At 46.1% G+C, this 129,185-nt stretch overlaps 5 protein-coding genes and 2 pseudogenes across 11 annotated transcripts; 4 read left to right on the top strand and 3 right to left on the bottom strand.

The window, feature by feature from the left end:
* The first annotated feature begins 19,832 nt into the window (after nt 1-19,832).
* On the top strand, nt 19,833-23,669 carry LOC136551441 (uncharacterized). Of its 6 annotated transcripts, none has more exons than XR_010782562.1 (9): nt 19,833-20,010; nt 20,102-20,230; nt 20,321-20,360; nt 21,704-21,779; nt 21,847-22,041; nt 22,134-22,337; nt 22,414-22,827; nt 22,916-22,967; nt 23,057-23,669. XR_010782562.1 is itself a non-coding variant. In XM_066542994.1 (8 exons), the coding sequence occupies exons 1-7, from the start codon at nt 19,968-19,970 to the stop codon at nt 22,783-22,785; spliced, it is 1,059 nt and encodes a 352-aa protein (XP_066399091.1). In that variant the 5' UTR covers nt 19,833-19,967; the 3' UTR covers nt 22,786-22,827; nt 22,916-23,669. The 6 variants fall into 6 exon arrangements, 2 of the variants coding, with proteins under 2 accessions (XP_066399091.1, XP_066399090.1); XR_010782563.1 differs by having other exon boundaries at nt 22,414-22,967; nt 23,057-23,119; nt 23,401-23,669; XR_010782560.1 differs by having other exon boundaries at nt 22,414-22,967.
* An 8,165-nt stretch (nt 23,670-31,834) lies between these two features.
* LOC136551440 (uncharacterized) lies at nt 31,835-33,798 on the bottom strand. The gene is made up of 5 exons (XM_066542992.1): nt 33,523-33,798; nt 33,336-33,476; nt 33,088-33,236; nt 32,364-32,934; nt 31,835-32,159 (listed from the first exon to the last, which is right to left on the bottom strand). Exons 1-4 carry the CDS (start codon nt 33,551-33,553, stop codon nt 32,848-32,850), a joined length of 408 nt encoding a protein of 135 aa, XP_066399089.1. The 5' UTR covers nt 33,554-33,798; the 3' UTR covers nt 31,835-32,159; nt 32,364-32,847.
* Nucleotides 33,799-34,984: 1,186 nt separating this feature from the next.
* LOC136551438 (uncharacterized) lies at nt 34,985-57,134 on the top strand. 2 transcript variants are annotated; one of them, XM_066542990.1, is made up of 21 exons: nt 34,985-35,443; nt 36,835-36,985; nt 37,871-38,181; nt 39,451-39,532; nt 40,129-40,441; nt 41,291-41,349; nt 41,735-41,824; nt 42,905-42,996; nt 43,077-43,175; nt 43,262-43,339; nt 43,988-44,072; nt 45,351-45,409; nt 45,498-45,567; nt 46,977-47,068; nt 47,673-47,735; nt 47,804-47,870; nt 48,080-48,277; nt 48,355-48,474; nt 55,607-55,759; nt 56,144-56,240; nt 56,343-57,134. In XM_066542990.1, exons 1-20 carry the CDS (start codon nt 35,040-35,042, stop codon nt 56,228-56,230), a joined length of 2,673 nt encoding a protein of 890 aa, XP_066399087.1. In that variant the 5' UTR covers nt 34,985-35,039; the 3' UTR covers nt 56,231-56,240; nt 56,343-57,134. The 2 variants fall into 2 exon arrangements, with proteins under 2 accessions (XP_066399087.1, XP_066399088.1); XM_066542991.1 differs by lacking the exon at nt 55,607-55,759.
* A 980-nt stretch (nt 57,135-58,114) lies between these two features.
* On the bottom strand, nt 58,115-63,116 carry LOC136548459 (uncharacterized). The gene is made up of 10 exons (XM_066539980.1): nt 63,072-63,116; nt 62,760-62,845; nt 62,378-62,457; nt 61,271-61,351; nt 61,062-61,175; nt 60,579-60,635; nt 60,303-60,382; nt 60,110-60,205; nt 58,933-59,719; nt 58,115-58,390 (listed from the first exon to the last, which is right to left on the bottom strand). Exons 1-7 carry the CDS (start codon nt 63,114-63,116, stop codon nt 60,363-60,365), a joined length of 483 nt encoding a protein of 160 aa, XP_066396077.1. The 3' UTR covers nt 58,115-58,390; nt 58,933-59,719; nt 60,110-60,205; nt 60,303-60,362.
* A 33,049-nt stretch (nt 63,117-96,165) lies between these two features.
* Nucleotides 96,166-98,220, top strand: LOC136548458 (trans-cinnamate 4-monooxygenase-like; annotated as a pseudogene).
* A 3,218-nt stretch (nt 98,221-101,438) lies between these two features.
* LOC136549654 (heterogeneous nuclear ribonucleoprotein Q-like) lies at nt 101,439-117,362 on the bottom strand. The gene is made up of 10 exons (XM_066541029.1): nt 116,602-117,362; nt 109,301-109,390; nt 108,982-109,218; nt 108,651-108,872; nt 108,282-108,555; nt 107,926-108,188; nt 107,779-107,841; nt 107,642-107,701; nt 107,444-107,547; nt 101,439-101,813 (listed from the first exon to the last, which is right to left on the bottom strand). Exons 1-10 carry the CDS (start codon nt 117,124-117,126, stop codon nt 101,687-101,689), a joined length of 1,965 nt encoding a protein of 654 aa, XP_066397126.1. The 5' UTR covers nt 117,127-117,362; the 3' UTR covers nt 101,439-101,686.
* Nucleotides 117,363-120,298: 2,936 nt separating this feature from the next.
* LOC136549653 (uncharacterized) overlaps nt 120,299-129,185 on the top strand; it is a 23,959-nt pseudogene continuing 15,072 nt past the window's right edge.

The raw sequence follows: 129,185 nt of genomic DNA, 5'->3' as shown, positions 1-129,185 counted from the left end.
TGCAAAATCATAATCACAAGTAACACGAATCTAGGAAGGTTAGTTTGTATCAAGACAAGAAAATGAGGTATTGATAAAGCAATTGTTGGTCAAAGGCTAGTCATAACTAAAGAGATTATACTTCCGTTTTGAGGCATAGGAGTATACATTATAAATCTTATATATATATATATATATATATATATATATATATATATATATATATATATATATAACTACTGCCCTGTAGATGGCTACAAAATAACTTATTCTGTAGCCACTTTGAGTTACGATAATTACTATGTTAATTTACGAGATTATAGTACTCCTTACTAAATGGTTTACTATAACGTTATGGTAAATATCTCCATGTGTTATAGTAACCCAACTATCGTAAATATGTATTGACATTATCGTAAATTAGTATATAAAATTATCGTAAATGGAGGTTGCTACAGAATAACTTATTTTGTAGCTGTCAATATACCCTCCCTATATATATATGTGTGTGTGTTAATGTGTGGCGTAGAAAAGACAAGGAAAAGCTTGTTTACACAAACGGAAAAGCCTTAACTAGTGTTTCTCTACTACAAATGCACATATGAGTTATGACCATCCCTTAAACATGATGTACACATTTGAGCATTTTTTCCTTTGTTTAGTTTTTTAACATAATGTATTTGTGTGAATATTTTGATAATTGCAGATGTATAAAAATAAAAAAGATGTGTTCAAACATGTGGACATGTTTACTTTTGTTTGAGGGTTAAGTGCTTGCTTTATGTTGGAGAAGTATAGCATTTTTCCACAAAAATGAGTACATGACACACATGTTCCTTAACCACTCCGTACTACATATGCACTGGGCAATTTAGTAGGAGTGTGATCGGATCAGATAAGGACAAATATTGTCGATTTCATATTTATTTTTATATTTCATTTCGGATTTAGGATGGAACACTGATAGCCGTTGGTTATATGTGTACTAATAAGGCGTATAAATTGCAAAAACCAGCTTGCATATTGTGACAATTCATGAGCTGAGAGAGCACATTGTTGGATTGGAGTAATTATCTAGAAGTTGATTGTGATAACCCAAGGTGAGAAGTTGTTTTCTTGCTACACACAATATTTGCAAATGCACATATACTCAACCACCACTCTATCCGGGGCTTGTTTGGATCCACACAATTAAAGTTTAGCTAGCTAAAATTTCAAAGCAAAATTTTAGCCAGCTAAAAGTTCTCCTAGCTAGACTTTAGCTGGGGTGTTTGGATCCTCCAGCTAATAGACTCAGCTAAATTTTAGCTGGCTTTAGCTAGGTTGAAACAGCTAAACTTTAGCTAGTCTTTTAGTTAGATTGTTTGGATCCCTAGCAGCTAAATTTAGCCAGCTAAAGTTTAGCCGTTGGATCCAAACATGCCCTAAAGATATGAATGCACGCCCTACCTTTATGAATGCCCCCAAGAATAGAATCTGATTATAGGTGAAAACAAATAGGCCTGATGTCTTACTTCTTCAAACTATATATTTTAAAAATTAATGATAGTTAAAATTCTTAAAGTTTAACCTTAACCTTGTCTAAAATAACAAAAGAACATGAAAATAGAGGGAGTACCAATGTGATGAGGGGCTCTTTAAAAAAAGATAATAGTTGTTGCTGTGTGATTTTTCTCATTTGTTTTGAGTGAGCAATGGGTGGTTATTATTAACTTAATATTCATGTGAATGTCTGTGGGGGTATGGCCCACGGTATCCACAGCAGACTACATGGGCTGCGCCCTCAGGGGCGGCCCAGCCCACAAGACGAAGCCTTGCGGGGCACGATTCTGGTCGGCGCCTTCCGCAAGACATCTGGAAGATATCCCAAAGATACTACGAGATTAGTTAGGATATGTATGATCCCAAGATTCCTGTAATCAGTTATTACTTTCTGGTTATCTCTCAGATCTAACCGACTTATAACCCTGCTCCCCGAACTATATAAGGTGGGCAAGGTGAAAGGGTCGAGATGGCGACTAGAGGGGGGTGAATAGTCTTTTTTAAAATTAATCACGTCGGCTAACCGAAATAAGTGCGGAATTAGAACTATCGGTCTAGCCAAGACTACACCCCTCTATCTATGTTCACTAGCACCTTGCAAAAGATACTAATCAAGCAACAAAGGTGCCGGGCTAGCTAGAGCTCTCCTAACTAATTCTAGGAGCAAGGTCACACAAACCTATGCCACTAGTACTTTAAGCAATAAGGGAGCTCCTACACATGCTAGTAAGCAAAAGCACAAAGCCAACTAAGCTTACTAACAATGCTCAATAACAAGGCAACCAATGCCAAATTAGAGAGCGCAATTACTTAGCTACACAAACTAAGCAATATGACTAACAAGGTTACACAAACCAAATTAGCCACGCAAGGGAGCTACTTCTATGCTACACAAGCAAGATGGTAACTAGTGAGCTACACAAGCTAACTAATTACAAGAGCAACAACACAAGCTCAATGTATATGAAAGAAATCGCAAGCTTGTGTAACGGGGATGCAAACCAACGGGAAGAACAAGGTTGACACGATGATTTTTCTCCCGAGGTTCACGTGTTTGCCAACACGCTAGTCCCCGTTGTGTCGACCGCTCACTTGGTGGTTCGACGCTAATTGGCATCACCCGCCAAGCCCGCACATCGGGCGCCGTAAGAACCTACCCCGGAAGTGAGGGTAGCTCAATGACACGCTTTACTAAAGTTGCTCTTCGCGGCTCCCGCAGGGTGAGCATAATGCCCCTCACAAGCTCTTCTCCGGAGCGCCGCACAAGCCTCTTGCGGGCTTCAACGGAGACCACCACCAAGCCGTCTAGGAGGTGGCAACCTCCAAGAGTAACAAGCACCACCGGCTTGCAACTCGATCACCTAGTGCCACTCGATGCAACCTCATGATGCAATCGCACTAGAATCGCTCACTCACATAATCGGATGATCACTATCAAGTATGTGTGAGATAGAGGGCTCCTAAGCACTCTCAAGCATGGACACAAAGTCCCCCAAGGTGCTCAACACCAGCCATGGCCGAAGGCCACTTCTATTTATAGACCCAAGGGCTAAACTAGCGGTTACCCCTTCAGTGGGCCTTTTTCGGGTCGATCGGACGTAGCACCGGACGCTGCATCAGACACACCGGACGTGTCCGGTCGCTATACCGGACGTGTCCGGTAGCTACCAGACTGCCATGTGTCCAACCGTTGCCTCCAACGGCTCTCTGACAAGATGATCGGACGCATAGTCCAAAATGACCGGATGCTACACTGCTACGTCCGGTCGAGTCCAGTAAGCCTCTAGGGCCGACCGGACGCGACAGTTAGAAACCGATTGGGCGCTGAGCCTCAGTGTCCGGTCGAGTACAGTAAGCACCCACTGACGACCGGACGCATCCTGTCACACTGGACTGGACGCTGCCAGCGTCCGATCAACTATTCCACCGAACACCGATCTTGCTGATTCACACCAGACGCGTCTGGTGTGGTGACCGGACGCGTCTGGTTGCTGAGTACATCACCAAATACCGGACGTATTTGGTCACCATACCAGACGCATTCGGTCACTCTGTAACCAGCGCGACTCACTCGTTTTCATCACCAACTTCTTCTCCTTTGCAAATGTGCCAACACCACCAAGTGTACACCATCATGTGTATGTGTGTTAGCATTTTCACAATCATTTTTCAAAGGATTAGCCACTCAACTTGCCACGCCACTCGATCCTAGCGACGATGCAAAGTTAGATCACTCGAGTGGCACTAGATGACCGATATGCAAACAAGTTTGCCCCTCTTGATAGTACAACCATCTATCCTAAACCCGGTCATAAACTTCTCTACACACCTATGACTGGTGAAATGAAATGCCCTAGGTTATACCTTTGCCTTGCGCATTCCATTCCATCTCCTCCAATGTTGATGCAACACATGCACCAACACGATCAACAATGATATGATCCACTTTATATCATCACGTGATCATATTGGTTCAACAATCTTAACTTTACTTGCTCTTCACCGTTGCCATCATCCATCGGCGCCAAGTCTTGCTCAAGCTTCACCGCCACGCGGTCCATCACTCCAAAGCCTTCGACTTGCCCTTCACGCTTGCAACCGGTCCATCAAGCCAAGTCTTGTCTTGATCTTCTCCACCTTGATCACATGACTCAATGTCATGTCTCATGTGCATTTAAGCTCCTTCATCATCACATGTGTGAGCTTTGCAACATCTCCAAGCCATTTTCACCTTCATAGCATATGTTGCTCACACACATGTACCTGTGGACTAATCACCTGTGTATCTCACATAAACACAATTAGTCCACCTAAGTTGTCACTCAATTACCAAAACCAAACAAGAACCTTTTAATCTCCCCCTTTTTGGTAATTGATGACAACTCTACAAAGATATGGAAATTAAGCTCTTTTGGATTCATGTTGCTTACCCAAGCAATTTTACCATGTGAAAATGATTTTGGACAAGTACCACAAACCCGAGATGGTAGTATTAGCTTGCCCTACATATGTGCTAGAGTGTTTGATTTGAAGGTCGCATATATGCATAGATTAAAATTATGGGAGAGTAATTACTACCAAATGATGCTGAGGTGTATAGAATAAACCTTTGAAGTGTGTACCAGCTGGAGTTGCACCTTTAAGTTCATCCTTAGCACCATGGTTAGCTAGATATCACTTGGAAATAAAAGCACTAGATACCTTGTGAGATCAACATTAAAAGCAAGGTACTAGCATTACTTGAAAAGCATACCAAGTGTCTAGCTATCCTCCTATGCATGCTAGTTATCAAATCATTATTCAAGTTCTACAACTAGCATACACCACACAAGCATGCATATTGAATCTTAAAGCTTATGCAATGCAAGCAAGCACATGAATATGCACATATCAAATGCAATCAATCAAAGTTCATGAGCTTGCTCCCCCCTACTCGTGTGCTTCTTGTCCAAGAAATTTTGTGATCCATCTCTTTTCTCCAATGTTGCTCCCTCTTTGTCCATATTCATGTTCAACCTCCTAAGCTTTCATATCTTATCTCTCCCCTTACACAATTTATCTCTCCCCCTATAGAGGCTTTCATATCTTTGTACAATCTCTCCCCCTTTGTCATCAATTTCCATAAAAGGTGTGCTTCTCATTAATGCAAAGGTATGCATTTGGGGTAGATGGTTGAGGCTTGAATCTTGTATTTTTGATGGACATCACTTGATTGTTGGAATGACCCCACTTGTAGATACCAATTTGATACCAATTGAAAGTCATATCACTTGAATCTTGTATAGAGCTTCTTGAGATACCATACATAGAATCTTTTCTTGATACCAATTTGTGATATATCTCCCCCTATGTGATAGCATGGGTCATCCATTTGATACACTTGAGCTCTTGTAGGTGAGGGATGCATTCTTCATTTGATGATCACTTAAAGTTGAGGATCACTTGTGGAACCATCGTCATGGTTGATATCATATTTAGATGTAATACCACTTGTATGAAGTAGATACCACTTGAAAGAATCTTCTAGTATGGAACCACTTGTTTGATTTATCAATAAAGACTATTTCTTGAACATTTGCTATCTTCATGAGTACCACTTATAGGATATCACTTGTGAGTTGATCTAGACATCACTTATGAAATCTTGATGAAATACTTGAGTCTAGATACCATTTAAAACATACAAACTAGATATCCATTTGCATTGTTGTCTTGTGCTTGTACTCTTATCACAATCATGAGCTTCTATGATTTACTTGAGCTAAATTAATTTGCCTAAGCTTCCAAGTCCAGTTTGAACCAATGACAAGCTTCTTCACACCTCTTGCAAGGGTTATCTTGTCAATGTTGTACTTGTCACTTGTTAGCAATCCAAATTGAGTCAAGTACTTGGGTTCACTAGCTCATGAATAAATTCATATACTAACCACTAGATCAAGTAATCATTCAAACAATAGTGGTAGGCTATGAATTTAAGCATTTCATTTGTTATGCATGGTCCTATGAAGCATGTACTATATGCACTAACTACATACTCGTAAGGGATGAAATGATCATGCACATTACAATGATACTTTTGCTATGTTGGGGTAGAGGATAGTCATATAGATTCCAATTCATTACTCCAATAGCAATATGAAGTCCAATTATAAGCTTGGTGAAGACCAATAGATACCATGTTAAATTCCATTCTTCACCCATATGAAATGAATACCACTTATGATCAAGTGCACTTTCTTGTTGTGGTTGGCTTGCTTTATCTTTTGGTCTTTGCTTGCATGAGAGTATCAATTTGAGAATACCACTAGAAATATCATGATTAGCTCTCTTTTGGGTGTTGCTTGCTTTTCTTGATCAACCCTTTTGATTACTTCAACTAAGCATCTCAAATGTTTCTCGGATCACCACTTCTATGTTAGCCTTCCAAGTACCACACTTGGTTTACCTACACATAGGCGGCAAGCCCCTACACTAGGGAGAAGTGACCTCTCTCCAAGAACCATTCTTGACACTCACTTGAAATAACTTGATTGATTGATCCAAGTGATAGACTTAACTTGATGAGTAACCTTGATTCCTTCTTTAAGTCATTTTCTTTCTTCCAAATGATCTCAAATCATATCTAGAACTTAAATTTCATCTTCAACTTGAGTTTGATCTTGATCTTCATATTTTAGTACCGAATGTGTGCAAAGTACACTCCACAATCAAATAGCCTTGTACTCATATCTTGTCATGCTTCTAGATCATCTCAAAACCAAACTTAGGTACCTTAAACACTTGTAAACATGTTTCCAACTTGAGGACCTTTCAATCAAAGTGACTCTAGATTAATCCAACATTTGTCACTTTTCTGACAGATTTTGTACCCTTCAAAGAAATAAGCGTACCTCCTAAAGTACAAATCCAAATACCACGAAATTTGGTGGAGATGTTCTTTACTAAGTTATCTAGCAGCTGTAAAAAATTGAGCTTCATTTGACTTCTAGATTGCTGCCATATTTCAATTCTTCTACCACTGCTACATGCTGAAAACAGCTGCACTATAGCTGACAAGATCTACTCCAAAATCAAAGCATTTCTTATCCAATTTTCATGAAACTTGTACAGCATCTTGTACCATAAGTCTAGAGCATGTACACCAATTTTCATGCCAATCCAATAAGTTTTCGTTACTCAAACATGGCTAAGATCACAGCTAGCTCAGATTTTGGAATATAGGATAGATTTCAACAATTAAGCTATACTTCATCAAATGTGAATCAAACTTGAAACTAACTTGTTTGAATACTTACATAAGACATATATCCATTCAAACCACTTACTAAAAGTCATCTCATGAATTTATCCAACACAAATCAATCCAAACTTGACTACTAATCAATTATCCATTCAATCATCTCATATCAAGCAACATTGCATATTTACCTAATTCAATCAACTCATATGCACCCAAATGAAATGATGAACAAGAGATATACCTTGGTTAGCTCATGATCATCCAACTTAGTAAGCTTCAACTCAATTATTTGCAAGTCATCAAATATATCCAATGAATCACCAACAACTTAAAATTGACACTTGTATGTTGTAGCACATTTGGACTTCACTCAATTTATCATGGCATTGGGATAATGATCATCACTTAGCAATACTTGGCTCAACTACATGATCAACAAGATGAATATCATTTGAACCAAGCCTCCAATGCCGTTGGTACCTACAAACAATCATCCATTTTTTGATGGTACCCAAACAAGTTTGGGTCCTCTCAAGTTAGGAGCAACATACTTAGGCGTAGCCTTAGTATGAATAGCGGGATGTTTTACAATAGCAACCATAGAGGTACCATTACCATCCTTTCTAAGCATAGAATCATCAACAATTGAAATAGGCTTAGGAGTGTTACCTAGGGGACATGAATGTGCCATGTGTCCTCTTTCCCGGCATGAGTAGCACTTTCTTTTTGCTTGAGCCTTCTCTTCTTTGCTCATGTGATGCTTCTCATTGTCTTGCCTCTCATGAATTGCTTGAGCCTTCTTATCAAGCTTGGTAGGACACTTAGAGGCAAAGTGTCCCACATTTTCACACTTGAAACACTTGATGTGAGCATAATCTTTCTTCTCATCTTCATTCTTGCTCATCATCTTGGCATCTTTAGTTTGCATTGGATGCCTTGCCTTTCCACCCCTTCTTGTTTTCTTCTTTATCATCAAATCACCACCATCTTCATGGTTGATCTTTATTTGCTCTTGGGGTGTCTTCTCTTACTCAACTTGTGGCTTTGGTTGAGGCTTCACTTGTTGCTTCACCAATTGCTTGGTTGGGCATATTGAGGTAAGATGACCCCAAGTGCGGCACTTGAAGCATTTCACATGCCTTAGCCTCTCTTCTTCTTTCTTCAACTTGAGCTTTTCTTCATTGGGGCAACCATTTGCAAGATGTCCCACTTCATGGCACTTGAAGCACATGAAATGAGAGAGCTTCTCTTGTTCTTGCTTCTTCATTTCTCTTTCATATCTTCTCTTGCCCCATCTTTTGCCCTTGATCTTGCTCTTGTTGAAGCCAATGCCACTTATATCATTGCGGCTTTCTTGATGATTGACTTTGCTAGTCTTGAAGCCAACTCCACTCTTATCACCAAAGTTTCTTTGAGTCTTCAACATATGCTCAAAGGTGACTTGAGAGTTGTAGCACCTCTCTAGCTTGTTGCTCAATTCTTCACTTCATTTTTGAGCTCATTGTTCTCCTTCAAAAGGTTAGTCTCACAAGACATAGAAGTAGAACAAGCATCTATATGTGAAGAGCATGGCATATCTAATAAGTCATCACAAGAGGTGGATACATGCTTCTTGCCTACATCACAAGGGTTAGCAACATTTTGCAATTTATCATTTGATCCATGTGATGAGCTCTCATTATTTTTTAGTTTCTTTGTAAACACTTTAATGAGAGAAGCATGTTGTTCTAATAATTCATCATAAGATGCAAGTAGTGTCTCATGATTCAATTTTAGCTCATCAAGTAAAGATTTATAAGCATCAAGTAATTTCTTTTGTTCTTCACAAGAGTTCTTTAGAAATGAGTTTTTATTTTCTAATTTCAATGTTTTAGCTTTCTTATTTTCTAAAGACATGGTCATGCTAGCAAGTCTACTAACAAGCTCATCATATGAATCAACATGATCAACCACATTATCATTTGATACCTTGGTGTCACCTTGTGACATGAAGCAATGTGGTGATGTAGTCGGAGAGCTTGTAGTAGCATCTTTATCATGGCTTGAGCATGAACCATCATCACCATCAAGTGTGCATGGGGTAGCATCATCACTTGCAACACTTGTGGCATCATCATCAACCTTGTCAAGTGAACTTGTAGTAGATTGATCATCATCATCATCACTTGACCGTGAGGTGGAGCAATCTTCCACAATCACCAAATTGTGGTTATGCTCAACACACTCATGTGCCTCCTCCTTAGGCTCATCATCATCATCGGAGACCGTCCCATATTTCTCATTAAGATAACTCCAAATCTCATGGGCGGTCTTCATGTCCATGATCTCTCCAAATATGCAATCATGCAAAGATCTATACATGATGTTAGTAGCATGGATGTTGAGATCTAGGCATTTCTCTTGTGCTTGAGTTAAATTATCTTCATCCAACATATGAGAAAAGCCTACATCTACCATCCACCACATTTGAGGGCATACATACTTAAAATTACCTATCATCCAATTTTTCCATCGTGTAAAGTGTGTGCCATAAAAAATGTGTGGACAATCAACATCTAGCCCATAAGCCACCATCCTCTTGGGTCAGTGAAGACCACAAATGAGAGACCTAGCTCTGATACCGATTGAAAGGGTCGAGATGGCGACTAGAGGGGGGGTGAATAGTCCTTTTTAAAATTAATCACGTCGGCTAACCGAAATAAGTATGGAATTAGAACTATCGGTCTAGCCAAGACTACACCCCTCTATCTATGTTCACTAGCACCTTGCAAAAATACTAATCAAGCAACAAAGGTGCCGGGCTAGCTAGAGCTCTCCTAACCAATTCTAGGAGCAAGGTCACACAAACCTATGGCACTAGTACTTTAAGCAATAAGGGAGCTCCTACACATGCTAGTAAGCAAAAGCACAAAGCCAACTAAGCTTACTAACAATGCTCAATAACAAGGCAACCAATGCCAAATTAGAGAGCGTAATTACTTAGCTACACAAATTAAGCAATGTGACTAACAAGGTTACACAAACCAAATTAGCCACGCAAGGGAGCTACTTCTATGCTACATAAGCAAGATGGTAACTAGTGAGCTACACAAGCTAACTAATTACAAGAGCAACAACACAAGCTCAATGTATATGAAAGAAATCGCAAGCTTGTGTAACGGGGATGCAAACCAACAGGAAGAACAAGGTTGACACGATGATTTTTCTTCTGAGGTTCACGTGTTTGCCAACACACTAGTCCCTGTTGTGTCGACCGCTCACTTGGTGGTTCGGCGGCTAATTGGCATCACCCACCAAGCTCGCACGTCGGGCACCGCAAGAACCTACCCCGGAAGTGAGGGTAGCTCAATGACACGCTTTACTAAAGTTGCTCTTCATGGCTCCCACGGGGCGAGCACAATGCCCCTCACAAGCTCTTCTCTGGAGCGCCGCACAAGCTTCTTGCGGGCTTCAACGGAGACCACCACCAAGCCATCTAGGAGGTGGCAACCTCCAAGAGTAACAAGCACCATCGGCTTGCAACTCGATCACCTAATGCCACTCAATGCAACCTCATGATGCAATCGCACTAGAATCGCTCACTCACACAATCGGATGATCACTATCAAGTATGTGTGAGATAGAGGGCTCCTAAGCACTCTCAAGCATGGACACAAAGTCCCCCAAGGTGCTCAACACCAGCCATGGCCGAAGGCCACTTCTATTTATAGCCCCAAGGGCTAAACTAGCCATTACCCCTTCAGTGGGCCTTTTTTGGGTCAACCGGACGCACCAGGCATGAATACCGGACGTGTCCGGTCGCTATACCGGACGTGTCCGGTAGCTGCTAGACCGCCACATGTCCAACCATTGCCTCCAACGGCTCTCTGACAAGACGACCGGACGCACAGTCCAAAACGACCGGACGCTACACTGCTACGTCCGGTCAAGTCCAGTAAGCCTCTAGGGCTGACCGGACGCGATAGTTAGAAATCGACCGGACGCTGAGCCTCAGCGTCCGGTCGAGTACAGTAAGCACCCACTAACGACCGGACACTGCCAGCGTCCGATCGACTGTTCCACCGAACACTGATCTTGCTGATTCACACCGGACGCGTCCGGTCGCTGAGTACGTCACCAAATACCGGACATGTCCGGTCACCATATCAGATGCGTCTGGTCACTCTGTAACCAGCGCGACTTACTCGTTTTCATCACCAACTTCTTCTCCTTTACAAATGTGCCAACACCACCAAGTGTATACCATCATGTGTATGTGTGTTAGCATTTTCACAATCATTTTTCAAAGGATTAGCCACTCAACTTGCCACGCCACTCGATCCTAGCGACGATGCAAAGTTAGATCACTCAAGTGGCACTAGATGACCAATATGCAAACAAGTTTGCCCCTCTTGATAGTATGGCCATCTATCCTAAACCCGGTCATAAACTTCTCTACACACCTATGACCAGTGAAATGAAATGCTCTAGGTTATACGTTTGCCTTGCGCATTCCATTCCATCTCCTCCAATGTTGATGCAACACATGCACCAATACGATCAACAATGATATGATCCACTTCATATCATCACGTGATCATATTGGTTCATTGATCTTGACTTTACTTGCTCTTTACCTTTGCCATCGTCCATCGGCGCCAAGTCTTGCTCAAGCTTCACCGCCACGCGGTCCATCACTCCAAAGCCTTTGACTTGCCCTTCACGCTTGCAACCGGTCCATCAAGCCAAGTCTTGTCTTGATCTTCTCCACCTTGATCACATGACTCAATGTCATGTCTCATGTGCAATTAAGCTCCTTCATCATCACATGTGTGAGCTTTGCAACATCTCCAAGCCATTTTCACCTTCATGGCATATGTTGCTCACACACATATACCTATGGACTAATCACCTATGTATCTCACATAAACACAATTAGTCCACCTAAGTTGTCACTCAATTACCAAAACTAAACAAGGACCTTTCACAAGGACCCCCTCTAAACACACGCAATATCATATGATAGCTAATACAAACCAACAGACCATAGGAGTAGGGTATTATGTCATACTAACGGCATGAACTTGTCTAACTCGTGTGTCTCTGTTGCCTTCTTGTTCTTGATCTCACACTCCCCTGTCGATCAATCTACCTTTATGGGATTCCCCTCGGAGGACTACCGATGATATTCTATCGACAGTTGGTGCGCCAGGTAGGGGCTATGTGTGTTGTTTTCTTATCAAACAAGATGGCTTTTTTTGTAGGCTCTTCGTCCCTTCCGTAGCCCAGCCAAATCTTCACGGTCGGATCCATCTTGTGGGTCATTAATGCTAACGGAGTCGGAGAGCTCCTCGAGCCAGTGCAGATTGTTTCTGCGCTGACCACCCTCGTGCCTGCAACTGTAGATCCGATCTTGGAACCACTTTCGAGGTCGCCTTCATCTATCGGAGGCTGCTCAGGAAACTCCAGGGGTTATGGCCCTACCCTTCAGGTTCACCAACACCGCCGTCGTCGCTTACCAACATGCCCTGAGAGGCAGATTCGTTGACCAGGTTGAAGACGTCCATCCTCTCGCCGACCAGATAATGCCATACGTCGCCAACTAGACTTTCTGTCTAAAGCTAAGTCACGCTTTAATATTCTTCTAAATATTCTCCAATCTTCGTATATCGCCATGGCGTTTCTCTGAGCTATTTTCTCCATGTTTGCTCTCCAAATGATTTTTCGAAACCCCGAACAGTCCAGTTGATGCTCGGACACCTCCAGAGACGGCCCTATCTCTGGCTCCTCCCTACATGTGCATGAGCGTTTGCCCCTTGCGTTATGGGTGGTCGGCAGTGGCTCCTTAGCGACGCTTGTTCCTCCTACACATGCACGGGCTCTGTGTTATGGTTAACAGGCTAGCTAGGGCTAGAGACTCAGCTACACACTAACTGTTCGGGCAGTTTATATTAAATACATCTTCGCTCCAACTAATCGCCAAGCTACATACGCTATTTTTCTCCGGAATTCATATATCTTTACATCATGTACTACCCGTTCTACATGTTTGTATTGCAGGATCATCGTCCAGGTGATCAGATCACCTGGTGCTTGGGCTTCTCCACCGATCAACTGGTCGAACCACTCAGTTCATGGACTCCGTTGCCGACAGTTGATCGAATTGTTCGTCGATCGCTTCTACTCAATGCTCACTTCACCGCTGACTAGTTGACCAGATTGTTCATTGCTCGTGCTTCATCTCTAGCTATGTTGGTTACTCCTCGGTGCTCGAATTCTTCGTGCTCGAGGACTAAGTGGGCACACTTCACCGCATGGATGTCGCTAGCTACGTTTAAGACTCCTCGGTGGTCGGATGTCGCCAGCTACGCTGGGAACTCCTCGCTGCTTGGACGTCGCTAGCTACGCCGAAGACTCCTTGGTGCTTGGACCTTGCTCATGATGCCGAGGACTCCTCGCTCCTCGGTGCTTGGACATCACTCACGACGCTAGGGACTCCTCGCTCCTTAGTGCTCGGTCATTGTTAGTGACACCAGGGACTCCATGCTCCTCGGTGCTTGAACATCGCCTATGATGCTGGGGACTCCTCGTTCCTCGGTGCTCGGTCATTGCCAGTGATGCCAAGGACTCCTCGCTCCTCGGTGCTCGGTCATAGCCAGTGACGTTGGCGACTCCTCGCTCCTCGGTGCTCAGTCATCGCCAGCGATGCTGGAGACTCCTCGCTCCTCGGTGCTCGGACATCACCAGCGATGTTGAGGACTCCTCGCTCCTCGATGCTCACATATCACCAGCGACGCTGGGAACTCCTCGCTCCTCGGTGCTCGGTCATCGCCAGTGACGTCGGGGACTCCTTGCTCCTCGGTGCTCGAACATCGCTGCCTACGTCGAGGACTCCTTGGTGCTTGGTCATCGCCAGCGACGCTGGGGACTCCTCGCTCCTCGGTGCTCGGACATCACCAGCGACGCCAGGGACTCCTCGCTCCTCGGTGCTCAGACATCACCGGCGATGCTAGGGACTCCTCGCTCCTCAGTGCTCGGTCATCGCCAGCGACGCCGAGGACTCCTTGCTCCTCGGTGCTCAGACATCGCCAGCGATGCCGGGGACTCCTCGCTCCTCGGTGCTCGGACATCACCAGCGACGCCGGGGACTCCTTCCTCCTCGGTGCTCGGACCTCGCCAACTTCACCGGGAACTCCTTGGTGCTCAGTCATCGCCAGCGACACTGGGGACTCCTCAATGCTCGGTCATCGCTAGCGACGTCGGGGACTCCTCACTCATCGGTGCTTGGTAATCGCCAGCGACGTCGGGGACTCCTCGCTCCAAGGTGCTCGGTCATCGCCAATGACGCCGGGGACTCCTCGCTCCTCGATGCTCGGTCATCGCCAGGGACGCTTGGGACTCCTCGCTCCTCGGTGCTCGGTCATTGCTAGCGACATCGGGGACTCCTTACTCCTCGGTGCTCGGACATCACCAGCTATGCTAGGGACTCCTTGGTGCTCGGACATCGCTAGCTATGCCGGGGACTCCTCGGTCCTCAAACATCGCTAGCGATGTTGAGGACTCCTCGCTCCTCGGTGCTCAGACATCACCAATGACACCGGGGACTCCTCGCTCCTCGGTGCTCGGTCATCGCCAGGGACGCCAGGGACTCCTCGCTTCTCGGTGCTCAGTCATCACCAGCAACGTTGGGGACTCCTCGCTCCTCGGTGCTTGGATATCGCCAGCTACGCTGGGGACTCCTTGGTGCTCAGACATCGCCAGCTACACCGGGTACTCCTCGGTGCTCGGATATCGCTAGTGATGCCAGGGACTCCTCACTCCTCGGTGCTCAGACATCGCCAACGATGCCGTGGACTCCTCGCTCCTCGGTGCTCGATCATCAGTAGCGACGCCGGGGACTCCTCGCTCCTTGGTGCTCGGTCATCACTAGTGACGCCGGGGACTCCTCGCTCCTCGGTGCTCGGACATCGCCAGCAACGCCGAGGACTCCTCGCTTCTCGATGCTTGGTCATCGCCAGCAACGTTGAGGACTCCTCGCTCATCGGTGATCGGTCATCGCCAGTGACACCGGGGACTCCTCGCTCCTTGGTGCTCGGTCGTCGCCAGCGACGTCGAGGACTCCTCGCTCCTCGGTGCTTAGACCTCGCCAGTGACGCTAGGGACTCCTTGCTCCTTAGTGCTCAAACATCGCCAGCCACGCCGGGGACTCCTCACTCCTCGGTGCTCGGTCATCGTCAGCGACGCTGGGGACTCCTCGCTCCTCAGTGCTCGGTCATCGCCTACGATGCCATGGATTCCTCGCTCCTCGGTGCTCGGTCATCGCCAGCGACGCCAGGGACTCCTCACTCCTCGATGCTTGGACATCACCAGCGATGTTGGGGACTCCTCGCTCCTCTGTGCTCGAACATCGCCAGCAACGCCTGGGACTCCTCGCTCCTCGATGCTCGGACCTCGCCAGCGATGCCGAAGACTCCCCGCTCCTTGGTGCTTGGTCATCGCTAGTGACATCGGGGACTCCTCGGTGTTCAGTCATCGCCAACGACGCTGGGGACTCCTCGCTTCTCGATGCTCAGTCATCGCCAGCGACGTTGAGAACTCCTCGCTCCTCGGTGATCGGTCATCGCTAGCGACACCGGGAACTTCTTGCTCCTTGGTGCTCAATCATCGCCAGCAACGTCGGAGACTCCTCGCTCCTTAGTGCTTGGACCTCGCCAATGACGCCAGGGACTCCTCACTCCTCGATGCTCGAACATCACCAGCAACGCCGGGGACTCCTCACACCTCGGTGCTCGGTCATCGTTAGCGATGACGGGGACTACTCGCTCCTCGGTGCTCGGTCATCACCTACGATGCCATGGACTCCTCGCTCCTTGGTGCTCGGTCATCGCCAGTGACGTCGGGGACTCCTCGCTCCTCGATGCTTGGACATCACCAGCGACGTCGGGGACTCCTCGCTCCTCTATGCTCGGACATCACCAACGACGCCTGGGACTCCTCGCTCCTCGATGCTCGGACCTCGCTAGCGACGCCGGGGACTCCTCGCTCCTCGGTGCTCGGACCTCACCAGCGTCGTAGGGAACTCCTCGGTGCTCGGTCATCGCCAGCGACGCCGGGGACTCCTCGGTGCTCAGTCATCGCTAGCAACGCTGGGGACTCCTCGCTCCTTGGTGCTCGATAATCGCCAGCGATGTTGGGGACTCCTCGCTCCAAGGTGCTTGGTCATCGCCAGCGACGCTGAGGACTCCTTGCTCCTTGATGCTCGGTCATTACCAGGGATGTCAGGGACTCCTCTCTCCTTGGTGCTCGATCATCGCTAGCAACATTGGGGACTCCTCGCTCCTCGGTGCTCAGACATCGCTAGCTACCCTAGGGACTCCTTGGTGCTCGGACATCGCTAGCTACGCCGGGGACTCCTCGGTGCTCGGACATCGCCAGTGATGCCAGGGACTCCTCACTCCTCGGTGCTCGGACATCACCAATGACGCCGGAGACTCCTCGCTCCTTGGTGCTCGGTCATCACCAGGGACGCCAGGGACTCCTCGCTCCTCGGTGCTCGGTCATCACCAGCGACGTCGGGGACTCCTCGCTCCTCGGTGCTCGGACATCGCCAGCTACACCGAGGACTCCTTGGTGCTCGAACATTGCCAGCTACGCCGGGGACTCCTCGGTGCTCGGACATCGCCATCGATGCCGGGGACTCCTCGCTCCTCGATGCTCAGACATCGCCAACGATGCCGAGGACTCCTTGGTGCTCGGTCATCGTCAGCGACGCCGGGGACTCCTTGCTCCTTGGTGCTCGAATGTCGCTAGCGACACTGGGTCTCCTTGCTCCTCAGTGCTCGGTCATCGCTAGCAACGCTAGGGACTCCTCGCTTCTCGGTGCTCGGTCATCGCCAGCGACGTCGGGGACTCCTCGCTCCTCGGTGCTCGGTCGTCGCCAGCAACATCGGGGACTCCTCGCTCCTCGGTACTCGGACATCACCAGCGATGCCGGGGACTCCTCGCTCCTTGGTGCTCGGTCATCGTTAGTGACACCGGGGACTCCTCGCTCCTCGGTGCTCGATCATCGCCAATGACACCATGGACTCCTCGCTCCTCGGTGCTCGGTCATCGCCAGCGACGCCGAGGACTCCTCACTCCTCGATGCTTAGACATCACCAGTGATGCTGGGGACTCCTCACTTCTCAGTGTTCGGTCATCGCCAGCGACACCGAGGACTCCTCGCTCCTCGGTGCTCGGTCATCGCTAGCAACATTGGGGACTCCTCGGTGCTCGGTCATCGCTAGCGACATCGAGGACTCCTCGCTCCTCGGTGCTTGGACCTCGCCAGCGATGCCGGGGACTCCTCGCTCCTCGGTGCTTGAACATCACCAGCGACATCGGGGACTCCTCGCTTCTCGGTGCTCGGTCATCGTCAATGACACCGGGGACTCCTCGCTCCTCGGTGCTCGGTCATCGCCAGCGACGTCGGGGACTTCTCGGTGCTCCCTTGGTGGTTGGATCTTGCTACGTCTCGTCGGTGTGCTATCAAGCTGCTCCATGCTGTTCGGATCAGGGTGCTGATCTTAGGCAGCACGTCTAGGGTCTTGATATGCGCATGTCAGACGATGTCAGCAAGCTTTCAGACTTCTTTTTCTTTGACCCTACTACAAGATTCATTCTTCATCTTCCAGCAGGCTTGGGGACTAAGTGGGCACACTTCACCTTATGGTGAATGTGCTTGTTCTCATCTCGTGGCTACGCCCGTGGACTGATTGCTTGCTCGGCTGGTCTTCTACTTTCTGACCCTGGCACCATGTAACTATGTCACCTACTGTCAGGCTTAGGGACTAGCTGTGGGGGTATGGCCCCTGGTATCCACGACAGACCACATGAGCTACGCCCTCAGGGGCGGCTCAGCCCACAAGACAAAGCCTTGCGGGGCACGATTCTGGTCGGCGCCTTCCGCAAGACATCTGGAAGATATCCCAAAGATACTACGAGATCTGTTAGGATATGTATGATCCAAAGATTCCTGTAATCAGTTATTACTTTCCGGTTATCTCTCAGATCTAACCGACTTGTAACCCTACTCCCTGGACTATATAAGGCGGGCAGGGACCTCATCCAAACACATATAATATCATACGATAGCTAATACAAACCAACAGACCACAAGAGTAGGGTATTACATCATACTGACGGTCTGAACCTGTTTAACTCGTGTGTCTCTATTGCCTTGTTCTTGATCTCACGCTCCCCTGCCGATCAATCTACCTTCGTGGGATACTCCTCGGAGGACTGCCGACGATATTTTGTCGATAATGTCAAAGCAAACATGTTTTCTTTGACAAAAAGATATCCTAAGTCATCTTATTCCCAAATTGTATTAAGGCTGGTTTGGATCTTCTTTTTATTTTAAAGGAATAGACTATTTAGTTTGAAATTTGATATTCCATAACTTTTCAAAAATTAAATGTAAGCCTATCTTAAATTCATGGGGTAAGAGATAGAAATTGATTCCATAGATCCTCATGCTAAGTTTATGCTCTACAACTTACAACACGCTCTTCAGTTCGCCCTCCTACAGCAGAAGTGCAGCATAAAGATGAAAACGGATCACATACGGACGGATATCACCGATATTATATTTGTTTTTATATTTCTGTTCGGATTCGGATTCGAATACAGATAGTGTCAACTATGTCGGATAGGATACAATTGGATATCGACATCATAAATATGTGATTTGAGTATTCAGATACGGATACGGTATCAGATGTTGGATATCCGGACTCGGATACGGACAGATCTCAACCCCTCTAAACGGATTCGGTTTCAAATACGGTCGGAAAATATCCATACCGTTTTCATCCCTAGTGCAGCATAAGTATCTCCCTCAAGTGGGCAACAATAATGTACAAGTATATTTGGTATGTGGCCATATTAATTTAATTGATATGTATCTAAATTGTGATTATTAGAATGAATTTCAATTCTAAGGATCCAAACGGGTCTTTAAGGAAAACATGAACCGGTACAGGGAAGACTATGGAAAAAGAAAAACTCTTTATCCAAATTGTAAAATATGCATTTCATCCCATAATTGGATTTTAGTCACATTTGTATTTGCTCGTTTGGATGCGAATAGTATTTGCTCTATCAAACAAAATCCCATTCCTGATAAATCAGACAATTTTGAATTTAACTAGGTTTATAATAAACAATACTTCCTTTGTTTGAAATTATAAGATTTGGATGCCAGAATAGTATTTGTTCTATAAAAAAATCACATTCCTGATAAATCAAACAATTTTGAATTTAACTAGGTTATAATAAACAATACTTCCTTTGCTTAAAATTATAAGATGTTTTAACTTTTCTAAATACATAGCTTTTGCTATAGATTTATGTATATACTATGTCTAAATATATAATAAAGACAATGTACTTAGAAAAAGACAAAAATGTCTTATATAATTTGAAACGGAGGGAGAGAGAGAATATTAATATTTGTATCTTCAAATATATTATTATGATATATATTTAAAATTAAAATTATGCCCTCATGAAATAAAAACTTTCTTTATGCCATGGATGGAGTATAGCAAGCGCTAGGGTTCTCTCTCTGTCTGTTCCTAGTTCCTACTAGGACGAAACCAAATCCAAACCCACCTGAGTAGAGGGGAAAGTGAAGGAAGGGGCCGCCAGGCTTAGGGTTTCTCGACGGCTCCTTGCCCTCTCTGCCATGGACGCGCAGCGAGCCCTCCTTGACGAGCTCATGGGCACAGGTAAGTACCCACCAGATCCCCCTCGCCCGAACGGCGCCGCACCTTGCCGTAACCCTACACCTAACCGCGCCGCGGGTGCTGTCGTTTGCAGCTCGCAACCTAACGGAGGAGGAGAAGAAGGGGCACAAGGAGCTGAAGTGGGACGATCCGGACGTGTGCGGCCCCTACATGGTCCGGTTCTGTCCCCACGACCTCTTCGTCAACACCAAGAGCAATCTTGGTACGGCCGTTCCTTCGTTTCTTTTTTTTTTAATGCGGTTTGCGGTGGATTTTATTGTACTCATGATAAGTTCGGTTGCGGTGTTTGCAGGGCCGTGCTCGAGGATCCATGATCCGAAGCTCAAGGAAAGGTGATACCGATTGTGATGCTTAATTGAATGAGATGTAAAGAAATAAAAATCAACAGGCTTCTTGTAAAAAAAATACAGTATGATTTTGTTGATGTAATCTTTTAGTAACACGTTATGTTTAGGAAGCAAAGTAGGGTATTGGATAGACTGCAACTAGGAATAGAGAGACCTTGCTATTGGGAGCCATATGGCATGACACCAAGGTATAATAGATGATTGTGTTATATGAATTGCTAGAATGGTAGAGTCGAGCTAGTTTTTAGTTGTGAGGATTAAGCCGTCTTATGTTCCTGTTAGGCCACAAGTTTTAGTTTGATTGGCACTTCTTTTTGTGTGAAATTAGACAGCACATTAGAACTGTTCTGTGAGATCTTGCGAGGCACCACCCTATCCAGTCTAAAAAGAAATAGTTGCTCCAGGATAAATTACACATCCTACAGCAACAATGTTCTCTCAATTTTAAAAGTATACTACATTTTTATATCAAGACATCAAAAAAATTGCTCAGCGCAATATTGAGAGAAATTTGATCTTATCTGGTGAAGAAGCAAGGTTGAATGCGTATCAACAAAGGGTTCAGAAGTGTGCCTAGGTATTCTAATTCTAAATATTATATTTTGTGTAAATTAAAATCCTTAGGTGAATTAAGTGAGAGTTGCATTAGACTAAAAATTTAAGAGAGAGCTGCCCAGCCTGGCAAATAGGATATAATAGCACCCTCATTCCCAATTGCCGCCTAGCCATCCTGTGTATTCTCGTGAAATGATAGTGACTTTTGGCTTCAACTAGCAGGATTTTTCTTTAATCCAGATGAATATAAATGAACATGTCATATGTGTAGTTCATCTAGCCGTGCAGAATTTCTTGCTATTGTTTGACAGTTTGGGATACTTTTAAGGGTTCTGACAGTTTGTAGATTTTCTTGTTTTGGGATCTCATGCAAGTTTTAACAGTTCCATCTAGCAAATAATTCTAAAACAATTATACCACGTTACCAACATTGAGTAATGCTCCCGTAAAACAAGCAAACCAAGTTACTAACATTGAATAATTTGAATAAATGTTAGCTCACAACAGAGACACTAAGGTAATAGCTATTGGTTCAGATTGAATGCTTTAATTACTCAGGACAAGAAATTAATATTTTTTACCTTCAGTCAGTGAGGTGGACGTTAAAGTTGGTGGTTTGTACTGTACTGGATTGGCTTTGCGACTTCAGTTTCATCCTTAGAGATTGCTTTGAACCAATAATTCACCTCCATGTGATTATATGTTTAGCTTTATTATAGGATAGATATTCAACTATCTATTTGTATCTCACATGGGTTTTTGGGTATGTGCAGCTTTGAGAAGTCTCCCAGGCATGATACTTATATGCGAAGGTTTGAGGCAGAGCTTGCACAACAATGTGAGAAATTGGTGAGTCACCGCTTGCTCTTGCAAAAATTTGTGAGTGGTACATTTACCTTTGTTTATTCTGTTGCAGGTAATGGATTTGGATAGAAAGATAAGGCGTGGTCGAGAAAGGTTGGCTCACGATTCTGCTGTGCCAATGCCAATCCCTGGCAAAATAGCTGAACAGCTTTCAGTGCGAGAAGAACAGGTCAAGAAGCTGCTGGAGCAAATCGAGGAGCTTGGTGAGGCTGGTAAAGTGGATGAAGCTGAGGCACTTATGAGAAGGGTACTGACATGCAACATTCATCTTGTCCCTTTATTATGTTTGAACACTACTTCATCAATTTGTGAAATTCTCACTTAAATTTTGGTTTGCAGGTTGACATTCTAAACGCTGAGAAGACAGCTTTAGCTAACCAAGCAGACAGCAAAGTGGCTATGCTTGAGAAGAAGATGGAACTTTGCGAAACATGTGGATCCTTCTTAGTTGCTGATGATGCTCTTGAGAGAACGCAGTCCCACGTGACTGGGAAACAACACATTGGTTATGGTATGGTTAGAGATTTCCTGATGGAATACAAGGTGAATTATCACTTCACTAGAAGCGTGAATACTGATTTAATTTATTGAGTACTTATGGTGGTTGTATCTAATCCAGGCGGCAAAAGAGAAGACAAAAGAGGAAGAGAGGCTTGCAAGGGACCAGAAAGCAGAGGAGCGTCGGAAACAGAGGGGAAAAGAGTATGATAGTGGGGGCAGGGATAGAGATACCAGAAGGGAGAGGTCTGGGGAGCGTGACTATGACCGTGATCGTCAGTATGAGCGAAGCCGTGGAAGAGACAGGCCCTATGATTACAGAGAGAGAGGATCAGAGCACCGAAGCAATCCCTACAGAAATGGGAGGGATTATGAAAGAGGCGGACACAGATACAGGAGTGGTGATATGACAAACGAACGAGGGAGAATGAGGAGCAGATCACATTCTCCAACCAGGCATGGCTATGGAAGATCTAGAAGTCCAGATCATTAGCTGAACATTTAGATAGTTTTATTCACAGTTGGGACTCATGAGGTAGACCGTTCCCTTCTGCTATTTATTACTGTACAATGGGTTTTATTGCAGTGTTGCACTTGTTTAAGTCTCTGCTCTGCTGTAACAGCTCTGTTGGAACCCTACAGACTTCCTTTTTTACATGGGAAAAAAATTCTCAGGTAGGTATCGATTGTCATTCCCAAAAATTTTGTGCTTCTGATATTCTATATGTATGCTGAAGCGTTGTTTCGATATTTGGAATCGAAAGTTAAATTAGTAAGGCCGGTACTGGACTTCATATATGGATGATGATGTTTACAGCCTAGAGCAGGTAAACCTTGAACATCAATGTTTCATGTTACACACTTTTTATTCCCTTGATAACTCTGCTAGGAACCTTAGTTATGCTCTTTGGCTTAGATTTGTACACTACTCAGGCCAGGTATCTTTTTCTACCAAAATTTATGTGCATAATTATGAGTTATGTACCTTTAACAGTTGACTAGTTGTCAATTTGTCATGAAGTTAATTGTGTTCAGGAAGAACAATCAGACAAAATGATCGACCATCATTGCCAATCACCAACAATTTCTTTTTCTGGAACCATTGTAGTATACAAGAGATCAAGCTTTGGTTTGTACATAATGGTGCCCTGGTTAGAACCACCAGGATTGGGCCTTTTTCCTGACTGTCTAGTTATTGGCTCGAAGTCTAGTTTAGATAAGGTTCTGTTTCCACGGCAAAATATTAGATAACTTTGCAGTTGCGGAGTCCTGTAATTGGCGTACTATTTGAGCAGATCAGCAGAGTGTATTCTAACTATGCAAACTAATAGATGATCGGCTTCAGTGTTTTTGACATATTAATTATGTTTTGGATCAGTTGGTGTCACGATCTCGTTGGAGCAATGTCTACTGATGTTATGTTGTTTGCATGACATTCCTGCACCTTTTATTTTTTTTCACTTGACATAATACAGTAACACGCTTTGCCATAATTGAGTTGTGTGATGTCTTCGACGAGACTGAGATCTCAAATTGGTTGCTCCAAGTCCTGAGGTAACCATTCTGTCCCTTTTTGGTGAAAATAGTTGCCAATGCAAATGATAGAGAAATTTAGGCCAGATTCTCTGGTAATTGGGAACTAAAGGAGCGATTGCCAAAACATGTGTCCATATTATTTCCGTGTACTGTGTTTATAATAATAACTGGAAAGGGGATGTGCTTGGGCATGGTCATGAATGTTCACATTTGGTTTAAAACCGTTCAACCCGTGAACCCAAATCAGACTGGACCAGGTGAAGATGGCCTGCTCAGGTTTTGCCCGGTTTCTGGTTTGAAATTTGAACCCACATTTGTTGGAACGGATTGGATTCAGCACACGTTAAAAACCATGTTCGCTTGATCGTATCAGTCATGATACAGTGTTTTTCTCTAATAACAAAACAGTATCAGTCGGAACAAAACAGCATCAGTCGGTTTATAAGTTTATAAGCTACGGACTACAGAAACGATCAAGCGAACGAGGTGTAAACCCGTCCCTATTCGTGCTTGTGCTCCTCATAGCATCGCCGCCGTGGTTACCCTGCACAGCACGCGTGTTTAGGTACTGTCGGTGAATGAGCCTTGCCCACAGCCGGCGGTCTTGCCATGGCGGTGTTGGCGTGGTCGAGAGCCTTTGCTCACCATGGCTTTGGCGCGAGCGTCGTGCGTGGTCTCTCTGCTCGTGGGTCAACTACATATGCCGCAGCGCCGGTACAACGCCCTGCAGCCAGGTAATCTCATACGAACTGAGACGTGCCCTGCAGCCAGGTAATCTCATACGAACTGAGACGTGCCCTCACGGAATGGATCGATATAATCAAAATCCTTCTACCTTATAAGAGCAAGTATATTGATGTTATCTTGCGGTCAATCTCAAAGACGACTTAATAGACAATATGTACCATTGTTGTTTTAAAATAGTCTATCTAGTAGTAACTCATAATTTTTTAATTTATGCGTAGAATAAAAATAAAGTTGTGAGTTCTATGACAACAACTTACGTAATAGTACAGTAGTTATCTCATAGTTCTAAATTTTAACTTATGATTATTTCGTGAAAGGACGGCCTCTTTTATCTCTCCTCACTCTTTCCTCCACATCACGATTTGACCTAAACATTAGTTAGTGCATCTGATCAGATCAATAGTCGTAAGGTGTAAAAAGAGCTCCGCTACTTGCACAAAAAAAAAGGTCACCTGGCACAGGTGGCAATCAGCCTGATTTGGCATTGCTGCGGCTGCAACTGCACACAAGCACTCAATAGCAACAGTGCTAGGAAAGAGAAAAACTGGCAGCCATAGCCGTTGCAGCTGCTATAGCTGCATATATGCACTAGCACTACCAATCTATACGCGTCCTGTTTGGCTGATGTTTTCTGCGGCTGATAAGCCGGCTAATGTTGTTTTATTGTAAGAGAAAAATATTATACCATGACTGATAAGCAATTCAAATGAATAGGGCGTAAGATCTCTTAGTTTGGATTTGTGTAGCAGCAGCTGCAGCATAATAAGTGCAACCGAGCAGGGTCATTGGTTACAACAAGCTTGGCGCACCATGCACACAAAGTCATTTGCACAGAGAAGGTTTATTCCTTGATCTACGTCATTCCTCGTAGCAACCAATGTTAACTACTCTCTCCGTTTTAAATTATAAGTCACTTTGACTTTTTTTGGTTCATCTATTTTACTATATATCTAGATATATTATTATATCTAGATGCATTATAGAATAGATGTATCAAAAAAGTCAAAACGACTTATAATTTGGAACGGATGGAGTAGTTGTAAGAACAAATGGCTAAAAAGGAATGAATTTGGCTCTAAAAGTTTAAAGCAACAGCCTCAACTTATATAAACGCTAAACAGTCTATCATCTTACCACTTAAGTTTCTTTTGCTAAAGTAAACTAAGGGCATCGTCGGTGGTGAGTCAACCCATGATCTGAAAAAAGCTGTCGTGCATGCGCAGAAATCGCTTTCCTCGAACCGGTTCATTGTTTTCCAGTCATTTTGGGCCCACATCAACTCATCAATCTTGTGCAACTCCATGCGGATGGTTTCTCCTGCAATTTCATTGTAAACGATCGTAGATTATTTACTACTAGCTTTTTTTAATATGAGAAAAAAATACTATTTTAGCTTATAATTCACAATCATATACGAGCAGATGAACAGGCTGAATCTTTCATTTACGGCCAATGAATCGATGCACGATGTTGAGTTGATTCCTCTCTATCTCCTCCGTGAATCGATCTCCTCCAGCAGTTGAGCCGACTCAAACCAAGCCACGTAAGATGATGAGTCACTCTTCTACTGCCCAATGGAGAAGCCCTTAAAAGTCCTTAGGCCATCGAATTTGAACAAGTCCTTAGTAAGATTTACTTAAGGCATAGGTCATTAATAGCATGTCAACTATAAATATGATAGTTTTTATGGATAACGAAATAAAGTGACCGCTTAGCATGTATTTGGTTTTGGGATGACAAGGGTTGGGTTGGACCCGTCCCTTTTTTCTAGGTTGTGTTGGACCCATTTCAGTATTTGGTTGATAAGGTTGGGTTGGTTCCAATTCTTTGTTTGGTTTCAAGAATCTACACTACTGGGTCGGGAGACTGACACATGGTCCCTATCTGACAGCCTAATGTCCTAATGTCCTCTTCTTCTTCCTTTCACTCAGCCAGCCCCTCCGCACTGTACCTCACGCGTCGCCACCTAGCCCTGCCCCCGCGTCGTCGCCCACCTGCGGCTTTTTGGCGCTCCTCCTCTGTGCAACGGGCGCCAGTGCTCCTCCTGTGCGCACGCTCGGCCGCCAGCGCTCCTCCTCATGTGCGCACGTGCAGCCGCCGACGCTCCTCCTCGGTGGACGCGTGACCGCCGCCCACGCTCGTCCCGCAGGCGCCTACTGCTGCGTCAAGGCCACGGCCGTCTGCTGCTGGGGGGCCCGCATCCGTCGATGCTAGCGCCGCATAGTGAGCGCCGCTGGGCCCTCGCGACGACTACCGCCGCTGCGTCCCCGCGGCTGCCACCAATGCTGCGCCCATGTCCCTTCATTTCCGCACGCGTGACGAGCGCCGAGTGGCTCGACCCCGTCCGCTCATTTTGGTGGAACGGGGCAAACCGCATCTAAGAGGAATATTTCCCATTTTGGTTCGACCCATTCCAACCCACTCCCAACCAAACATCATGAAAACTAGGTTCGACCCGCTCCAACCCACTTCAAACCCCAATCCAAACATTTTTTTTGACTTCCTCCAATCCAAACACATGAGCTATTAACTTGTTACTTCAGTTATTGTGTAAGTTGTTTTGTGTGAGCATCTTCTTATATGAATCATGCGTCCAATCCGCAGGCAACGGATAGGGCCACGTCGCCCGTTAAGACAATAGCCGTTGGATCGAGCGCTCATATGATCTGGTCCGTCCGATGCGGGTTGGTTCGGGTCTGTTACCCGCTTTGCCGCCGTCCCTGACCATTGCGAGCCTTCCCGGGCCCCGCATGTGGCTCTGCCAGCTCCCCTTCGCGTCCATCTCCTTCCCCCGTCGCGGAGTGCCGACGCCGCGCGCGCGGTTTTCCTAGCCATCCCGGCGTGGGTAGGGGGGCCAGCGGCCTTGGCGTAGGCAAGGTGCGGGCGCCGCGGCCCCGGCCATCCCGGCGCGGGCGGGGCCCCAGCGGCCCCTGCGACTCCGACGCGGCCCGCGGTGCGGGCGTGGTGGCTCCGCCCCCTCCCCCCCGCAGTCGGCTGCGGGCAGAGGCATGGCGGCGCCGCGGGCGCCTACCCCGAGCGCCGACTGCTCCCCTCGTCTGGTCAATTGACCGTCCAAAGTGCCCCCAGGTCCGCTTCCTCTTTCCCTGCATCTGTTCTCCAACACCCGCTCCCAACTTGTTTCTGGATTCCCTGCATCGGTTGATGCTATAGGTATAAGATTGGTTAGGATTGCAAGATACAATCACTAATTCAGAGTACGTTCTCAGATTTTGAACTTATTTGATTTCATTCTCCTATCACTGATTCAGAGTACGCTATAGGAGTCGTCAGGGTAACTGATGTTCACATTAAAGTTAATTAATGAGGCCATATGTGCTCTGGCACTTCTGTCAAATGATGTCAATCTAGCACCTATTCTCCGGTACGAGTCATCCTCATGCAACAATACAGTTCGATTGTGCTATTGACCCTGTTGGCATGCCTCCCTCCTCTGAATTGTTTTGCCTTAATGTACTTCTGAGATCTTCAGTGATGTGTACAAATGCATCATTTGTGTTCTTACACGTGCCATGTACATAATCTTTCTTGGCTATATCTAAGGGTTATTTGCTAGCAGTTCTATTCTACCCTATTTAATAAGAACTTAGATCTCTAAGGGTTATTTGCTGGCAGTCTTGTTCAACCCTAATTAATAAGAACGCTTATCTTTAATCATAATGGACTCTTGGAATTAGAGAATGATTCAACCATTCAGGAAACCAGGCTCAACCTTCCAAGAAAATTTTCTATTTCAGATTCCTACATCCCTTTTGATTTACTAACTCTATGTAATCTTAAATTAACTCTAATATCCCTTTTGATTTATGAACCCTATGTAATTTTAAATTAACACTATTACCAACTTTATATATAAATTCAGGTTCATTATCTATTAAATGGACATAAGTACTAGACAATCCACTGTTGTTGTATCCATATGGATAACCAAAGTGAGGAACTTCCTCGTTTAGTAACTTATAAAACAAGAGATAAAGTTCAAGCATCCCTGTGAGACAACTTCCTTTATTCCAATTGAAAATTGCATAATTTTTTGTTTACAAAATCTAATGCCAAACTAACCCCCAAACATTCAACACATATCGGTGTACTTAGTGTGGGCTAGAATACCACCATCTTATGATCAAATATGCTCTTATAAAATTGAATAATTTCATGGATTTCACTGTAAAAAACATACCAAAAGAGTATACTTCGAACTATCTATTCTGAACTTGAACATTTCAATCTCTTCCAATTTGGATTCGTACTACACATTGTACTGATCACGTATTATGCAAATCAGGCTATATAGCTCTCCAAATAGTTCTTTATAATAATATCCTAATTGTCATTTCCTCTGAGGGTGAGTTATAGGTGCCGGCAATTCTCACATTGCCATTTAACTTGCAAAGCTTGCTATAATTCATTATGCTCACTTATCTACTCTGTTGATTCCTCATTTGCAAACTAGACTACTGCCTGCTTCCTGCTATCAATTACGTGCTGAATCAACATATGATGGGAGCCGCTGGAGTCAAACATATTTTTTACTCGGGTCACGGCTGGCCAAAAATTGCAGAGGGATTAATGCCGAGTTGTCGGAGTCGACTAACCCCGATGTTGTAATATAGATTCGCCTCTGCTCGCCACATCACTTCTGCTGCCTGCAACGTATCTGAGAAAATATCCATCACCTAATACAGTAAACCACACAGTTGCGTTTAAGTGATACTACACATCTTATAAATTGTCAGATCTCATCTTTGTATCTTAACTATTTAACTATGTGCCATTCGTTCAATCCGTAGTACAGATTTTCACTCGATTAGAAGTCCATATTATATTGTTCCCAAGGTATTACAAAATCGATATGGACAAGAAACTGATGTGCAGTCTTCTATTCTCCGCTGTTGTATTCAAATCACATCAAGTACTACGTGTTCATAGGGGTGAGTGTGTGTACGTGTTGTGGGCATTTGCGTTATACTGTGTAATTCTTAAAAAAATCTTAAATTTTCCTAAGCCTTCACTCCATTTGCTTGCCCTTCTATGTCATTGTCTTCCTCATATCTCTATTTCCAGCACAACTTATATTCCTAAAATTGCTCTAGGAACTACAAAATGTAAACTTATCTTTTTTTTTACTGATGAAACTAATTATTATCTATGCATGTCCGGCCATCTTTGGATCTATGAAAATGAAATGACCATTGACGAAGACCCCAGTAAATACAACATATAATTGTATTGATCTAAGAAGATATAAAATGGTATATAATTTTGTGGCATAGGGATACCAAATCACAATTTCTACAGCTCCGAGACTATGATTCAGTGAATTCTCTTCACTACCTGTACAGTTTACTGTCTTTAGAGCATCTCCAAAAGTTCCTTAAAAAAACCTCTCTCGATTCAACCAATTCTTCTCTACGAGAATCTATGCTTACATCCACGTACTTCACGACTTTCATATTTATATTGTAATCACTATGAGGCTCTTCAAGGGTCTAACAAAAATCTGACAAGATAATCAATCAAACTCTCTCTTATCATACATGTCTTTCATTGGATCTCTTGCTTCTCCATTGAAGACATGGATACAAATAAGACTCTAAAACAATCTGCAATGAATACAAATTACATAAAAATCACAAAATAAAAAAAATTTACTAAGTTTCTCATCGCTATACCTATATTCTTATTGCCATCGACCTAATCGAAAAAGGAAGGCCTGCGTTTCTAGTGAATGACTGAATTACGATTCTACGACGCATTGTGGCTTGTGAGCTTCTGTACGTTGTCTATGTAAGATTGATTTACGTGTTATTCACTATGAATTTATTATTTCATATTACTGTAATTTTTTTATTTAATCTCTGTTTAATATCGCCGATACCTGCTACGAAATCTTATGCTCGTGGTTGAATAAAAGTTAGAAACTCGCGGGCGTACCCGCTGCCATGATGCTGATCCCTCGATGACACAATAAAATTAAGGCCCTGTTTAGATCTCACCCAAAATCCAAAAATTTTTAAGATTCTTCGTCACATCAAATCTTACGGCACATGCATGGAGCATTAAATTTAGATAAAAAGAATAACTAATTGCACAATTTGCCCGTAATTGGCGAGACGAATCTTTTAAGGCTACTAGTATAATGCCCGTGCTAACGCAACGGTTTTATCTAGAGAATGATCATAAAAACATTCAATTTGTTATTTTGTAGTTTAACCTTTACTCAATTATTATATTGTAGCCTAAGTTACATTTGGCATAAGTCCTTTATCATTTGTTGCACATCTTCAGGGATGTTGAAACATTCGTTTGTAGGACTCATCAAAATGTCAGCCAAGAATTCCTTCCTCAGTATAGATGATAGCTGCGCATGGTATAGAATATAATATGTTAGTATTGTATGTAATGTACGGAATATAGTTGGAGACTATATATGCTTACGGTGGTGATCCGTGGCAATCTTAACTTCATGAAATTATAGACAAAAAAGCCTCCCAATTTCTTGACGGAGAAGATCAATTGTTTATTTGATGTACATAAATCAAATTACTGTTTTTTATAGAAAAGTTGAACCAAATTTTGCGACACTTACCAGTATTTATGACCCGAAACATTTATTAAATATTTAGGGTATTTTCGCTCCCAGTAATATAATGCCCGTGCTAATGCAACGGTTTTATCTAGAGAATGATCATAAAAACATCCAATTTGTTATTTTGTAGTTTAACCTTTACCCAATTATTATATTGTAGCCTAAGTTACATTTGGCGTAAGTTATGGCTGTATGTTATATTTAAGATGGTATACATGGACAAACGTTATTTGAAGAATAATCATGACAAGAACGTTGTCGAGAAACGTCGTAATGAAAATTATATTAAATATAAATATTAGAAGTGTACTTATCTTTGGATAGAAATCTGGTCGATGGCGATAAAGTTGTCCGGTCCTCTTGCTTTTCGGCCTGTTGTGACGGTGGTCGCAGTTGTCATAGCGTCGTTCTTCGTGGCAATCATCATTGCGACGTGGTCTGGTGGTCGAGGTGGTCGGAGCTCGGCGGAGCCGCTCGGGACGTGGTCGACGTGGTCCGTGGTCGACGTGGCTGCTCGATCAGTTCGGTGGTCGGAGGGCATGTACCTAGCTCCATCGCATGGGGAGGCAAAAGCCCTCGGACATGTCCAGCCGAGGTCGGGCGCAGTCGGAGATCTTCCTTGCTTGCGTGAAGGTTACGGAGTAGCCGGATGGCGATTTAGTAGATTGTATGTGGTCTTCATATTTAAAGGATGCACATGAAAACCAAACAACTATTTTTCTTAAGAATGAAATAGTGAGATAGATTCACGCCAAAAGAGATTCATGATGAGTTATCATAGTGTTGAGTCCATTGCAATTATGCTTATAGAGCAACATTTCAAATAAATAACATCACAACTATTATATCTTTGAAGCCACCTAAATCCTCACACACGCCTAATAAGTTATTGTATATCTTTGGGAATGTTGTCTTAGATTCGTTGTCGTTGTACTTCAATATCTCTACCAAGAACTTGTCCTCAGTGTATTCCCATCCTGTACGAATCATTACACTTCATCAATTAATTGTAGAACGTTTTTACCAAGTAAACAAAAAATTCCTGATATTTAACACCCGAAGAAGTTTCTCCTGGACTTGGGAGAGGCATAAATTACTGAAAACCACGTGGCAAAAAAATAAGACATACAAATAGTATGACAGCAGCCTAACCCTCTGTCCAAGCAGTTAGATCGATTTACCGGCAGAGGTGCATGAGCTACTGATGCATCATCATCAGCTTCCGCCCACCGCACGCCCCGCTGCGGCCTTGCCTAGCCCAGAGGCGGCGCGCCCCACCACGGTCTCCCCTTGCCCGGTGGCTGGCTCCCATGGTGGACCCTGAGCGACTCAAACCAAAACAACAAAAAGACAATATACGTTTCCATAGTCAAGAATAAAATGAAATATATAAGATTCAAGAAAAAAATGGCAGGGAGTTTCCATTTCTACACTAATTTAGCTATAATATTTGAAATTGCATCACAAAAACCATTTTGACAGTATTAATTGAAACTGCAGACCACCTTTGACACCTGTGTTATCGCCTGAACCACATAGCAAACATAAGAATCTTAGTAATAAATATATTAAGAATTTTGACATTTATTGGACACAGTATAAAAATAATCATGCAGAAATTTGATTCAGATCTCAGAAGGAAAGAGTTGACAATACCCCTTCATATCAACTGAGTAACCTAAGAAACTGTCGCTTTCGCCCATCACGATTTTGCTGTGGTTGACACTGCGATTTTGCAAACCACCACTGCTGCTACAAATGAGAACAACAAACATCAGACCAAAGCTCAGGATGTTTTTGCAGCTGTCTCAAATTACATATATTTTATATTGCTAGTTAGCCAGACCTTCTAAGTAAACAATCAGGGAAGGCAATGATATGTATTTTAGTGTGGAATGAAACTACCTCGGGGGTCGCCAAGGGAGCATGACACTCCTCATCGTCCAATTGGTGTTCTTGCATTTCCGATTTATCCGTACACTCCTGATTGGTCACAGATGGCTCTTCTGCTGAGGTCTCTTCCATTAGCTTCTCATCCTCAATGATAACGACGTCTGAAAATTCAATACAAAAACAAAAGTTAAAAAAATAGCTATAACGTGCAGCTGCTTCAGAAAATAAATGGAAACAGGCACACCATGTGCATGTCTCACCTTCATCTTGGTCTTGTTTCGGTGCGTCCACCTCGTTTAACTCTTCTTTATGAGGGTCAGAAGCCTCTTCCAACTCTTCCAGAGCATCACGTCGCTGGTAAGAAACCGGTGCACCCACAGTCTCTGCATGAGAGAAGACACCTGGTTCAGCAATCAAATTTGGCATCAACAAAAGCGGAAGGGTGACCTTTCGAGAGACGCTCCTTGCTCGACCGCATGTGAGGGGCCCGACGGTGCCTGTTCCTGCCCGGCGGCCCCCGCGACTGGACTGTGGATCTGGCGGCGACGCGCACGGTGGCCCAACGGCACTGGCGACTGGCGGATCCGGCGGCGCTAGCAAGTGGTGGTCTAGCGGCAGCTCGGCCAGGACGACTGCCGACCGGCACGCACACGGCCCTCCCGGCCTGCGGCACCGCGCGATCGACACCGTCCCGGCCGGAGCCAGCCTGGTCCTTGCTTCCCAGATGTGGATCTTTCTAGGGGATGCCCGCGACCTTGAGTGGCTTGGCGACGTCGTCAGTCTTGGAGGTCGTGAAGGCATCGTAGTTGCCCTCCATCCTTCGCGTAGCAGCCTCGAATTCGTCGCCGTTGATGCCGGCCTTGTAGTTGAAGGCGGCGGTGGCGCCTCAGCTAGGGTTTGGGCGGTGGCGGCCTCCGTGCGTGTCCGGGAAGTTCCGTGATTTTTGGCGGCGTGGCGTTCGTAATACTCGGTGGGGGCTGCATGACGTGGGTGTGGGGGAGAATGAGGAGATTTGATACACTCAATCCGGGCCCTCGATTGTGTAATGAGTAAGGAGAGAGAAGGTTTAGAGTGCATATGGACGGTTCATTTGAAATGTGTTGTTTTCCTGGGTACACTTTTTGGGGTGGACCGCGTAGCAGCCTCGAAGTCGTCACCGTTGATGCCGGCCTTGTAGTTGAAGGCGGCAGTGGCGCCTCAGCTAAGGTTTGGGCGGTGGCGGTCTCCGTGCGTGTCTGGGAAGTTCCGTGATTTTTGGCGGCGTGGCGTTCGTAATACTCGGTGGGGGCTGCATGACGTGGGTGTGGGGGAGAATGAGGAGATTTGATACACTCAATCCAGGCCCTCGATTGTGTAATGAGCAAGGAGAGAGAAGATTTAGAGTGCATATGGACGGTTCGTTTGAAATGTGTTGTTTTCCTGGGTACACTTTTTGGGGTGGATTTAGAGGGAACATCTCAGCGGTGGGTCGTTTTCTTGTGTGGACGTAGGAAAGAAAAGATGATGCATTAGTAGGGTAGAAATAGTCTATAATTGGATAATTTTTATCAAATACAAACGAAAGTGCTACAATAACCAAAAGCCAAATTTTTTCTAATCTAGGCCTCGTTTAGATTGCGAAAAAATTTCAACCCGATGAATAGTACCATTTTTGTCTTATTTGGCAAATATTGTCCAATTGTGGACCAACTAGGCTCAAAAAATTCATCTCGTGATTTCCAACTAAACTGTATAATTAGTTATTTTTTTACCTACATTTAATACTCTATGCAAACGGCTAAAAATTGATATGATGAAAAGAGAGTGAAAAAACTTAGAATTTAGATGGCATCTAAACAAGGCCCTAAACGGAGCCTAAATTAAAATGTTAAAACCCTAATAAACCTCACCGCCGCCCACCGCCATAACGGGCGCCGGACGCAGTCCTCAATTCTTCTTCCCGCTCCGCGTTCGCCGCCATCGCCATGACTTGCGCCACCCGGCGCCCCGGCTTCCTCCGCGAGGCCGAGCTCCGCCTCCTCCGCTGCACCCTCCCCGCCCCGCCCTCGACACCGCCTCCACCCGCTTCCCCTCCCCCTGCGCATCCGCTCGGCCCCGCCGCCGCCTCCGCGCTCGCCGCCGTTGAGGCCGGCGACTACGAGGCTGCGCTCGCCGCCGCTGCGCCGCACCTCCTCTCGGCCTCCGCCTCCTCTGGGCCTCCCGGCTCCGCCGCGCAGTTCTACGCCGAACTTGGTGCCGCCGCTCGGGCGTTCCTGCTGGGGGATGGGGACGGGGGAGCGACGGGAGAGGGGTTCGAGTGCAGGTGCGCGGTTGTGCTCTCCGCTGCAGTGGCCGCGCTGCTCGCGTTCACGCAACAGAACGTGACTGGGTGAGTTAGTTTCTGGGTTTTGTCTCTCTTTAATTTTTTTTATTTACTATATGATTAGGGAAAGCCATGGCTCACTGTGTGCGCTTAGTTTGGCAAACAACTTAGTGGAAGAAACGTTAGATTTTAAATATCCTAGGATCCTTTTGATCAATTACAGCTTGCATACTAGACTGAGGGTATAGTTTTAAGCATTGGTCCAACATATTGTGATGGGCTAGTTCCATTTAGCCTCTAGAATTAACCTTCTGTAAATTCGATCACAGGTTTTAAAGGCACTTTAAAAATTGCTAATTTCACATAGTTATAAAATATGGCATAGTAGAATATCGTTGGAGTTTGCCAAGTAAGATATCGAGATTATTTGACTTGTTCCTGAATGTTGACTTATAAGAAACAAAAATGGGAATACTCTTGATTGCTAGCATGTGGTATACTCCTTGTACATGTCAGTCAGATGGATGTAGTTGAGGGACTAGGGAGCTATGTTGACTTGGTGAGGGAATGCAATGTGGTTACATACTACCTCCATTTCTATATTTAGGTTGTTTTAGCCTACTCCCTCCGTTCCAAATTATAAGTCGCTTTGACTTTTTGGGTACATCAATTTTACTATGTATCTAGATATAACAAAATCTATGTATCAAAAAGTCAAAGCGACTTGTAATTTGGAACAGAGGGAGTACTTAATTTTCACTAAATATAAGTCATCCTAGAACTTATATGCATCTTTTATCCTTTTCTTCCCTCTTTGCTCCTGCTTAATAAATATTAATATTACTGCTATTTTTTCTCACAAATGAATGAGTCCTCTTTCCCAATGGAGTATGCATTAAGGGCACTGAGGTCATGTTCTCTACTTTCTTGACCCTTGTACAAAAGTTTAAAACGGCCTGCATTTGGAGTCAGAGAGGGAATAAATATTTCGGGGACTGTTTGTGGCTTCTTGCTGGAGATAGCTTCCCCACAGGAAGTATTGCCAGAGGGTGTCATGGAAGCATAAATAGATGCATGCAGCAGAGTTTGGTCTGCAGATGTGCTCTATTGTTTCGTTTATGGGAACATCTGCAATTTCATGGTCTAGTAATACTGTTTGAGCTGTAATTGACTTGATTTCTGAGAATTTCTTTTTTTTGTAAAGCAAATTGTTTGTATACTGTAGAAAAACAATTTATAAAAAGAAGGGATGAGCTGGTGTTTCTATATGATGATATAGTACATTGTATTCTGTCTGATACTCTGATGTCATATCTAGCTGTAATACATGATTCTATTATTACAAATGACATGACTCTATCAAATCTGGTTTACCTTTTCATGTTAATTTATACCTGTTGGATTTTCAGGGAGGTACTGTTTTTTTATATATATTTGCTTTTCAAAATTGTTTTTAGGCCTCCAAGGAAGTTTCCCACTTTTCCTTTCTGGATTTCATCTTTAGATGAAAGATGCTATAGTAAGCTTGGAGACGTATGGGATGCCTGGGCTTCTTACAATTTAGCTTCTTTTGGTTCTCATGTTCATGGGAAATTTTCACTCTTGCAGGTATGTGTGTTAAGGTTGGCTCATTTATTTTCTCTATTTATGTCTTGGAATTTAATTGTTGGTTAAAGTGATGTTCTGTTATTTTTTGTTCAATTCATTCACACCTCCCCTATGGCCTTTCATAATCAGTTAATCTATGTTTTGAAATGACATGTCATCGATGAAAGACTTGGATGGCGGGTTTTGAGCTTTGGGAAATGGCAAAGTTATAGTAGCTGAAGTTTATGTGGGTGTCATATACTCATATAGCATTTTTGTTGAGCATATGTTACATCATCTTGGGTACTAAGGGTTCATGCGAACCATGCCAGACTGTAGCCTGATCAGTGCAAGTTTGTCAATTTTTGGCACGTACATTATCGAAGTTTAAAATGAGAGATTGGCAACAACACAACGTTTTTAAAGATACAGGACATCTATGCCATATGTTGACATTTATCTGTCTTTGACATTTCTTTATGAGGAACCACAAAATCATTGCATCTACAAGAACAAATTCCTCCACCAAACATATTTGAATCCGTATGGAGTGCTGATCATTCTAACTTCTCTACATTACTAATGTAAGAGTATATAGTATAAATTGTAAAGTGCATCATAGAGTTTTTTATTATGTTTTTAACATATTTATAGACACAGGCCCTTAGCTTGTGCCAATACTCCATAGGACTCGTATTTTATTGGTGTCTAGTCTAGTAGTCTTGAAATTGGCTGTATTTGTGTTTACGTCAAGCCAATTTCTGGGATCAAAAGCTTTGATTTGTATTGAGCCTTTTAGTACCATAGGTGGTGACAAAGCGTCTGATTTTGTTTATTCATTGCCAAATTTAGCAGACACAAAATGTCTTCCTGGTTTTGTATTTACAGTATTTTGGGTTTTTGCAGTTCATTGTCTTTGCAAAGCTTTTGTTTACCAGCCTACAGAGTCTGGATCTCTCTGATTGCTGCAGTGTACCATGGTGGTTGTTTAGAATATCAATGTTCCAGCAGAACATCTTGGATGACTTATCATCGTCTTTGTTTGATCAAGTGCAAGTGTACAAGAATAAGATGTTGGACCATTTTGGTGAACTGGAAAAGGTTTCTACCTACTGGGATTATTTATTGTCTGATGGAGAAGGCTCTTATGTTGTTTCAGCTGCTTTCTTAGAGGCTGGAATTGTGGAATACAAATATGGTCGTGTTGATGCTTCAAGGTCTTTTTGTCACTCTCAGTTTGAGAGCTTTAAATTTCCTCATAATATTTGTTCTTTGCTCAAGGTCACACTACAAAATTTACAGGAATCCTATTCCTCAGGATTGCCAAAATAATATAAACATTAGATAAGAAATGTTGTATATATTATTGTAAACTGTTTCTCAGAATTATACCTTTCGATATTTAGGATCAATGTTACAGAGAGACGGGGATATTGATGAAGATGTTAGCCATAGAATCAAAGCAGGGTGGATGAAGTGGCGGCAAGCATCTGGTGTCCTATATGACAAAAGGGTACCACAGAAGCTAAAAGACAAGTTTTATAGGACGGTGATTAGACCTGCTGTGTTGTATGGTGCAGAATGTTGGCCTACGAAAAGACGACATGTTCAACAGATAAGTGTCGCGGAAATGCGTATATTGCATTGGATTTGCGGTCATACAAGAAGGGATCGAGTTCGGAACGATGGTATACGTGATAGATTAGGGGTAGCACCAATTGAAGAGAAGCTTGTCCAACACCGGTTGAGATGGTTTGGACATGTCCAACGGAGACCTCCAGAGGCACCGGTGCGTAGTGGAATCCTAGGCCAGGATAGTAACGTGAAGAGAGGCAGAGGAAGACCGAAGTTGACTTGGGTAGAGGCAATAAAAGGAGACTTGAAAGGATGGAATATACCTAAAGACTTAGCCTTAGATAGGAGTGCTTGGAAGACAGTTATTCACGTGCCTGAACCTTGATTACTTCTGCTGGGTTTCAACTCTAGCCTACCCCAACTTGTTTGGGACTTAAAGGCTTTGTTGTTGTTTCTCAGAATTATAACATCTTAGGCTCCGCTTGTCACTGCGATTGGTTGTTTGTTTCTAACTTCTTCCCATGCAGTTGTTGGAAGCACTGGAGGTTCCAGTAGATTCTAGGAGTAGGAGGGGCCAGTAGTTGTAATCTGAACATATCATCAAATTTAAATTCTACAATTCTAAAGGAATCTGCACCCTTTTTTTTGGGTGGATGTGTTGGCAGACATGACCCCTTTTGGCCTTTATCTATCCTCCGCCACTGATTGGAAGCATCATTTTAGGATCTGTAACTGAAAAATCATAGTAAGCTTGGTAACCTGTGCAGTGCAGGACAGCATGGCACAGCAAGTCAGCAACCATAAACATATCCTTAGGCATTCAGCCAATATGTATTCAAACTGCATAGGATTGGAAAACTGATAGCCATTTATGAACATATACTTACGATCTTGTCTGGATGTTTGGGTAGGTTGCATCTCAATAGCGCACAAGAAGCATGTGGTCTGCACCTCTCCCTTACAGGAATCCTTGGTTTTCGAACAATACACCAGGTGAATTATACTGCACTCTGATCTTTTTTCTTTATGTTTTGTATACCATCTCCTCTTAGTTTGATTGATAGATACATCACTTTGTTTCGCAAAAACATACTAAAAGAAACATACTCCGTTTCAAATTATAAGTCATTTTGGCTTTTGTAGATACGTTGCCTTTACTATGTATTTAGACATAGTATATATCTAAGTGCATAGCAAAAAACTATGTATCTAGAATAGCAAAACATCTTATAATTTGGGGAGACAGTACCTTTTAGTTTCTCCTTTTCACCAAATCCAAGCTTACCGTGCACACAAGCTAGGAAGATTCTAAGTCGGACAAATATTATTTGCATTTTATTTTACTACAGATACTTCAGTGGCATACTGCAAACCTCTTTTACAGCATTGAAGTAGAGTAGAGAAAGGACATATTTGAATAACTACACCATCTGTTTCCTGAACTAGACATACTTAGTGAAATGACAAGGCCTAAGAAAATGGACTCGCATGTCAAAATGGAGTAACAATAGCGTTTGACCTTTATATTGTATTATGTAAAGAGCGAACATCTGTTGTTGAAAAATGAAGCGAGCCAGCTATTGTTATAGGTGGATGCAAAGTCTCAAATGGTGCTTGTTGCGAAGACCAATAAATCAGGCTCTGATGATGGACAAGTGACAGAACCCACAGTAGCTCAGAATGACAATGCAGCTTTAAAAAATGCAAGGAGCTTCGATCCTGTTGAAGGCGATGCATTCTGTGACATACTAAGAATGCCCAGACTGGTGCATGATGGGAGTAATTCTGCCAGTGAAGAAACAAACCACAGTGCAAAAATATCACTATCGGCTATACAGCAGGCTGCTGTACTTGCACAATGCTTGCATGTGAGCCGGAGGAGTCGTAGTGATGAAATGTCTGGTATGTCTGTTTTCATTCCCCGTGGACACTTGTGATTTCCCCCCCTCCTGTTTTAAGCATGCAAAGAAGTTTATTTGGCATCACAATCTTGTTTGCAAATAGAGTTCTGGGCGACAAAGATGGCTTCAATTGTCATACTTTCTAAATTATTTTAAATGAGAGTTCTGGTTTAGTTGTTTTTCACATATATGCATGGAGAATAAAGTAGCTCCTTTAGTAATAGCATGTAGTTTATTTTGATCATGCGAAGGCATTGAAAATTCTGAATTAAAAGCGTCAGACATTTTTTTTTTTGCATGGAGGAATTTTAGATTCCAAATGAAAAAAGTTTGTTTAGTAGATGGCATTGAAAATCAAGCTGTCATAGTTTGACATGCCATTTCAGTTTTTATTTGTATGCGGACCATTTCTTTTTACTTAATATTGCATACTCCCTCAGACAAAAGTATGAAGTAGATCTTATCTTAGCACATGAACCCGCATAAAAGATTACTGGACTACCCTAATTCGTGTCTCTTACAATGTTGAATGCATGCATATGAGGATGCAAAGTGATAGATTAGTGTTCATTAACAGTGCATAGGAGATTACAATAATACCCTTGACTATTATACCTTAACAGTACGTAGGAGACAGCACATCTTTTGCATTGGAAGGTGAAATAAGCCTAACATTTATGGACAAGACCATTATTCAAGCTACAGACCTTGTCTTTTTGGAGAGAGGATACAATTTTTTGAAGTACTACAGTATTTTTCCATGCTATGTGTTTAACTGGATTTTAGTATATATTTCCCAAATGATTGTTTATGTTATCATCATGTGTAAGTTTTTTGGTTTTATATGCAGGGTGGGAGATGGCACCATATATAGAGTCAATCGATTCTCAGGAGGAATCTTACTTTGTGGTATGATTCTGATTGCACTATATTGCTCTGGTGGAAACATGTGTGGCACCATTTCTTGTTCTAACACAAAAACATAAAAATCAAGATTCGATTGCTTGACTGCTTGAGGCTCACACTTTTTTTCTTAACATTGTGCAAGCCTTTTTATCCTTCAATGTCTACTCTGATTACTAATCTCATGTGTTGGCCCACAACCTATGCATAGGATGTCATTCCATAATTTTGACTCCAACCTTATTTCTGTTCTGGAGATTTTCATTTCTGTGCTCAAACAATATTTGGATAATTCACTATCATTTACTCAAGTTTTCCCTGTGTCTGTGAAAATATAATAAGGATAGCTTGGTGAATATCAGAGAAGTATATTTTTTTTTCCTTATTTCAGATCAGGAGTTTGTGCGATATACTGCGTGTTAGATGGGAGTCGACCCGCAGTCGGACAAATCAGAGGGCACTCCTAATGATGGAGAATTTGGTAAGTGATGAATCACTTTCAGATTGTATAATCTTTGTTCAAAGGTTCAAATAATCACAGTATATATATATATATATATATGGGTGTTCATTCAGGTTTCAGGTAGACAGTATCTTTTTCATTATGGTTGCAGTTTGCCTATATTTTTAGCTTCCCGATCACTAGAGTATTTGCATGTCTGCAACTCATCAGGTCTTTGATATTTATCTATGCCATTGTTCCATTTACTTTGTTTATTTTATTGTTTGGATGACTAACACTTTGTTTTCATATAAGACCAAAATTGTATGTGGGTATATTATTTCAGTTGCTTCCTGGTTTTCGTTGGTTCCCTAAGACCCAAAAATTGCACTAATAGGTTGGTTGCTACCTGCACTTGTTCCAGGATTAACTAATCTGTTGATTTAGGTTATTTGTTATCTATTTTTGGAACTTTCTAGTTCCTAAATTCCTAACCATGATTCTCTAAACTTACAGTTACATTCTTCATCTAACAGTTTCATGGCAGAACCATATCTGTTGAAAAATTTGAATGCGAAATAATTTCAATTCTAATGAATATTTGTTCCTCCAGTTCCATTTCCCCTTTGTTCTCTCTCTCTCCTCCATCCCTCCCCCCTCTCCATCTCCTTCTCCCCCTCTGGTCCTCTCCCTCTACCCCCCCCCCTCTCCATCTACCCCTCTCCCCCGCCCCCTCCTCTCCCTCTCGGTCTCCCTCTACCCCCCCTCGCTCCTCCTCTCCTTCTCTCCGTCTTCCTCCCCCCTCTCTGAAATCATGCTGATAATTGACCATTGTGGTTGAGACTTGAGAATACATAGTTAAGTAGACTTTTCCCCCCTCCAATGTTAGCAGATCAGAAGTGCAGTTGGTTATATTGAGATCTTTACATTACTTGTGAGCTGCTGCTATCAATATTTTTTTTAGGTCCAACCTGACTGGATAGGCCTGAGCAACTGGCCTGTTTTTTTCCAGACTTTTGCCAGTGTTGTATTTTAAACACTTCATTTTAGGTTTGATTGAGAAGTTTTGTTTTTCAATGTATATCGCACCTAATATACAAATTCAATGTATATTATTAGGTTGAAGATATCGGCAAAGAATTCCCTTCTGCCCCACAAAGAGTTAAAATGGTTTTTGCGGTTCACATGCCAACTCTTCCCGCATTGAGGAAGTATGCAGTAATATATATAAGCTTCTTTGTTCTTCCGTTCTGGAACACTAATGTGAATTGGACTTGTTTTACTACTCAAGAGAATACGGCGAACTTTTGATCAGTTGTGGCATAGTTGGAGAAGCACTGGATATATTTAATGATCTTGAATTGTGGGACAATTTAATATATTGCTATCGGTATGCATTTCAACTTGAAATAGAACCGTCCTACATTCAGTTGAATCTTTTGCCGTAACAAACACTAAAGTTCTGTTATTTGGCAGATTATTAGGTAAAGTGGCTGATGCAGTTAGTCTAATAAATGCTCGGCTTTCTGTTACACCAAATGACCCAAGGTTATGGTGAGTATCTTGGGACTATTTTGCATTTTTGAATAAATGTTACAAATTTTCTGTCATCTTCTTGAGCAATTATTTCTTACCTTATACTCCTGTCCAAAAGTTTTAAGTGGTATGAGCAAAATCTTGTTTTCCAGAAGTATTCGTCACCGAAGCTTCTCTCCTTTTTTTTTTTCTGTTTCCTCCGACTGTGACTCTTATGTCATGCAGATTGAATGCATGGCTGCTCTCCCGTTAACGTGATATACGACTCTGTCAGATTGAATAGTCCCATCCTTTCAAGACAATTGATAAATACTACTGTAAAGAGTGATGTCAGAATACCACCCTAAAGATTGTTCTCCACAATCTCTCCAAAAGAAATTAAATCTTAGATGCACAAAATATCATTTTCAGTTTTTACCTTTTCAGGTATCTCCCTAGTAATTGTCCTGTCTAGTATCAGAACTGCAATATACTGAAGACAATATCATAAAAGTCTGTAGATACAACAGTTAAAAATTCTTGATTATTGTCAAAACAAATACAAATAAAGGATTGCTGAGTGATTTACCAAGTTCTAGTGTTTATTGTGTGGAATGACCATGTTCTACCTAATGTTTACTTTTTGTTTCCTTGCATTTTGCTATCTGATGAGAGACTCTCATTTAGGTGTTCACTTGGTGATGTTACAAATAATGACGATCATTATAAAAAGGCATTGGAAGTATCAAATAGTAAATCAGCCCGAGCTATGGTAAAGTTGATGTTAATTCTTTTCAGTTTCCTTGATCATCTTGTTTGTGGCGGATCATTGTATATAGGAATTGGATTAGGAAATGGTATTAATGACAATAGGATAGCTCATTCACCTAGCACCAAAGTTTTCAGACCAAGGTTGAGGAGTTTCAAACATGTTCTGATTTGAGCATGTTCCCATATGTCTTGATGAAACTTTAAAGCTTCAAGACAGGTTTTATATTTGTTTTAAAATGAATGGCCTCTTAGTGTCTAATCTAATTAATCTGTAGGCTCAGCCTCTGTCACTTCAGATCCATAAGAGCTGTTGGGAGAAGCATAAGCCTTTCTGAGATTACCATGAATATGATACTGGAGTTACCAGAAAAGGATGTGGAGTTATAAAGCACTTTGATAAGTGATATGTTGTAACGATTTTGTACAATCGTCCGTTAAAACCCCCCCGATTCTGTACAATCCATGGTCCACAAACATCTATCTGCTTTGAAGTGCTGTCGAACCAACATATTCAAATTAGGTGCTATTTTGTTTTCTGGTTGGGCTTGGAGGAATAAATCAGATTTGTTGATGAATCTGATTTAGGCTCACAAAAAAACTTCTAGTTTCCAGAGAGTTCAGAAGTCAACTCAAGTTTCAGAAGCCAACTTCTACTAAAGAAGCAACATTTATTTTTCATGGAGTTTCATCCAAGCCTTTTCTTTTTATCAAAGGGTGATCCCTATTCTTTGAGAGACTTAGTGTGTGTGGGTTTGAGTTTGCAACATCTCTTGCCCCTTCTTTTCTTAATATTTGAGTTTCATCTAAGCCTCGTACTTGAAACTTCAAAGGTTCCTATTCTCTTAATAAAGTTGGATATGTGCAAGTTTAAAGAAGTTCCAATCATGTTTTCCACACACATACACACACACAAAAAAAAAAAAAAAATCCGTAACTTACATTGGATCTGGATACACTCTGGTCATGTGCCAACTGTGGTTCCTCATGCTGTGCCACCCTACGCACTTGCTTAACAGTTAACAGTTAAGTTGTCTCATGTTGGAGAATGAGACAGTTTATCTTGTGTTGAGGCCTAAAGTAAAAGTAGTCGATAGGCTTCATTGTGAATGTGAGGTGCTGAGTGACATCGGGATAAAGTAGGTTCAGATAGATAGTCATGAATGAAGCAATGCGACATCATTGCTTTCCCTTGCTGTTTGGGCCATCAATGACATCCAATTGCGCAGTTTCTCTTTTCTATTGTGGAACTGTTCTAACAGTGTCTTACTTTTTCATGTAGCGTTCTCTGGCTCGCAGTGCGTACAACAGGAATGACTTCCATACATCCAAAGTCATATGGTATAAGACTATCTTAAGCAAAAATGTTGTTTATCGTTGATTCGTTGTGAATAACTTGCAAAATATCTTTCTTTTGAACTTTGAATAGGGAATCTGCATTGTCGTTGAACTCTTTGATTCCAGATGGCTGGTTTGCATATGGCACAGCTGCATGGAAGGTAATTTTACGAAGTTTCAAATTCTTTTGCAAAGAGAAAGTATGTATGGATATTTTATTCTGCATATGTTGTAGTGGCATTTCTTAAAATGGAAGGTTTGTATAATTATTTGAATAAGACTGTCTTGCTATTTTCTTCATTGTTATGGATCACTAATTTGCAACTTACTGTTTTGCATTTCTGGCAATATGGCACCTCAGTGGAAGTTAAGACAGGAACCTCAGTGGTTCTTTTTAAGGATCAGACTGCTGTCTTGTGGAAGTTAAGACAGGAACCTCAGTGGTTCTTTTTAAGGTTTTCCCATTATGGCTTTAGGCTCCTAAAAATATGCTTTCAAGTTTCAACTGTTATGAATAAAGAGAGACTGAACTGGATGATTATATTGAGGCCCAATGGAAACTATATATAGAGTACATGAGAGACACAAGAGGAAAACCCTAGACTAGGAGATTACACTAATACCCTTTGACTATTATACCTTAACATCAACTAATTATTAATTTATCATATCATAGGCGGGAGATATCAAGTGTTTTTCACAGCATTTAAAATATTGGACTAGGAAGCCACCTAGGTGGTAGGTGGTGGAATATGTTTGCATGAGCTGAGTTGTTCCAATGGCCATTGCATTACACTCCATTTCTCTATGTTTATCCATGGCTCACAAGAATACATCCACAATATTTGTCCATGGAGGATACTGAGGGTGTAGTTATTGAAATTTTTCCTGTTGCGAACGCTTTCATTGGCAAGCAATACACCAAGAAGAAGGGGCCAGCGTCTACTAGTGGCTAAGGTCTACCAGATTAGCACTTTGTTGGGGGTTGTTAGCATCTTGTTAGCAAGTTAGCATCTTCTGAGTGAAGTTAGGGAGTTTGTTAGTACATCTGCCAGCCATTAGGCCATATAACTAATGGCTGGCTATGCATTAGGGGATCAAGCAGGAATTGAGTTATTATGTTCAGAGCCTCCTAGGATCAGGCTCGTTCCCCTGCCATCATTGTTAGTCTAGTCAGATGAATAAAGCCAACATCCCAGCCATATCAGTTCCACTCTCTACCCTTAATTAAATGCTCCGACAGAATAGAAATGGTTGTATCATGACATTTAATAGGTATATGGATGGTCATTTCACATTGATTTTTCGGTAGAATTTGTATCTACTTGGTCAGTGCACATGGAGTGGTATGGACAAATATCATATCATGTGTTGGCATGACAACTTGAGTGTGGAGTCAACTATCATGTCATGCTTTGGCATGGCAATGCTTTGTTACCTTAAATTTGGTTGTGGCAACATGATTTTGCCTTTATGTTGCCACTTGCTTTTATTACCTTTACTTATCAGCTTTGTTGCTTCCTTAGAACATATGTTGTCAAATAGATTTACTGTTTATGTGTTCATACAGGACAAGGATCTTGACAAAGCTGTGGATGCGTTTAGTCGTGCTGTACAGATAGATCCTGAGAATGGAGAAGCATGGAACAACATAGCCTGCCTGTATATCACTTTCTATACTTGTTCCTTGTTTGTATTAGGATGCTGATGGTTTGGCCTGATGTGCAACGTCATTAGCATTTATGCTGGACTAGGTGTTATGTGCCCTGATTTACCATGTCATTACATTTTGCTTCGTGTGTTTTTCTCATTTACGCTGTTGATATTTTCTATTTAATTTTGATCTTCCTGTTTTACCTTGTCAATTCAAGCTGCTCTGTAGAATATATTGGTTTTGGCATTTCTCTCTGTGGTATTATGCTGTTGTGCATCATGGTCTATCTTTCAAAAATCATTTCGTGGAAATTTGTGTACATTGAGTCAAGCCTTGTGTTACTCTTATCAAGCACTCATTGGTTGTTAGTACTTGCCAGTCTGTTGGTTTATTATGCCTTTTAGAACAATCGTTATTGTTTCATAAAAAAGAAGACAAAATAGATCACATGGTATAGAAGTTATGCTGTACAGAGCTCATGTGAGCAATGTAATGGTCGGGTGTGATTGATATGTTCTGTAGGGGGAATAGCTAATTAAGATTTATTGATGATGTTTGTTTGTGCTATCATTTTTTATCTTGTATTGACCTTTAATGTAGCTAATTATGTAGGCACATGATTAGAGGGAAAAGCCAAGCAGCAGTCCAAGCATTTAGGGAAGCTGTAAAGTTCAAGTATGTTCCACCTGATGTCCATAAAGTCCAGTAATAGAATTTATAAATTAACAATATATTATTTGTAGGAGGAATAGCTGGGAAATCTGGGAAAATTACAGTAAAGTTGCTTTGGACACAGGGAATATTCGACTGGTAAGTATGTCTTTCGAGAAATTGATTTGATATTTCTGTTTTCACAGGACATTTTGTTATCTGTGGTTTTGTTCTCTACTTTACTCATGCATTTAGTTCGAAGCTGCTATTGTTCCTTGAAGCAGTAGATAATGCCCCCCCCCCCCCCCCCCCCCCCCCCTATTTTTTTGCAAAATGAATCTTCAAATAATATTAAGTTCCCTCTGCAGACACTTGAAGCTTGGAAAACTGTATTGGATTTATCCTCAAATAAGCGCTTTAATGTTGGTATATTGGACAAGGTGATGACAACACTTGAAGAACAATCTCCAAATTTTGTTGATACTCACGAAGCATCAGATGATGCAAATAAAGAGACAATCCAATCCAGTCAATTGTTAGATATTATTGGTGATATCCTTCAGCAGGTTACCAACCTCTCTGGATTGTATTTCATCTTATACTAGATACCAGATCGGAGTTAATATCTTGCTTGTGTTTCCAGATTGTGAGAAGTGGAGGCAGCAGTGCGGACGTATGGGGTTTGTATGCAAGATGGCATAAGACCAAGGGTAACCTCATGTCATGTTCTGAAGCTTTGTTGAAGCAAGTTCGATCTCTTCAGGTGCATATACTGTTCTCATGCTGAATGCTTCATTACCAATCAATAAACAAAAGGCGTGTTGGATTCTTTGAATGATGGGTTCACCTTGATATCCCCGTATGTGTGTACTGAGGAGCAGATGGGGGGATATATTATCAGGGTACAAAAATGTGGTTTATACACAAATACCTCGCGTGTCTACAGGACGTTGACTTGATTCTGGTGGATTACTTCTAATTTTCTTTGAGCTTTTTGTCGAGGCTTGCATTCTTGAGGAAACATAAAATTCTGTACTATTCATAACTTGTCCCTAACAAAAGTAGAAATATAGAAATAGTGAAATACTACCATTCTGGATCAGAAATTCTTCATGGGAACATACTCAAGTACTCAACTTACACCTCTTTGGTGAAAAGTATGTAAAATAAAATTCTGAAATTTGTAGATGTAGTACATGTTCTATGTATGGATACAAAAATTCAAGGTAAAATGCACTTATGCTAGGAAGGCACTATTGTATAATTCATGATCCTGAACATGGCTACTCCACTACTCCAGCAGTCCAACACTAACGACACCAGGTTCCCTTTTTTATTGCTATAGTTGCATTCAATTATGATCCTCTGTCCTCTGAGGATTTTTTTGGGGGCGTAATTAGGTTGGTGGTGAGGGGAGGCAATAGTGACTTTACTAGCAACTATATCTCACTGGCTGCAAGGGAAAATGGTGGAGGCGCCGAGGCGGCATGCGCAGCATGTGGGGAAGGGTGGTGGCAGTTAGGGGTGGACAAAGAGCCAACTATAACTTTTTTGAGCTTTGTTTAAAATTGATTTATTTTATATTTGTTACAATCTATATCATTTGAGACCCAACTTCTAATCGCGCCGAGCCGAATCGAGCCACAATGAAGTCGACTTGCAATCAAAACATTTAATTTTGATTACAAAAGCAAAAACAAGTGTAATCAGAGCTATTCTGAAACAAGCCACCAAACCAGCTTAAGGAGTTCTTTTGCCATTTCGGAGCTAGACGGTGAGACAGGCAGTGGCAGGGAGAGTCATGGAGCAGGATAATGAGATTGGTCCACTTTTCTTGCTTAATTCCATAGGTACATCACCTCTCATTATATGTAGAGGCCATCAACTTAGCTCCCAAGGCAAACTGAAGTATGGAATCTTTTAGTAGTGATCCATCTTTCCTGATTCAAGCTTAACTTTCCTAAACAAGTCGCTTTTATGCAAGGAAGGGGTGTGACTTTCCTGCCTGCCCCTAGGGGCTAGGAGCTGGTGGTGGGGCAGCAACCACCTCTGGGCTGGTCTGGTCCAGCTGCCTCATGTCTCATGGATCCATGTTAATGTGGTTTTAAACATAGCAAGAGGAATGAAAATGGTGCCCCTTGTGCCCTTTAGTATTCTTACAAGGTCGTTATCAGCTTCCTCTATGTCTACCTCATATTTTTGACACACTACGGTATGAAAAAAAGTTAACCTTTACAATTTCCATGTGTATAATAATATTATTTGCTCTATAATAAATAGTGTGCATTTTTTCAACATAGCTTAAGGGCATTATCAACTTTTCCGTACAAAAGGCTTCACTATCTTTACAATGCCTCAACATCTAGGCAGCCAATGAAGGTTCCCAGGAGAGAGCGAGAGATGATAGCTATAAGTCTTGTCCTTATCTACTTAGGATAATTATCTAGAGTAGTTGGTGGTTGTGTCAGCCCTTATCTTTATCCCTAGCATCTACTTTAGCATATCTAGAATATGTTGTAGCTTTCTTAAGGCTCAAGCAAGCTATCCTATATGTATCCCCAACCTGCCATAGTTGTGGCATGGCTAATGAAATATGAAATTCAGCCCCAAACCTGTGTTTTGGTTCTAACAAATGGTATCTAGAGCCTAAGTTCATCTGGATTCTACCCTTACCCCATCCCAATCCATCGCCATGTCTCTCCACTCCTCATCCTCTTCCTCCAACCATTCCACCACCTCCAGCATACGTGCTGCAGCGGCTGTAGCAGCCAGGCGCGAGGAGGCCGTGGCCGAGCGTGCAGCAGCAGCGGAGCGGGCGGCTCGCATCGCCCAGGCGGAGCTTGTTGCAGCGCGTGTGGCTGAAGCCGCCCACCAGGCAGTAGCGGCTACGCTACGTGCGGAGGCGGACGCGGGCAAGCAGGAGGACTACGGCGCCCGGGCGGGCGCGTCGGATGCAGGAGCGGCGGCGGTTGCGCAATGCGCCGTGGAGCGGACGCCGAGCGGGCCTGGCCTGACGCGGGCAGCCTGGGTGGACGCGGTGGACGTGAGGCTGGCGACCGCAACGGCTTCGACAACTGACGCGGCGACTTCGACCGGGACGAGCGGGCAGCACGCGACGCCAACACCTGGCTGGAGCGGGAGGAGCGGCGCGAGGCACGGGACCTGGGCGGACGGGACGCTTGCAGGCGGAGCCCTCACAGGCAGCGCACCTCCCCTTCCCCGGACCGGCGCCGTGGCCGGCCCGGCTCCCCTCCCGTCGTGCAGACCGTTGTCAAGGACGCCGGCGGCGGATGGCCCATGCTTACCAAGACCAACTACGCCGAGTGGTCCATGGTGATGAAGGTGAAGATGTAGGCGCGGCGCATGTGGGATGCGGTACGGTACGATGACGCCGACTTCTACGAGGATCGGCGGGCACTGGAGGCGCTTCTTGCTGCTGTTCCGACGGAGATGCACTCCTCCCTCGCGAACAAGCGGACCGCCAAGGACACCTGGGACGCCATTGCCGCGGCACGCATTGGCAGCGCCCGCGCCCGCAGGTCCACGCTTCAGAAGCTGCGTCAGGAGTGGGAGAACCTGGCTTTCAAGCCGGGTGAGGACGTCGACGACTTCGCTCTCCGCCTCAACACCCTGATGTAGCAGTTGGCGTTGTACGGCGACAACGACATCGACGAGGAGAGAGCTGTCGAGAAGTTCCTCTGCATCGTCCCCAAGTACTCGCAGGTCGCCATCGTGATCGAGATGTTGCTGGACTTCTCCGAGCTGTCGATCAAGGAGGTGACGAGTCACCTCAAGGCCGTCGACAACCGCGAGCAGCTACCTCCCTCAGAGCTGGTCACCATCGGTGGCAAGCTTCTCTTCACCGAGGAGCAGTGGCTCGCCCGCCAGCGGGAGCGGAAGAAGGGGGAGGCCTCGGGTTCTTCAGCTTCGGGTTCGTCAAGCAGCCGCAAGTGTTGGCCGCGCAAGCGGGATAAGGCGCGTGGTGGCGCTTTTGGCTGCGCCGATGGCGAGCGCAAGGCTACCCGCGACGACACCAGCAACAATTGCGGGAGGACTGGCCACTGGGCCAAGGACCGCCGGCAGGCGAAGCGCGGCGGTTAGGCACACGTCGGGCAAGCGCAGGAGGGTGACGAGCCGGTTCTGTTCTTCGTACACGGGAGCATCGAGCCGCACTCCTCTCCCACGCTGGCCGCCGCCGCGCTCCTCCACCTCGACGAGCCGCGGGCTCACTTCTTCCTCGGCAACGGGTCCAGCGGCGACAAGATCGACGGGTGGTACCTCGACACCGGCGCCACCCACCACATGACCGAGCAGCGGGAGTTCTTCGAGCTTGACTTTGGCGTTCGAGGCTCCGTCAAGTTCGGGGACGCCTCCGCCATGGATATCAAGGGCGTCGGCTCTGTCGTCTTCACTGCCAAGACCGGCGAGCACCGACTGCTCACCGGTGTCTACTACATCCCCGCGTTGAGGAACTCCATCAGCCTGGGACAGCTCGATGAGAACGACACGCGCGTGGAGATCGAGCACGGGGTCTTGCGTATCTGGGATTGCCATTGTCGCCTTCTTGTCAAGGTGAACAGAGGCCCCAACCGCCTTTACGTCCTCCACGTGCAGGTGGCGCAGCCCGTGTGTCTTGCAGCCCGCCGCGACGACGACTCCTGGCGGTGGCACGAGCGCTTTGGGCACCTCAACTTTGAGGCCCTGAAGTAGCTCGACAACAAGGAGATGGTGCAGGGCATGTCGCGAGTCGAGCACGTGGAGCAGTTCTGCGACACCTGCGTCCTCACCAAGCAGCGACGACTCCCCTTTCCCCGCCAGGCGAGCTTCCGCGCCAAGGAGAAGCTGGAGCTCATGCACGGCCCCGTGACACTGGCCACACCTGGAGGCCGGCGCTTCTTCCTGCTCCTCGTTGACGACGTGTCCCGCTACATATGCTCGGTCCTGCTCGACACGAAGGCGGTGGCTGCGGACGCCATCAAGCTGCTGCGGAGAAGGAGTGCGGCCGCAAGCTTTGGGTGCTACGCACCGACAACGGCGGCGAGTTTACGGCGGCTGAGTTCGCGGCGTACTGCGCCGACGAGGGGATCCAACGCCACTTCTCCGCGCTGTACACCCCGCAGCAGAACGACGTCGTTAAGCGCCGCAACCAGACGGTGGTGGGCACCGCCCACGCCCTCCTCAAGCAGAGAGGGATGCCGACAATCTACTGGGGGGAGGCGGTGATGACTGTCGTCCATCTCCTCAACCGCTCGCCCACCAAGGCCCTTGGCGGCAAAACGCCGTACGAGGCCTGGCACGGGCGTAAGCCGGTGGTGAGCCACCTCCGCGTCTTCGGCTGTCTCGCCTTCGCCAAGGAGCTCAACCACGTCGGCAAGCTCGACGACCGGAGCACGCCAGGGGTCTTCATTGGCTACGCGGAGGGCATCAAGGCCTATCGCATCCTCGACCTTGCAACACAGCGCGTCCGCATCTCTCGGGACGTCGTGTTCGACGAAGGATGAGGTTGGGCCTGGGACAAGGCGGTGGACGACGGCTTGACTTTGACTCTCAGATACTTTGTCGTCGACTACGTCCACTTTGAGGGAGCCGGGGTAGCAGCTCATCTTCACCGAGCTCGTCTACCTCAGCGCCCGGCTCGCCATCAGCTCCGGCGAGTACTCCACCGCCTACACCACCGGCAAGTCCTACACCACCTGTACCACCGGCTATGCCCTGCTCTCCTACACCGGCTGCATCGGCACCCACACCTCCGAGATCGGCACCAGCAGCCTTGTCCGTGACGAGCAGCGCATGGTGGAGTTCGCCACTCTGCTGTCCGACGACGAGGATCGTGTCGATGCCTACCACGACAACGAGCTTCTGCGCTACCGCACCTTGGACAACATTTTCGGTGATCAGCCCGTTCCTAGACTGGTGGTGCACGACTTCGAGGCGGAGCTGCACCTGGCGCCCGAGGACGGCGAGCCCTGCTCCTTCGCCGAGGCGGAGGGAGACACGGCATGGTGCGCCGCGATGCGGCAGGAGATGGACGCGGTCGAGCGGAACTGGACGTGGGAGCTGGCGGATCTTCCTGCCGGCCACCGCGCCATCACCCTTAAGTGGGTCTACAAGCTCAAGAAGGATGAGGCCGGGGCGGTGATCAAGCACAAGGCGCGTCTGGTGGTGCGCGGGTTCATCCAGCAGGAGGGAGTCGACTTCGACGACGCCTTCGCGCCCGTTGCGCGGATGGAGTCCGTTCGTCTCCTCGCACTGGCGGCCTAGGAGGGTTGGCGTGTGCACCACATGGACGTCAAGTCTACCTTCCTCAACGGTGACCTGAAGGAGGAGGTCTACGTCCACCAGCCGTCGGGATTTGTCATCCCCGGCAAGGAGAACAAGGTTCTTCGCCTACGCAAGGCCCTCTATGGCTTGCGGCAGGCACCCTGAGCTTGGAACGCCAAGCTGGACTCCACTCTCAAGCAAATGGGGTTCCAACAAAGTCCTCACGAGGCTGCAGTCTACCGGCGGAGCAAGGGAGGCAATGCCCTGTTGGTAGGCGTCTACGTCGACGATTTGGTGATCACCGGCACCAAGGAGGCCGAGGTGGAGTCATTCAAGGAGGAGATAAAGGCGACCTTCCAGATGAGCGACTTGGGCCTTCTCTCCTACCTGGGGATCGAGGTCCACCAGGACAGCTCCGGCATCTCCCTTCGCCAGACCGTCTACGCCAAGTGCATCGTCGAGTTGGGCGGGCTCACCGGCTGCAACCCAGCACACACTCCCATAGAGGAGAGGCTGAAGCTGAGCCGCGACAGCATAGCGAAGGAGGTCGACGCCACGCGGTACCGGCACATTGTGGGCAACCTTCGCTACCTCGTCCACACACGGCCGGACCTGATGTTCGTTGTTGGCTACGTCAGTCATTTCATGCAGCGATCGACGACGGAGCACGAGCAGGCCATCAAGAGGATCGTCCGCTACGTCGTGGGCACTTCCGACTACGGCTTGCACTACCCGAGGTGTCCCGGTGCGGAGCACTTCATCGGGTACAGCGACAGCGACCTCGCCGGTGACATCGACACAAGCAAGAGCACCAGCGGGACGCTATTCTTCCTCGGCAAGTGTCTAATCAGCTCGCAGTCAGTCAAGTAGCAAGTGGTGGCTCTGTCCAGTTGCGAGGCGGAGTACATCGCTGCCACAACCGCTTCGACTCAAGCTCTCTGGTTGGCTCGGCTGCTAGGCGATCTCCTGGGCAGAGACGCAGAAGCAGTGGAGCTCAGGGTGGACAGCAAGTTCGCCTTGGCCTTGGCGAAGAACCCCGTCTTCCATGAGCGCAGCAAGCATATCCGAATCAAGTACCACTTCATTAGGAGCTGCTTGGATGAGGGGAGCATCAAGGCTGGCTACATCAACACCCAGGATCAGCTCGCCGACCTTCTCACCAAGTCCCTTGGGCGGGTCACGTTCCAGGAGCTTCGCGCCAGGATTGGGATGGTTCAAATTCCCCAGAAGGCGCCACACAAGACTAAGGGGGAGAATGATAGCTATAAGTCTTGTCCTTATTTACTTAGGATAATTATCTAGAGTAGTTGGTGGTTGTGTCAGCCCTTATCTTTATCCCTAGCATCTACTTTAGCATCTCTAGAATATGTTGTAGCTTTCTTAAGGCTCAAGCAAGCTTTCTTAAGGCTCAAGCAAGCTATCCTATATGTATCCCCAACCTGCCATAGTTGTGGCATGGCTAATGAAATCTGAAATTCAGCCCCAAACCTGTGCAAATATAGTAATGTACATGCATCTAGTGGTTACTCATTTTAGTTACTCAATGCCATTATTAGTTTATGCCTGGGACAGCTTGAGATGCCTTTATAACTTCCCTGTCACAATAATTTACAAACTAAATATTGCCCTCCCAGGGTTCAGGATTATGGCATGACCAAACGAAGTTCCTAAAGTATGCTCAAGCTTCTTTGAAGCTTTGCAAGGTGTACATGGAGATTTCTTCCTCAACTGGAAGCCGACGAGAATTATTAACAGCCGAGATGCACCTTAAAAGTACTTTGAAACAGGTATTCAAATTTTGTCTGCATTGTTCCATTTCTATATAATGAAGAGGTCATGGATATAATCTAGAGCATACACAGAATGAAGTGCAAAAAATCTTTTCAAGAATTTGGGATGCCCGAATAACAGAATGGAAATCCATACCATCGATATTAACCATTTCTGTGCTTTTTTTTATCTAGAGCATACACAGAATGATGTTGCTTGCATTTTTTATTTTTTGCGGGGTGCATTTTTTTTATATACATTTCTTTTCTGTGCCATGTGTTGCTTGCGTTTTCTTTATTATATTTGTGTTGAAACTACAATCGTATCTTTGATATCAGCAACCACTTTGTGTTCATGCCCATCATAGATTACACATCTGGTAACTTTTCCTCACTCTGTAGGCCATGGACTTCTCAGACACCGAGGAGTACAAAGCTCTTGATAACTGTCTTGAGGAAATAAATAACATGATTGCTGCTACTGCCTAGGCTTATCCAGGCGAGTTAAAAGAATTATTTTTGCTTATACATGGATACATCGCACAGGCAGAATTCACTTCTACTGGTGGTTTTATATTGGTCTGCATGTTGTTGCATCCAGGTTTTGAGACGCTGGTTATGATAATGGATTGCCCATTTCTAATTAAACTTCTCTATGGTAGTCTTGCTGGGGAATCAAAGGTTACATTGTCGGACTCGAGCACGCTGATGAGTCATGTCTACCGTGCAAAATCTTTAATTGGTAGTAAGTCTTAGCTTTTGGATAGTAAACATCAAAGCGCATGGAAACACAGTGGGCTTCAGTGTTAAAAAAAAGTAGGGATGTAAGAGGTTTGCCCCCGAGCCTGCAAATATCATTTTTAAGTGGGTTTTGAAACCGTCTTGTTTCGCACCTTCGAAGTGTATCTTGTTGTAATCTTTGTAACTTATATGGATTTGCATTTGTTGCTTGAAGGAAAAATTTTCTATATGCCATTGGCTAAGGGCTTGTTTGGTATGGCTCCAATAGCTGACTCCAGCTTTGGGTTCTGTGGCCGTATCAAACGCAGTGTAGAAAATGGCTTCTCTAGCTCTGGCTTTAGAGGAGCTAGAGCCGTTTTATTCTAGGGGAGGAGCTAGTATTTGTGGCTTCTTAGCAAGTGCTCCACCTGCCATTATTTAGTTTGATTTTTAAGATTGAAATACTACTAGTACAAACCGCGCACGATGAAAGTGTGGTCAATACAAAGTATCTAGATATATGCTGGGGATGTGTATATTACATTTGTTGAAGTTTGGAACAAACCGAGGAGGGTACATAGGTATACACTACATGTGGCACCACCTGCAAACAGGTTTATTTGCAGATGTATGCATGCTTCCTATTTGCAGAATAAAGGCTAGTCAACTTCAATGACATGCAAATTGCTGCAGAATTTTTGAAGCCTTCTTTTATCCTACTGTATGAGTAGCTGATCATATCTCAAATTACGTCGATCATGTCACAGCATAAAAGAATTGCCCAATTTTGAAGCACTTTCAAATGTGTTTTGAGATGTATAGACTGAAATGAGCATATGAAAGATAAATGTTTGGCAAATGTATGAGCGTAGCAAAAAAAAAAAGGCGGTCAAAAGAAAGAACCGAGTTCAAACAGCCATGATAGAAACAGTATATTTAAAATTAAAATAAGGAACAACAGGCGTGAGCTTAAAATCTTTCTAGAAATATCCCCAAACACAGAAAAATCAGGCAAGCAAGGGACCCATATCACAAGGGGTACGAACTAATCCGGAGCCTTAAGATCTAGAGAGAGGAAAAAAACATTAAAGGGTTTGGATCCTTGGAATTGAATGTATTCTAATAATTAAATTTAGACATAGATTAATTAAGCTAATATAGTTATATATGAAATATATTTATATATTTATTGTTAGGCATACCAGGGACATATTTATATGTTGTATTTTTATTGTAGGGAAGTGAGTTCAAGAGTGCGCTATAAGTTGAAGAATAGAATTATAGCATAATGATCTATAGAATATATTTCTATTTCTCACCCTATGAATTTGAGATAGGCTTATCTGTAAGCTTAGGAATGGTATGGAATGTCAAATTCCAAGCCAAATAGCTTAATCCATTACGTAGATTTCAATTCCTTCAAAATGAAGGGATCCAAACGGCCCCTAAGTGTAAATTACTGCACAGGCAACCACAAAGACCATCAATAGAATGATCAACTCGTAGAAGCATGTATGATCGTTATCCCTATAGGAAAACCACCAATTTTCTGAAGCTTTGTGATCATGTGTAGGAATCCTCATCAATGTGAGATAAAACTAAATAAACAATTATCTCAAATAGAACCTCACCTGGTTGTTGAAGCAGCAGGCACGCATGCTGAACTCAAGGTATTGTTGAAGTAACTTGCACAAACTTCAGTTTTAGAAAAACTATAAGCAGTACCATATATGTGCAGGTCATTTGAAATTAGAATTATAAAAAGAGGTTGTCGCGTTTCATCTGGCTAGTCTACCCTGTATGACTGGGTGACAGTGACAAAAAATACTTTTCCCAACCCATTTCAGCACAACATTCAGTATAATTCCATAGGCTTCCCCTGTTTCCATTTCTATGATATCCTTGCTTTTATCTTCAAAAGAGTTTTTCCTGAAACCAAAAATAAGAAAAATGGGACTTCATGGCAACTACAGAAAGCAGACATTATTTCTTCAATCCGTCAATCTGCTGACCTATTTTTCAACTATGCGGAAATTTCAGTTTGAGACAGACAAGGAAAGAACTTGGTACAGTAGAGGAAGACACTTAAAAAAGAAGAAAGACAATATGTCACAACAGAGCATGTCATTAGTTAAGACCGAACATAAAGGTATAATCATGATAAACAGCAGCATGGTATGCTTTGCATATTCATCTGTGAAATCAGCAGTGGGAAGCCCCAAATAGGAGAGAAAAAGGAACCAAGGCCGTACAAGGACTATAAGTGAAGTAAGGGGAAAAGCAAAATTGAAAGCAACCTGCATCTCCGGTACTGACAAACGAAACTGAAAATAAATGGTCTGTAACTCTGTATCCATCACAGTTCACAGATCGCATGAAACCTGAGTTGTGCTAACCGCTATCTTCATCAATAAGTAACCGAAATGAATAAAAAAAACAGTTTAGAAGCATTTCAGAGTCAAGCTCTTCACCTGTCCATTCAGTTTGAATGCACGCTGAACCCTTTTTCACCTCTTACTTGCTATCTGATTGAATGCACGTAAGGAAAATAGAGGGGCAGTCAACAGGGTTTAGGTTGTGTGCCTGCAACAATAATAAGGGAGAATGGATGGAAATCACAGGAGCAAAGAACATTTCGATGTCAGCTAGACTTAATAACTACAAAAGGAAATGCAACCACTGGATATATCTTTAACCTTGACATCCCCTTCCCTAAATTTCTTTTGTTGACCACGTCGGTTGTTAATAAGATAGAAATCAAGAGAGCAGAACATATGAACCTAAATACATAAGGCACTATACTGTGATGGGTGGTTTTTTCAACAAAGCTAAGCAGTGCTGGGCATTTGTAACAAAACAACCTATGCGGGGAAATCTCAAACCCAAGAGGCATGTTTTTCCCATTTTTTTACATTTATCCATAGTCTGATTAAAGGGGGAGTAGAAAGGGAAGGCATCCAATAAACCAATAACCTCTAATCAAGTTCAAAATATTTCATCGTTATTGTCCATATCGGATTAAATAAAGTTGACAGCTCAAATACATAGTTACATAACTAAATCTCGTTGCAAACTGCAGAATAGCATTACGGCAGTCAAAATTGGAATTTTCAATATCGCAATGGAATACACGATGCAAAAATGAAAATAAGTTATGAACAACAAAATAAGCTATGAACTGAAGCAGAACGGATTATTTTCAAACAAAGGATATAAACTCTTGAAGCCACACGCTAGATAGGAAGATGCAGAATGTACCTGTAAGACAGAAATAACGAACTAAACAGGAGGACACAGTTGCATTTTTTGACAAAGCAATTCATATAACAGCATCACACAATGTGTAGGTACATCATTGCTGACTGCTGCTAGGAAAAAACTAAAGATTAGATCAGATTACGCTTCCGAAGAATCTTAGCATGCATAAATTTCTTATAGCCCATGGTAACCATATATTGTCAAGAATTCCTAGCATATACAATAGTAATTTACACATCTTGCAAAACTTTTGGGTCACCAAAAAATTTTAGGCCACACACCAACAGGAAAATAGAACCATTCTTCACACACCAACACGACAATAGATTTGGCCAATTTTTTTTTGAATCAAACTGAAAGCTATAGATAATGACTGTAATTTAACAATACCTTACAATTCAACCACCAATCAGTACAGATGCAAACCCATTCCGTGCACATTCCCCTGGTCCAACTGGTCGCTGATTGCCACTGCACATGGGATACCTGTGTAGATCATCAGACCCTTAGATGGTTGGGCAAGTAAATTAAAAAAATTTATACTCATATAAGGATGACTAACTACTAAGCTTAGGGCCATTACCAAAATGGACATCAAGCTGAGTTGTCTAAAAAAACTCCAACGATGCAACACCTGGTCCTGTCACAAATTCCAAAAGGACTCTGGAAGAGGGAAGAAAAAAACAGAGTACCAAAGCATGAACATTAAATTGGAACAACAATATAGGACAGATTACTAATAAAGTAAAAGGCAAGTATTGGTAGACGCAAAAAACAATAGGTACTTCCTTCTTCCAGCTAAAATTAATTAAGAACTATATTATAAAAGGAGCACCATTATTCTGAGACAACATCATACCTTTTATGGAGAAGGGGGGCTGCAAGAAAATGCTAACAATAGTGTTTACACATATGCCTGCAACAAATGAAGCAGAGGATAAAGGAAACTATCTCATTGGTCTCCAAGATATTTGTTTCCAGCATCCTTGCCATTGACATGTGAAAAAAGGAAAATAGCAATAGCATGGAAATATGGTCAGGCTTTCAGAAAAAAGATATTTGTTTCTAGCATCATTGGCATTAACATATGGTCAACAAAAAAGGCTACGCGGAAACAAATTTCATAAGGAAATTGTAAACTCTATTTCATGAGCTAAGATGACTCACATCCAGATATGAGCTAAGATGACCAACAATCAAAAACCAGTATTATTACAACATCTGAAAAAACAAAATATGCTAGAACTTAGATGGCAAATCTAATCTGCGTGAAATTGCTAGTCTGGGCATGATAGTATATATATCTCAAAATAGCAGAAAATGTTAGTTTACAAAATCTTACAGAAGGAGCCTCCGGTTTTGTAGTGATCAAGAAATATGGTGTGGCCACTTGTAGTGGAGCAACAAATTGGGAGGCTGCTTTTGTGGCTGCCATCCTGCTGCTGCACCCTACATACTGGAAAAATGGAAAACGAAGCACAAAGCTGAAAATGCAAACATTTCTATTCAATTATTTGCATAGAAAATAACATGGTGAAATGAAATACATACTGAAGCAGTTGAGTTTTTTTTTTCGGAGGCTGCTGCGATGGTGACGGATGCTGGAGTCCTGGGAAGCCGCTGTTGTTGTCTCTAAGTAAAAGGGATGATTTAGAATGCAGCACATCTTAATTGAGTGGCCTTTAGGCTCAACCGTCAAGCACAAACTAAAAGGATAAAAGCCGGGGAAGGACACTGTGTTCTAGCAAACATCAAGGACTGCTGCTAATCGAGTACAACTAATTATGCCCAGGTTGTTAATTCCAAATGGGTTCTTCATTCTCTTTAGCTAAAACTGGACATATATATTCTAGGAAAAGTACGGCTGTTCACTACAATCTAAACACACGCAGTGCAGTGCAACTTAATATTCATATAGTTTCGGCATTCCAATTGTCTGTGATAATGTATATAACTGAAAACAGAGTGAGGTATAAATGGGGGAAGAACTTGTTAAGTCTATGACGATGTGGTTTGAGATGGTAAGAGCAAGGGGGATTCTTCTCATCAGTCTGCAGCATAACAAAATATGGTTGGTTTGAGAACCTGAAAATAGGGAAGGCTAGGGTGTTGTGTCAGCGTCTAATGATGCGTGGAGCGGGATTTGGACTAAAATCAGTGCATTGCATCAGGTGAACACTGAACAATTTCTTGCATTCTATTTTTTTCATAACACCTGGCAAATCTGCGATGAAAAGAATAGGCTACAAGAACTTGTTCGGTGTTCAACCGATGCTATGCACTGCTGTAGCTGCTCTGTGCTAATCAAAGGTTTGTGGAGTCTTTGATTGGCGACTGATTACAGACTGTAACATCAAACTTGATGGGGCTATGCTGTAGAGCAGAACAAACTGTAAAAACAATTAATGTTGGTGAGGGAATAATTTATTGGAGAATTCCTGTAGGAAACTAACAATACTAATTCATATACAATCATTCGCGTTTGCATGTACTATGTAAACTCAATTTAAAAATTCTCAAAAACCTGAGTCGGCTGTAAATGACTTGAAAAGAATATCCATGTTACAAAGGTGGATATAGCATTTTTGTCACAAAGATATATTCTAATAATACCTCAAGATCTAACTCTTTAATCGAAAAAAGGGCACAGAGCATTACCAAAGTGACGGCCAGCCATCATTCTGCCACCGATCCCTCTACCATAGTGTCTTCCAGAACCAGAACCATCAGGGATTTGGCTGAAAGCATCAACCACCCAATTAGATTGTTATTGTAGAACCAATATTTGATTAGCATTACACTGGCATAGTAAGAGCAACAGATCTATCAGTTGCCACCCAGTGCGGTCACAGAAAACAGGGTCGAAGGCATGGACCCTAGACTCGGGAACGTCGTCCCAGACCCGGGTACGCGGGTTCATTTTGACCTGGCCGAGTAAAAGCTTCTAGCAAGTAGTGTACCATGTTCTTCGACCTCACTGACCTGGGAACTCTGTGAATATGGTCTAAATAGGGGGTGTCTAATCCAGTGGGTTACTCACCTATAAGTGAAGGGCGGATGTATCAATATAAGTGCTTTTATTTCAGTATCCTCGTCAACTTTATTATTTTCAGAAGCATCAACCGCCTAGCAAGCAGGCTGAGAAGGAACCGAATTAGAATTCAGAAACATATAAATGTCAAACTCACCATCCCACTCAGATTCTCCAGGCCGGCTGCAGTTTTAATGTATTGGATATCAGCTCCCCCAAAGTAAATAGGCAATTATAGTGGATATATGAAAATTCTAATGCACTTGCAATGGCCAATCTTGGCAAGATAAGGAGAGCCAAATAAGAGGTAGCCAATCTTACATATATCATAGATGAATCGCCAAGAAAAGCACTCGCAGTGGGCATGACTCGTACACCATCTTCTCTAGCTTTTGACCTGCATAATTGGATACACAACTAAGGCACACCATACAAGTGTTGGAAATAAACCTGACCGGTGTGTGTGCTCCGGGTCAGAACGCGTGTGTGTCAAGTTGAGTCGGCGACGGCGCACCTGTATGAGCTCGTGTTGGAGTCCGTCGCCTAGGTCTAGGTCTGGTCGGGCCTTGGCGCATGTGTGTGCAGCGTCAGGTGCACGCCAGGTAAGTTTGTTAGGATCCTGCCCAAGTCAGAGACGGTTGGGGACATCATCAGAGGGCCAACGTGGAGCACGGAGCCACGGACCAAGTAGCAGCAATCGATGCTCGAGTCTCGCGCGAGTGGCTGGTGGCTTGCGTACAAGTGCGGATCACCGATGGGCATGCGTACGTGCGCCTGGAGACCAGGGACGTGAGCTCGTGGGTGCTACGCCGCCATGGTGTATAAAACCATCCTGTAGATAGGTGTGAGTCCTTGTCCCGAGTCGTGCTTGATTAATAATAGCCAAGATACTGGCCTTCGTTGCCCAGAAATTTCCTTGTCTACTGTTTATCTTCTACCTCCGCCCGTCGAGAGTTAGAGTGACTCTTCTAACCAGAAGAAGGAAGAGGAGCGTTCTAGGGAGGGGCTTGGTGAATACCTCAGCGTCCCAACGGCGACGCTGCCACCCGCGCCATGACGCCGCTGCTCCTCCTTGCGCTGTTGACGCGTGTCGGTCCCGTAGGAGACGACTCAGCCAGCTAGGGTTTCGTCAAACACAGGCGCACAGTTCATTTGCATATGAATTGGTGTGCACAGCGAAGGGGTGCGAGCCTCAGCGAGCACCGAAAAAGGGAGATCCGTCAAGGAGAGGTAAGAAGAGAGAGACAGGGAGAGGGAGAGGGAGAGGGACGAAACTAACCGGCCAGCCGATGGGGCGAGGAAAAGCAGCGCCGCGTGGACGGCCGGAACCAGACCGTACCGAGGGCACCCACGCCGAAGGTCGTAGAATCGACCAATTTACAACACCACAAGTACAATGGCAATCACCGGAGCGATCGCACGGTCATACTTGAGCCCATATAAACCCGGTAGTCCGTTGAGTATCACGAAGGATCTCGAATAATCCAACATACAACCAAGATCGTACATGATTTAATATACATGTCACATGTTACATAAGTTCACAAGTAACTCAACATACATCAGAGTTCAAATATAGTTATTACAATACCAAGTTCAAATATAGTAGCGGAAGCAATATAGTTTTGAAACCAACATCACACACTTGTTCAAATACATGCCAGTTTGTGATCAAGTCTAACAAAAGCATCATAGGTAAGACAACATAGAAAAAGCCTTACTCGCGGCCTTACTCCTCGTCCACGGTGGGAGAGAAGCAATTCTTATAGTACCCATGGTATACCGTACTATCTGCAACTAGTAGGAAATAAACCCTGAGTACGAGAAGATACTCAATTAGACTTACCCGTCATAAACCAAAAATAAAGTGACACCAAGGATCATGTAAGGCTTTATAAGTGGAGCTAGCTTGACATCATTTTGCATAAAAAGCTACTAGTTGAACTACACATTTTATAATTTGGTCACCAAATTTATTATAGCTATTCATCTCTAGATTAGCAACTAACATGTGCCAAACATGTGTTATATAATTAAGTAGCATAACAATAGTAATCATAGCCAATTATTTTATCATTCTCAGAACCATTCCACTTACCATTAATCACTACGATAGAAGGAAGTTCAGTCAAGTTTCTCACTATCCGGGAGAGACGGCGATTCGAATCGATTGCAACCAGCTAGGCAGTATTTCTAACACAAACCCAAACATACATGCGTCAAGGTAGTCTTAGGTCACCTTTGGTACAACTCAGGTACACATATCGCGGGTTCAATCAGCGCCGCACAATCAGGGACAACCAGCTGCCAGGACGGTGAGGCCTAGCCTTCCCTTGGGCTCACGTCTGGCTTCTCGCACATCCTTACTATAATCCATTGTGCACACTCTTACAGAATGGGGCCTGGCTTGAGTTGAGCTACCCGTCTTTGCAGTCAGAATGAGTTATCTGGCCAGCTAAGTGAGAGGCATGCGTTCAAAATGACCAAGAACCAACAACAATGTGGTCCTTAATCGGCACAGACGGAATCACATGAGTTTCCCCTACTATAGAGACTCCGTTCGGTCTCCATTTACATCATCCCATGGTTCTTTTACACGATAGAAAATATAGCCAACCGTGATTTGATATCCACCTATGTCTCGCAGGTGACAAGAAATCACTCGACTTCTACCGACTAAGCATTGCTAAGCATTTATTCGATCCTAGACCTACATAGGGTTCAAGGTATATTTCTGGACAAGAAAATTACATACATCAAGTGTTTCCAATCAACTCCTATAACCTAATGCATCAAATATAAATGACTCAAGTTGATATTTATAAAATATAGGAGGCTTAGAATGCTCCGGAGCTTGCCTTTCAAGTAAGACAAGGGCTTATGGTCCGGGCACTCAGGTAAATCTTCCGGAACCTGTTCTTCGCCTTTTGGAACTTCCTGTGACTGGGGCTCCTGCTGGTCCTCCTCTCCCACGGCCTTGAATTCCAGAAGCGTTATCCTTCCGACGATCCTATATGTATGAAGGTATAGATAAATATAACAAATGCACAAGGGATGAAGTGTAAGTATGGTATGACAAAATGCTTATACATTTTAGCAATAACATAACAAGATGATGGCAAGATTACTTTGCTTTATTTGAGTAAGCGCATATCTCTTCTCTAGTAGATAACTTTTATTTCACTAAGTAGGTGCATATCTTCTCTCTAGTAAAGTAACATACACTCACCATGTTTTAGCAACCTAAAATAGAGTTGTTCATCATCATTAAGATGTCTATTACTTGCAGCTAACAACTTATCTAAATTACCCTAATCATCTAATTTAACAAGCATCATGCTAATACAAAGCAACCAATTCATAGAGCTAGATAGAAGTTAATTATAGTGCACCAATTAACTAGCTGCATATAAACACTTAATTATAGGCACAACCAAACATACCAATAGGTTATACTCATTATCAACATGTCAAAAAGTATCATGGTCAAGCCCTAACAATTGCTTAAAAGCATTTATTGATTTACTAAGCATAGCTCGACTACAATTGGAACTGCTACTTCTAGTGCACAGAAAATTCTAAAAAACTTACAGCAGCTCATACATGCTCTCAAGAAACCAATGTTAAAATTTCATGTTATTTGGACATGTATAGCAGCCTCTACAAAAATGACAAGTTACATGCTTTATAGCCACTTAAATATACTTAACATAGTGAAAAGTGTCAAGCAACAGATTTACTATTTTTCTTACATTCCTTATACTACCAGAACACTGTAGAAATTATTTCATGCCCATAAGTTACATAAATCTACCACAATTAATTTCACAAGAACTAGCATTTAATTAAGCCAAAATAAGAAATCCTATTCCAAGCATGTTAACTGTAGGTTTCATATTTTTCCTATCTACAACATATCAAAACATGACCAACAAAATTGGAATCACATTTTTAGCATATACCAAACTTCAGTTATGCATTTTTCAAGATTAATAGGAATAAGCAAGATAATTTAAAGAGGGTATAAAACTATATCACATACCAAGTTTCATATTTTTAATAGATAGTACTCATCAATATGAATCCAACAAATTTTGGTTTACTCAATTTGGACACTCCTAGAATTAGTTATGAATTTTTGAAGTTTGAATCAATTTCTGAAAAGGAATAAAGAAAAACATTCAAATCCAAAATCGCTACGCACACTCGGTCTGTTGCACCCGAGAGGCTGACGGCTAGGACCCGGGGTCAACTGGACCCACACATCATAGGGACAGAGGCAAGGGTACGGTTTTGACCGGTGAGAGCTCGCCGACGGCGAGGTCTCTAGCGACGCGGTCTTCACCACTAGCTTCCTCTCGTCACTCCGCACTCAACGGTGTAGGTGATGGGAGCTATTACAGCCTCAAGTTAGGGTAGCGATGGCAATGGTGGACGGCGGTGTTGCGTGACGGTGATCCGACCATCTTCGACCATGGCATGCTCGGGTGAGCACGACTATGGCTTCGTGGTGACCTAGCGAAGATCTAGGGTTAGGGTTGGGACCTTAGGATTTGCTAGTGAGGCACGGCCGCATGCATGGCGGCACGGTGGCGCGAGCGCGATGATGGCGCTGTGGCGTTCCGATGAGTCAGTCGGCGACATTGGGCATCCATCCACCCTAGAAGTTTCACCTACCCTAGGCGACGCTCTAGCACCTAAAAACAAGGAAGAAAGCAAGGCGAGCACGATCGCTGTGGCGTGCATGGCGGTGGCACTCTTGGCTCATGGCAGTGGATGCTTGTTCTCTCGCTTGGCAAGGCCGGCATTGGCCAAAGGCCAGCAGCTATAGCATATGCTAAACCTAGCAACTATGGGACGGTGGAGAGGGAGAGCGGTGCAAGCGTGGGGTGGCTTGGCCACCACGAGCTCGAGCTCAGCTATGCATGGTGGTCATGGCGACCACAGCGATGGCGCGTTGAGCCTTTACCTATGCTCGGGAAGCACTGCTAGCGGGCCAATGGTGTAGCGCATGAAATGGCAGAGCTAGTGGCAAGATGAATCGAGCGATGGTGCTATGGTGGTGGCATGCTTGGCCAATGATGGTGCAACGGTGGCGGCGCTATGCTTCCTCTGCTCGGTGGGTGCGTGCGAGAGAAAGAGAGCAAGTGAGAGCGAGGGTGGGCGAGCAGCAGCGGCGCGACGCTCTTACCCTCCTCCTCGGCCTGACAAGAGGGCTAGCGACGACATATGGACATGTAACACCCCTGGTATTACGAGCTTGCTTAGCACCGAGATTTAGGTCCAAGAGAAATTAGCCAAACAAGTTTTCGGGTTTTTAAAATTTATAACGCACGTGAAATGATAAACAAATTTTATGTGACTCACTTTGTAGTTGAGAAAAATCAAAATAAATAGTGTTAACTAGTGCTCTTGGGAGCTCAAAAATTAAATTTGACATTAAGATAAGCTCTTTTCATTAAGTTGGCAAACACTTGAACTATTGTTAAAATATCATTTTTGGTGAATTATATTGAGCAAAATAGTTAAATGGTGCTTAAATATTTTGCTTTTATGGGTTAGTATAAGGTATGGACTATTGCATGAAGTATTTGTTGGTTGAAGTTGACAAGGTTTAGACCTATTAAAAATTGCGATAAAAGAGTTAATGGTTACTTAGCCCAACTGAAATTCTTAACTTTTCTAAGTATAAAAAAGTAGTAAGACAATGCTATTTTGACATTTAATTTCTAACAAAAATGTTTAAACACTAGCTGCATGTTTTGGTATTGTTGATTACATCAAAGTGAGTGCTTGAGCATGGCATAGGTCGAAGTTGTGTTGGATGTCATGTTGCTCTCGTAAAAATTGCCCAAACTTCGTTGGAATACGCTATTAACTATGTTGTTGGCGCTCTATTTGTGAACCGGCACTCTAGCGATGAACCCAAGTTGACATCCTTTTATCTCCCTCTCTGGTTGTTCTCAAGTCATGACGATTGCTCCGCTAGCTAGCTGGTAGTGTCGACTTTAGGTTAGTAGGATTGGTTGAACTTCGGTTGAGATGATCGGCATCCTTTGCTTCGCTTTAAAATTCATGCACGCCATATGTCTGGCCCGTGCGCGCGGTCACCTCATGCGGCCACTCGGCGTCACACGGTTGGCCATGTTTTGCACGCCGCGGTGCCGAGCTCGGTTGGCCTGTCTAGCCATGGGCGACCATGACCGGCCCTGGCGGGCCGCTGTCATCGCCCTACGGTGGCTGGCCACCGCGCTACTGCCCTCGCTGTCGCCTTTCCCGCCTCGCGTTGTGGTGCTGCTATTGTCCTTCTTGCCATCATACGTGTGGGTGTGTCCCTGCTACCGACATCGTCGCATCACCGTCGCGTCCACACTCTCTACAATCTTGCGTCGCTGCTTAGCCCTGTCCGATGGCACTGCCTCTGCCACGGCACTCGCCACCTAGCTATGCATGGGGCCAAGCCGATGTCATGACACTCAGCCATCTGGCTGTCATAGCGCTCGTCTCACCGCTCAATTCACCTACCCACTGAGTCACTTCCTGCCTCAGCTGTCTTGTAGCGCTACGATCTCGCCCCCACTGCCCTGCCGCTGACGCACCGTTGTTGCCTTGGTGCGCTGCGCCTGGCGCTCTTGCTTGTTCCATTTCTGTTGTTATCCCCCCACTCACCGACGCGCCTTTGTTACCGCCTCCATAGTCATGTCCCCACGCAGTTGTGCCATCATCATATCTTGGTTGGTCCACGTTAAGTCGAGGCCGCTATCCATAATGTAGCAGCGGCAGCACACCATTCCTTCCTTTCAAAATCACCAGCTCGGGCTTCACAGCGCAATTCCCCGCATCAGTGGGTGGCATAGATAGTCAGCTACGTGCCCTATTCTCCTCAAGCCTGGCCAATCACTACCAACCGACAATTTGGTGTTTTGCTCGCCGCCGGCCGTGGGTGCCGCCAAATCAGTAGGTTGGTAGGTAAGGCATGTAGGAGTGATAGTAGTTCGATTGCTCGTAACCCTGAACTCGTCTTGACTCCCTCTATCCGGTGCTCACATTGTTTTGGCCAGGAAACTCGTCGGCAACATGGTGATGTGTTGGTGTTTGGCTTGGGGCGTTGCTGTCATGCCTGGGTGCACATGGCTAGACCACCTCAGCTTTTGCTTGCTTTAACTGTCACTATAGCATACACCATGGTAGGCTCGCCGGAATGCTCGTGCCGCCATACGGATCTACCGTCATCGAGGCTAGGGTTGAGTAGCACACCGTTGGACTTTTCGTTGCCTCTCACCATTGCACGTTGTCCCGTGGATCCTAGTAGGTCCAATGGACATGTGAATTTGGCTCTTGAAAGGTCCTCGTGTGGTTTTGGTAATTGAGTGATAACCCTAGGTGGACTAATTGTGTTTATGTGAGATACACAGGTGATTAGTCCACATGTATATGTATATGAATAACATATGCCATGAAGGTAGAAATGACTTAGAGATGTTGCAAAGCTCACACATGTGATGATGAAGGAGCTCATTGCACATGAGACATGACATTGAGTCATGTGATCAAAGTGGAGAAGATCAAGACATAACTTGGCTTGATGGACCGGTTGCAAGCATGAAGGGCAAGTTGGAGGCTTTAGAGCGATGGACCATGTGGCTGTGAAGCTTGAGCAAGACTTGGCGCCGATGGACGAAGGCAATGGTGAAAAGCAAGTGAAGTCAAGATCAATGAACCAATATGATCATGTGATGATATGAAGTGGATCATATCATTGTTGATCATGTTGGTGCATGTGTTGCATCAACATTAGAGGAAATGAAATGGAATGCGCAAGGCAAAGGTATAACCTAGGGCATTTTATTTCAACGGTTATAGGTGTGTAGAGAAGTTAATGACCGGGTTTAGGATAGATGACCATATTATCAAGAGGGGCAAACTTGTTTGCATATCGGTCATCTAGTGCCACTCGAGTGATCTAACTTTGCATCGTCGCTAGGATCGAGTGGCGTGGCAAGTTGAGTGGTTAACTCCTTGAAAAAATGTTTGTGAAAAGCTAACACACATACACATAGTGGTGTACACTTGGTGGTTTTAGCACATTTGCAAAGGAGATGTAGTTGGAGTTGATGTGGATCAACTCAGCGATGAAATGGAGACAAGAAGGGGTCACTATGAGTGACCAGACGCTGGCCTCAGTAGGACCAACGCATCCGGTTAGTGGCAGCAGTGAGCGTGTAGTCTCGGTCTTATGACTGGACGCTGGCACGAAGAGTAACCAAATGCTCAGGACCTGCATCCGGTCAGTGCTGACGTATGCTGATGTGGTGGTGTGAGGAACAATAGTGACGCGTGGCAGCCAGAGAATGACTGGACTCTGGTGCTGCGTCTGGTTGTGCAGGAGCGGATGCGTCCGATCGCAAATCAAAGGCTCGAGGAGCTCTCTGGAAACTATCGAACTCTGGCTGGTCTATGTCTGATCGTGCAGCCCTAGACGTGTCCGATCACAAAATAGAGGCTCAGGGAGCTCTCAGGAAATGACTGGACTCAGGCATAGCAGCGTCCGGTCATCTCACTGTGCTGCATCCGATCGCATCTTGACTGTTGGCGCAAGACAACCGACCATTGAGATCTAGTGACTGAGGTTGAACGGAGGCAACACGTGGCGTGCATCCGTTGACCGGACGCTAGCTAGATGCGTCCGGTCGATCCGACCAGAGCGTCCGGTCACCCCGAGCTATGCCTAGTGAAGGGGTACGACGGCTCTTTTTTCATGGGGGCTATAAATAGAAGGGGGTCTCGCACATAGCTGTGGCTGAGCACCTTGGAGGACTTTGTGTCCATGCTTGTGAGTGTTTGGGAGCCCTCTAACTCACTCTAGCTTGATAGTGTTCATCCGATTGACTGAGTGAGCGATTCTAGTGCAGTTGTATCATGAGGTTGCATCGAGTGGCACTAGGTGGTCGTCTTGCAAGTCGGTGGTGCTTGTTACTCTTGTAGGTTGCCACCTCCTAGATGGCTTGGTGGTGGTCTCCATCGAAGCCCACAAGAAGCTTGTCCGGTAATCTAGAGAAGAGCTTTGTGAGGGGTATTGTGCTCGCCCCGCGGAAGCGGTGAAGAGCAACTCTAGTTGAGCGTGTCATTGAGCTACCCTTACTTTTGGGGTAGGTTCTTGCAGTGCTCGATGTGTGGGCTTGGCGTGTGATGCCAATTAGCCGCCGAACCACTAAGTGAGCGGTCGACACAACAGGGACGTAGCATGTTAGCAAGCACATGAACCTCAGAAAAAAATCATCGTGTCAACATTGTTCTTCCCATTGGTTTGCAATCCCCTTACACAAGCTAATAATTACTTTCATATACATTGTGCTTGTGTAGTTGCTCTTATAATTAATAAGCTTGTGTAGCTCACTAGTTACCTTCTTGCTTGTGTAGCATAGAAGTAGCTCCCTTGCGTGGCTAATTTGGTTTGTGTAACCTTATTAGTCACATTACTTAGTTAGGTGTAGCTAAGTATTTGCGCTCTCTAATTTAGCATTGGTTACCTTGTTATTGAGTATTACTAGTGAGCTTAGAAGCTTTGTGCTTTTGCTTACTAGAATTATGTAGGAGCTCCCCGGTGTGTAAAATACTAGTGGCATAGGTTTGTGTAACCTTGCTCCTAGAATTAGATAGGTGAGCTCTAGCAAGCCCGGCACCTTTGTTGCCTAATTAGGGTCTTTATAAGGTGCTTGTGAACTTAGATAGAGGGGTATAGTCTTGGCTAGATCGATTGTTTTAATTCCGCATTTGTTTTGGTTAACTGGCGTGATTAAATTTAGAAAGGACTATTCATCCCTCCCTCTAGTCCGCCATCTCGACCCTACAGCCCTCGGTAGGCTAGCGTTGTCGTGTTGTGCTGGCCAGAGCCACGCCATCACGCGCTGGGACGTCGAGGACCGCTCTATTGCGAAAGCGACACATTCCAGGGTCCTAAGTGCAAAATTTGAATCTGTTGTAATAGTGTTTCGCTACGTCGTTTAATTGTCTAAAAATGCGAGTCCTATTTTGAAAAATGAGCACGTCTGTGCGGACGCCCCCGGCCTTGGGCCGTACTGGGCCGCAGCGATGCGCGCGCGGCCGCGCCACGCTGGGCTGTCGGGCCAGATGGGGTTGCTGACGGCCCTTTTCTTTTTCTAAGTATTTTCTAATTTAGTTTCTAAGGTAAACTTGTAAATTTAATATAAATTTATGTAGTTAGCTAAAAATTATGAAACCAATTTTGTTAGGTTTCTAAAATCATGATCTACCTACTAGTATATTTTGTTCACATAGTTTTATAATAGTTTCAGAAGTGATCTAATTAATTTGAGATGCTTAATATTGTAAGATATAAACTTGTAGGAATTTTTATGATAAATTGGTGATAGTGTTGGCTCTGAAACTTTTACAATAAATTCCTCACATTATTAGGTGCTCACTGTAATTTTGTAGCTCCAAAATAATTAGTTTGCTAAGGTAGCTAAATGAGCCCTAGTTCAAAAACATATGTTTAATCAATAAAATATCGAAATACCTTGGGATTTTAGAACTAAAACATTTTTCTGGAGGCGAAGCCTTACTTGACGACATGGATACGTAGACCAGCACGTTAGTCATTAAAGTTAGCTCATTAGCTTATGGAGCGTAATCGTATATTTAAGAGTTGCGGTTACCATTGATTAACTGTGTCTCTGCGTTGCATCCACATATATTATAATAGGAACAACGTTGGATCATGGAGTCAACTAAAGTAGCGGAAAAGATGGTGCCTTGATGATCGTGTCACTATGATGAAATGCTAACTTTTTGTTATATCTTACCTAGGCAAGCCCCGGTGCATAACCCCTATTATTCTACACTTTATTTTATGCTTGTGTATTAAATTTTAAGGAGTTGAATGAAACCACTTGCATATATATATCCTTATCCTATGAGTCCTACTAGAATGTAAGGATTGTGTAAATTGCTATGCTATAGGGTTCGGTACAAGTCGAGTGATTAGCTGTCACTCGTGAGAGATAGGAAAGATATTATTGTTGTTATTATATTACTATCACATGGAATATATATGGATGGCAATTAGAGACCGGGCAGAATAGTACTTAGATCCGGACTCGGTTAGGCATTCGAGTGAGGCTCGGATTGCACGTGTTCTGCCTGTGTCGATTGAGGACCATCCGTTGCTGTGGATGGTAGTTAGGTCACATACTTATTATTCTGAGCACATACTTGCTTATGGAAACGGGAAGACTCGTTACACTCTTGTCGTGGGTTCCGGCTCTGTCCGGACCGACTGATTGGAGGCGGGAAAAGGTGGAGGTCTAAGCATCATACTGAGACCGGATCTCAAGTGTGGGGGCTTGGAGTTCAAGTTTGGACGAGGACCTAGACCCCGTGATAGAAGTGAAATGGGTTGGTCTTGTTTGTGCCTGGGATACAAATGGGGCGTGTGTTTTGGGGTACCCAGCTGGGATACATTGGTTCGTGAATCGCCGTTTCTGTAAGATGGTACTGACTTGGCTATGATCTAACATCGTAGTAAGAACTGGAACTTGAAAGGTAATAAAATGGTTCTGATTGCTTACCACCTATTTGAAAGTAGCATAGGTGCTTACATAGAATGGTTAGTTAATGAACTAATGATGACTGATAATAAAAAATGAATATAAGAACACACGTTTAGTAATGCTTCCGCAAATGCAATAACCCACAAGCCAGATAAGCTTTGCATATCCTTAGAGTCTTTTTTCCCCTGTTGGATAAGTCTTGCTAAGTACAATCGAGTACTTAGGTTTTTATTCCTCCTATTATAGGTAATCGGATGATACATAGAGCTGACTCTTGTGTGTGGAAACCTCCTGGTGAACTCAGAGCGGATTTCTTTCACGCTACGACCGTAGTGTTTATCTATAACCCTCCCTAAAGATTTGTAACAGAACTGACCAATTATACGAAATTAAGTAAGAAAATCATCCGCCAGAGCAGACGATTTAGCAAACTTAAGCCCGTATAACCTGGTAGTCCGTGAAATCATGAAGGATTTCAAACCAACTTCTATTCCAGCCAAGATCATAATAAGTTTAGCGGTCACCATCACAAATTATATAAAAGTTCGCAATCTCACATACATCAGAGTTTCAACATAGTTATTACAAAACTAGTTCAAATAAAAAGTAGCGGAAGTCATTTGTTCAAACCACACACACTCACGTAGAGTTTAAATATAGTGCCAGCGAATGATCATCTCCAACAAAAGCATTAGATGAGACGTAAGGAATGACCATGCCCATGGTCCTAAGCATCACCCATCGTAGGATACAGGCAGTTGATACAGTAGCCGTAATACATCTGCCCATCTGCAACAAGTGGAAATAAAACCCTGAGTACGAGAAGGTACTCAGCTAGACTTACCCGACATAACCGAAAATAAGTGACACCAAGGATTATGAAGGGCTTTATAGTAGGGTAGCTGACTTATTTGCAAAAAGAAGCATTTTTAGCATTTCAAGAACCTTTCTAAAAGCATTATTGCCAAGTTAATTATTATGATCCTGTCGACTAGATTTGCACCTATACTAGAGTAAACATGTGATTAGGCAGATAATGATAACCAATGATCATTAAACAACTTTCATACTGTCATCTTCATTATAACTATCCAAGTGTTCCATAACATTTACTACGATGAAGTAACTCAAGTCAAGTGCTCACTATCCAGGAGCGATGGCGATTCGAATCGATTCCTAACCAGCTGGTGATTTGTTCCTTACACAAACCTCACTCACCCGCTAAAGTGAGATATTGATCACCGAGTCAACTTTCCAGGAATCTCGAGTTTGCCAGGAACCACATGTACCCGGGGGCCGACCAACTGCACTTTGATCTTATCATCCCGCCCCCGTGTCCTACCACACCTGCTCCGGCATAGTGCGTTGCGGGCAATCTACTCGGCCCGAAAAATCTCCTAGCTTCGCGGTCGGAAGGTACTTTATCCGGCCAGCTAAATGTAAGGCATGCGTTCAACATGACTCGAGGCCCAACAACGGTCGGTCCTTAATCGACACAGACGGAAACACTACAGTCCAAAACTCTGCAAGTCTCCGTCCGGTCTCAACTTCATTTAACACTTAGTTATACCATGACTTCATAGTCATCCAAGCAGATCCAGGTAACCACCTATAGCTTGCAGGTGATAGAAAATCACCCGACTTCTACCGGTCTAAGCCAGCTAAGCATTGACTCGACTGTGGATACCAGGGTAACAAGGATATAGTATAACAAAGGTAAACAAGGTATAATGCAGCAACGGTTGCAAACAACTCCTGAACATAATGCATCAATTAAAGTAAAGCATTTAATTAAATAATTGCAAACCGGGAGAAAAATGCTCCGGGGCTTGCCTCTCTCGAAGGAGCTCGGACGGTGATCGGGGCACTCTGGGAGTTCCTCAACGTCCTCCTCGTCGGCTTCTGGCACTTCCTACGGCTGCACCTCAAGCTGCTCCTCAGGCTCCTCGGGTATGACGATGGGGTTCTCGGTTTGCGATCCTGTATGATGCAATGAGCGTAAGTGATTATGCAAACAGTGCATCGAAGGAGATGAATGCAATAGATATGTTTAAATGCAAGGTAGTCAACATTATCCAAGAAACTATACTACAAGCACATGTCATCTACTGCATTCTCTTCTACTACTAATATGTTAAGTCAACACATCTTATCAAATGCTTCAAAGATACACCAAAGATATTATTATTAACTAATCTTGTATTAAAGAGGATTATTTTATTTCCTTTTAAATTAGGGCTACAACAGTAATCTATATTTCTGGTACTTATAAAAATCTGACAAAATTACAGTAGCATAGTACTACCCTAAGAAGTCTACCATCAGATTTTCATGATATTTGAATGAGTGGATTAGCCTACACAAAAATCACAAGCTATGACATGATTTTGTACATAAAAATACTTTGTACTGTGAAAAGTGTCAAACAATAGAGTTAGTATTTTTCCTATGTTCTTCATAGCATACAATGACTATACAAAAATTATCACATGCATGTTTTATACAAAGTTTGCTCTCTAGCAAAAATAACAAAAATCAGCCATTAAAGGTACTTGAACTACACCTCAAAATTTTTCCACAGCACATGCATGAAACATATTTTTCCTAGGAAATCCATGACATAAGAAGATTAACAAGCTTGGAGTCATATTTTTCTGAAGCCTATGGATTTTTCTACAAATTTTTCAAGTTATCAGCAATATTCATGATTAAATAAAATTCTACAGCAAAGTATCTCAAAAATGACATGCACAATTTTTCCCAAATAGATCTGATGATAAGGAACCTAGAAAAATTTGTCTCAACAAATTTGGAGCCATATAACTCGAGATCTACATTTTACAAGCTATTTAATTCATTTCTAAAAATCATTTTAGAAATCATTTTGAAAACCAGCCGACAAAAACGCTGGGTGCACCCGGATCTGTACCCAAGACCGCTCCACAGAGACAGACAGGCGGGACCCAGCGGGTCAACCAGCCCCACTGGTCAGCCGACCGGAGGCAGGGGATGGCCTGACCGGCCGGATTTTCACCGGCGGTAAGGTCGCCGGCGGTGTGGTTGCTACCTACGGACTCCACAAGGGAAGGCGCACCAGCTGGTGCTACTTGTGCGACCAGAGGACCACCAGAGCCAGGTGACCGGTGGTCATGGCATGCGGTGGCGCTGCATGGTGGCGGTGCGCGTTCGTTCCGGCGCAATGGTGGCCGGAGCGGTGACTTCGGCTCTCGACCGAGCTTCGCCATTGCGAGGCGGGCACGGTGCGCACGAAAAGAGGAAGAGAGGAAGGCGGAGCAGGGCTGGCCACAGAGGCGTGCGCAGTGGCCGAGCTTCGGCGAGTGACGGTGTGAAGGAAAACTCAAGGCTAGGCCTCACCTCCGGTCGATTCGCGAGGCGAGCGGGTCAACAGCGTGGCGCGCGAGATGGCAGTGCTTGTGGCGCAAGAAGGCGGGGAATGGTGCGGTGGCTGGGGTGGAACGCGGCGGCAAAGGGTGCGGCGGCGCTGAGCTGCGCCGTGGCTGCTGCTGCCTGCTGCGAGTAGGAGGGAGCGAGCGGAATGAGGCGAGTGGGGAGAAGCGGGGCGCTGGCGGGAGCTTAAGCGAGGCGACCGGGCGGTGGGACCCACAGGAGCGCCACCCGGCGGGCGGCGCCGGCGTACGGTCGCCACGCGGTGGCCATCGCCTGAGCGCGGTCAGGGCACGGCGCGCGGCGCGCGGGAGGGAGGCCGAGCTAGGCCAGGCCGGCTTGCGAACTGGGCCGGGAAGTGAGGCGCAAGGCCCACGAAGGTAAAAACAAGATTTTTCAAATTAATTTGAATTCCTTTTTCATTCAAACAAATTTTTGGGCTAAATCAAAGCAGTTTCAAACTTTGGACCAAAAATAAAAGTTGCTCAAAATTTTATCCTCTACAACTTTGATTTTAAGACCAACGTCCAATTTATTATAGATTTTGAATTATAAAATTAAAGTAAATTTTGACTCAAACCCTAATTTTTGGAGAATTATTTTTAAAGCAAAATTTGGCAATAATTCAAATACAAACCTTGCTCCAAAAATTATGATAAACAATTCTAGATGATTTACAATCATAACCAAACAAGTTCTACTAACCTATCAAGCAAAATCAGGGCAAAACAATTCTAACAAAGGTATGCAACATTCAGGTTTCACAACATGTTTCAGATGTCTCAAAGCAATGTTTCAATTGTTATTCACACGATTAGGCATGTATGATTTGGATGCTTGATGATGCATGATATGCGTGATTTGCAGTGCCTAAATGTAGGCATAACACCGGGGTGTTATAGCCCTCCCCCCTTATAAAAATCTCGTCCCGAGATTTGGGTTACTGAAAGGTCCTTGTTTGGTTTTGGTAATTGAGTGACAACTTAGGTGGACTAATTGTGTTTATATGAGATACACAGGTGATTAGTCCACTGGTACATGTGTGTGAGCAACATATGCCATGAAGGTGAAAATGGCTTGGAGATGTTGCAAAGCTCACACATGTGATGATGAAGGAGCTTATTGCACATGAGACATGACATTGAGTCATGTGATCAAGGTGGAGAAGATCAAGACAAGACTTGGCTTGATGGACCGGTTGCAAGCGTGAAGGGCAAGTCAAAGGCTTTGGAGTGATGGACCGCGTGGCGGTGAAGCTTGAGCAAGACTTGGCGCCGATGGACGATGGCAACGGTGAAGAGCAAGTAGAGTCAAGATCGATGAACCAATATGATCATGTGATGATATGAAGTGGATCATATCATTGTTGATCATGTTGGTGCATGTGTTGCATCGACATTGAAGGAGATGGAATGGAATGCGCAAGGCAAAGGTATAACCTAGGGCATTTCATTTCACCGGTCATAGGTGTGTAGAGAAGTTTATGACCGGGTTTAGGATAGATGGCCGTACTATCAAGAGGGGCAAACTTGTTTGCATATCAGTCATCTAGTGCCACTCGAGTGATCTAACTTTGCATTGTCGCTATGATCGAGTGGCGTGGCAAGTTGAGTGGCTAACATCCTTTGGGAAATGATTGTGAAAATGTTAACACACATACACATGGTGGTGTACACTTGGTGGTGTTGGCACATTTACAAAGGAGGTGGTGTTTGTAGGGGTGAGATGGGTTTGGGTTTCGGGAAAATGGAATGTCTATTTTCTATTACGCCAGATGCAAATTCTTGGTGGTTAGCACATTGGTGCAAGGGTGAAGAAGTTAGAAGTGAAAACGAGTTGGTCGTGAAGATGCCGGCGTCGGTCAACTGACTGGACGCTGGATCTGAATGCACCGGACGCTGGAAGGCTGCATCCGGTCAGGCTGACGTACGGTGATGCAGTAGCTGGAGTGTGACCGGACGCTGGCTGTGTCCGATCGCGTTTGACCGGACGCGTTCGGTCATGCTCGGGAGCTTACTGGAAACGACCGGACGCTGGGGGTTCAGCGTCCGGTCAGTTGAAGCTGCTGCGTCCGGTCAGGTCAAGTGACCATTGGAATCAGGACACGTGGTCGTCTGCGAGCGACCGGACGCTGAGGTCCAGCGTCCGGTCAACACGACCGAAGCGTCTGGTCGGCCCGACCGTTGCCCAGTGAAGGGGTAACGGCTAGTTTAGCCCTTGGGGCTATAAATAGAAGTGGCCCTCGGCCATGGCTGGTGTGGAGCACCTCAAGGGACTTAGTGTCCATGCTTGTGAGTGCTTGGGAGCCCTCCATCACACATATACTTGATAGTGATCATTCGATTGTGTGAGTGAGCGATTCTAGTGCGATTGCATCAAGAGGTTGCATCGAGTGGCACTAGGTGATCGAGTTGCAAGCCGGTGGTGCTTGTTACTCTTGGAGGTTGCCACCTCCTAGACAGCTTGGTGGTGGTCTCCGTCGAAGCGCGCAAGAAGCTTGTGCGGCGCTCCGGAGAAGTGCTTGTGAGGGGCATTGTGCTCGCCCCGCGGGAGCCGCGAAGAGCAACTCTAGTAAAGCGTGTCATTGAGCTACCCTCACTCAAGGGGTAGGTTCTTGCGGCGCCCGACGTGCGGGCTTAGCGGGTGATGCTAATTAGCCGCCGAACCACCAAGTGAGCAGTCGACACAACAGGGACTAGCGTGTTGGCAAACACGTGAACCTCGGGAGAAAAATCATCGTGTCAACCTTGTTCTTCCCGTTGGTTTGCATCCCTATTACACAAGCTTGTAATTACTTTTATACATATTAAGCTTGTGTAGTTGCTCTTGTAATTAGATAGCTTGTGTAGCTTGCTAATTACCTTCTTGCTTGTGTAGCATAGAAGTAGCTCCCTTGCGTGGTTAATTTGGTTTTAGTAACCTTGTTAGTCACATTGCTTAGTTTGTGTAGCTAAGTATTTGCGCTCTCTAATTAGGCATTGGTTGCCTTGTTATTGAGCATTGCTAGTGAGCTTAGTTAGCTTTGTGCTTTTGCTTACTAGCATGTGTAGGAGCTCCCTTGTCGCTTAAAGTACTAGTGGCATAGGTTTGTCTAACCTTGCTCCTAGAAGTGGTTAGGTGAGCTCTAGCTAGCCCGACATCTTTGTTGCATAATTGTTATCTTTGCAAGGTGCTAGTGAACATATATAGTGGGGTATAGTCTTGGCTAGACCGATAGTTTTAATTCCGCATTTGTATCGGTTAGCCGACGCGATTAAGTTTTAGAAAAGACTATTCACCCCCCCTCTAGTCACCATCTCGACCCTTCAGTTACGAACCATTTGTTATAAAAATCTTCATAAGCTTTTTGTAGATACTCTCCTATTTCCCAAGTTGCATCTCCCTCATCATGATGATCCCACTGTATCTTGTATGTTTTCACCACACTATTCTGAGTAGCACGTTCCTTCATGTCTAACACCCAGACTGGTTGTTCACGATACACCAAATCTGATTTGAGTTGAATACCTCGAGGTTCTATTCTTTCCTCCGGAACACGCAAACATTTCTTGAGATGTGATACATGGAAAACTGGGAAAACGGTACTCATTGTTTTAGGTAACTCTAACTTGTAGGCTACCAGACCTCTTTGTTCCAAGATCTTGTAGGGTCCTATGAATCTCGCGGCAAGCTTTCTTCGGATTCCAAACCTTTTCTTCTTCATTGGAGTGACTTTCAGATAAACATAGTCACCAACTTCAAACATAAGAGGTCTCCTTCTTTTGTCTGCATAGCTTTTCTGACGTGATTGAGCAGCTTTCATATTCTGCTGAATAATATGAACTTTCTTCTCGGCTTCTTCTACAAAGTCAATGCCATAATACCTTCTATCACCAGGCTCGATCTAATTCAATGGTGTTCTACATTTTCTGCCATATAAAGCTTCGAATGGGGCCATCTTGATGCTTTCTTGATAACTATTATTATAAGAAAACTCAGCTAACGGTAACCATGACTCCCATGATCCCTTAGAAGATAATACACAGGCTCTTAACATATCCTCCAAAATAGCATTCACTCGTTCAGTCTGACCATCTGTCTGAGGATGATAAGCGGTACTGCGAATCAAACTAGTTCCTAAGCCTTTGTATAAATGTTCCCAAAAATGAGCCGTGAACTGTGAGCCTCTATCAGATACTATGGTCTTTGGTATACCATGCAACCTCACAATTTCTGTGATATACTTCTTGGCATATTGAGGTGGTCGATAATCTATTTTGACCGGCAAGAAATGAGCGGTCTTGGTAAGACGGTCCACAATTACCCAAATCGAATCATGTCCTTTTTGAGTAGTGGGCAAACCTATGATAAAATCCATGCTTATATCGTCCCACTTCCAACTAGGGACTGATAAGGGTTGCAACATACCAGCAGGTTTCATATGAATGGCTTTCACTCGACAACATATGTCACATCTGACAACATATGCTGTAATTTCTTTCTTCATTTTGGTCCCCCAATAGCGAGATCTTAATTCTTGATACATCTTACTACTTCCGGGATGGATAGATAGCTTAGAAAGGTGAGCTTCATCTAGGAGTTTATTCCTAAGCTCTCGATCCTTGGGAACCACAAGACGGTAGTCAAACCACAACACGCCCTGTTCATCCACTTTAAAGTGTTGAGACGACTTTTCTTTTATTTTCTCTTTGATGTGGAATATCCCCTTGTCGGTTTTCTGGCCTTCTATTATTTTACTTTCCAAAGAGCAACTAATCTGAATACTATGTAACACAGCAAGATGCATCAGATCGAACCCATCTTCAAGTAATGGCTGCACATTCAAGTAATGTGACTTTCTGCTCAAAGCATCTGCCACTACATTGGCTTTTCTAGGATGATATTGCACATTCAAATTGTAATCCTTGATCAATTCCAACCATCTGCGCTGTCTCATGTTTAACTCTGGTTGGGTAAAGATATACTTAAGACTCTTGTGATCCATGAAAATATTGCACACATTACCAAGTAGATAATGTCTCTAAATTTTTAGGGCGTGCACAACTGCAGCAAGTTCAAGATCATGTGTTGGATAGTTGACCTCGTGCTTTCTCAATTGACGTGATGCATAAGCTATGACTCTCCTTTCTTGCATAAGAACACAACCCAATCCAGTCTTCGATGCGTCGCAAAACACATCAAATGGTTTCTCGATATCTGGTTGTGCTAGAACAGGAGCAGTGGTCAACAGTTTCCGCAAAGTGTGGAAAGCTGCTTCACACTCCTCTGTCCACACAAACTTGTGATCCTTCTGTAGGAGACTCGTCATTGGTTTGGCAATTTTTGAGAAATCTGGTATAAAGCGACGGTAATAACCTACTAGTCCTAAGAAACTTCTAATCTCAGGAACTATGGTCGATGCTTTCCAATTCATAACTTCTTGCACCTTACTTGGATCGACTAAAACTCCATTCTCTGACAGAATGTGACCAAGGAAAGGAACTTCCTTCAATCAGAATTCGCATTTGCTAAACTTAGCATACAATTGATGATCTCTAAGTCTGGTCAAGACAGTTCTCAGATGCTCTTCATGATCTTTCTCATTCTTGGAGTATACCAAAATATCATCGATGAATACTACCACAAACTTATCCAATTCTAGCATGAAAACTGTATTCATCAAAAACATAAAGTATGCAGGAGCATTTGTCAAGCCAAAGGACATGACAAGATACTCATATAACCCGTATCTGGTGGAAAAAGCAGTTTTTGGTATATCCTGTGGCCTAATCTTGATCTGATGATAACCGGATCTCAAATCTATTTTTGAGAATACCTTGGCCTTGGATAATTGGTCAAACAGAACATCAATATGTGGTAAAGGATATTTATTCTTGATGGTCACAGCATTGAGTGGCCTATAATCTACGCACATTCTCAACGTGCCCTCTTTCTTCTTTTTCACAAATAAGGCGGGATATCTCCATTCAGACTTGCTTGGCCGAATAAACCCCTTTTTTGATAAATCTTCTAGTTGCTTCTTCAGCTCAGCTAACTCATCTGGAGGCATCCGATAGGGCCTCCTTGAAATCAGAGCTGTTCCAGGGACTAGCTCAATTCCAAACTCAATCTCCCTATCTGACGGAAGACCAGGTAGCTCATCCGAGAACACATCCAGAAATTCACACACTACCGGAATCTGATGAATAGGAATGACTGCCGTAGCACATGTAACACTTATCAGGTCTGTTCTTCGAGGCAATGGTACTTGGAAAGTACCCTCACCCAGGGGATCCTTAAGGGTAAGTACTCGACTTCCAGTATCTATGACTGCTCCCCAATCCTTCATCCAATTCATCCCTATAATGACATCTAAGACTAATCCAGGCATAACTATCAAGTTCACTCGGAACTTCCTGCTACCTAATTCAAGGGTTGCCCCTTGAACCATCCGGTTGGTCAAAACATTAGCCCCTGCTGAACTTATACGGTACCCATAACCCAATTCTATGCATAGTTGTCCATGTTTCTGTGCAAATGCTTGACTCATAAAAGAATGCGATGATCCAGAATTAAATAGAACAACTGTAGGGTTTTCGTTGACAGGAAACTTACCAGCAGTGACGGGCTCTCCCTCTAGAATTTCATCCACTGTTGTACTATGCACTCTAGCATTATAAGTCTGCTGCTTCTTCTTGGGCGGGTACGGACAAAACCTCAAGAAATGGCCGGGTTGATCACAGTTATAGCAGGGTCCTCTTACTGTCCCGGCAGATCCCACAGCTCCCTTGGAACTGCCTTGTACCATAGTTGCAGCTACTTTGTTGGGCTGTACTGCCATCTTATACGGCTTTTGAGGTCCACGGAAATTCTGACTTCTTGGCTGAGGTGGCCTGAACCTAGCGCCAGGTGCCGATGGGCGATATGGAGGACGACCTCCCATAGGTGCTCTAGCTTGAGACGGCCCACCTTCAAAGGCTCTCTTGCATGTCTTGGCTACGGTGCTGGCGTTGTTATTCTTCTCCTGCTTCAGACAGTCGCTGATGAAGTCGTTGAATCTGACGCGGTTGTTGGTACCAACATGCTTCATCATTTTTGGATTGAGTCCCCTCTTAAAACTGGTTATCCTTTTGGCATCTGTGTCAACCATGTCGGGAGCATAGCGACACAAGTTGAAGGCATGCAGGTATTGTGTCACGGTTTTGGTGCCCTGGTTCAATGCCAGAAACTCTCCCAACTTCATCTCGATCAGCCCTGGTGGAATATAGACTCCATGGAAGGCCTCAGCAAACTCTCTCCAAGAAATCTGAGCATTTGGAGGGAAGGTGGTGTGATGGTGCTTCCACCACATTCCCACCGGTCCTTGCAATTGAAGTGCAGCATATTCCGTTTTCAGCACCTCAGTCATCCTCAACACACGGAATTTATCTTCCATCGTGTTGATCCATTCCTCAGCATCGAGTGGCTCTGTTGCTTCCTTGAATACTGGCGGCCTGGTGTCCATGAAATCTTTGAAGCTGCTATATTAGTTCACTCCCATGCCACCACCTTGATTGTTACCATGTTGAACATTGTTGGCGATGGTGCGCAGAAAATCCTCCATGTTCTTCTGGGATTGTTCCGTGTTGCGCTGACTCCTGAGCAGCTATGCGAGGAACATCTCGGGGGTAAACGGGGGAGGAGGTGGCAAATGTGGTTCATGGGGAGGTTCATTGTTGTTGCCGTGGTTTCCACCACCACCACCACCGGTCCCCGCACCGTTAGCACCGGGCTCAGCGGCCTCATACGTGGTTCGGCGAGTATTTGTCATCTGCATATTTCAGCAACAAGTAACGATTGAGTGAAGCTGTAATAATTGCGAGTGAAGGAAAAATTATGCCGTACTAAATTTACTGGAGAGAATTAATTCATACAATAAAATAGAGGCACAACAATTGCATCTCAATTAAAACAACAGCACTTAATCAAATTACTTCAACGGCAAACATCGCGTCCATACAACCAAATTTGCCAGTATACATACACTGGACTTTTTATGCGTTCAGATATCGCATTCGAAAATCAAGTTCCAACCACGTGCCAAGTCTCATATGTTCAAAGCAACATACAATAGGTTACATGCCAACAAAAGAAAGGTCATCGCGACAGGACCTAGATACTAGCGCAAGGCAACTAGCCTACTCCTCAGGGCCATCGTCGGGATCGGAGACGTCACCATCGCCTCTAGGTGAAACTACAGGCTCGTCCTGGTTGTCATCGTCAATGTCCATGCCAACGGCGTTCGGTGGAGCATATGGGCCAACCCCATTGTAGAGCGTGTGAAACTCCTCGTGCAGGTTGCCATTATATTCTTCTAGCTCATTGACCCTCTGCAGCAGAAGGTTTCTTGCGTTCCAGGCTTCATTCCTCTCCTGAACCAACTGTCCAATCATGCGGTCTGCATTGTTGTTGGCTTGAGTCAATGTATGCACTCGCTGCATAGCTCTATCACCTCTCTCAACCGCCTGATCTCGCTGTAAGTTCATATCAGCCAACTGCTCCTACAAGCTAGCTATAGCACGTGCCTGTCTCTTCTTCTGCTTCTTCCCTTTGAGCTTATCCTCACTACGTAAGCCAGTCAAAGTCCAGTAGGTACTCTCGAGACCCTCATACGCTCTAATGGCGGCGAACATAGCACTCATTGCCTGGTTGTCGCTAGCCTGTCCTTCAGCTGGACCTCTGACCAATGTACTTCCCTGAGGCTGAACCCAAATGGCATTACAAGGATCATCCCTAGGAAAAGTACCAGCTAGAGCTGCTGCAAGCTCACTAGGAAATCTGCTCATAATGTCCCTGATGACACGGAAGGCTGCTCCCTCTGCACCCTCAGCTGGAGTGCGACCCTCAAACTCCAAATGCCAACCATCCCAATCTGGAGCATCACCGAGAGCAGGAACCATGATCTCCACCACTGCAAGTCCATCCTCTGCTAACTGGCTCTCATTCCAAGAGTACACCGGCTCTTGACCCTCTGGGTACCCCACATCATGGAGCACTCTCCAAAGCAAAGTTGGCATGCCAAACTCGCTCAAGAAGGTGTCCGTGGTGCGGTGCTCCCTCAGGGCCAACGGACGTCGAGGTGCTCTTCCTCTGGTGGACTTACGGGCGGTCTGCTTCGTGCGGGCCATCTGTAGCAAAAGTTCTCTTATTACCTCAGGGAAACATATTTTTGGTGATACATCTTTTATCAAAATGAGACAATCAATTTATAAGGGGAGGAATGCATGAGATGAATAAAATGCACAAGTAACATGATGTATGTACGTGTCGTACGTTCTCACAAACTTAGGAAATAAATAATTTCTAACGATGAATTCGGTGGCATACAATGATCTCTCAATACGTAGCTAATACGTTCTACACGAGAGCGTTGTTATATACCTGCAGAAGATTCATTTCAGCCCAATTCCCAATGAATGCATAAAAGCAGTAATGTTTTATCTACACGCTCTACACGAATCTCCAGATACGTGTACACGGTAGTAACTACCCGAACCATCGTCCTATTGACGGCATCGCCTCCATAGACGGAAGACCCATTCATGAGATACCTTTGTAAAACATGCGTAGAACATGTAATTACTCCAGCATCATATAAGCATTCACCCTAGATCGGCGGTGTATCCGATCATGCTCTCACAACTCACACTTACCGAGGCGTAGAGGTAAATGATCCATACATTACCACTCAAACAAGTGGCACTCATACAATAGCACGCCGTATAAGCGACGAAAGAGAAATATGATGCAAGAACCCCAGTCAGTACTTAATTAAGCCACCTAAAGTCCTTAACTGGGCATAAAGGATATGATCACTAGCATACTTTATAGTTTTAAAATCACGTTTTCCAAATGCCTTTTTGTTTTAAATACACTTGTGAACAGTAACACACTAAACCATGCTCTGATACCAGCTGTAACAGAACCGACCAATTATACGAAATTAAGTAAGAAAATCATCCGCCAGAGCAGACGATTTAGCAAACTTAAGCCCGTATAACCCGGTAGTCCGTGAAATCACAAAGGATTTCAAACCAACTTCCATTCCAGCCAAGATCGTAATAAGTTTAGCGGTCACCATCACAAATTACATAAAAGTTCGCAATCTCACATACATCAGAGTTTCAACATAGTTATTACAAAACCAGTTCGAATAAAAAGTAGCGGAAGTCATTTGTTCAAACCACACACACTCACGTAGAGTTTAAATATAGTGCCAGCGAATGATCATCTCCAACAAAAGCATCAGATGAGACGTAAGGAATGACCATGCCCATGGTCCTAAGCATCACCCATCGCAGGATACAGGCAGTTGATACAGTAGCCGTAATACATCTGCCTATCTGCAACAAGTGGGAATAAAACCCTGAGTACGAGAAGGTACTCAGCTAGACTTACCCGACATAACCGAAAATAAGTGACACCAAGGATTATGAAGGGCTTTATAGTAGGGTAGCTGACTTATTTGCAAAAAGAAGCATTTTTAGCATTTCAAGAACCTTTCTAAAAGCATTATTGCCAAGTTAATTATTATGATCCTGTCGACTAGATTTGCACCTATACTAGAGTAAACATGTGATTAGGCAGATAATGATAACCAATGATCATTAAACAACTTTCATACTGTCATCTTCATTATAACTATCCAAGTGTTCCATAACATTTACTACGATGAAGTAACTCAAGTCAAGTGCTCACTATCCAGGAGCGATAGCGATTCGAATCGATTCCTAACCAGCTGGTGATTTGTTCCTTACACAAACCTCACTCACCCGCTAAAGTGAGATATTGATCACCGAGTCAACTTTCCAGGAATCTCGAGTTTGCTAGGAACCACATGTACCCAGGGGCCGACCGACTGCACTTTGGTCTTATCATCCCGCCCCCATGTCCTACCACACCTACTCCGGCACAGTGCGTTACGGGCAATCTACTCGGCCCGAAAAATCTCCCAGCTTCGCGGTCGGAAGGTACTTTATCCGGCCAGCTAAATGTAAGGCATGCGTTCAACATGACTCGAGGCCCAACAACGGTTGGTCCTTAATCGACACAGACGGAAACACTACAGTCCAAAACTCTGCAAGTCTCTGTCCGGTCTCAACTTCATTTAACACTTAGTTATACCATGACTTCATAGTCATCCAAGCAGATCCAGGTAACCACCTATAGCTCGTAGGTGACAGGAAATCACCCGACTTCTACCGGTCTAAGCCAGCTAAGCATTGACTCGACTGTGGATACCAGGGTAACAAGGATATAGTATAACAAAGGTAAACAAGGTATAATGCAGCAACGGTTGCAAACAACTCCTGAACGTAATGCATTAATTAAAGTAAAGCATTTAATTAAATAATTGCAAACTGGGAGAAAAATGCTCCGGGGCTTGCCTCTCTCGAAGGAGCTCGGACGGTGATCGGGGCACTCCGAGAGTTTCTCAACGTCCTCCTCGTCGGCTTCTAGCACTTCCTGCGGCTGCACCTCGAGCTGCTCCTCGGGCTCCTCGGGTATGACGACGGGGTTCTCAGTTTGCGATCCTGTATGATGCAATGAGCGTAAGTGATTATGCAAACGGTGCATCGAAGGAGATGAATGCAATGGATATGTTTAAATGCAAGGTAGTCAACATCATCCAAGAAACTATACTACAATCACATGTCATCTACTGCATTGTCTTCTACTACTAATATGTTAAGTCAACACATCTTATCAAATGCTTCAAAGATACACCAAAGATATTATTATTAACTAATCTTGTATTAAAGAGGATTATTTTATTTCCTTTTAAATTAGGGCTACAACAGCAATCTATATTTCTGGTGCTTATAAAAATCTGACAAAATTACAGTAGCATAGTACTACCCTAAGAAGTCTACCATCAGATTTTCATGATATTTGAATGAGTGGATTAGCCTACACAAAAATCACAAGCTATGACATGATTTTGTACATGAAAATACTTTGTACTGTGAAAAGTGTCAAACAACAGAGTTAGTATTTTTCCTATGTTCTTCATAGTATACAATGACTATACAAAAATTATCACATGCATGTTTTATACAAAGTTTGCTCTCTAGCAAAAATAACAAAAATCAGCCATTAAAGGTACTTGAACTACACCTCAAAATTTTTCCACAGCACATGCATGAAACATATTTTTCCTAGGAGAGCCATGACATAAGAAGATTAACAAGCTTGGAGTCATATTTTTCTGAAGCCTATGGATTTTTCTACAAATTTTTCAAGTTATCAGCAATATTCATGATTAAATAAAATTCTACAGCAAAGTATCTCAAAAATGACATGCACAATTTTTCTCAAGTAGATCTGATGATAAGGAACCTAGAAAAATTTGTCTCAACAAATTTGGAGCCATATAACTCGAGATCTACATTTTACAAGCTATTTAATTCATTTCTAAAAATCATTTTAGAAATCGTTTTGAAAACCAGCTGACGAAAACGCTGGGTGCACCCGGATCTGTACCCAAGACCGCTCCACAGAGACAGACAGGCAGGACCCAGCAGGTCAACCGGCCCCACTGGTCAGCCGACCGGAGGCAGGGGATGGCCTGACCGGCCGGATTTTCACCAGCGGTGAGGTCGCCGGCGGTGTGGTTGCTACCTACGGACTCCACAAGGGAAGGCGCACCAGCTGGTGCTACTTGCGTGGCCAGAGGACCACCAGAGCCAGGTGACCGGCGGTCATGGCACGCGGTGGCGCTGCATGGTGGCGGTGCGCGTTCGTTCCGGCGCAATGGTGGCCGGAGCGGCGACTTCGGCTCTCGACCGAGCTTCGCCATTGCGAGGCGGGCACGGTGCGCACGAAAAGAGGAAGAGAGGAAGGCGGAGCAGGGCTGGCCACGGAGGCGTGCGTGGTGGCTGAGCTCCGGCGAGTGACGGCGTGAAGGAAAACTCAAGGCTAGGCCTCACCTCCGGTCGATTCGCGAGGTGAGCGGGTCAACAGCGTGGCGCGCGAGATGGCAGTGCTTGTGGCGCGAGAAGGCGGGGAATGGTGCGGTGGCTGGGGTGGAACGCGGCGGCGAAGGGCGCGGTGGCGCTGAGCTGCGCCGTGGCTGCTGCTGCCTGCTGCGAGTAGGAAGGAGCGAGCGGAATGAGGCGAGTGGGGAGAAGCGGGGCGCTGGCGGGAGCTTAAGCGAGGCGAGCGGGCGGTGGGACCCGCAGGAGCGCCACCCGGCGGGCGGCACCGGCGTACGGTCGACACGCGGTGGCCATCGCCTGAGCGCGGTCGGGGCACGGCGCGCGGCGCACGGGAGGGAGGCCGAGCTAGGCCGGGCCGGCTTGCGAACTGGGCCGGGAAGTGAGGCGCAAGGCCCACGAAGGTAAAAACAAGATTTTTCAAATTAATTTGAATTCCTTTTTCATTCAAACGAATTTTTGGGCTAAATCAAAGCAGTTTCAAACTTTGGACCAAAAATAAAAGTTGCTCAAAATTTTATCCTCTACAACTTTGATTTTAAGACCAACGTCCAATTTATTATAGATTTTGAATTATAAAATTAAAGTAAATTTTGACTCAAACCCTAATTTTTGGAGAATTATTTTTAAAGCAAAATTTGGCAATAATTCAAATACAAACCTTGCTCTAAAAATTATGATAAACAATTCTAGATGATTTACAATCATAACCAAACAAGTTCTACTAACCTATCAAGCAAAATCAGGGCAAAACAATTCTAACAAAGGTATGCAACATTCAGGTTTCACAACATGTTTCAGATGTCTCAAAGCAATGTTTCAATTGTTATTCACACGATTAGGCATGTATGATTTGGATGCTTGATGATGCATGATATGCGTGATTTGCAGTACCTAAATGCAGGCATAACACCGGGGTGTTACAAGATTTTTATAAGAAAAGATGTAAAATCTGCTAACATCTCTTGTATAAAAATGTCCATTATGCTAAAGCTCCACCATGTCATCAATTTAATCTTTGCTTCCTCTATAACTCTGATAACATTATTATATTCCGCTGTTATAATCAATTGAGGAATATTCTATTACTGTAATAAAGTAATGTAAGAAATAACTTAAGAATGTTGTAAGTTGTATTCTCTCATTAATGATCCTAATGGAAAAATATGGATTTTTAAGTTCTCCCTTGGGGTGTGCTCGACGGAACTACGTAATTTAGTGTCCTCTCTTGAGTATTTAGTGTTTAATAGAATATAAGTATTCCTGAGAGGCATTAGATTAAGCAGTTTTGCCACAGGACGCCACTTGGCGCGCGCGGCCTGCGCCGGTCGGCCACGACGGCACGCGGTCAAGGGTCGGTTCAGTCCTGAAACAGTGATTGAAACTTGATTTTTTACCCCCGATTACTCCTAATCCGTGCAGTAATTTGTCCAACCAATTACACCTTTGTGTAGAGCTACGTGAGTACTACAAAATTACTTAAAGAAGTTTGGTCTAATTCGAAATGGTTTTCAAACTAAAAATCGCCAAAAGTAGGTACATGAAAATTGTAAATAGTCTTAGAAAAAATTCCAAGTTTCAAAACAACATTAAGTTGGATTTTGGAAGCCATATTTGACCAACATAGGCACTGATTCAGCTCTTGACCCTTAAACAAAGTTTGTTCTACATGACATGAACTACAACGTTTATTTAGGGTCCACTGCCATGCAAGCTCTCTAAGTAATTAGTCAAGTTAGGTCAAACGATCAACTTAATAAAAAGCATTTCTAGTAATACTAACACTTAGAAGCATTTTTGGACCGACTTATGAATATAAACTTGGTTCTATTTTTCATCCTAAGTGTGTCTAAAGTGTTTTAGTGACCAAACAACACTCACTTGTATTAACCAAGCATGGCCATAAGGCATATACATGTATAATTAAGCATCTCATGTGATAACATAGCGTGAATGAAATGAAACTTCATATGCTAATGCTCATGAATAATGGATGATGCTTATGCTCATACAAATGCAAGTGCAAAGTGCAAGCTTAAACTAGGGTGTTACGGTCACCGGCCACCGCTCGTATCACGCCGCGCCGGAGGGCGCCCACCGGCGGTGGCGCCACTGCGCCGCACACCGAGGGTGCCATCGCCCCAGCAACGTGCAGTGCGGGGTCGCGCCGGAAGCCAGCCAGCTCAGGCCTTCCCGATGCGTCGCCGTGTCGTCGGAGAGGGAGAGGAAGGGGTCAGAGAGGGAGAGGGAGAGGAAGGGGAGGGTGGGGTGGCGTGGTGCATCGTTGGGAGGGGGCGTTTTTTTCGGGCGAGGACATGTGGGAAGAGGAAGATATTTTTAGCTACGGAAGGGAACGTGTGGTTGAGGTTTATCGAGTGACATGGATGCACATGGGAATTCTGCCTAGCTCCCATGCCGCGAGCAACCTTGCGTTTGTAGAGGAGAAAATATAGTACGCAAATCATCATACAATTAATTGCTTGGCAAGTTGCAACATTATAGAGTCAACCATGACTCGTTGCAACATTAATAAGCCGAACAAGCCGGCTTAAAGCGTTCGGCTGAGCTGGATTATTTACTGTTTATACTGGAAAATACTGTTTATGCTGGAATGTTGTAAGAGAAAAATACTGTTTCAGCTAAAAAAATAAGCCGAACAAGCCGGCTTAAAGTGCAGCCGAACAAGCTGACTCTTGGGTGCTCTGTCTTGCAACGCAATTAATGTTGTTTTCCAGGCTGGACCGATGAGAAGGCATCCATCCACTACACATCACTCGGCACAAAATGTATAATCTATCGCTGTTTGCAAGATATGCGAGAAGTCGTAAACAAAACTGAAGGCACGTTATTCAACTTGTACCCAACAGAGACAGATCGCTCATCCGGCCATGTGGCCCGTGGCTAAGTCAATGGTTCGTTCGGTACTCTCCATCTCAACACCCACCGGAGAACCAGCCTTCCATCACCGGCCTCATTTTTATATTTTTTATATAGGAGGATATATTGCGTCAGCAAATGAGAAATAGTCATCCACTAGATGCCAAAACGAAACCTACCCCGCCTTCTTTCGTTTGAGGATAGAAAGTAGCATGACGATTAGGTTTCGTTTGAGGATAGAAAATAGCATGGCGATTAGGTGAACCGCACCACTCACCTCCTGACTCCTGATGACGAAAAAAATGGGGCTCTCCCCGCTAGATGTATGTGGCTTGCTTTGCTTTCCGCGCAAGCCCGAAAGCTTAGGATCCGGGCAACCACACACACATATACAACGAGAGCGACAGAGTGATGGAAAAGGATAGGCTCTTTTCTTCAACATGTATATGCAAGTAAAAGCTTCGGCTGTGTCTCTCTATTAAAAAGTGGTTACATGGATCATTCGGTTTGTACTTTGCTCTTGCTGCTTCATTTAGTTGGAATTAAGGGCCCCAGCATGGCATGCATGCCAATCATAGACTAGTTTATTTGTCCTCAGATTAGGTTGGGTCCATGAACCAATCGTGCCCACTCACGACCACGAGGGCATATACTTTACCAAATTCTATATTACCATGAAATTCTAGCCATCATGTTGACTTGGTTGTAGGAACCGTCTTGATTCAATTCATTCAGCCGGGAAGCCGATCTAACTAACAGTAACATGGCTGCGTGCACATACAGGAAGGTGATGGCTCAGACCGGTGAGATCCGGTGCGCCAGGGACCACGGGAGTGTTCGGCTGCCATTATAAGCCGGCTTATAAGTTATGGTACAGTATTTTTTTTTTAACAAATCAGCCGTATAAATCAGCACAACCGGCTTTACGAGAGCCGACCAGAGCCCACATCCTCGAGACCAAGAGGAAAGGCGAGATCAACCATGACAACGTCCTCTACATCGTCGAGAACATCAACGTCGCAGGTACGTATATATATTCGACTCTTCTTTCCTCTTCCATCTTGAAACCATTCTCTGCTCAATTGAGGTCTTGTTTAAATTAAGGGTGTAAAGTTTTGGTGTATCACATGGATGTGTCATATGGAGTATTTGGATACTAATAAAAAAATAAATTATAGAATCCGTCAGTAATCCACGAGATGAATTTATTAAGCCTCATTAATTCGTCACTAGCACATGTGTTATTGTAGCACCACATTGTCAAATCATGGATTAATTAGACTTAAAAAATTCGTCTCGCAAATTAGTCGCAAATTGTGTAATTTGTTATTTTTTAGTTTATATTTAATATTTTATACATATGTCCAAATATTCAATAGGATTGGGAGTAAACTTTAAGGGAGGAACTAAACAAAGCCGGATTCCGGCTGTCACAGTTGTCCATCTCAAAACCCTCTGTTTCTGGAAAGGAAACAGAGTATCTGCCTGGTTGTAAATAAACGAGTCATCATATTCATATCTTACGGGGTTAAATGTTAGCTTATTTACATCATAATTGTGTAGGGACCAACTAGTAAAACAATAGTAGTAGTAAAATACTCCAGCTTGGACCCAAAGAATTCCAGTAAAACAACCTAGCACTGCAACACAGTACTTGCATGGACGATAAGGCACATCTTAAAGTCGCCGTCATCCAACTTTTCGTTCTTAATTAACCGGCGACTTAGGCCCTATTTAGGGGGTGTTTGTTGCCCCTCCTAAATTTTAGTCGTTGTAATGTTTGGACACATGCATAGAATATTAAATATAGACTAATTACGAAACTAATTATATAGTTTGCGATTAATTTGCGTGACGAATCTTTTAAGCCTAATTAGTCCATGATTTGATAATGTTTTACTACAGTAAACATGTGTTAATGACAAAAATTTTGTCTCGTGGAGTACTGATGGACTATGTAATTTATTTTTTATTAGTATTTGAATACCTCATGCAATATCCTTCTGACGTACCTCCTAAATTTTAGTCACCGGATCCAAACACCCTCTTAGTCTGACTTTTAGACGTGGCTTTTGCTCCCAAAAGCCAAAAGCTTAATAAAAAAGCTAAAAAAAACATAACTGTTTTTTTTTCCTAAAAGCAGTTTTCACTCGATACAAATCCAAAAACACCTCTACTCCTGATGTTACTGGCTTTTGAGCAGCTTTCACTCGATACAAATCCAAAAACACCTCTACTCCTGGTGTCACTGGCTTTTGGGGAAAAAAAATACTCACCTGACACTGAAAGCGAACCGTTTTTCACCTTCTCTTCTGTTTGCCTCTGACTCGCTCCTTCGACACGCGCGACGCAGCCCCGATGGCGCAACTCGCGATGACCTCCTCCGGCGGCGGCGGGCGAGCAGCGGCGCGGCCACATCCCTGGCACCAGCGAGCGAGCGCGTGGCCCTGACGTGCTCCTTCGGGGGGCGGGCGAGCGGCCCCGATTTGCTCCTCCGGCGGCGGCGGGCGAGCAGCGGCGCGGCCCTGACGTGCTCCTCCGGCGCGGCGGGCGAGCAGCGGCGCAGCCACGTCCCTGGCACCAGCGAGCAGCGGCGCGGCCACGTCCATGGCTCCGGTGGCGCTCGGTCGGCGTACGCCGCCCCAACCCCGTCGCGGACGCGTGCGAGAGCTCTGCCTACGGTTGGCCTGCTAGAGGTTGAAGAAAGTGTACGTGAGGCTGGCGAGTGGGGTCCGCCTGTAGGTGAGAGAGTATGTTAGTAATTTGTACAGAGAAGCTACCGGTACCTAACTTTTGGCTTTTCCCACGTCCCACAGCTTTTTCAAAAGTAAGCCACGGCTCAACCAAACAAAGCGGCATAATAAGGTGTCAGATTTGAAAGGGGCCAAGCCTAGGCGTATATCAAATGGTAGTTGAAGCCGCCGTCACGTGATCACGCCTCAATAATTTTTTTTGGGTTGTGTTTTTTAAGGCTATCTTCAACGACAACACCCAAAATACAAGATCTATTCGTCATTTAGGTAGCGCTACAGGCAAAAAGTTCAATACATATTCGGCATCTTCTCCAACAACCAGACTCAAAAGAGAATCCTTTCTGCAAATGAGTTTTCAGGAAAGAGGATATCCATATTTAGGTTGTGCCTCTCAGGTAACCCAAAATAAGTCTCCCGTATAGGTACTCTGGTGGAGGCTGATTTTGATTATCTTGCTATCAATTTTGGGTTTGGGCGCCCATATAGGTTCCTTGTTGGAGACAGTCTAAGCTACCACCAGCAGCCCGTGCGAAAAACTATTACGCACTGGCCATTAGTTGGGATTTGACAAAATCACAAGAGGCGCTCAATTATGATTAGGGCCGAACGAAAAACTCACGGCTCGCTAGCTCGGCTCGGTCCTAACTCAACTTGGCTTGGCTTTTAGCTCATTTATAAGTCAGCTCGCGAGCTAAACAAGCCAAATAGTTTATAGTTCAACGACCTAATCAAGTAGCAACTAAGCTTAATTTTATATTATATGTATGAATTGAAGCCTAGAATTGATGTATGCTATGTATTACACTTATTTATTTACATGTGGTGGTGTATGCATAGAATAAATTAGTATCTATTAATTTATGTATTTTTTTATAATAGTTAGCGAGCTAACAAACACGAGCTAAACGAGTCGAACTTAGCTCATTTATTTAACGTGTCAGCTCGTTGTCCTGTCGAGCTATAACAAGTCGAGCTGGCTCGTTATCCATTCACGATACAAGAGTAGAAAGTTTGCTCGAATTTGAATGTGTAAGGAGCAAGCGAACTAAAGAAACCTTTTCTTTACTTTTGCAGCGATCGAGACGACACTGTGGTTGATCGAGTGGAGGCATCGCGGAGCTGGTGAACCACCCGGCGACCCAGTCCAAGCTCCGGAAGGAGCTGGCCTCGGTGCTGGGCGCCGGCGTGCCTGTGACGGAGCCGGACCTCGAGCGCCTCCCCTACCTCCATGCCATCGTCAAGGAGACGCTCCGCCTGCGCATGGCCATCCCGCTGCTGGTGCCCCACATGAACCTCAACGACGGCAAGCTCGCCGGCTACGACATCCCCGCCGAGTCCAAGATCCTCGTCAACGCCTGGTTCCTCGCCAACGACCCCAAGAGGTGGGTGCGGCCCGACGAGTTCCGGCCCGAGCGCTTCCTCGAGAAGGAGAAGTCCGTGGAGGCACACGGCAACGACTTCCGCTTCGTGCCCTTCGGCGTCGGTCGCCGGAGCTGCCCCGGGATCATCCTCGCGCTGCCTATCATCGGCATCACCCTGGGCAGGCTGGTGCAGAACTTCCAGCTGCTGCCGCCGCCGGGCCAGGATAAGATCGACACCACGGAGAAGCCCGGGCAGTTCAGCAACCAGATCGCCAAGCACGCCACAATCGTCTGCAAGCCCCTCGAGGCCTAGAGAAGATCAATGCGTGTTCCATGCACGCGCCCCTGCAGATCCAGCACTATGTATTTTGTCTTTTTTTTTTCTTTTGTGTTTTTTGTACTATAAGAGGAGACGCGTTTGTTGTTTGTGTTGGCTCTCGAGTCGAGTGAAGATGGTGGGGGTACATGTGGCTGAGATATGATGTCGTAGATTCACGTGGTTATGTTCTCGAAAACTTATCCATAATTTATAGTGTTGTAAAACTTGAAGTTAGAGGCTGTTTGGTTTCACGTTTTTAGCCTGTCATCGATTCAGAGTAAATAGGTTATGTTACTTTTATGTTTGGATGGACTGAGTGGTAACAAATCATAGCCCAATACAACTCCATTACCCCTCCCCTCCCCACGGGATCTTCTCGCTCCTCACATGTAGGGATGAAATCAGATCGGGTACTGATCCCCATTGGATATTGATATATATCCCATATACATATTAGAAATCTGATTTTGAGTATTCGGATTTGGTACGGATATTCAATGTTCGGATTCAGATATAAACTATCCAGGATTCTAATCCTTTTGGGACGGACGGATATCGGAAAATATTTGTCCGGTTTTCATCCCTATTCGCATGGATGCTCCGTCTCAACCTCTCCTGCGACCCTCCAGTCTACTACAGCGTCGCAGGCAACTCCCGCTACCGAGGGCAACCATGTGTCCATGTCTCTCCAGCAACGGCGGCGACCGAGCCCAAGGCCCCTGCAGCGACTCCCACTGAGGTCGCGCCCCCTTTGACCCTCATCGTGGCACCGACATCGGCACTAGCCCTAGAGACCAAGCCCACATAGGACTGCGCACGAGCCAATAAGAAGGATCCATTCTCTTTATCCAAGGACAAGAAGAACAGGTAACACTCACGCCACAGTTTCCTCGAAACACTAAAGCCACAAACCAAACAAACAGCATTTACAATTCCCTTGTAATAGCTACCGCCGGCAACTGATTGTAGTGTTCCTGTTGCCACTGCTGAAACCAAACAGCACTTAGACCTACTGTGTTGCAGCAGGTTTTTGTTTCGGGATTGTGAATTGAGCCCAAGCCCATTGGCTATGAAAAGACTTCAATTTGGGAGAACTTTCATTCAAAGGCCATTTTAATTTCGTAATAATGACTGACCTGTGTAAGAAGCTGAACAAAAATCACAAAACTTTCAAGTTTAAGCACATGGTAATATAATTGTATAAAACCGGCATCAATTCACATCTCAGTTTTTATAGTGCAACGACCCAAACAAATCTACTAACCAAAGAATGCGGACGCATAATACTATAGAAGAAAGCACAATGAGGCATGATGTTTTTGAGCCTGTTCGGCTGGTATTAAAGCCGGCTGAAGCTATTTTGTTGTGAGAGAAAAATACTGTAGATTCTAACTGATAAGCCGGCTGATAAGTTCAAGTGAACAGGCTCTTTAACGAGATTCAGCAATGTGCCTACAACCTCAGTGCATGACTACAGGCACTCCTCCCCATAAATACAGTGGCGGACTTAGGATTTGAACCAGCTGTAGTATACTAGTCAAAATTTTCATATGTAATGTGATAAAATCCAATAGAAAATTTGGTAACACTAATATAAAATACTTTATATGGTTTGTTATACCCGACTATAAATTAACCACATTAGGATAGTACATTAAAAGGTTCAAAACTTACACAACTAGGTTTGAAACTTGCACAAATAGATCATACATAAGATAAGGTCTTACATAAATAAGAGACTACAATACTAGTTCAAGGCTTTTGCTTTAGCGCTTCCTCATTGCCATGAAAGCATGAACTATGTCATCCTTGCTTACATTGGAGAATATATTGCGCTCAATAAAGGTAACTAGACAATCATTCAATAACTTGTCACTCATACTATTTCTCAGCTTATTCTTCACTAGACATGATGCAGAGAATACTCTTTCAACACTTGTTATCACCATCGGTCAGATCAGTGTCAATTTAAGGATTAAGAACACCCAACCATAAAGTTCAAGTTTCTTTGTGTCAGCAAGCTTGATAGAGAACTCACCAAGGTTGTCTAGGCCTTCAAATCTATCATCCATTCTAACATCTTCAGTATATGTACCAAGTTGAAGTTCACATCCATAGATGAAGAATCGTACAAGGAAGTCCCACCTGACGAGACCCCAATTGACCGACACAGTTGTCGAGCAGCCCCCGATTGGACCAGGGCAGTCCTAAGTATTTCTAACTCTTTTTTGCGGGTTGCATAATGTGACTAAAGGTTAAGTATATGCATGCTATGTTACAAAATAGTTACATAAAGTACCTAGTTGAGCTTCAATTGCTTGAGGTTAATCCAATGCCTTGTATCATTGCTTGTTTACTTTCAATTGTCACGCAATATATGCTTAGCTTGCTTAGACCGTAGAAGTCGAGATGATGATGGATTTACCATCTCTCTCGCGTGTAGGACTTGTTTGTCCACTAAGCAACACAAAAATGGAGCAGTAATCTAAAACTTGTCCAAGAAGATGAGAATTGAATCGAGGACTAGCGAGAGGTTGGACCATGGCAAGGCAGGAAAGGTCATGAATGGTGTAGCTCGCTGGACTGATTAAGGACCGTGTATCCGTGGTAATGCGACATGAACACTTTTGTACAAACCACTTGTCATGTATGAGTGTGACAAGCCGAGTACATTGTTGCGACAAGTTTTCCCATGGATTCGGCGCGAGGTAGCTAGACTAAGCTATTACCTTGGCAAACATTCTATTTACTCATGTAAAATAAAACTGCGCCGACAAGAAATAGGGCACTGCGGTGAGCGGTTCGCCGGAGAGGATGGTGGTCATGTTCAAGGACGAGTCCATTATCTCCTCTTAAATGGCAGTCAGTGTTTTACATGAGTAAACAGTAATCATAGAATTAGATTTACGGTTAATATTAAGCCTAATCACTAATCCAGGATGTGATCTTCATTCTCCTATCGGTCCATTTGCTTCTCAGTGGATTTGGATGATAGTAGGAAAATGGGAGTTAAGATGTTGGATCCCGGATCGCTTTCCATCAAGGAAGCCACTATCAAGTACAGGGACGTGTTGGACTCTCTCGGCCGGGAGATGTAAATAACAGACCATCATCGTTGATCCATCTCGGCGGCTAATTGTCGCCATGTTTCACGATCGTGGTTGGACTAGACACTTTCATGGTAATAACAATTCTCTCTTGCTAGCACCCACCCCTCAAAACAAAAAAAAACCAACATTGGTCTCATTAAACAAAGGGTAGGAAGTTCTTGTTCCCAAGTTTTTTTAAACGACTCTTTGCAGGTTGTTCAGGAGCACTTTCGTTGCTTGAGCAAGTTGTTTATGAGCTCGGCTCGACACGTTTCCATCACATGTTTTGTTAGGCCAGCTGCTCTCCGAGCTTTAAAACATCCAGACAACCAGACTCGTCTACTGTAAGATCAATTTGTAGGTTTGTCACCCAAACCAGTTCAGCATCACATTTCCAGGGATCGGACGCGAATACATAGAACCGAGACAAGGCAAAATATCCGGTTATAACTTGGGACAGTATACTGCTCTCCTTCAAGCAGATTCCTCCCCGCAACAGGGTGTCAGCCACGCAAGCGGGGCCGGTAACAAAATGCTATCAATCATACTAAGAAGTATCAGAAGCGAGCCGCTACTAGATTTTCTCTATCTTGTGAGACTTGCAGCTTATCTTGCTGACCTATGGTGCTTCCTGGAGTGAGTACTTGGAGCATCTTTGGAAGAGAGATACCGGCTTCGGCTTTCCCTGACAGTGTACTCCACCTCAAAAGCAGAATGTGCATCATCCACATGCCTGCCAGAGTGCCAGCAAACATGAAATACTGTTACAGCTTGGAAATTAGAAGGAATAGGAGCGAGCGGCAGGAAAAGATGCATGTTAGAGATAATTTGCTGCTCCCCATTCTCTCATTCTCTCCTTGGTTGGAGATTGGTCGGCTCGGCCGACCACTCCCTGTTGAGAGTTGGGGACTGATCGGCTCTGCCGACCAGTTCATGTAGCTGTAGCAGTATTGCAATAGGTCGCCTCTAATACATTAGTTGGTAGCTATTACATCAACCATATCTTGGTAGTGGCTGAGGTAAGCTTTGTAATGCTAGGAGTAGTTGGTATACTCTGTACCTTAGGAGTAAGTAGTTGGTGTACCATATACCTTAAGAGTAGGTAGTTGGTGTACCATGTACCTTAAGAGTAGATAGTTGGTGTACTCTTGTACTCAAGAGTAGGTAGTTGGCCAACAACTATATATCTGGTAGAGATACAACTAGAGTTGTATATATTCCATCCAAAGGGCAATGGAATACTCAGTTCAGTTGCCGCAAACCAAAGGGCAGGGCTTCAGCCAACGCTGGTGCTTGTGCTGAGTGAGTGTGTGCGCTGTTCTCAATCTCTTCTTCTACCTCTGCCATAGTGAGTGAGTGTGTGTGCTGATAAGCTAGTTGCTTACCTGTGCAGGACAGCCAGGGATCAACAAGTGGTATCGAAGCCGTACAAGCGTCGTTGTTGGACTAACCGCTGGCAATGACTGACGGTTTGGAGATGGGCAACAGCAGCGGCGCTGCTGTGGCTGTCCAACCACGACAGGAGGTCGTTGTGCGCACGGTGCGGGAGGTCAGCGACACCAGTTGGCCGACGCTGACTCGCACCAACTATATCGAATGGGCGGTGACCATGAAGGTCAAGCTCAGAGCCTGACGGCTCTAGAATGCTATTGACAAGGGCACCGACAACGAATAAAAATGACATGTCAGCGTTGGAAGCCATCCTTGCTGCTGTGCCAGCGAAGTACAGGGAGCCGTTGGGCGAAGAGCTCTGCTAAGAAGGCATGGGAGGCCATTGCGACGATACACGTTAGTTCCGACCGTGCAAAGAAGACGACGGTCCAGCTGCTGAAGCAGGAGTAGGTCAACCTCAAGTTTAAGGATGGTGAATCGGTGGATGACTTCTCCCTCGCCTGTAGATGCTTATCAGCAAGCTGAGGAGCCACAGCGTCACCATCGACGAAGAAGAGGCGGTCTCCAAAGTACCTCCACTCTGTGCCGGCGAAGTACATCCAGATTGCTCTCTCCATAGAGACGATGCTGGATTTGTCCACCCTCATCATTAAGGATGTGATAGGTCGTCTGCGGGCTGTGGACGAGCGCATGGAGCAGGCCACAGCAACGACGGACAGCGGCAAGCTGCTGCTGACAGAAGAGGAGTGGGCTGCCCGAATAAAAGACAAGAAGTCCGGAGAAGCCTCCACAAGCCGCGGTGGCGATGGCAAGCGCCGCAACAAGGCTTCTTCGGAGAAGGAGGTCGACCCTAACGCCTGCCGGTGCTGCGGGAAGACAGGTCATTGGGTAAAGGAGTGCCCAAATCACAAGCAGGAAAAGAAGGCTGAGACTCATCTGGCGCAGGCTGATGATGACGATGAGGCCACTCTCCTGATGGCGACGTTCTATGCACTGCATGACGTTGAGACTAAGGAGAAGGGAGAGGAGATGGCGATGGAAGGGCCTAGGAAGGCTCTGAAGGCTGTCAACCTCGACGAACCGCACGCCCAAGTCCACCTCGGACGTGTGGGCGACGAGCAGGAGCAGCGGTGGTACCTGGACTCCGGCGCCAGCGACCACATGACGGGCTCCAAAGCAGCCTTCTCCGAGCTCGACGGCGACGTGACCGGCACGGTGAAGTTCGATGACGGCTCAAGGGTGGCGATCCGAGAGCGCGGCACCTTCATCTTCAGGTGCCAGAACGACGAGCACCGCGCACTAAAGGATGTATATTACATCCCGCAGCTGCATTCAAGCATCATCAGCATTGGCCAGCTCGATGAGCGCGGCAGCGAGGTACTGATCAAGGACGACGTCCTCAGGATCAGGGACCGAGAGCAACGACTTCTTGCCAAGGTGAAGAGGCCCCAAAATCGGTTGTGCCTACTCGACCTCAAGGTGGAGCAACCCATCTGCTTGGCTGCACGGCGCATAGAGGAGCTGTGGCCGTGGCATGCCCGGTATGGACATCTCAGCTTCGACGCTCTTGGCCGGCTAGATAAGATAGTGACTGGGCTACCTCACATCGAGCACGCAGGCGAGCTGTGTGACATCCCGGAATCACGCCAGCGACGCCCAACGGGCGCAAGTACTTCATCTTGCTAGTGGATGACTGCAGCCGGTACATGTGGCTGCAGCTTCTGACCAGCAAGACCGAGGCGGCGAAAGCGGTCAAGAAGTTCAAGGCGCACGCGGAGGCGAAGAGCGGCAAGAAGCTACGCGTGCTGCGGACTAATCGCGGCGGCAAATTCACTTCGGTGGATTTCGTTGCGTACTGCGCGAATCAGGGCATGGTGTGACACCACACCGCGCCGTACTCGCCACAGCAGAATGGCATGGTGGAACGGCGGAACCAGACAGTGGTTGGCATGGCTCGATCCATGGTGAAGGCTAAGAAGATGTCGGCGGAGTTCTGAGAAAAGACGGTGACCACGGCGGTGTTCATCCTCAACCGCGCGCCCACCAAGGCCCTGAAGGGCAAGACGCCATTCGAGGCTTGGCATGGACGCAAGCCGAATGTATCCTTCCTCAGGACATTTGGCTGCGTCGGCCATGTGAAGAGCACCAAGCCTCACCTCGACAAGCTGGAAGACAGGAGCACACCGATGGTGCTCCTGGGCTACGAGGAGGGTAGCAAGGCCTATCGGCTTTATGATCCCAAGAGAGGCAAGGTGGTGATCTCTAGGGATATAGTGTTCGATGAGAAGGCGTTCTAGGACTAGGTCAGTCCGGGCACGGGGGAAGCTGACGGCTTCACCAGCACCTTTGTCGTCGAGCGCATGGTCATCCACGGTGGTGGAGACGCTGGAGAGGAGGTGCCGACCACTCCAGCAACAGAGCCGAGCACTCCTGAGACAGTGTCGAGCACTCCGGGAGGAGTGCCGAGCACTGCAGCAGTAGAGTCGACCACTCCAGGAGTGGTGCCGACCGCTCCAGCAGTAGATCCGACCACTCCGACAGTGGTGCCGAGCGGTCCAGCAGCGATGTCAACCACTCTGGTAGAACAGGGAAGCCAGGGACCACCGATCGAGTTCACCTCCCCTCCGAGCAACATCAGCGAGTTCGTGGATGCCTTCCACAACGACGAGGTCTGGTTCTGCAGGCTGGACAACATCGTCGACAATGCAGGGGCCACAGGCCTGGAGAGTCGGCTGCTCGACAATCCAGAGCTGCTCCTTGTTAGTGCCAAGGACCCACCGACATTCGCAATGGCTGAACGCGACACCAATTGGCGACGGGTGATGTTGGAAGAGATAAAGGCCATCGAGGACAATGGCACATGGGAGCTGGTAGATCCACCGGTGGCTGCAGGTCGATCGGCTTGAAGTGGGTCTACAAGGTGAAGCGGGACGAGCGCGGCGCCATTGCCAAGTACAAGGCTCGGCTCGTCGCCCGCGGCTTCGTGCAGCGTGAGGGCATCGACTTCGAGAAAGTCTTTGCTCCGGTGGCGCGAATGGAGTCCGTTCGCTTGCTGTTGGCCATGGCAGCAACGAAGGATTAGCGTGTCCACCACCTGGACGTCAAGTCTGCGTTCTTCAACGGCGAGCTCGAGGAGACGGTCTTTGTCAAGCAAGCTCCGGGCTTCGTCGTCAAGGGCGCTGAGGACATGGTGCTCAAGCTACGCAAGGTGCTCTACGGGTTGCGGCAGGCCCCTCGAGCGTGGAACGCCAAGCTCGACGCCACCTTGGGCAAGCTTGGGTTCACTCGCTGCGCTACAGAGCATGTGCTCTACACGCGGCGACGGGGGAAGGAGCTTGTCGTTGGCGTGTACGTGGATGACTTAATCGTCACCAGAGCGCGAGCAAAGGACATCAACGGTTTCAAGCGTGAGATGGCGGCTCGTTTCAAGATGAGCGATCTCGACGCGCTCTCCTACTACCTCGGCATCGAGGTGAGGCAGGGGAAACAGGGCATCTCCCTGGGTCAGCGCGCTTACGCAGAGAAGCTGCTGGAGCGCCCCGGCATGGTAGACTGCAAGCCGTGCGCGACTCTGATGGAGGAGCGGCTGAAGTTGAGCAAGCACAGCACTGCTGCAAAGGTGGACGCGACGTGCTACCGGAGTATCATCGACGGGCTACGCTACCTCACTCATACCCGACCAGACATTGCGTTCGCGGTTGGGTACGTCAGCCGTTTCATGGAGGACCCACGCAAAGATCACTGGTCGACAGTGAAAAGGTTGCTGCGCTACGTCAAGGGGACGCTCGATCAAGCGATCATCTTCCCCAAGAGTGGCGGCAAGGGAGGGTTGCGGCTCACGGTGTTCGGTGAGGCACCCCCCAAGGCAAAGGAAGGTGAGCCGAAGCTCACTGTTTTCAGCGATGCGGACATGGCGGGCGACATTGATGGGCGACGGAGCACCTCCGGCGTGCTCGTCTTCTTTGGAGCGGCCCCCATTGCTTGGCAATCGCTGAAGCAAAAGATCGTGGCGCTATCAGCGTGTGAGGCGGAGTATGTCGCAACAGCCACGGCGACGTGCCAGGCTGTCTGGTTGCGCCGGCTGCTGGGCGAGCTGATCGGCGAGGAAGCTCACCCGCCAGCTCTAATGGTGGACAACCAGCCCGCCATCGCACTCGCCAAGAACCCTGTCCTCCACGACCGGAGCAAGCACATCGACATCAAGTTCCACTTCCTCCAGGACTACATCGATGGAGGGCATATCGTCATCGAGTTTGTCGAGACCGGCAGACAGCTCGCTGACATCCTCACCAAGTCACTTGGACGCCTGCGGTTCATAGAGCTGAGGAAGATGATTGACATGGATGAGGTCAAGACATCGGGCTAGCAGCAGAATTAGGTGAAGAATTGTAAGACATAATCTGTTACTCCCCATTCTCTCCTTGGATGGAGACTAGTCGGCTCGGCCGACCACTCCCTGTTGGGAGTTGGAAACTGATCGGCTCTGCCGACCAGTTTCTGTAGCTATAGCAGTATTGCAATAGGCCACCTCTAGTACATTAGTTGGTAGCTATTACATCAACCATGTCTTGGTAGTGGATTGAGGTAAGCTTTGTACTGCTAGGAGTAGTTGATATACTCTATACCTTAGGAGTAGGTAGTTGGTATACCCTGTACCTTAGAAGTAGATAGTTGGTGTACTCTTATACTCAGGAGTAGGTAGTTGGCCAACAACTATGTACCTGGTAGAGATACAACTAGAGTTGTATATATTAAATCCAAAGGGCAATGGAATACTCGGTTCAGTTGCCACAGACCAAAGGGCAGGGCTTCGGCCAATGCTGGTTCTTGTGCTGAGTGAGTGTGTGCGCTGTTCTCAATCTCTTCTTCTACCTCTAGCCATAGTGAGTGAGTGTGTGCTGCTAAGCTAGTTGCTTACCTGTGCAGGGCAGCCAGGGATCAACAAGGCACACTTTCTTTCATGATACATACCTCCCATGCTCATTAGAATGTTTGCCAAGCTGATGATGAAGAGGCACTGGAAGATTGGATCTTGTTCTGGCATGCTCACTTGGACTAGGTGTTGGCTCTTGATTCTGAAGAATGCAAGTTTCGATTATAAGAAGCTGAGATGCCATGCTTCAACAAAACTCAATGTCAAAGAAAATGATGAGCCCATATCCAACTTACAATATAGCATTCATCACAATCACACATCACAGAAGAACTTTTAGGCATCAACTGCTGGCCCTAAGAAATGTAAGCTCCAATAGTTAGCATAAGCCAAAACAAAGTAGAAATTATAGGATGTAATGCTTATATACCACCTTGCAGCAAGAATCCTCACAATGAGATGCTACTTGAGAAGTTGAAGGCGTCAGATCACGGTCCTAAGAAATAGAAGCAGCAACGATATTACAATAAACATCAAGCTGATGGTAATAAAATACTAGCAACGGAACTTTTGCGCTTACTGTCTTGTAGTATGCCTGCTCACAACCGCTGATTGCAGAAAATTCCTCACCATTGGAGTAATTGCAATTTTGACCACTCAAGTTACATTCTGGGCAAGGGCAAGTTCTATGTGCCCTCTCCTGGTATGAATGTCCATATTTGTTCCTGCGGTATGCATCCTGCTCCATGGTTTCATGCATTGCTTGCCTGTGTTTTGGATATTTACTAGTGTATCGTCTCTCAGCATATTCTTCCCTGATTCTTCCATATTTATAGTTTGGGGCTACACCAGTCATACAAAATAACTGTTAATTCATGCAGAGATAGAAAGGAAGAAGGAAACAAGTTAATTTGATTGTATACTTTGTAAACGAACCATGCACTGGAGAATCCCTTCTATAGTAAGCTCTGTATCCTCGCACAGAAGTATGCCTTTCTTCAACATCAATAGAGCGGTGACGGCGAGAATGATTATCTGAATACGAACGCCTTTCAGGACTATAATGCCTATATCTGTCTGAGTGGTGTCCTCTACCACTATAACTTTTTTCTACAAATCCTCTTCTGACGCCTAACAAGGAACTAGAGCCTTGCCAGGAATTCTTTTTGAAAGCATGCCTTGGCCTTTGCAAACTAGCTTTTATGAGAACCTGTAAATTCAAATATAGTGGTTACTGGTTAGACATTTGGATCAAATGGCAAGAAACGGCAACACACCAAATAAATGGCTCACTAAAGTGGTTACCTTTCCACTACCTTCGCCAACACCATCTTTATTAACCATCTTAATGCAGTCTAAAGCTGACTGTCTTGTTGTAAAGCCAATGAAACCAAAATCTTTTCGTTTTGCTGTGAACATATTTCTAGCGAGTTGTATGCTATCAATTTCACCAAATTTCCCGAACATTTCTCTCACTTTGTCTTCATCCCAATGAGGTGGTAAGCCATCCAAGAAAACAGATTTCACCTGCATTGCATGACAAAATTGAAGACATTGTAAAAGGAAAGAAGGATAATGCAATATATGCTGTGGTGGCAACAAGTTCTTACAAGGTATAGATGTGTTGTTACTGTACCTTTTCCATGATCTCATCGTCTTGTGAAAGAGTGTTTGAAAATGATATGTGCGCTCTAAAATCAGTTCCAAGATACAGATCTCTTTTCTGTAGTTTCACAAAAGCCGCCACAGCATCTACATGAGTCCTGAAGTCAAGAAACGCATAGCCTCTGTTTTTACCCTTTTTTTCTGGGTGTTCAATTAGATTAATTCTATCCAAGTTTTCCAACTTGAAAGGTTCCAGTTTCTCAGCTAACTGAACAAAAAGGGATCACCTGTTATATAAACTAAAATCATACTTATAATATACATTATACCAAATAAGCAAGAAACCTTACATCATCCTTTGACCAATCAAAGCATATATTTCGGACATGAAGAGTCTCGTTTTCACTGTTCTTGCATATTCCACAAGCTTTTCCCTTAATCTGGAAATTCAAGTACCAGTAAATAAATGTTTTTTTTCTCGAACACGCAGGAGAGCTGCGTATCATTGTATTAATAGAAGAAAAAGAGAGTCATACATAGACCCGAACCCTCCCCACCCCACCCCACACACACACACCACTACATGGACACTGGATCACCGGTTAAGAAAGACAAAAAGACGATCCTACAGCAGTCCATTAGACTGATCCTCCAGCAGAGAGCAGGGAAATTCCCTTGGCTCCTGCTAGGCTCCACCAATGAGCCTCTTCCCTAGCCAGAGCCAAGTTAACATTTCGGGTTGTCCCATTAAAAACACAATCATTTCTATGTCGCCAGATGCTCCAGGCACCCAAAATGATTAGGGAATTCAGACCCAGCAGCACTATCAACTTTTCTCCACCAATTATCAAAGGATTGGTTAGAAGGTTGAGGAGCAAGTGCTGCAAAACCAAAGCGCGGCAGGAGGGAGAACCAAAAGTCTCTTGAGAATACACAGCCCACAAGAAAATGTTGAATGTCCTCCCTCTTGATCACATAGAAGGCACTGATCTAGATGAGGGAGCCCCCTCTTTGCCAATCTGTCCGCTGTCCAACATCTATTATGAGCGACAAGCCACATGAAAATTTTGCATTTGGGGTGGGGGGGGGGGGGGAGCAGGATTTCCAGATTCTCTCATATGGTTCAAAGAAGATTGCACCCTGAAAAAGCGTATCACAGACGCTCTTTGTTGTATATTTTCCTGAAGTAGATAGCCTCCAGATGTGCTTATCAAGAATTTCCTCATTTAGCTCCACACCATTCAGGATATCCCAAAGTTCAAGATACTGAAGGCAGTTGAACCGATCTCACCTTGTATGTCCTCTATCCATTTTTCCCCGGTTAGTGCTTCCAACACAGTACGTCTACTTGACCTTTTAGGAACCATTGCATATACCAGAGGTGCGATGTCCTGGATTCTTTTGATGGATAAGTCTCTGTGTTGGCTGGTCTTTGTGGGGCTGCAGCAAGGATAGCATCCTTGACTGGCTAGGACAGCATCTTAGCATCTAGGACAGCATCTTGACATATGCTTGGCTGGCTAGCAGCTTATAAATATGTATCCCCAACCCCTCAGGATGGTATGGCATTTTGTGTGAGAAATAAACCAGAAAATTACCCCAACTCCTAGTGTCATCCTCTCTCGATGAGAGTAAGAATTCTGCTACTACCAAGAGTAAGAATTCAACGACTAACAACTTGTATCAGAGCCGTACTATTCTGTACCCTAAGCATTTCCTGCTCATCTCCCTTCCCAGCCTCGCAACAGCCCCAGCTGGGAGCAGCAGCAGCTCCGGCCGCTCCTGCTCACTCCTGTCCCTCTGCGCAGCTCGTCTAAAGCAGCCCTCTCCCCACGCAGCAGCCCCCCAGTAGCGCGTCATGTCCGCAGAGCAGTCTCAGCGCTCGGTCGCCTCGAGCACGCGGCGTCGGCAGGAGGCCGAACTTGCCGCGGCAGAGAAACACGAGCGAGCGGCGGCGGCAAGGGCGTCGAGGCTGGCAGCGACGGAGCTGGCAACAGCCAGAGCGGAGGCGGAAGCAGCGGCGGCGGCGGATGCAGCGCGTGCGGCGGTAGCAGAGGTCGAGGCTCTGCGCGGCAGCATCAGCAGCTCCGTTTCTACTGACGACAGCGCCGACGCGGACCTCGAGCTGCTGGGGAGGGAGGCAGCGCGAGCGCGGGCGGCGCAGTGGGCAGCCGCGCACGCCCACGAGCGCGGCGGTAGCCCAGACAGGCGCGGACGCGTCGGCGGCGCTCCTGGAGGAGGCGCGCACGGCGGTGGCGCTCCTGGAGGAGGCGCACACGGCAACGGTGGCGGACGGGTCGATGGAGAGCGCGGCCTTCACAGGCAGCATGGCCCTTTCTCCCTGGATCGGTACCGTGGTTACCACGGGCTCCGGGCTGTTGTCAGGGACGTCGGCCCCGGCGGTGGGCGGCCTACCCTCACGAAGACCAACTACGTCGAGTGGGCTGCGGTGATGAGGGTAAAGCTCCAGGTATGGCGACGTCGACTACGACCAGGATCGACGGGCGCTGGATGCCCTCATCGCTGCAGTCTTGTCCGAGATGTAGTTCTCGCTTACCAACAAGCGGACTGCCAAGGAGGCTTGGGACGCCATCGCTGCGGCACGCATCGGCAGCAACCGCGCCCGCAAGTCCACACTGCAAGCACTTCGCAAGGAGTGGGAGAACCTGGCCTTCAAGCCAGGTGAGGACGTTCTCAACACTCTGTTGCAGAAGATGGTGCAATTCGGCGATGACACCTACGGCGAGGAGACAGCTGTCGAAAAGCTCTTCTGCTGCGTCCCCGAGAAGTACAAGCAGATGGCTCGCTCGATCGAGTCCCTGTTGGATCTCTCCACGATGTCGATCGAGGAGGCGATAGGTCGCCTCAAGGTCGTCGACAGCGATGAGCCACAGTCTCTCTCGGGGCCCATCACCACTGGCGGGAAGCTCCTCACTCGGGAGCAGTGGGCTGCCTGCCAAGGTGACCGGAAGAAGGGGGAGCCTTGTTCCGCGACAGGCGGCCACAAGCGTGGCAAGCCGCGCAAGGCGCACAGAGACGCCCAGGCCGGGGCGCGAGAACGTGCCGAGGGTGATGCCCGCGGAGGCGCCTAGGGCGGCGCCACCGGCAAGCACAAGCCGGCACGAGACGACACCTGCTGCAACTGCAGCCAGCTTGGCCATTGGGCCAAGGACTGTCGACAGCCACGACCCGGTCAGGCCCACGTTGCACAGGCGGCGGAGGAGCCGGCTCTGTTCATGGCACATGCAAGCATCGAGCTACCTCCAGCGGCACCGGCCGTAGCGGCTCTCCTCCACCTTGACAAGCCAAAAGCACACGCCCTCCTCGGCGACGGCTCCAGCAATGACAAGACTGACGGGTGATGCCTCGACACCGGCGCCACCCATCACATGACCGGTCGACGGGAGTTCTTCACCGAGCTTGACTCTAGCGTCCGAGGCTCCGTCAAGTTTGGGGATGCCTCCGGCGTGGAGATCAAGGGCGTCGGCTCCGTCATCTTCACCGCCGTGTCTGGTGAGCACAGGCTGCTCACCGGAGTCTACTACATCCCCACGTTGAGGAACTCCATCATCAGCTTGGGACAGCTGGATGAGAACGGTTCGCGCGTGGTGGTTGAGGATGGAGTCATGAGGATTTGGGATCACCGTCGCCGCCTTCTTGCCAAGGTATCCAGAAGTGCAAATCGACTCTACGTCCTTAACGTGCAGGTGGCACAACCCCTCTGTCTCGCTGCTCGTCGACGACCTCTCCCGCTACATGTGGGTGATGGTCCTCGGCAGCAAGGGAGAGGCTGTGGACGCCATCAGGCGCTCGCAGGCTGCTGCGGAGGCGGAGTGCAGCCGCAAGCTGCGCGTGCTGCGCACCGACAACGGCGGCTGAATTCGCGTCGTACTGCGCTGATGAGGGCATTCAGCGCCACTACTCCGCGCCGTACAGCCCGCAGCAGAACGGCGTCGTCGAGCGGCGCAACCAGACGGTTGTGGGGATGGCTCGGGCCCTTCTCAAGCAGAGGGGGATGCCAGCTGTCTTCTGAGGAGAGGCGGTGGTGTCGGCCGTCTACATCCTCAACCGCTCGCCTACCAAGGCGCTCGACGGCAGGACGTCGTACGAGGCTTGGCATGGGCACAAGCCGGCGGTCTCCCACTTGCGGGTCTTCGGCTGCCTCGCGTTTGCCAAGGAGCTTGGCCACATCAGCAAGCTCAACGACAGGAGCACTCCGGGAGTGTTCATCGGCTACGCGGAGGGCTCGAAGGCCTACCGCATCCTCGACCCGGAGACACAGCGTGTGCGCACGGCGCGCGACGTTGTGTTCGACGAAGGGAGGGAGGCGGCGCCGGGGATGGAGACCGCGCCGGGGAGGGAAGCCGCGCCAGAGATGGTGGTCGCGCCGGGGAGGGAGGCCACGCCAGAGATGGTGGCTGTGCCGGGGAGGGAGGCGGCGTCAGGGATGGAGGTAGTGAGCGAACGCGAACCCACGTTCTCCAAATCGCACGCCTTGGCTCGCGTTTCGGCCGTAGGCTATTTTCCGCGTATAAGCGGACGCGCGATGGCTGGTCACAAGCGCGATGGCTGGTCGCACGCAACCCGTTTGGCGAGATTTTCGGCTCATCTCGGTCACGAACGCGAGAATGAGCGGAACCAAACAGGGCCATAGTAGGAAAAATGCAAGCAAGCCTTGTAGGCTTGTACCAGTGAAGAAAAATATAGTCAAGACTATTCCCCAAATTGCTTATACATAATTTGAAACTGTTCCAGTTGAGCACTCTAGAGAGAAATGGATACATCATATTCAACAAACTTTCAGAGGGATAAATTAAATATAACCAAAATGGGATGTGAACTCTCGCTGCCATTTCCATGAATAGTCTATTTAAACATCATGATTAACAATGTTTCAAAGGCAATAAGGTGAGGCGAGGTGATCGCCCCCTTCCAGCCACCTAGGCGATTGGCGAATGAGGCAATCGCCTAGGCAATGCCATATAAAAATCTTACTATATAACACCACTAAAATTTAGAAGCAAATCATACCTTAATATGGTCAATTCTTAGCATGTGATACCATAGTAAGTAGTGCTACTTGAGTATTAGTGCACCACATAAAATAGGAAAATAGTAAATCTGGAATCTCTCATCTCTCAATAGCACTTTCACTATGCATCTAAAATAGCAAATCTAAAATCACTCATCTCTCAATAGCACTTTCACTCCACATCTATATCCATATATAAATCACAAACAGAGAAGAGGCAGAGAATGAACCATAGGAAGAGGATAGCATCTATAAAACAAAGCACCAGGAGAGGAAGGAAGTAGACAAGCAACAACAGGGCACAGGAAACCTTCGGCCTTTGAGATGACAGGAAGAGAGAGAGCAGAGACATACTTGGCCCAATCCGGACTGATAGAAAGCCAGGCTCGAGCTGGGCACAAGTGAAGAACAGAGCAGATTCTGGGCAACGAGGAGGCAGGCCAAGCAGCCCAACACTTATCTTTGCCCTGGGCCGTGCGGACGGCGCGAAATCAAAGCTGCGCGCCACAGACAGGTGGACGGCACGAAATCAAAGCAATCCACGCACGTGGCCAGGGCGCGGGGATGTGTCAGCTGCAACTCACCACAAGCGCACAGGGAAGAAACGAAGCCAGCATGTGCCACATATTTCCTCTGAATCTTCCCCTCTTCCCTCAATCCCTCTTAATTCCAGTATTCCCCGCATGATTCCCGCGCGATTTCCTTCCCGCGCGCAAATAGGGAACGGCGGAAGGGGTGATTTCCTTCCCGCGTGGGTGCTGGGACGATTCTTTTCCCCACGTGCGCTCGCGAGTAAGGTGACCGCTGCAGCCTCCTTGGAGACGCCCCGGACGCCTAACGAGAAAGGCGGATGTCATATGCCCGCATAGCTAGGCGACCCGGATGCCCAGAAATTTCTCACCTGGACGACTAGGCGACACCTTTAAAACACTGATGATTAGCATAAAAAACATACCACAACTTGGACTTGAACAGTTGCACAAATATTCGCAGCGCACGCATCAAAGAGCGCATGGATGTTTATGGCTATAAAAGTTGAGCAATCATACTGCTACCTTTCATATTTAAAAAGATGCTAAATTAGGATACTTCTATGTGAACTAGATCCTTGAAGTAGAACAAGGAACGAAACTAGGATTTCCATAGTTAGCCCCATTAATTTAATTTTCCTAGCATTACTATTGGTGCAATAGTAGTTCAGATCATGAACAATAACTAAACTTTAAATGCAGGTTGGCCATCTGCACATGTTGGCAGAGTATTGTATTCATGTTTATTTAAGTACATGATATCCTCTTTTTTTCCCTTAGTATTACACTTGTTACTTAGCAGGTGACTAACTCAAATTGAATGGATGATAAAAGGAGTGATCTCTTACCAAGTTAGCAGTACTCATAAGTCTATAACCTATAACGGCTACAAACACAAAAGTTCTCCTTTTTACTGATCTAGCCTCAAGTGGGGGCATTCCTTTTGCTTATTTGCTGCTGGAATGGATAAATGAACCCATGGTCCTTTAAAACCAAAGTCATTTCCAACATCATTTCCTTTTTCATATTTTTGTTCACTAGGTACTACGCACATTAAATAATAGATATAGATAATTCTAGCTGTGGAGGACAAACACAGTTGACTAGTTCATTCAAGTAACACTGTAACAGTATAAGAAATTGTGTCAAAAGGTGTCAGTTAAACTAGACCTTGACCAAAACCAATACACCATTAATATATGTTCATACCAGATAATCAGAACACTCAAAAAATTCAACCTTTCAGATAATATGATCTTTTAGAACTTAAAAAGTTAAATGACAATGCAGAAACATAATAATATATTCCACTCTAAGAGCAATAATATATTCCACTCTAGCAGGGATGTTTGTTTTTTCTTTGAGGGAAACTAGCAGGGACGTCAGCATGCTACAAATGCCATCAATGCTAAGTGTTGCAACTGGTGCCAACTTCACTTTAGCAATAAAATAAAAAAATTTATACGTTAGATTCTTAGCACCGAGAATAGAAGCAGCTGGGAACTACAACAAGGTGCTATTGATGTACATGCACTAAAGTACTACATTGAATTCACCATATTTCATTTTTCCTAACAGTATAGTCTTTGTAATCTCCTACAGTATCATGCCTTGACAAACAGGGTCTTGTACTTGAGAGTTGAGAAAGCCGCATATTGAGCACTAGATTCCAAATTGCTAACACAGAGTACCGCCTTGACAAACAGGGTGTTGTACACTTGTACTTGAGAGTTGAGAAAGCCACATATTGAGCTCTAGATTCCAAATTGCTAACTCAGAGTACCTGATTTCACGTCCATTAATCTAAATCCAGGATAGTAACAATACAAAAAAAAAAGTATCTAATCTCAAAGTAGTTGACAATAAAAATTTTCAAATTCCTAACTTTATCAGTTTCTGAAGTAAAAATGAATCAACCCCATTCCCCCAACCACTAGCATAAAATGAAATGCCTCTGGAAATCAGCAAAAGGCTCAATCAATTCAACATCAGTTAATTCACAGCTTTCCCCAACCAGCTTGCCCAACCTCACCAAGCTAGCAATCGATGTGAATCTAAATATCGCGGTGGTAAGATTCGATGTAATTACCGCAGCCTCGCGGAGGTCGTTGGCCGCCCACCGCGCCTGCCAGGCGGCGGCGAAGCGGACAAAAGCGAATCCTTTGAGCCGCTGGTCCGCTGGATCCCGCACGAGGCGCACCTCCTCGACATCTCCGGCCTCCGCCAGCGCCTTCGCCACGTCCTCCTCAGCGGCGTCCTGCGGCAGCCCGGACACGAAGACCTCGTAGTCTATCCTATTTTTCCTCCCCTTCCCCTCCCCAATCACCTCCCCCGCCGGCGCCGGAGCAGGCTCCTCCTCCTCCTCCATGATCACCTCCTCCGAAGGCTCCTCCTCCATGATCACCTCCTCCACAGGCTCCTCCTCCTCCACGGTAGGCACCGCGTGCTCGACCAACTGCTCAGCGACCTCCTCGACGACAGCCTCCTCGGGCTGCGCCACCGGGGCCCCCTCCTCCTCAAGCACCTCCATGGGCTCCTCCTCTTCGACCTCCTCCTGCGCGACGTTGAGGTCGAAAAGGAACCGCCGCGGGGCGCGCGGCGGCGAGGAGGCCATCTCCGGCGACCGCCGGCGGCGAAGTCTAGGGTTTCGCGACGGGGCCTGCCGGGCTAGGGTTGCTGCTAGTTACTCCAATCCACTCCTCGTCCGTCTAGTAAGCAAGCCTCGGCGGCGCGTTGCGGCGATGCGAATGCGAGTGCGGCGCGGCGGCGGCAGCGAGCACGTGGCGGCGGAAGAGCGGCAAGTTGTTATATAGCGGGCCGTGCCGAGCAGGTGCGGTGTGTCGCCGGGAACGAAGGGCTTCGTTCATTTCGGACAGACGCTAGGCGGCCCAGCCGGATGGCAGCCAAACGATAGGTGGGGCCGCCGCCGCACCGACACCCACATGTCAGTGTGCGCACTAGGCCGTTGGGGTAGGTCTGTCAGTGGACTTTCCATCGCCGACCGTGCGTGGTTAGCGCGTGCGCCTGAGACCCAGCTCCTGCGGCGTGCCTTCGTGGTGGACTGCTGGATGACAGGTGGGGTCTATTGTGAAGGCCCACCTGTCAGTGAATTTGTCCATCTGTGGCCTGTGGGCACTTCCGTGGTAGTAGTTTAATCTGATTCCCTGGAACCGGAAGAGAGGCCGGTGGTATCAACGTTGGTCCCAGTTCACAGAGACTGTTGGCGTACGTGAAAGACGCGTTCACATATACAAATACTGAAATTAGAAAAATTTCCCGTGCATTGATGTGGGAATAGGCGATGGCTCTCATATTGTTATTGTGGAGCATGAAGTATTGAAACTATTAGGTATTTCTGAAAAAGTAATATTGGACAACTCAGAAATTACAATAAGCACTCTTCACTATCATCCAAAAAGACCAGAAGTATTAAAATGTAAGACATACATTTTCTAAGATTTATGCAAATATATTTTAAGTAACTGATAAACATGGGAAAAGAGATAGAAAAGTGTAAATCAAACTAAAGCAATGCATCATCCAGTAGACTCCATCAATAATAAAGTCATATAATAATGATGATATTACATGAAGAACCCTTGTCCGCTGGTGATTGAACATGGAAAAATTTTGGGCGCGTGTGGCAACTATTGATCAATTGCCATCCACACGGTAGGTCCCAAACAGTCGCAACCCTATATCTTTCACAATCTCTCACCGAATCTTCACATGCGCTCTCCTCTCGTATCCAGAGCAAACAGGTGTAGCTCAAGCTCAGCCTACAACATCTATGTGGATGGTGAGCGGCCATCGGAGGTCGTGGTGAGGCTTGGTGACGGGGTTCTCATGTCGGCCATTGCACGAGGAACGGAGACCACGCATGACGAGCCTGCACGAGATCTCACAGCAAAACGTTAGTTGATATGACGGCTTCTTGTCATCTCCCGATGGATAGAACCATACACTTTCTGATTCGACGATGATGGATGACCTTGCATGACGCATGGGCACTACTATTTGTGACTAAGAGATAGTGAAGGTGAATAGATGAGGCCGAAGGAGAATTAAAAGGGAGGCGATTGGAAGGAGAAGCGATGACGATTGGTTGGTTGCAAGCAGCAGTGGTGATTCAAACCAAGAGGCGTACGTAATTAGAGCACGAGTAATCATCGGTTACATGAGATATTGTAGAGGATTGAATGGCGTGTGTGCAGAGGTCATGCGGCTGTTTGTTTTCCCTTTCTCTTTGGATGTGGGCTTGCTTGTTGGGAAATAGGTCTAGCTAGATGAACGGATGGATTAACTGACGGTGCAAATTAGATGGCTTATATTAATTGATGATGTGGATCACTGTGGGATTAGATAGAATTGTAGTGGTGTTTATCTTTGTAAGAGTGATTCGGACAAGAAGCATATGCAACTAGAGCATGAGTAATCATCAGTTACATGAGATATTGGAGAGGATTGAAATGGCATATGTGCAGAGGTCATGCGACTTTTTGTTTCCCTTTCTATTCGGATGTGACCATGGGTCACATGGTGGTCTGGTTACATGAACAGATGGACTAACTAACGATGCAAATCATATGGCTTATATTAGTTGATGATGTGGATCGCTGTGGGATTAGATAGAATTGCTAGAGGGGTTTACCTTTATAAGAGATATAGATAGATACAAGCGACTAGTCTAGATAGCAAAAAAGAGGCCCGATACTGTACGTATGATAGGTCTAAGCCCAGTTTCTTTGTGATGGACCATGAATGCCAGAGACAACTAACACATGTGCATTTTGGGTGTTTTTAGGTTGCCTGATAGGCTGATGGTGTTTGGTACAGGACATGACTTGATTGGTTAGCTTCTAAAATACGCCAATCTAAAGATTTGGCAAGCCATTATTTTGGCACGCTTCCTACTCTTGTAGACGCCTGAAGTCGCCGTCCACTTCAAGCGACGCCCGCGCCCATGCTCGACCAGTGCCCGCGGCTAGGGTTCCTGCGAGACCTCACCGGACTCGGAGACGACGACCTCACTGGTATCGTGTAAGTCTAGCTTCGGCCCTCCTTCTCCTCCTCCTCTACCACCTCCCCCTCCTCCTAGATCTGTGCCCATCGGAGACAAAGACGGCGGCGGTGGTGGTTAGGGTTCCAACGAGTCTCTCCCTCTCTTTCTTCTCTAACTCCGGCGCTATAGAAGGGGCCGGCCTGGGGAGGCAGGGAGGCCAGGCGGTGGGGATGGTGACCGACGATTTAGGGGCCCTGGCGCTAGGAACGACGGTCGGGCCAAGTCAGAGCAGGAGGAGTTTCGCCGGAGTTGGAGAAGACAGCGACGGTAGGGGGAGAGACGAGGGAGGGAAAGAGAGAGGCCGCCGCTGGCGCGTTAGGCGCGTTAGGGTCTCGCGGGAGCTCCGCCTTGGTGAGACCTACCGTGCCGCGGCAGGGCGGTGGGCGACGGCCGGGGCGAGTGTTGCAGCCTCGAGCGCCGGAAGAAGTGAAAAGCTAAAGGAGGAAGATGAAAAGTGATTGCGTGAGATCCGTCTCATGTTAATTGAACGGTTGAAAACCATTGTCCGAAAAAAGGCTGATTCTTATACGTACGAAGATTAGTAGTTTTCTTATTTTGGACTATTATTTAATTTGTTGTTAAAACTTACCAATTTGATAATTTTTTTCATCTAATGGCAATTTTTGTCAGTAAACCAAGCAGGCTCGTGAAATATTGCGCCTGTTTGGTCCAAGTTGCCCAACTAAAACCACGGTATCCCCTAAAAAAAACTAAAACCACGGTAACCAAAGCTTGCCGGCTCGGTCTTCAGGAGTAGGGACCAACCTTCCCCCGTGCGCGAGGAGGCGGCGGCGGCCGCCGTCAAGCTCAGCGGAGCGCCGGTCACCGGCCGCCGGCCGTCCTTCTGCTGCTGACCTCGCGGGTTCGTTTCTAGTCCCTGTCTGCTTCTCCATCCACCAAGCAATGAGACAATCAATTGCTTGCCATGTAGATTGCTCGCTGGATTTGCGCGTGGTTGCAGTAGAATATCGATTTGTCCCCAACTCCCTATCCCGAGCTAAATGACTATCCAGTGCTTTGCTTGTGCGCTCCGACTTAGGCTTTCTTATATAACGCAGAGATCGGTAACTAACTGCAGCTGTGATTTCCAGTTCCAGTTTCAGCAGTCCACAACAGCGCCGGCAATATTCCTCTCCTGCAACCATGGATGCCAGGTCGCAGCATCTGCTTGGTGCTGCAGGCCCATGGATTCGTGGGTCTCGAGAAACGGGGGGTAAGAATCACTCGCCGCCTGCCGCCTGCTGCTTCTCTCCTAACATCCTGATTCTTTATATTTTCCCTTTTTCTTTCATTTAACAGACTGGGAGGCGGCGCGGGACTTCACTGTCGAGGACGCCAACACAGTCTGCGAGCTTGTGCATCGAAATGAATCCTTGGTCGTTGAGAAACGGAGGTTTGTTTTTTATAGCCCGTGATGCCGACTCTTAGAATTGTACTGGCATATTCTCTTTGCAGTCCTGATTTACAGCTGGTCATTGAATTGGGCGTTGCAGATATCTGCTGTCAGTGCTTCAAGGACAAGATGGACGCGTCAAGCGTGTGAAGAGACCTGAGTTCATGGAAGAATTGTGAGTCTACTCTCGTGCGTGCGTGATAAACACTGATAAGGAGCTAGCAACTATACACGGGGCTGGTCCTGACTCCTGAGACTTATGGGGCCTGGAGCAAAACTTAAACCGAGGCCCTTAAAATAAACATAATTATATGTATATATAATGCTATCAACAAACACTTAAAATGCATCAAAAAGCAATACTTATATGAAATAATTTAATGATATTTTCTTGCTGCTTTCTGTCATTCCTATATGCAAAATCACTGATATCATTACCAATCTCATCGATTAATTTATTCTCAATGAATAAGGTTACCCAAACCATTATAGATGGATTTTCCATGTGATTCAATAAACTCATTTGCTCCCATTTTTTGCCCATTGTCACTGTTGGATGCATAATTTTTAGATGATGTGACAATGTTGAAATTTAAAGAAACAATGAGTAATTCAAGTTTTCTCAGATATACAAAAGTTCTATATTAACTCATTAAAATCTTACCTGTTACCACCTAGAGTCACAAATCCAATAATATATAGGGTTTTTGGTGTTCTTGCCCCTTATTTTGAAGTGCAATTGTGATTTTACCATCGTTTTTCTAACTTTGTGATTTTGTCCTTCACTATTAACAAGTCAATGCGATTTTACCCCTGGTCTTTGTGAATTTGCCCCTGTTTTGACCGTTGACTAGGGGCAAAATCGCATTGACTTGCTCTTAGTGAAGGGCAAAATCACAAAGTTAGAAAAACGAGGGCAAAATCACAATTGCACTTCAAAGTAGGGGCAAGAGCACAAGAGCTCCATATATATATTCCTATAAACAATATTCAGTCAGCCTAACAGTGAACTGCAATAACAAAAATATAGTATGGGTCATCATTTATAGCTAATCGTTATGCCGTAAAGTTATTATAGAACCAGCCAAATGGCATGACCTATCTGTAGTCTATACACACGTACCTTCTAATTATACATAGTCCTTGGCCAAATATCAATCATTCAATCGATATTCTGCTGCATGTTCATCAATCACCAAATTCTGAAATTCATGGTGTCGGGTATCGATATTAGGGATACTCAAAGTAAGGAAGTTAGCGCCCATGCTGACTTACCCGGATGGCTCGAGACGTATTAAAAGGTCTCGCCCGACCCCAAGGCCATGGGCTCTGTCTTGCTCAACCCCAAGGCCGCGGGCTCCGTCTCGCCTGACCTCGAGGCCGCGGGCCCCGTCTCACCCGACCCAAAGGATGCGGGTTCCGTCTCGCCCAAGGCCACGGGCTCCGTCTCGCCCGACCTCGAGGCCGCGGGCTCCGTCTCGCCCGACCCCTTGGGTGCGGGCTCCGTCTCGCCCGACCTCGAGGACGCGGGTTCCGCCTCATCCGACGGGGACCCATACTGCCTCCAACCACTCCAGGTCCAAGCGTACGGGCCTGGGTCAAAACTCTGACGTCAGGGAAGAGGCCGACATGCCTCGATATAACCCGTGGCCATGACGGGCCATATCTGGCGATTTACATCAAGAACAGCGTCGGGCGTGCCGGTGCTGTTCTGCCTAATCCTCGTACGGACGCTGACAGGCGCGTCAGTTCACCACGACTTCACCATGACGTCCGCCGGGACAGAGTGGAATGCCATGACCGGCAGATGACGCCTGCGCATGGCGCCAGTGACGAATAGGGCCGCGACATGGAGCCGTCCCTGTTGACATCTACAGGATCGGCGGGACCCGCATGAAGGAGAAGAAAGACCCCACAACCCTGGAAGTCTTATTCTCTCTGTCGTTCTCTTTTTCCTCCTCTATAACCCGCGCTTTCCCTTCGTCTATAAAAGGGGAAGCAGGACGCCCCATGAAAGGGGGAGATCTGGACACAAGAGAACGACACGAGCACACGTCTGAGCGGCAAGCAAGCTCTTAGCACCCGTTCACTTCTTTCATTAGAGACTTGGGATCCTCTCCCTCTCTCGCCTGTTTGTAACCCCTATTGCAAATCAAGTGCCGGTAACACGAGCAGCAGCGAACTAGACGTAGAGACGTTCTGCCCGAACCCGTATAAACCCTTGTGTCCTCCAAACACACCATCCGTGCCAGATGCGCAAATACAAATTTACTCGCCGGTGGTCCGAAAACACCGACAGTTGGCGCACCAGGTAGGGGCTTTTTGCGCGTCTCGACATCCACATCAGGCCTCGAATGGCTAGTCACGGCGTCAGCTAGGTCCCGGGCGTGCACGTGTGCTTCGGGAACCTGGACTTCATCGTTACGACGGAGGGAGAGTTGGCGCAGGTTCCCGTCGCCGTCCAGCCTCTCCACTCCGCCGGCCTCGACGCGATCACCGAGGCGCTTGAGGAGCTACAGCTGCACGCAACGGAGGCCCGCGCCCCCAGGAGCGACCAGCTCCTCGGCTTTGATTACGAAAGGCTAGAGCGCCAGCTCGACGCCTTCCTGGGACCCCGACCGTCTCGGGAGGACCTGCGCCGCCTCACCTTCTCGTTCGCCAACGTCATGACGCAGCTTGCCGGAGGAGAGCCGCTCTCCCTGGAATACCTCATCCGGAGTGCCCCAACAACGCTTCTGTTCGGTCTACGCAACGCCGAAGAGACCATTGGTCACCTTGTGGCGCAGCGCACGCCCCCATCCCCTACGAACGACGAGTTCGTAGGGATGACCGAATACGTCGTGGAATCTTTCCACGACCTTCTTGCGGGAGAATCGGAGTCGCCCTCCGACTCTAACTCCAGCAGGGCGAGCCATCACCCCTCGCGAGAATGTTTCATGTCAGGTACCCCCGAGGGATACATCGAAAGCATCCACGAGGAAGGGCTACCCCAATAGACGACCTCGACGACGAGGTCGAAGGGGATACAAGGGCCCACCTCGCCTGCGGGTAGAGCAGCTGAGGACGCAGCATCAAGAGCTCGAAGAAGCACGACTCCAGCTCGAGCAGGAACGCGCGGAGCTCGAGCGCCACGGAGACAGTGGGCGTGCGCGCGTCGTGGCCCGCGACGTGAACCGGAGGATCATTGAGGATGACGAAGCCCTCCCACACTTTACCCGGGCAAGCCAGAACATTGCTGCCACGGTGGCCTTGCTTCGAGGGCTTCCGGGGCCCGCAACACCCGAGGATCGTCGGGACCATCGCGAGATTCGCACGCTACTCGAGCGTGCGGCGGCGCAGCAGGCCGAGAGCCCGCTGTCCCGACGATGCGAGCTCGACGCCAGCCAGCGCGTGCCCTTAGAGCGACCCGACATGAACGTCTCAGTCCTCCAGGCGCAATGAGGCGGTAGGCCGCACGCCGCAGCTCCAGTGCATGAGCGTCTCGGCCTCCACCGTGACGCGCGCAACACCATGGATGCTCATAGACGTGCCCGCGGCGATGAGAGGGAGGAGGCTAGCCGCGGCTACCACCCTCGTCGTGGCGGACCCTACGATAGCGGCGAGGATCGAAACCCGAGCCCCGACTTGCCAGGACCTCAGGCCTTTGGCTGACACATCCTCAACGCCGTCTTCCCACCGTGGTACCAACCGCTGACCAACATCCCGAAATACTTCGGGGAAACAAATCTCGGACTGTGGCTCGAGGATTATCGGCTTGCTTGCCAAGCCGGTGGAGCGGATAGTGACAATTTTGTTATCCGTAACCATCCATTGTTCCTAGCCGATTCGGCGCGAACGTGGTTGGAACACCTTCCGCCCAACCGAATTCAAAGTTGGGCGGACTAAAAGAGATCTTCATGGGAAACTTCCAGGGCACATACGCGCGTCCTGGGAACCCATGGGATCTCAAAAACTGCCGACAGAAGTCCGGGGAAACTCTTCGTGTGTGCATCCGGTGCTTCTCAGCTGCCCGACGTCGCCGACGCCGACGTCATAGGAGCTTTCCTGTCTGGGACCACCTGTGAGTCCCTGGTTCACAAGCTGGGACGTAAGGGCCCGAGAACCACCAAGGAGCTCCTCGATATCGCCACCAGCCACGCCTCGGACGAGGAGGCTGCCGGAGCGATTTTCGACCGCCCCAAGGGCAAGGCAAAGCGGGACGAGGACGCCGGCGAAGGCGCCTCCAACCGTCCCAACAAGAAGAACAAGCAGCGGCGCGAGGGCTCGCTCGTGACCACTACCGACTGCAAGGGGGTCAGAAGCCCGCCGAGGGTACCCCAGACCACTTCGAGAAGCTGTTCGAAGGGCCATGCCCGAACCATGCTATCCCCCGTGAAGCACCTATATAAGGACTGCGTCCTCATTAAGCGGTTCTTGTCCAGAGGCTCTAAGAAGGGGGAGCATAGGAAGGAGCGCAAGACGGCCGCAGACGACGCAGAAGGGAAGGACGGCGGATTTCTGACGCTGGATGACTGCCTCATGATCTTCGGAGGGTCGGCGGCCTACGACTCCAAGCGCCGTCAGAAGCTTGCACGCCGCGAGGTCTATACGGCCGAGCCGGTCGCGCCTTCCTTCCTCTGATGGTCAAAGTCCGCCATAACCTTTGATCGGATCGACCACTTGGAAAGCGTCCCGCAGCCTAGAAGATACCCGCTCGTGGTCGACCCGATCATCGGCACGAAGCGGCTCACCAAGGTGCTGATGGATGGAGACAGCAGCCTCAACATTATGTTCGCTGAAACGCTCGACGCCAAGAGCATCGACCGATCGCGCATCCGGCCGACTAGGGCGCCTTTCCACGGCATCGTGCCTGGAAAGCAGGCCGTGCCACTTGGGCAGATTGATCTGCACGTCACCTTCGGGAATCCGACCAATTATAGGACGGAGATCCTTATCTTCGAGGTGGTCGGGTTCCACGGGACCTAACACGCCATCCTGGGATGTCCATGCTACGCGAAGTTCATGGCCGTCCCCAACTACACCTATCTGAAGTTGAAGATGCCAGGTCCATGCGGGATCATTACCATCAGCACCTCCTTCTAGCGCGCCTACGAGTGCGAGGTTGAGTGCTGTGAACACGCCGCGGCAATTATCGCCTCCAAAGAGCTTGCGGCCATAAGGGATGAGGTCGTCGAAGAAGCGCCCGACTCCAAGCGGTCGGCCGGGTCTTTCGAGCCTGTAGATGGCGCCAAGGAGGTCCTCAGACCCTAGCGGCTCCAAGGGCAAATTGGTGCGCATCGGCACCACGCTTTCCTCCAAATAGGAAAGCGGGCTTGCCGACTTTCTTCGCGCCAATAGAGAAATCTTTGCGTGGAGACCCTCGGACATGCCAGGCATTTCGAGAGAAGTCGCCGAGCACGCCTTGAAGATCAGGCCAGGCTCCAAGCCGATGAAGCAGCGCCTGCGTCGCTTCGATGAGGAGAAACGCAGGGTATCGGTGAGGAGATTGCGAAGCTTTTGGCGACCGAGTTCATCAAGGAAGTATACCACCCCGAGTGATTAGCCAATCCCGTTCTTGTAGAAAAAAAGAGTGGAGAATGGAGAATGTATGTTGACTACACGGGTCTTAACAAAGCGTGTCCAAAGGATCTGTTTCCTTTGTCACGTATAGACCAAGTAGTCGACTCGACCTCAGGGTGCGAAACCCTTTGCTTCCTTGATGCGTACTCCGGGTACCATCAAATCACGATGAAAGAGTTCGACCAGCTCGCGACATCTTTCATCACCAAGTTCGGATTGTTCTGCTACGTCACAATGCCGTTCGGCCTGAAGAACGCGGGGCCTACGTACCAACGCTGCATGCTCAAGTGTTTCGGGGATCTCATCGGGCAGACTGTCGAGGCCTACGTCGACGACATCGTGGTCAAATCCAAACTGACTGACCAGGTCGTAGACGACCTAGAGCAGACCTTCGTGAAACTCCGAGCAAATGGTATCATACTCAACCCCGAGAAGTGCGTTTTCGGGGTCTCAAGGGGTATGCTGCTGGGTTTTATCGTCTCCAAGCGCGGCATCGAAACCAACCCGGAGAAGATCTCGGATATCACGAGGATGAGCCCGATCCAGAACATAAAGGGGGTACAACGAGTTACAGGGTGCCTCGCCACGCTCAGTCGCTTTATCTCACGCCTCGACGAATGAGGTCTCCTCTATTGGCTTCTGAAGAAGGCCGACCGCTTTGAATGAACGCCCGAGGCCTAGGAGGCACTTGACAAGTTAAGCAGCTCCTGACGAAGGCCCCGATCCTGGTCCTCCTAACCGACGGGGAACCGTTTATGCTCTACATTGCGGCCACCACGCAAGTGGTCAGCGCCGCCCTGGTGGTAGAGCGAGAAGAAGAGGGACACGCCCTCAAAGTGCAGTGTCCCGTGTACTTCATTAGCGAGGTCTTGTCCGATTTCAAGACTCGCTACCCTCAAATCCAGAAACTCCTATACGCCGTCTTTATCGCCAAGAGGAAGTTGCTTTACTACTTCGAGTCGCATCCGGTGACGGTCGTGACGTCTTTGCCTCTCGGCGAGGTCGTCCAAAACCGGGATGCCACAAGAAGAATCGCGAAGTGGGCACTCGAGCTGATGGGTCAAGGCATTTCATATGCCCCTCGGACGGCCATCAAGTTCAAGTGCTGGCTGATTTCGTTGCAGAGTGGACCGAGATCCAAATGCCGCCAACATTCGTCGACCAGGAGTACTAGACGATTTACTTCGATGGGTCGCTGATGAAGAAAGGCGTCGGCGCAGGGCTGGTCTTTGTTTCGCCCCTCGGGGTACGCTTGAGGTACATGGTTCGCATCCATTTCCTCTTCTCCAACAATGTGGCCGAGTATGAGGCACTCATCAACGGCCTGCGCATCACCATCGAGTTGGGTATCCGACGGCTTGACGTCCGGGGCGACTCCCAGCTGGTCATCGACCAAGTCATGAAGAAATCAAGCTGCCACAACGTAGCTGGAGGACAAGTTTGACGGTCTCAAGCTCAAATCACATCCCGAGGCGTCTCAACGAGGCGGCCGACACGCTGGCGAGAACGGCGTCCGGCCGTGAGCCGGTGCCGACGGGCGTCTTCGCCAACGATCAGTATAAGCCCTCGGTCCGCTACGAGGAGCCGGAATAGACTGGTGACGGGACACCTGCCCTGGGCTCGGGGGCTAACCAGCCGGAGGCTACATACGACCTTGAAGTCATGGAGCTTGACGAGGATTCAGCGACAGAGTCCTACTCTCTGGCCGACTGGAGGACGCCTTACCTCGACTACCTCCCCCGTGAGGAGCTGCCGACGGACAAAACGGAGGCTCGACGGCTCGCGCGTTGCGCCTAGTCCTTTGTCGTTATTGAGGGCGACCTCTACACGCAAAGCCACATCGGGATCCTACAGCGCTGCATCCCCATCGAATAAGGAAAGCAGTTGCTGAGTGATGTTCACGGTGGGGTCTGCGGGCACCATGCCACACCTAGGACCCTGGTCGGAAACGCGTTACGACAAGGCTTCTACTGGCCGACCACAGTAGCCGACGCTGAACAGATTGTGCGCACCTATGAAGGGTGTCAATACTACGCTCGGCAGACTCACCTGTCGGCCCAAGCACTCCAAACTGTCCCCATCACGTGGCCGTTCGCGGTCTGGGGGCTCGATCTGGTCGGACCTCTCAAGAGGGCGTCCGGGGGCTATACGCACTTGCTTGTTGCCGTAGACAAGTTTACAAAGTGGATAGAGGCTCGACCGATCTCCGCGATCAAGTCTGAGCAGGCCATGCCGTTCTTCTTTGACATCGTCCATCGCTTTAAAGTCCCGAACTCCATTATCACGGACAACGGCACGCAGTTCACTGAAAAAAGTTCCTCCGATTCTGCGATGAATACCACATCCGCGTCGATTGGGCCGCCGTGGCGCACCCCCGCACGAACGGGCAGATCGAGCGCGCGAACGGCATGGTCCTACAAGACCTCAAGCCTAGGATCTTCAACTGGTTGAACAAGTTTGACAAACGATGTGTCGCAGAGCTTCCTGCGGTGTTCTGGAGCCTGAGGACGACCCCTGGCCGGGCCACCTGCTACACGCCATTCTTCATGGTATACGGTTCCGAGGCTATCCTTCCGACCGACCTCGATTATGGAGCGCCGAGGGTCAGGGTGTATGACGAACAGGGAGCCGAGGCATCCCTTAAGGATGCCATGGACCA

Source organism: Miscanthus floridulus, chromosome 4 (assembly GCF_019320115.1).
Source record: "Miscanthus floridulus cultivar M001 chromosome 4, ASM1932011v1, whole genome shotgun sequence".
Taxonomy (NCBI): Eukaryota; Viridiplantae; Streptophyta; class Magnoliopsida; order Poales; family Poaceae; genus Miscanthus; species Miscanthus floridulus.
This window is presented reverse-complemented; position numbering and strand designations above follow the sequence as displayed.

What these genes read in the sequence shown, in the direction of transcription:
- LOC136551441 (XM_066542994.1), top strand. Translation starts at nt 19,968, where the DNA reads ATGGACGCGCAGCGAGCCCTCCTTGACGAGCTCATGGGCACAG. An exon ending in CAACACCAAGAGCAATCTTG is followed by an intron (nt 20,231 to 20,320) that starts GTACGGCCGTTC and finishes CGGTGTTTGCAG; the next exon opens with GGCCGTGCTCGAGGATCCAT. An exon ending in CTGAGGCACTTATGAGAAGG is followed by an intron (nt 22,042 to 22,133) that starts GTACTGACATGC and finishes TTTGGTTTGCAG; the next exon opens with GTTGACATTCTAAACGCTGA.
- LOC136551440 (XM_066542992.1), bottom strand. Translation starts at nt 33,553, where the DNA reads ATGCGGTCGAGCAAGGAGCGTCTCTCGAAAG. An exon ending in CAAGGAGCGTCTCTCGAAAG is followed by an intron (nt 33,477 to 33,522) that starts GTCACCCTTCCG and finishes TTGCTGAACCAG; the next exon opens with GTGTCTTCTCTCATGCAGAG. An exon ending in GAAACAAGACCAAGATGAAG is followed by an intron (nt 33,237 to 33,335) that starts GTGAGACATGCA and finishes TTGAATTTTCAG; the next exon opens with ACGTCGTTATCATTGAGGAT.
- LOC136551438 (XM_066542990.1), top strand. Translation starts at nt 35,040, where the DNA reads ATGACTTGCGCCACCCGGCGCCCCGGCTTCCTCCGCGAGGCCGAGCTC. An exon ending in ACGCAACAGAACGTGACTGG is followed by an intron (nt 35,444 to 36,834) that starts GTGAGTTAGTTT and finishes AATTGTTTTTAG; the next exon opens with GCCTCCAAGGAAGTTTCCCA. An exon ending in AGCAAGTTCGATCTCTTCAG is followed by an intron (nt 48,475 to 55,606) that starts GTGCATATACTG and finishes TTGCCCTCCCAG; the next exon opens with GGTTCAGGATTATGGCATGA.
- LOC136548459 (XM_066539980.1), bottom strand. Translation starts at nt 63,116, where the DNA reads ATGCCCACTGCGAGTGCTTTTCTTGGCGATTCATCTATGATATAT. An exon ending in AAAAAAACTCAACTGCTTCA is followed by an intron (nt 61,176 to 61,270) that starts GTATGTATTTCA and finishes CCATTTTTCCAG; the next exon opens with TATGTAGGGTGCAGCAGCAG. An exon ending in GCCCCCCTTCTCCATAAAAG is followed by an intron (nt 60,383 to 60,578) that starts GTATGATGTTGT and finishes TCCCTCTTCCAG; the next exon opens with AGTCCTTTTGGAATTTGTGA.
- LOC136549654 (XM_066541029.1), bottom strand. Translation starts at nt 117,126, where the DNA reads ATGGCCTCCTCGCCGCCGCGCGCCCCGCGGCGGTTCCTTTTCGACCTC. An exon ending in ACGATGAGATCATGGAAAAG is followed by an intron (nt 108,873 to 108,981) that starts GTACAGTAACAA and finishes CATGCAATGCAG; the next exon opens with GTGAAATCTGTTTTCTTGGA. An exon ending in AGCAGGCATACTACAAGACA is followed by an intron (nt 107,842 to 107,925) that starts GTAAGCGCAAAA and finishes TCTATTTCTTAG; the next exon opens with GACCGTGATCTGACGCCTTC.